Raw genomic sequence first — 110,234 nt, 5'->3', positions numbered from 1 at the left:
GTTCCTCTCTGCAGATGAGGAAACGCACCCAAGTTCTGTGACCATATCGTGCCTGGGACAGAACGGCTTTTCTGGCTCATGACCCGGTCTGCAGCCAAACTAGTCCAGAAGGTGCTAGTCCCCGTATTATATAAAAACAGTGCTTTTTCCCCAGGCCGCTGGCTTCAGGGACTTGCACAGGAGGACGTGCCGGGAACCCCACCTCCCTGCTGGCCCCTGGAGCAGCCGCTCCGCCTCGGCTGGGCTTCCCCATGTGTGTCCCGGGCAGGGACCACCTCACTCGCGAGGTCTTCAGGGGCTGGGTCTGTGTCCCGGTTACTAACCTTGGCCCTGATCCAGGCATGATAGAAGCGACTGGCGGTTTATAAATGCACAGTTAACGTTCTGCCGGGAGAATAGCCCGACACTACACACTTCTCCTTGAAGATGGAGGACTCTGTTCACATCAAAATGCTGACACAGTCAGAGCTGGTCTTTAGCAGTCCCATACCTATTGCTGAGCCTGTTCCCGCCTCGGTTTATATTAAAAGTAAAACAGAAATTTGCTTGCACACCTCCTGTGGCCTAGGCATTGTGCTAAGCACAGAAAACCTGCCACTTATGTCCTTTCCTGGAGGCCTTCGCACCTGCTGTTTGCTCGTTCTAGAAACCTCTTTCCACCTGTTCCAACTCCTACTTCTCCTTCAGGTCCCAGGGAGGCTTTTCTGCCCCTCTAGGCTAGGAGAGGAACCCCTGACAGATGCTCTGGTTGTCTGCAAGTGACCCGAGGGCAGGGACCCCTCACCACTGTGATAATAGCTAACTAACACTAGGATGCTTACATGTGCCGTACACCTGGGCAAGTGCCTCAGGTCACCCTGAGGTGACTACAGCAGAAGACTTCTTACCTGCTCTTCATGTAACTAGATCTTCCAAGTAACAGCCACTCCACGTCCTCTTACCCACAGACCAGTGTGTGTAGCACACTGCTTTAAAATACAGGTTTTAGGGCTTCCCTGGTGGCGCAGTGGTTGGGAGTCCGCCTGCCGATGCAGGGGACACGGGTTCGTGCCCCGGTCCGGGAAGATCCCACATGCCGCAGAGTGGCTGGGCCCGTGAGCCACGGCCGCTGAGCCTGCGTGTCCGGAGCCTGTGCTCCGCAGCGGGAGAGGCCACAACAGAGGCCCGCGTACCGCAAAAAAAAAAAAAAAAAAAAAAAACAGGTTTTATTATTATTTAGGTGAGGCAGGACCAGCAGATCGGGAGATGACTGCCATTGAAAAGACAGTTTGTTACGCTCACAGATCCCAAGAGGGAGGGTCATGCCACACAAAAGGGGGCCACACGGGAAAGCACCAGGGTCCGTCAGGCAGCAGAGGAAGCAAGGGTGAAGCATGGGCAATGGTCTTTGTTGGGGTTTTCACAGGAAGGAATGGGCAACTTAGGGTAAGCAGGCTTAGGATTGACTAGTTTGGATAATTTCAGCAGGTTCTGGGGCATAGGGAGTATCCCTAGTTATCTGGTGTGATGAGAAAACAGCTATTTTGAGTTGCTGCCTAGGATTTTACAGTATAATAGCCCTGCTCACAGCCAGAGCCTGGACATTTAGATGAGAACCTGAGCTTAGGATTCCCACCCCAAGTTCCCACTTTGCTTTTCCTGGGGCACCTTTTAAAATAACCATTTTGAGTTGAGCCTGCAGCCTCTGCCCCAACCATGTTATATGTAATAGGTGCTTGTTACCCTGCTCTTTATCTCCTGCTTGCTGGACGCCTGGGACGTCGGAGCACTGCCCTTCCCCCTGCTCAGTGGCAACCCCGACCCTGGTTTCTGGGATCTGTAAGTAACAAATCTTGTGACTTTGTGTAAGTTTATTGAAATTGCAACTTCAATCAAAATGACCCGGGGGTTTCACTTCCTCCGGGTGGGAGTTCAGATGCTGAGGGAGCTACTTGCTGACCCCATCTGGGTGGCTGGTGCCTCCTCGTTCAGCAGGTCATAATCCGCATATTCTTAATACACCAGCTATTCCCCTCTCCCCCACCCCGCCAACACATCTGGTTCCTGGCCTTGGGGTGATCAGAGCAGGGAACAGTGGTCCTGAGCATGAGAGCCTGATGGAGGGGGTGGAGGCTGTGTGGACTCCAGATTGGTTGGTTTGCACATGGAAGGCGTGCTTACAGACAAATCGGAATGATTTCCTTTCTCTAGGAACTGGCCAGCCGTGGGAGGGGCAGTCTCTCCAGGATCAGCAAGATCCTAGTTGTCAAAGCATCAAAAACCAGAAACAAAATGACATGATTAATATAGTCACTGCTTGGGGGCTTATACACCTGGGTGGCTCAGCTCCACTGGGGTTGGGGGGCGGGGGGTGATGCTCATCTGGGTCCTCTCTGTTCTGTTTATTCTCCAGCCTATTTGTGCCACCAGTACTGGTTACTATGATTACATCATTTCATTGAATAATATGTAAACCAATGAAATATGAGTGCCAAAGAAAGAGGTGTTGATACAATAAGATGAATTCTCTGGACTAGATAAAGGCAAATCGCTTTTTTTTTTTTTAAATGCTATCAGTTTAGGTCCAGGCAAAACAACTATAAAAGATTGAGGGGAGACAAATCATAAAAACATGGGAGGATCTGTACTCCATTGGCTTCACAAGTGTTTTTAAAATTCTTACTCCATTTTAAGGAAATCAGACCTGAAAGTTGGGGGACTTCCCTGGCGGTCCAGTAGTTAAGACTTTACCTTCCAGTGCAGGGGGTGTGGGTCCAGTCCCTGGTCAGGGAGCTAAGATCCCACATGCCTCACGACAGAAAAACCAAAACATAAAACAGAAGCAATGTTTTTTTTTTAAGACTTTTTTTGGGTTTGTTTTTAAAGAAACTGCATACATCATTGGAGACGAACAATAATTTAAATACCATGCAGTTTCTGTATGTACAAAACCTAGGCCATAGAAATCCAGTTTAATTTGTATTCTGTTTATACTGTCTTCCTCATACAGCCGTTGTCTGTTAAAGCAGAACACAGGAGAGTGCTCTGATAAAAAGAAAAACTATGTACAGGCACCCGGGAAGCAACTGGAAAAAAGCAACTGGTTTGGGGATCGACAGACAAATGGGAAGAAAGAGTCGTTTAAGGTGACCTTCGCCCACTGGCTGTGCACAGGGAGAGCCTGAAATTCCATTCACCGAAGCACACACCACAGTTTTCATTCAGCAAATATAAATACACGTAAACAGAAGCAAAATCGTAACAAATTCAATAAAGACTTTAAAAAATAAAATAAAAAATAAAACAGGGCTTCCCTGGTGGCGCAGTGCTTGAGAGTCTGCCTGCCGATGCAGGGGACACGGGTGCGTGCCCCGGTCCGGGAAGATCCCACATGCCACAGAGCGGCTAGGCCCGTGAGCTATGGCCGCTGAGCCTGCGTGTCCGGAGCCTGTGCTCCGCGACGGGAGAGGCCACAACAGTGAGAGGCCCGCGTACCGCAAAATAAATAAATAAATAAATAAAAATAAAACCTGAAAGTTGTAGCAAAAGACATAGGTTTGCTTTATGCAAAAAAGTGAGGAGACTCCAGACAACAGACCTACACTCAAAGGAAAGACCTGGGCCTGTGTTAAGAGATCGGTGAACAAATATATATCTATATGATTGAGGTGAAAATAAAACTGTTAAGAAATTTAAGTGTCTTTTTATGATTCCTGTCTTTACCTGACTTTTCTGTTAATTGATCAACTAACAGCTCTAATTATGAGTTTCTACTGTTAACTGTCCCTGTTCTTATAGATGAGGAAATTGAGACTTAAAGAAACTAATTTGCTCGAGATTTGAATGCAGGTCTTTCTGACTCCGAAGTCTGTGCGTGTTCTAAATCACTATATCAGCTACAGTGCCTGACTATTTTAGCCATTCAGTATTTTTTGAAGAGATAGAAAGATGAGTAAGAACTGGCCCCTGCCCTTAGGAAATTCATGGTCTTGCAGGAGAGGGAGGCATGTAAATAATTCACTTTATTACATATAGTAAGTAAAATTATGGGAGTTCACTGACAGAGATAGAAGAGGGAATGGTGAACTTTCTAAGGTGTCAAGAAAGGTTTCGCATAGGAGGTGCAAACCTAGATTTAAAACTTTTTTAATGAATAGGCATATACCAGGTAGAGCAGGCTCTAAGCAGAGGGGATAGCATATACAAAGTTAAAGAGAGAGGATGGTAAGATACGCTCGGAGAAATACAGAGGTTCTGTGTCTGAAGGGTGAGGTGGTAGGAGAGAGTTCTCAAGGGTCAGCTCGTAAAGGTCAAGTCAAGGAGTTTGGACTTGATCGTCTAGAAGTTTGCGGGAGCCATTGAAAACCTTTAATCAGGACAGTGCATGGCTCTGTTTGCACTTTAGATTACTCTGGTGGAAGGGGCCGGGGTGCAGACAAGGTTGGAAGATGAACTGAACTGCATTAATCCAGGTGAAAAATCGCAGCTCTCAATTGTGACAGCAGCAGGTAGAATGCATTCATTAAGGATTTTAGGAAAAACTGGTAGGACTTTATAACTAGATATGGAGTGTGGAGGCCAGCCGTGGTTCTGGGTGGATGCTGGTGCAGTCACCACGGTGGAAAATACCAGTGAAGAAGGAAACAGTGATCTCAGCTTTGGACGCAATTTAAGTTTTCTGCAGGACCTTCAAGTGGGAATGTTCGACACAGCTAGATAATTGGCCTGGAGCTTAAGGGAGAAGTTGCGGGTGGAGACAGATTGGTGATTGTCCTTATACAGGTGGGGCATGAGAGGCAGAAGCAGCGAGGGGAGCAAAGGGCTGATGACAGGAGCCTGGAGAAGGGGTCCACCGAGAAGACGACTAAGAAGGAACTTCCAAAGGGGAGAGAGAAAATCCCGGCCAGAGCGTGGTATCAGAGGTGGTAGTAAAGAATTCCAAGCAGATTTGCCAATGGTCGGTCCTCCCTTGTGCCCCAGAAGGACCAAATCAAGGGAGAGCTGAGCAGTGTCCGCCGCTGTGACCTTGGATGTTTGGATGGAACCAAGCCCAGATCGTGGTGGGCCAAAGTACCAGCAAGTTAGGAAACCGAGCAGGATACAGAACACCGGGAAACTGTCCCACATTTGAAGAGGGGAAGGAAGAGGGGGCGGTTTGAAACTAGGGTGAAAATGTGGCCATTTAATAGGGTAGGAGGCACCTGAGCTGCTTTATGGGCCAAGGAAGCCATGAGGGGGCAACTGTATCTCAGGGGTTCACCCGTACCCGACGCCCAGGTAAAGTGAACTTCCTATTTTCCTTCCTTCTTTTCTTTGGGACCTATTCTGAGCCCTCCCTTCCTTTTTTTAAAATCAGAGTTCGTTGTCAGCTACTCCCTAATGGGGAATTTAAGAAGTAGCTCTTCCCAAGGGAGTATTCGGAAACAGCAAATGGCCCGGGAATCCCATCTGTTGCTCTTTCTCTGCTGCCACCATCCTCTAGTCCCCACCTCCTTCTCCACCCCTCTTCCCATGCTCTGGCCTTTGCCTCTGCCCACAGGAATCTAGTTCAGGCTTTTCCCCACAGACAGAAGGAGTTACCACACACGTGGAAAAGCTCTTAGCCTTGGTTAACTAACTGTCAGCTCCTGGTACAGCCAGGCTGGTGGGAAGTACAGCTTGGTGGGCCAAGTTGTAACCAGGCCCGCTTGAGGACGCCGTTTCTTCCACTGTTCTATGAGGGATTGACTGAGCTCGCTGTGATCCCTTCCTGTGGTGTCACTGCTTGGTGTTCCATACATAGAGAAACGAGGCTTAGCCCCAGGGCTTCCTTACACCTTGGCAAGTCCCACACCTGTGGGGTATCGATCACTTTGACCTGAATTATAGGAGCTCAGGTAGAAAAAGGGGCAAAATCCTGATCAGCTTCCTGCTGACCCCTTCGGGGTTTTCTTTTCCATCCTGCAGTCACTCACTGTCCTACATATTCTGCCTTCTGAAAGCTTGCAAATGGCAAGCTAATAGAAAGAGCACTGAGCCACAAGTAAGAAGGCAGCCATAGAATGCACCCATTTCCTAGCCATACAGTCTTGGCTAGGTTAGTTGATTCCTCTGAGCCTCAGTTTTCTCACCTGTAAAATGGTATTAGTAATACCTATCACATAGTGATGTGAGTTATTCTATAACAGTGCATATGTGAAAATGCCTTGCACAGAACCTGACACGTAAAAGGTACCCGTTTAAATATTTCTTGGGCCTGAATGCTTAGGAATCCACGATACTTGCAATTTCTATAATTTTATGGAATTAATATTTGAGCATGTCGAACCTGAAAAAAAAGACATCACTTTTCATTAATCTTCTAGGAACTTCAGAAAGGATTTTTTTTCTTTAGTACATCCTTGTGTTGCTTTGTCCAGCACTGGCCTTCTCCCTCCATCTGAATCAGGAACTCTATTTTTACATTCCTTTCAACTGATAAAATTGCAATGCACTGCAGTGGTTCCCAAGGTAATAGAATAACTGTCTCTCTCACTGGCTCTATTTTTTTCTTTCTTCTTTTTTTCTTTTCCCCTTGATAACAGAAAGCTTCTTTTTTTTCCCTCCAGAAAAGAAGCGACATCACCCTGTCAATGTTAAATTCTGGCAGAAATGGAGCCACGAAAATAGAAAGAAAAAAAAAAACTTGGCAACAGCCAAGAATGAGAACTTGCATAGCATTTACTTAGTTGTATGTATTTCAGGAATACAGCGTCCTCTGTAGTATTGCCAATGATTGTCTCTGTGGTCAATGCTTATTTCTAAAATAATTCTCTTTTCAGTGCACGTAGCAGATTGATTGCATTGATGGCCCCCGTTCTCTACCTCTCCTTTGGCCTTGCCACTTTGCTGTTCCCTTCACTAAAGAGATGGAGTCCGTTAACCCATCTCTTGCTTTTGGACTTGGCCATGTGTCTTGCTTTCATCTGAGGGATGCTTGTAGAAGGCATGCAGTCATGATGCAAGTAGAAGCTCTAAAAAGTACTGATGTGTTTCCCCTAGTCCTTTTGGACCCCTGACATCACTGTGAAAATGTGCCCAGGCTAGCCTTTTCGAGGGCTGTGAGAGGGATCCAAGCTAAGGCCATCCTAGACCATCCAGCTCCCATCAGCTGACCCCATAGGCTTGTGAACAAAAATAAATCTTTACTGTTGTATGCCACCAAAGTTTTCTCTTTGTTATACAGCAATAACTAACCGATACAGTAAATTTTGGTGCCTGGGGGGTGACCCATGCCTTCTCCAACTGCAATGGTGAAAAAATTCTTGTACTTCAAGCCCCACTGATATTATGGTTAACGGCCTGGAGAGGTAGTTTGAAATTGCCATTCTAGGTAAACTGCCCTTTAATTGTTCCCTAAATACAGCCTGTACATCCCTGCCTCGGTACCTTTATACATTTCATTCCTCCCTAGTGGAATGTCCTTTCTTCTCTCTTCTCTGCCTATTAGAATCATACCAGATCTCCAAGGACCTAAAGAAAACCAGCCTTTTCTGAATGCACCTTCTTCTCCCTTCACACCAGCCTCAAACTTTACTCCAAAAGGAGGGCACAGCTGGTGTGTCATTATCCATGCTGGACTGTTTCTCCCCAACTGCACCTCGGTCCCCCTTCCTCCCTGGTTGTCTCATGTGGCCCAGCCAATCTTGACCCTCCCTCCCACCCACTCACTTCCCCCCACTCCCTTTAGGTGCCCCACTGATGTGCTTCCAAAATTACCTTGTGGTTATCTGAGTAAACGGAAGTTTCCTGAGAACAAAGGCTTCGTATGTGCAGCACTTACAATAGCACCCAGAAGATTAAAAAAAATTGTTGGAAAGGTGGATGGAACAGGGATCTGCTGTAACTGTGGCCTGAAGCAGACTAGACTGTTACTGACCCATCTAAATGGAGGCTCGGCCTGGGGAACTGACGTCCTCAGTAAGCTTGTCCCGTGTATGTTCTTGTCTTCGCAGACTAGGATTAAGTTGGCCTGGGTTCGGGGCCAGGCTAACTTAATCCTAGTCTGCGAAGTCACTCCCCCACCATCCTTTGTGCCCAGGCCCATGCTGGGCAGATGAAGGTTCCCTTAAATGTCGCTGATATGCATTGAGCACTTTCTATGTACTAGATGTTGTTCTAAGTGCTTTCAGTGAATTAGTTCATTCAATTCTCACAGCAATCTTACGGGGCACATACTGTCAGTATCTCCATTTTGTCGATGAGGGTTAGAAAAGATTAATTCACTGTTCTAAGATCAACTATTAAAAATACAGTCTGTGCAGACCCAGGCACACCCACCTAGAGTGTGTTATCATCACCGTCGCCGCATGTCTCCCCAGGTTCATGTCTCCTAAGGGCGCTTCTCTCGTTTCTCAGTCCTTTCCTCTGCCACGATGGGAGGCGAGGTAAGGGCTAAGAAGAGAAAATTGCTGCTTGATTATTTATTCTGTTTACTTAAATTCCCGTATCATTACCTAATGATATGTACTTAACCAGGAGGAGGCTCGTCTTTTCTTATTTTTATCTATCTATGTTTACCTACCCATGAAAATAACTTCATAAGTAGGTAAATGTGAATGATTAGCAAAGAGCCATGTAAAGCAAACTGTATTGCTCTTGGTAAGCCGTCTCTGTTTCTCAGTGGGCTGGAAACCGCACCATCGCTTCCTCTTTATCTTTGTAGTGCGAGCGCAACATCTGTCACTCGGCGTCTGAGCAACTTCAGTGACACCACCAGGAAAGGTCTCTGCTGGTCCAAATGGCACGCTTCCCACGAGTGGCATCTTTTTTTCTCTTTCTGAGTAAGTGTCATCATTCTGTAGGTTACTGTTGTCAAGGAGCTAGTCAAATGGAGACTGTTGGATGATAAAATGGGACAATTTGGTCTCTACAGGAAAAACCATGCCACACATCTCTGGTGCTGGCAATCATTTTTGACTTTTGATGATGTTCTTGGCTACCTAGACACCCTTGAGTTCCAGGAGGTGCAATGTGAGGTTGAGTCCCATGAATCTGATCCCACTGGTTTTTACATTTGTGTGTGTGGCCAGAGCTGCTGATTTTGCTGGCCCTGCCTCTACCTTATGTTCTTGGGCTAACTCATCCCTGGAGATAGGAAGAGGCTTAACTCCTCAGACTGAGAGGTGATGCCTGATGTTAGAACTTGTCTAGATAAATGTGCCTTGGGGATGTGGCCGGATGGAAGGAAGTGTCATGAGAGCACTTAGGAGTTTTAGGCTAACCTAAAAGAAGGTTCTGGACTTCATCTGTGAGATGAAGTGGGAAGTGACTACTAAGAGCCTGAGAAAGGGGCAGGAAGATTCACTTGGCTCTGCTGAGGGGCAAGTGGAAGGACCTCAGCTGGCCCAGGGGCATTTGTACATGGTTGAACAGGATGGCAAAAGGGGAAGCTTGGGGGGAGATGCGTGAACAGATGAACTGGGGAAGGAATGAAATAGTCTCAGAGCAGACAGAGCAGGTAGCAGCTACTTTTTAGTGCTATGGGTTCTCTTAGCATCTGGTGAAGCCCACAGACCCCAACTTCGAATAATTTTTAAATGTGTGAATTAAAATGTATACGATTATAGGGAAAATCAATCGTATTGAAATAGGGTTATTGAAATACTTTAAAGTAAATTTTGATGCAGTCATTTATTTGCTTCATTATTTATGTATTACATAAGAAGATCTGGAGGTGGTCTATGAACCACCAAACTTCAAAGTCGTAATGAGTATGAACAATATTTCAAGATATCTGCAATAGATGTAGTGTGATGTGAAAATATCTATGATGTGTTGTCTACATTCATGACTGAAGAAAATGCTAAATTTCCATTAAGATTAGTGAAAATAAAGATGTGGGTTTTTTTCCCACCCAAGTTTATGAATCTTTTCATCCCCCCATGTGGACCCAAGTTAAAAACGTCTGCTTTAAAGAGACTGGATGGAGTTAGCGAAGGGACTTGGACAATAGGGGAACTAAAAGAGCTTAGAATCAGTGTGACCAAGGCTGTGGCTAATACATGAAAAGGGTGCAGCATTCAGCTCAACGGGGTGCTTAATAAACCTTGGCTTGAGTTGAATGGGGTTCATGTCTCAAAAGACATTGGGTAGTGTAAGGTAAAGATCAGATATGGGACCTGCTGGGGTGAGAGGTGGCCTGCAGGAGGTTACTGGGACCAGTTGCTGGGTAATCAATGCCCACTAGACTGGCTTGGCAGACGTTAATGACTAGGTTCACTGGTGGGGCCCTTTGGGGACTGTTGGCTGGTGTCCTGTTCAGGTGTCTGAGTGTGATTCTCAAGTGTCTGTGCTTTGTGTCTGTGAACCGTGTGTTTGGCTTGTGTATGGGGAAACTGGGCTTACATTGTGCAATAAGTCAGACCACTGCAAATTCTCTCTTTGTCTTTTTTTTTTCCCTAGTGAGTAAGATGAAAGGCCTGGGAAAAGGAAAGTAATAACCAAGGTTCAAAAAGGGGAAGCTTCAAGCCTTTCCATACCCCATTTAAACCATTACCCAAACTGGGTTATATAATTATTTCTTCTAAATTTAAACTCTTCCTAAGCACAACTTTTGTATAGAGCCACAGTTTTTATGTGAAAAACATATATATCAGGAAGTAACTTGAAAAAAATTTTGGAAGCCTGCTATCTGTCATTACAAATACAGAGGGAAAAATGAAGGAAATTAATTAAATGATGGATGATCAACTGACCAATTGCATTGTTTAGCAAATGTATACCTTGTCCTAATTAATTGTTTAAATAAATATATAAAGACTGATGAATCCTATTAGAATATGGGGCCAGATGAGGTTAATGTCATGGGTAAATGAGCTCTTAGACTTAGCTTTGTCTGATTGGTCTGTCACCCCTCACCCTGAATAGCTGCCCTACAGATAAAAGTCATTAACATGGGAGGGTCCTGGGGAGGGGCTACTGTTTGTCTTCCTGGGGCTGCATTCACGAAAAAAAAAATCCACTGAATTATGGATGGAAGCATTCTCAGCCTCCAAGCAAAAAGGGATTTTATATGGGTAAAGAAAGAGAAGTCGCTTGTTGTGTTTGGTGTTCTCCAGCTAGGTTTTGTATAAGGTGGAAGCATTGGAAGTTGCTGTTTTTGCGTATCAAAAGTGGCCAGGTGTTGGCCACATTTTATATAGGTCAAATCGCTTCCATTCAAATAATACTGAAATAGAAAATTTGGCAATCCCATTAATGTTTTTGGAAAAAGTCCACACCATTAGGGAATTCTTCGTGTTACAAAAATGTGACTCCAATGCAGTATGTCAATGCCAAGCTCTGTGTCCATCAGTCAACAAGAATCTGACCTGCTGTGCAGAGGTGCCTAACCCTCTGTCTATTAAAAGAGAAAGCAACGCGTCAGTCCTCTGAGGTATTTCACTCTTTAGGAGGAGAGATATGTACAACATCCCACAGGAAACAGATGTATAATAAGATGCCTCAGTGTATGTATGATTCCCCATGCATGGCCATTTGAACTGGCCTCTGTCAGTCATTGCTTTTTATCTCCACAATACCTATTAAACCTTCACACTGTTTCTTCCGCTTTTCTGAGTACCCTCCCAATCATGTTCTTGACCTCGTGCCTCTACTAGCACCTTATGCCATTCATCATCCTCTCTCTGGCTTCATCCATGTCTCCCCTCTACAGCTCCTCTGCCCGTAGACATGTAGAGGTACCCGTGTCTATCCTGCCTCACTGCTCTGCCCACGTCCATCTACTCTTTCTAAATGCCACCCTATTCTATCTCTTTCCCTTCTCCATGACGCTTCTTGAAGTAGTTTATGCTTCTTGCAGTTGCTTCTTACCCTTGAAATACTCTGCTTCTGCTCTATGGAAATCTCTTTCACAAAGATTTCCACTGACCTCCTCATCATCAAACTACAAAGACTTTCGTCTGCCTTTAGGGTCCTTACCCTCTCAGCCACATTCAGCAGTGCTGACAAGCTCTTTCTGCTTGGACAGTTTTGCTCCTTTGGTTTTCAAGCTACTGCGTCCTTGCTGCCCTGCCAGCTGATTCTTCCCTCCCTGATTCTTCCTTCTGTAGGTTTTGTTCCTCATCCTATCCCCTAAAGAGAGAGATCCTCTAATAATCTCTCTTCAGCCCTCTCCTTACATTCCCGAACGCTTCCCAGTGCTTACATGTAACTGACATAATCTGCATCTACAGCCCAGAACTCTCCCTAGTTAACAAGCATTTACAGGAAGCAGTGAGGAAACAGTGGACACAGCCAGGAATTTGACATGTGTAAATCCAAGTTCAGTTCTGGCTGTACCATTTACAACTTTGACATTGCTAAATATGGGAACATCTCAGAGTTCTTAAGAGGACTGGATTACAAATATTTTCAAAGGGTTGAGTAGATTTTAAAGTATAGATAGATAGATATAGCTACAGATATAGACATATATTTAAATATTACTTCCAAATGTTTGCTGGATTTCCTTCCTGATTATTCCATGGTACTCTAATTTAGTATTTCCAAAATTAAATGCACCGTCTTCTCCTTCACCTTCGAAGGTACACAACAGTACCTTTTCCTGAAATCCTTATTCCTGTAAACAGTGCCATTACTCCCAGTCACCCTTACAAAACCTGGTATCATCTTTGATTTCCTCCTGCCTTCTATCCCTCCATCTACCCCTTCTACTTCCAAGCATCTAAGACACTGAAAAACTCTATAGATCTTATCTCCACAGTGGCTCTTAAATTATAGCCACTTTCTTTCCATTTCTATTGCCTTTATCACTCCTCTTCTGGGCTACTATCATTACCTGATGTCTACTTCTAACTCCATCATCCTACACACTTCAGGTTAATTTTACTAAGACCTTTCAAATACTTTCAGTGGGTTCCCCATTGCCTAATCAATCAAGTCCAAACTTTTAAACATGAGAGTCAAGCCCTTCATGCTTTGGACTCAAAATTCCTACCCACTCTTACCTCTTTCTATTAATCTTCACGTAACTCTCCCCTTAATCCAACTGATTACTCTCTATTTCCTGAACAATTCTTTTGATTACTACTTATAGTGTCTTTTCATGAAATCTCCTTCACCTAAAAGGCCCTGTCTCTCCACTTAACTTGTCATAACCTTCTCCAAAGTCCATTTTTGATACTATATCTTCCATATACCTTACCTGTTTCCATCCCCCCAAATGTAATGTCTCCTTCCTTCAAATTCCTCAAAGCGCTTTTATCATATTTCTTTCCAGGACAGATGACTACCACCCTACTTGACTAAACTGTAAAATTAAGAAGTCAGAGACTATCCCAAACTCATCTTCATATCTTAGTCCTTGAAGCATCAGAAACACTATAAGTGATCGAACAAATATTTATTGAATTAGTAGGCGAAGCAGTAGAAAATGAAGTGCTAGTTTTCAAAATAAAATGTTTCACATGTGGTACCATCTCTCCGAAAAGTCATAAAAAATGTTAAGTGTTGCCTAGACACCAAAAATAACATTGTGGAAACATGTCCTGACATAAACATCTTAGTGGTACCTCAGAAATCATATTTTTTAAAACATTTTTATCTTGAAATATAACATATAAGAAAAGTTAATAAAACATAAATGTGCAATTTAACTAATAAATAAAAAGTAAAAACCATGTAATCACTATGCAGGTCAAGAAATAGAACATTGCTAGGACCCTAGAAGCACTTACCCACCTTGCCACACGTCCCATCCAGACACACACACACACAATCACTTTGCTGACTTTCGTGGTACCTACTTCCTAGCTTTTTTTTTAATAGTTTTACCCGTTACGTTTGCATCACTAAACAATACAGTGTGGTTTTTTTGCCTTTCTTTAAATTTTATGGAGAGTATAGTCAAAAAGATTCTAAAGTGTTCAGCATCTTTCATTAAACACAGTGATCCACGTTTCTGCAACCAGTTGCAATTCACTCACTTTCATTTCTGTATAAGATTCCATTTTATGAATGTACCACAGTCTGCCTGTTCTACTGTTGATGGACATATGAATGGTCTCTAGTTTGGGGGCTGTAATGAACACTGCTGCTGTGGATACTTTTTCACGTGTAGCCTGGTGCAGTGCTCACGTTTCTCCAAGATGTATGTCTCTAAGCCTGGCTAGCATTGCTGACAATGTTTTAAATTGCCTTTGTAGTACAATTTTTTGGTAAATAATATTTTAAAATTTTACTACTGTATGGCATGGGGAACTATATTCAATATATTGTAATAACCTATAATAGAAAAGGATCTGAAAAAGAATATATATATGTGTGTAACTGAATCACTTTGCTGTACACCAGAAACTAACACAATATTGTAAATCAACTATACTTCAATAAAAAGTCATCTGTTTTGAAAAAAAATTAAAAATTTTTTCTCATATGGTCCAACTTCTATTCCTAAATGCTTATTACAAAAAGAGCATAACATACATATATCACATTAACTGGGATTTATGAATAAATTAGTATATTTTAAATGATTACTGGAAATTTGTGTGATTGGTTGACTGATTGCATATTTGTTTTCCAGTTTTGCATTGATTGTATCCATATGCAATTTTTAGTTGACTGTATCAGGTGATCTCTTACCCTTTCTCCCTATTTTTTTGCAGGTCCCCTCCTATCAGAATTGTCTTCATTCTAAAATTCCTATACTCAGCCTATATTCATGGTCTCTGTAATGTCATTTTCCCCTTTCTCACTTTTTTTTCACTCTGGTCTCCTTTACTCTTTGTCCTTGTGGATTCAACAGATTCAGCAGATGCTCTGCTTCTTCCATGCCTACTTACGAACTCTATTCTGTTAATTCTGTAATACCAGCAATGGCTCCCTGTTGGACTCTTCTGATGTCTTTCCACTGGGCCCTAGGCCCTGAGAGAAAGATCTAGCTCACCCTGTGGCATCTCTGTCATTTGTTCTTTGTTCTTTCTGTTACACAAAATAAACTAGGCTTTAATGTTAACATAATAAATAAATACATACCTTTTAATTTCTAAAAAAGTCTTGATTTTGAAAAGGTGTATGTCAAAGGAAATGTTACCATTGAATAAGATTTTCTCCTTTAAACCTAATACTTAAGATTTGTCCCAACAGGAAACATTCCATAGTGGTCCCAACTGAAAACTTTGGGTAAGAGAACAACTAAACTACATCTGATCCCAGATCCTGTTGGACTTGACAGTCATCTTGTATGAAGCTTTTCAATAAAGCTGTAGTGGCTCTTTAAAAAATTACAAAATGAAAAACCCTCCACGGTATAGAAAGGAAGTGCTGCTTCAGATGCTAATTTTAGCTAGTCTTGCATCACACCTGGCCGGGAGCTACAGATATTTCCAACCAACCAGCAGGAAAAAGCATGGCACCGGGAGCAGTGCCGTAAACTCTGTCTCTCCAGCAATCATTTCTGTGAGAAAAGCTCGATGACAGGTACCTAGGAATTGGAGGCTTGAGGAAGTATATCGAGGAATTTTCCCCTAAAATAAGGTAAAAGGTGAATTATTATACATCGTATTTACTTCAGGTGCACTTAGATAAGCAGATATGTTTTATGAAAGTGGTCATGTTACATTGATGAAGCTAAACATTTTTTTTTTAAGAGACTAGAGATTACTATGGAAGTTAAACTTATAAAAGAACAATTAACTCGGGCTTCCCTGGTGGCGCAGTGGTTGGGAGTCCGCCTGCCGATGCAGGGGACACAGGTTCATGCCCTGGTCCGGGAAAATCCCACATGCCGCGGAGCGGCTGGGCCCGTGAGCCATGGCCGCTGAGCCTGCGCGTCCGGAGCCTGTGCTCCGCAACGGGAGAGGCCCGCGTACCGCAAAAAAAAAAAAAAAAGAACAATTAACTCATCAAGCCATTCCACTGCTCCTCATCCTGAAGAAGGTATTGAACATTTGAGTTGATTATAGCTAATAACCTGCGATCTCATTTTCTAGAATTGTAATACAGGGAGCTACATAATGTGGCACATTGGGAACTGGAGCACTAATCTATTTTTATTCCCCTTTCTTTCTCCTACTTGCAAGCTAAGCTCAGCACTGCCCAGAGAGAAGTAACAGTTCAGAAAGGACCGCTGTTCAGAGCTGAAGGTTACCCCATTAGCATCGGCTGCAACGTAACTGGCTACCGGGGACCTTCTGAGCAGCATTTCCAGTGGTCTGTTTACCTGCCGACAGCCCCGACCCAAGAAATCCAGATCATTAGCACCAAGGATGCCACCTTCTCTTATGCAGTGTATGCACAGCGGGTGCAAAGTAAGGAAATCTACGTGGAGAAGGTCCAGGGTAACTCAGTCTTTTTGCACATCGCCAAGCTCCAGATGAAGGATTCCGGCGAGTATGAGTGTCACACACCCAACACTGATGGAAAATACTATGGGAGTTACAGTGCAAAGACGAATCTAATTGGTAAGCTGTGTGCCCTCCTCTTCTAGCCAGCCCCTGAGAAGCCAGATTCTCTCCATCAACACGATGCCTTGCAACGTGACATGACTTTATATTGTGCTGTTTGTTTTGGCAAAAGAGCCCACATACCCCTCTGGATATTTTGGAGTTTGTCACAAATAGGTATCTCATATTCCCTAAAGCTCTTAATTCATTTTCCCAATCGACTTTGTCATGAAGAGTTAGATAGTATGTGGTCTTCCTAGGCCTTGCCCACAGCTATTCATAGGTCGATAATAGCACAGCATTAGACAAAGCTTTGAGAGTTCTCATGTCTCTTCTCAGAGGCAGAATATTAACTTGATAGAAGAGCCAGTATTAATATATTTAATATATGTTTATATATAATTAATATAATACCATAGGAAGTAAGTCATTAACTTGGAAGTAATTACTCTCAAACTACCATTCTCTAACATAGTTACCTATGGGGCAAGGGTCATATTATTTGAAATTACCCTTTTGTCCCTTTGCCTAGAATATCTTATTACTCCCTTTTCAGCCTAGCAAACTCCTACATATACTTCTGAACCCAGTTTAGGTCTTACCTCTTCTGTGAAACCCATTCTGTCTCAGGCAGTATTCCCATCTTTGTTCTTTCTTGATGCTCTGTTCACACTACTGTTATTAATACTCACCCAGTTTATGTGGTAATTGGCTACTTACATGACCCTCTCTGACCTCACCTTGAGCTCCATGAGAAGAGAACATTTACCTCACTCTCTAGCACAGTGGTTAGCTCTGAGTAGATGCTCAATAAACATTCATTTTTGAATCTAAGTGTTGCTTTCACATAAACTTAGGCTGTGTGATTTCCTTTGAGGAAGGAAAGAATGATAGGGTAGTAAGATGGTTTTCGAAACTTTGGTAAGGGTTGCATTTTGGCTCTGAATGATAAATTGTAACAGATTATTTCAGAACTTTATTTTATAAAGGAGCAGGTGAAGGCCCAAGGAAGTGAAGTAACTTCCTCCAATTCATGGAGTCAAATAGGGACAAGTATAGGATCAGAATATAGTCTTCTAGCTCCCAGTGCTTTTCCCATTTAAAACCTCTGTGTCTGAATAGCTATATTGGTTACAGCCTATGCTAAAAATGTAAAATCAGGGTCAGTACAACAGTGAACCAATAGCTTTGCCGAGTTCCCTAGTCTGTATGTATATAGATGCCAATGTTCCTGTTGGCAATAGGGAAAGCATATGGCTGGTGGAAAACCAACTCAAAGTATGTACTGTACAGATGTTGGGTCAGGGCGCCATCTTCATCTAAGGAGGCTAGTCTGACAGGTACTCAGTCAATTACAATCATTCCTTTGCATCCAGTCATTCCAGATACCCTCTCTGCTGCCATGACTTCCCAGACTCTCAGTAAGGAGGAAGGTGAGCCATTGGAACTTACCTGTGAGTCATCCAAAGCCACAGCTCAACATACTCACCTCTCTGTCACCTGGTACCTGATGCAAGATGGAGAAAGAAGGCAAGCCAGCAAGATTATTTCCCTCTCCAAAGATTTTATGCTGCTCCCTGGGCCCTTGTATACAGAGAGGTTTGCAGCTGGTGACGTGCGGCTCGACAAGCTTGGGGTCACCACCTTCAGGCTGTCCATAGGGAGACTTCGGCCCTCAGATCAGGGTCAGCTGTTCTGTGAGGCAACTGAATGGATTCAGGATCCGGATGAAAGCTGGACTTCCATCACGAAAAAGCAGACAGATCAAACAACTCTGAGGGTCCATCCAGCAGGTAATTGTCTTCTCGGGAAATTCATTAACAGCTAGTAGTGGGTATTTGGATATCTTTCTTCTTTTCTTTTTATTTTTTTTATTTTTTTTGGCTGTGCCACGTGGCTTACGGGATCTTAGTTCCCCGACCAGGGATTGAATCCGCGCTCTCGGCAGTGAAAGCGCGGAGTCCTAACCACTGGACCGCGAGGGAGTTTTCGCTTTTTGTTTTTTTCTAATCTTTTGTTGGATCAAAAATATCATTAGAGGGCTTCCCCGGTGACTCAGTGGTTGAGAGTCCGTCTGCCGATGCAGGGGACACGGGTTCGTGCCCCGGGCCGGGAAGATCCCACATGCCGCGGAGCGGCTGGGCCCGTGAGCCATGGCCGCTGAGCCTGTGCGTCCGGAGCCTGTGCTCCGCAACGGGAGAGGCCACAGCAGTGAGAGGCCCGCGTACCGCGAAAAAAAAAAAAAATCATTAGAAAGTTTGAGTAAATTTTGTTTTTGTCATCTGGGAAGCATAAGTAAGAAGGACAGATTTGGGGCTCTGTCCACGGGAGGTTTTCTATGGGATAAAATCTGTTGAATGTTAGGTAGATTCCACAGCCATGCATGGAAATAGTTTTGTTGCCATTCTTGCCAGGCTCTGTGTAAGCACTTTATCTATAATACATTATCGAATTTAGTCCTAACAACCACCCTCTGAGGCAACTAGTCAAGTCCCCATTTTTGAAACATGACCCTGAGCCTCAGCTAAATGCTCTGCCTTAGCTCGCTCTGCTGGAGCTGGCGTTGGAAGACAGGTGTATCTCTCCAAGGCCCTCTCCCCACAGACACCTGCGCCTCAGAGTAGCCTATTTCCAACGTGAAGCCTTGTCTTAGTCACTGCTCCTTCCGCCTTACCCCGTTTCCTTGGAACGGTGTCACTCTTCATGAGCCATTGACACTTTCGCCAAAGCAAGCAGGAAGCCTCCATTTTGATTCCTGGTCTCTCCACATGGGCTTTGGTCCAGTAGGAGGAGGTCTATAACCATATATATCCCTGCTAAAAGCAATGATCCAATAGTGGATCATTGAAGTTTTCTTTCTTTTTTTTTTAGGAGTGTTATTCTATTCTATTAAAAATTGTCCTGATGGTGGTACGTGTCCAAATTATACTCAGGGAGTCCTTTGGAGACACATCACATGTGCTTCTTTCCCCTTCCTTTGAAAACAATTTTTAAAAATGTAAAACTCTTTATTTTAAAATTTTATTTATTTAGATCAATAAAAGTTGTATACGTTTAAGGTGTGCAATATGATGTTTTGATATCTGTATGCACTGTGAAATGACTACAATGAAGTTCACTAACATACCCATCACCTCACATGGTTGTGTTGTGTATGTGGTGAGAATTCTTAAGATCCTTCTTAGCAAATTTCAAGTAATACCACACAGTATTACTAACTGTAGTCACCATGCTGTACGTTAGATCTCCAGAACTTATTCATCCCGCATAACTGAAACTTTGTACCCTTTGACCAATATCTCCCCATTGTCCCCACTCCCCCAACCCCTGGTAACCACCATTCTACTCTCCACTTCTATGTATTCATTTTGTCAATTTTTAGTTTCCACAATATTTGTCTTTCTGTGTCTGGCTTATTTCACATAGCAAAATGTCCTCCAGGTTGATCCATGTTTTTGAAAATGGCAAGATTTTCCTTTTTTCATGGCTGAATAATATTCCATTGTGTATATATACCATATTTTCTTCATACATTTATCCCTTGATGGACACTTAGGTTGTTTTCATATCTTGGCTATTATGAATAATGAACATAGGGGTGCAGATATCTCTTTGAGATACTGATTTCATTTCCTTTGGATATGTACGTGGAAGTGGGATTGCTGGGTTATATGGTAGTTCTACTTTTTAGTTTTTGAGGAACCTCCATACTGTTTTCTATCATGGCCATACCAATTGACATTCCTTGTACACTAACAGTGTACAAGGTTTCCTTTTTCTTGTCCATCCTCACCAACACTTGATATCTTTTGTCTTTTTGATAATTGCCATCCTAACAGATGTGAGGTGATATCTTGTGGCTTCAATTTGCATTTCCCTGATGATTAGTGATGAGCATCTTTTTCCATATTTTTGGTCACTTGTATGTCTTCCTTTGAGAAATGTCCCTTCAGATCCTTTGCTAGTCTTTATATTAAGTTATTTGGGGTGTTTTTTTTTGTTTGCTATTATTTTGTATGAGTTTCTTATCCATTTTGGCTAGTAACCCTTTTTCAAATACATAGTGTGCAAATATATTCTCCCATTTTGTAGATTGTCTCTTCACTCTGTTGATCGTTTCTTTTGTGTGCAGGATTTTTTTAGTTTGATGCGATCCCACAATCTATTTTTACTTTTGTTGCCTGTGCTTGTGGGGTCATATCCAGAAAATCATTGCCCAAAATAATGTCAAGAATGTTTTCCTTCTATTTTCTTTTCTTTTTCTTTTTCTTTTTTTTTGGCTGTGCCATGTGGCATGTGGGATCTTAGTTCCCTGACCAGAGACTGAACCTGTGCCCCCTGCAGTGGAAGTGCAGAGTCTTAACCACTGGACTGCCAGGGAATTCCCCCTTCTGTTTTCTTCTAGTAGTTTTTCAGTTTCAGGTCTTATGTTTAAATCTTTGATCCATTTTGAGTTTATTTTTTTAATATGGCACGAGATAGGAGTCCAACTTCATTCTTCTGCATGTGGATATCCAGTTTATTCAACACCATTTATTTGAAGAGACTATCTTTTCCCTGTTGTGTATTCTTGGCACCCTTATTGGAGATTAATTGACATAGATTCATGGATTTGTTTTTGGGTTCTCTTTTCTGTTTCATTGGTCTATATGGCTTTATACCAGCACCATACTGTTTTGATTACTGTAGCTTTGTAATGTATTTTGAAATCAGGCATGTGATACCTACAGCTCTTGCTCAAAATTCTTTGGCTATTCAGGGTCTTTTGTGGTTCCATATGAATTTTAGAATTCTTTTTGTCTATTTTAAAATGCCATTAGAATTTTGATAGGGATTGCAATGAATCTGTAGATTGCTTCAGGTGGTATGGACATTTTAACAATATTAATTCTTCCGACCCATGAACATGGGATATCTTTCCATTTATTTGTTTCATCTTCAGTTAGTTTCATCAGTATTCCATAGTTTTCATTGTACATGTCTTTCACCTCCTTGGTTAAATTTATCCCTAAGTATTTTCTTCCTTTTGATGCTATTGTAAATGGGATTGTTTTCTTAATTTCTTTTTTGGATAGTTCATTGTTAGGGTATAGAGATGCAACTGATTTTTTTTTTGTATGTTGATTTTGTATCCTGCAATTTTACTGAAATTCTTTATTAGTTTTAACATCTTTTGGTGGAGTTTTTTTTGGTTTCTATATGTAAGATCATGTCATCTGCCAACAGTGACAGTTTTACTTCCTTTTTTCCAATTTGGATGCCTTTAATTTCTTTTTCTGTCTAACTGCTCTGGCTAGGACTTCCAATACTATGTTGAATAGAAGTGGTGAGAGTGGTCATCCTTGTCTTATTCTTGATCTTAGAGGAAAAGCTTTCAGCTTTTCACTGTTAAGTGTGATGTTAGCTGTGGACTTGCCATATATCACATATGCTTTTAACTTCGGAAAATTCCACTGGATATGCTCAGCCAAAAATGAGAGCAAGAAATCACAATTTACATCGATTCAACATAGTATAAAATATTTTATTTAAAAAGATACATTACTGTGTACTTTACACATTATGCATACATCTTGCTTAATAGGATTGCATTCAGAAAATCATGTATGTTGTTCTTTCTGGTGATTTAAAGAGTAGTCAAGGGCATTTTTTAATTCTAGGCATTTCTTTGGCTTACCTTCTCCTCAGAACTGATCTCCCACATGAAATTCAATCCCTGTACTATCCTAACAGGAGGTAGCATCTCTCTCTGGTATTGAAAGGACAGATGCAGTGGCCTCTCTATATATCTGCCTTGCTTTTGTTTCCTAGTGAGAGATTTTCAAGTCAACATCACGGCTGAGAGCACGGTTCCTGAAGGAAAACCCTTAGAACTGGTTTGCCTGGTCATGGGCGGTGGCCGGGACCCACAGCTTCATGGCACTTGGTTCTTCAATGATATTGAAATGGCCCACATTGATGCTGGTGGAGTTCTGGGTCTGAAGAAAAACTATCAAGAAAGAGCAAGTCAAGGACAGCTCCAGGTTTCAAAGTTAAGCCCCAAGTCTTTCTCTCTCAAGATCTTCTCTGTGGGGCCAAGGGATGAAGGTGCCTACAGATGTGCCGTGGCAGAGGTGACAAGAGCTCAGATGGGCTCCTGGCAGGTGCTCCAGAAAAAACAGTCACCAGACAGCTACGTGCACCTGAGGAAGCCAGCAGGTATGTGAAGTCGGGGCCAGACACGATTGGGCTGCTTTTAGATGCCCTCCTTTGTGAGTACAGGATGCCTTCATGGACACGGGGGAGGTCTTCTGAAGTCAGGTGTCAATCAGATCACTTTGAGATGGAGTGGAGTACTGCAAAGGAAAGCACCCAAACCAGCTGAAGACCTGAGTCCTATTCCTGAGCCATTAAATGGGCCATGATCATGAACACACTATGTACTTCACCTCTAAATCTCAGCTTCTTCAACTGTAAGATAATGACATCTAATCTGACTGTCCTTAAGTACCTTCTTGCCATCTTAGATTCTTTGATTCTATTTGCTGTTATTTCTAATTTTTGTCCATTGGGTATTCTTTCAGCAGAGAACACCTGTATTAATGAAGCCCTCTGTCTCCTTGTTGAACGCGCGCGCACGCGCGCGCATGTGTGTGTGTGTGTATGTGTGTGTGTTTTGAGTAGATTAAGAGGCAAGAGCCTACACTTGCCCCCTTCCTGGGAAATAAACACCCACGTTACCCCTCCTACTCCTGCGACATCTTTCATCAATTCTCTATTATCTTAAACTGATACTAAGTCTTAATTCTGCACCAAATCCTGACTCAGAGTAAGAAAAGAAGAAGTGAATGATAGTGGGCAGACTCTATTGCCTGTATGTTGTTATGATGTCGTGAGATGCCTATCCCAATGGGTCTGAGTATCTGGAAGGCCACTCAGGTCTTGTTTAGTTTCTGAAGGCTGGGTGACCTTAAACGTGTTTGAATTATCAGTGCTTTTTGTGTGGAGAGAAAACTGATAAATCCGCAAGTAATATTAGGATCCTCTGGGCTGGGTATTAAATTCAAAGTCTAGAAAAATGAGTTGCCCCAGATTTTTGGTTTTGCAAAAACCAAAATCAAAAACAAACTAAAAATGAAGATATCCTTGTTGTACTTGCTCACTGGAGGCCTCTCCAAAGATAGAAACATTCCCCTTCCATCCTCTTCTCCATCACCCCCTTTGCTGGGAGTGAAGACGCACAGCTTTGGCCTAGGGTGGCGAGCCAGGAAGTGTGTTGGTGGTAATTTTGACACTAAACATTTGTTCTGACTTGCTAGGATTCAGAAAAAAACTATGTAGGCGTGTTTACATATTTACACAGAGCTAAATCTCAACTTCGTGTATCTGTCTCTGCTGGAGCAGATCTGTAAATCTTTCATAAACTCAGGACATAGGAATTTGTGCTCAAGAGACCTAAAGGTGTGCTTCATGGCACACAGATCACGAGCCTATCAAGTACTTGGTCTTCCCAAGCTAAAAATAATCCTTTGTGCAGGCTGGAGTCCAGCCTGTTTCTTTTTACGTAGAATAAAAAAAGGTTATTAACAGATGTATTAAAGATCCTGTTGAGCATTTGGTTTTGAAACTCAAACCATTACTTCAAGTATGAGCAGAGTTTTATCACTCCGTGAATGTTTTAAACAGAAGAGGGTACTCCCTACTGCTATGCATGTATACCTTACGCATGCGTGGTGAGTGTGTTACTTCTTACCGAGAGGCAGTAACGACCACAGTAAACTAAGGAAACCACAGTTAAAAAGACAAAACAAAACAAAACTGAAGCTGGTTGAAGCTAATCATAATGGTTACATTTGAGTAGTGAGATTATGAGTAATAATTTCCCCTCTAATTTCTAAACTTTAGTTATGAGTCTTTTCTTTTTATTTTTTTTTTTATTTTTTTATTTTTGCAGTACGTGGGCCTCTCACTGTTGTGGCCTCTCCCGTTGCGGAGCGCAAGCTCAGTGGCCATGGCTCACGGGCCCAGCCGCTCCATGGCATATGGGATCTTCCCAGACCGGGGCACGAACCTGTGTCCCCTGCATCGGCAGACAGACTCTCAACCACTGCGCCACCAGGGAAGCCCATGAGTCTATTTTTAACTTGAAAAAAAAATTAAGTATAATTATGCCTCTAATACCCAAAATTTGGAAGCAAGTTATATATATGTAATAGATAGATAAATAGATATAGATATATTAACCTATTTGTGGACATTAGCCTTCATTCTGCCTTTGTAACATACACATTTATACATAAAGTGCTTAAAGACTGAACTCCTTCCTCAGCAGAGAAGATCAATTTGCAGATTCATTTAGATCCTATTTAAATTTCTAATGCCAGTTCTATTTTGTTTTCCTGGGAATTCCCTGGTGGTCCAGTGGTTAGGACTCCATGCTCTCACTGCCGAGGGCCTGGGTTTGATCCCTGGTCGGGGAACTAAGATCCCACAAGGCCAGAAAAAACAAATTTGAAAAAAAATCTATTTTGTTTTCCTTTTCTGGCTTTGAACTCCTCTGCTTTCACAAAGTGCCTATCATGACGCACTAACGCTAATAGCTCACCTTTGCTGGGTACTTCTCCTTGCCAGCCGGGGTAAGCCCTTTGCATGTGCCATGCATTTGGTCCTCTCACAATGCATAAGGGAGGTGTTATTATTACCCCCATATTTACAGGAAAGGAAATTGAGGCGTAGAGAGGTCCACTATGTTGCCCAGGATAATTCTGACAACAGTGACCTTGACCTGAAGCATGAGGCTGGGCTGCCTAGGATGCATGAGCTTGAGGGATCTTTACATTGCCCACAAAGCACCCAGGACAAGGCCTTGCACAGGAAGTATCTGTTGAAGGAATGTCTGCATTTCTACACATCTTTAATTTCCCATCTGGAAGCCAGATTTACATTTATTGTTTTACACTATAGTTCAGATATAGGAAGGATCTCGCTTCAACAATATATATGAATGAATATATGATTTGAAAAAGAGAAATGTATATGTATGGGTAAATATATATATTTAAAAAAATACTTGGGGGGAAATGTATATATATATTTATTGTATATATATATATTTATATATACATACATTTTCCCCCAAGTAATTGTTTTTTAATGGCAGTATTTTGAACAGAAATATAATTAACAATACTCCTTCACTGTTCAGAATACATACCAATTAGGGGAAGGTGAGTAAGAAGAGGAAGGTCATTTTGAACTGTGAAAGTCTGAATTCTAAAAAACTAAACACGGCTTCATTACTTTCAGCCCCATACACCAACTGTAATTAATTTAACAAAATATTACCAGATGTTTTCCCAACTAGATGTTCCTAAGGAACAAATCACTAAAAATTAGGGCAAATTATAAATTGTTTAAGTGTAAATAAGTTCTCCTGGTATTCTTTCTGCTGTTTCTACTATTTAAGTGTTGATGAAATCTTTTTTTCTGGGGGTGGTGCAGGAGTGAACAACCTGATCGGATTTGTCACAAAGTTGTCAAGTCCTAATTAATGAGATTTCACCGTTTTTTAGAAAAAATTTCATTTACTTGAAATAATTTTTTCTTTTAAAATCTGTAATCCACAGCAAGATATGTGGTCATGTCTACCAAGAACAGGAAGCAAGCAGTGTGGGAAGGAGAGGCGTTAACCCTTCTCTGCAAGGTAGGTGGAGCTAAAAGTCTCCTGTCCGTGACCTGGTGGCACATCCCACAAGACCAGACAGAGCCGGAGTTTGTGGCTGGAATGGGGCAGGACGGCACCATGCAGCTGGGTGCCTTCTACGGGCAACTCGATAAGCACAGCAACACAAGGCTGGAGAAGACGGACTGGGACACCTTCCAGCTGGAGGTCACCTCCACCACCATCACAGACAGCGGCATGTATGAGTGCAGGGTGTCTGAGATGCCCCGGAGCAAGACCAGAGATCAGAGCTGGGCTCAGATGTCAGTCACTGTAAAACCTCTGAGTAAGTGTCAGGGAAATCCTTTTCTGAACTTACGCATCTTCAGTATCTTCCTTCTGCAGTGGAATGCTGTGGAATTCGATTGTGTGTCACCCTGAATCCCCTAGTTACGGTACGTGTACCCCAGGACACAGAGCAGAGTCTCTGGCTACCATGTCTGTCAGCTGATCTCTGAAGTTTACTCATCTTTATAGAGATCATCGTTAGAGTGCAACTTGTAAGTTGTTATTCAAGGCTAAAAACAAAATCGTATGAATTGGAATAGACTTAGAAAAGAGATATGCCAAGTGGAGCGGAGCCTCGTGCATTTCAGGCTTCTGACAGCTGCAGCCCTGGGATTGCAGAGTCTCTTGGAGCACGTGCAAAAGAGTGATGGTGCACCCAGGAGTGGGGATGAGGGAAGGAGGCCAGCCAGTGGGGCCGGGGAGCACCCCACCCACTCAGCGGCAGCTGTCTAAGCAGCAGACTGGAGAAACACTGCCTGTTTGTTGTCTCTGCTGAGAACACTCTTTAGAAGAGGGTCAACTTTAGAAAATTGAAGTCAGACTTCAGGACAGACTGTACTGTGAATCAGTTTCTACCCCCACGTATTTGATACTCCCAGCGTATGAACACATAGTTCAATGTGAGGAGGCAATGACTAGGACAACTTGTACCTCGATTTGCTGAATGTATTAGAAATTGTGTTTCACGTTTCTGCCCACAGAGTCAAGTTTACATGTTAGTCTGATGAGCCGTCAACCACAAGTGAAATTAACCAACACCTTTGACCTGTCCTGCATAGTGAGTGTTCGCTACTCTGACCTCAAGGTTCTATTCACCGTGACATGGCAGTTCCAGGCAGCTAGATCTCAAGCCTTTGATCTGCTTCTTCGCATCACCCATAATGGCACTATTGAATGGGGGAACTTCCTACCCCAGTTCCAAAAGAAGACAAAGGTTTCACAGTCTTTATTTCGTTCTCAACTCCTAATCCATGATGCCACCGAGGAAGAAGCAGGAGTTTATCAGTGTAATGTAGAAGTTTATGACAGAAGTTCCCTACACACAAACGGCCCCGTGAGGGCTTCTGCGATCTCTCACCCATTGAGGATCACTGTCACTTTACCAGGTAAACACTACTTGAAATTAATCCTGCTTTATTTTTAAACATTCCTCCCGTTTAGGGTAAGTTATAGAATTAAAGCATAGAATACCTTTTCCCCAAGTTTGTATTATAAGTAAGCACCATATGTAAGTGATAGACAGGAAGGGAGGGGGAGGGATAAATTAGGAGTTTGGTATTAACAGATACTCACCAGTATATATAAAATAGATAAACAATAAGGACCTACTGTATAGCAGAGGGAACTATATTCAATATCTTATAATAACCTATAATGGAAAAGAACCTGAATAAAAATATATATGTGTATAACTGAATCACTTTGCTGTATACCTGAAACATTGTAAATCAACTATACTTCAATTTAAAAAAGGAACCAGAAACAAACACACACACACACACACACACACACACACACACACACACACACACCAAGGGATATCCAGGTTAACATTAAGTTAATATGCACAAAATGGCCATACTGGTTTTTGTTTTTGTTTTTCTTTGGCTGTGTTGAGTCTTTGTGCCTGAAGGCGGGCTTTCAATAGTTGAGTTGAGCTAGGGCTACTCTTCATTGCGGTGCGCAGGCTTCACATTGCGGTGGCTTCTCTTGTTGCGGAGCACAGGCTCTAGGCGCGCGGGCTTCAGTAGTTGTGGCATGCAGGCTCAGTAGTTGTGGCACACGGGCTTAGTTGCTCTGCGGCATGTGGGATCTTCCCAGACTAGGGCTCCAACCTATGTCCCCTGCATTGGCAGGTGGATTCTTAACCACTGCGCCACCAGAGAAGTCCCGCCATACTGGTTTTTAAAACATTGAAATACTTCCACACTGACAAATTCTGACTGTTGCCCCTTCCCCATTTCCCATAAGTCCCCACTACTCAGCAACTAAAGGGAACCACGTGGCACAGCAGGGGACATCTAGGACCAGATCCAGTGGTGAGGAATTCTTTCGGATTGGTCAGTACCCATGCCTGATCAGTCATTAAATGTTTAGAATGTGTCCCCTGGTGGTATGGATAATGTAAATCCCATTAAATACATTTATCCATTCATTTTGATATGTTAATATACAAGAGTTAGAGAATTTATGATTACAGTCAAATTAATTTACCTTGTCAGTTGGTAATAGAGGATAGAGATTAAAAGTAAGACACAACTTGGCAAATTCTGCTGTGCTGGTATCTTTCATGACTTCCATTCTCTTAGGGCAAAGTGTTCAAGAGGCTTTGACGTCATTTAGACCTGACAAGCACTGGATAGAAGCATCACTTTAGACAAGGCACCTTAATCTGTCCAAGCCCAGTGACCCCCATATGTAAATTGCTGATGTGCAATTTAAAGATGGCGACACATTCCTAGTACAGTGCCTGACACACCAAGCAGATGTTCAAACGTGGTAGCAGTCATTATCTCAGCTACTGAGCTATATTTTTGGTAATAGCAATGATCTCCTTGTTGATTAACTCATGCCTTAATTTACTTGTCCTTTCTGATGTATTTCAAATTGTTGGTTTAATCCTTTCTTCTTAAAACTTCTCTTTTCTTGACCTTATGACACAAGATTTTCTTGGTTTCCTTCCTAACACGCCGACTGCTCCTTCTCATTCTCTTTTGCAGAATCCTCCTCCTTCACTGACTCATCCCTTTGGGTTTCATCCTCAACTTCCTCTCTTCTCATTCTGTACACTGTCCCAAAGTGGGCTTATTCCTACCCAGGGATTCAGGCTATATACTGACAAATCCCAAATTCATTATCTTGAAATACTTCTCTTCTGATCTCCAGACTCATCAATGCAATTGCCTCTAAGACATGTCTACACTCAATATGTCAAAACATAAATACACCATTATTATCCCTCCAAAGCTACTCCTCTGACGTTGTTCTCCATGTTCCCACCATCCATCGGTGATCCAAGCAAGAAACCTGAGTCATCCACTACTCCTCCACGTCTACCTCATGTCCAAACTCCCATTAAATGGCAAGGTCCTTTACAATCTGATACATTTATGTCTTTCCTGCATCATCTCTTTCCACTTTCCATCTTGAATTTGAGCTCCAGCCACACTGAACTACTGGAAGTTCCTCACATACTCTATGCTCTCTCTCATTTTTAGTCTTTGTTCAAGTTGCTTCTTTTGCATGGAATTCCTTAACCCCTTCTCCATCAGATTAATTCCTATTAACCCTTAAGATGTAGCTTAGAGATATCTCCTCCAGGAAGCCTCCCCTCACTCCCATATTTGGGTTAGACAGTCCTGCTGTGTGCTCTGACAGCCACTTCTGCATACCTCTGTCCCCCCTGGGTGACACAATCCTATAATCTCTAAGCCTCTGTCCTGTACTAGTCTCTTCCTCTAAGCAGAGACTGAGGGGAGGGATCCACAGAGCCTGGAATAGTCTGGCACATAATATAGTACGTGCTTAATAAATGTTTGTTGAAGGAAGAGTAAAGGGACCTACTGGGAGCATCAATAAGCAGACACAAAAGTAGAACTGGTGACGTCAGCAAGAAGATAAGCATAAGATTTGGAAGCCAGGCTTTACCGTTCATCTTTCTGACAAAGCAGGAAAGCTCTGGGTTAAAAGATAGTTGACTCCATAGCCGTACAATGTTTCCACAGTCGAGTGGCTGCAAAGAAACGCACAGGTGTAATAGCCCACGTACAACTTCCTCTTGTTTACCCATGTTTGCCGGCAGATACAATTAGACTTAGGCAAACTGTGGATCTAGGAGTATCTGGGTAGTGAACACACAGACAAAGCATTAATAGGGCCACTTTCTCTCAATCTGATTTATGAAATGCTATAGAAGAGAAGATGTCGGTGCCAAAATACTGAAGCATTTTCTTTTCTTTTCTTTTATACTGGAGTATAGTTGATAAACAATGTTGTGTCAGTTTCAGGTGTACAGCAAAGTGATTCAGTTATACATATACATGTACGTGTCTATTCTTTTCCCATTTAGGTTATTACAGAATGTTGAGCAGAGTTCCCTGTGCTATACAGTAGGTCCTTGTTGGTTATCTAATACTGAAGCATTTTCATGTGGAAGAGATTGGCTTTTCTGCATAACACTTCCTCCCTGCCCCACACTCCCTATCCCACGCCTCCGGGGCAGGGGTAGAATTAGGACCAGTGGATGGAAGTTATGGAGAAGTCAAATTCAACTTGATATCAGAAAGAGTCCTCTGGTGGCAGCATGTCCAAAGGTGGAATGGGTGCTTTGTCAGTTAGTGAGTTGTTCAAAGGCTGAATGAGCAGTTAGTGGGGCTGCTGAAGAGGGAATTCACACATTTGATGGGTGTAGGAGGTATGGCCCTAGGTGACCTCCAATGTCCCTTCTACTTTAAAGTTCTATTTTCTAGCAAAGTAACAAAAGTAATGGTCCCATTCTTTTAATTTAGAGAGCAAGCTGAAAGTGAATTCAAGTAGTCAAGTCCAAGAGATCTCCATCAACTCCAACACAGACATAGAGTGTAACATCCTGTGCCAATCCACTGGAAACCTTCGGTTGGCTGTTACTTGGTACTTCTCTGCCACGTCCACTAATGCACCCTGGCTGAGGATCCTGGAAATGGACCGAACCCACGTAGTAAAATACGGGGATGAATTTCAGACCGCATGGAGAAAACAAAAATTCCACGCCGAGAAAGTTTCCCAAGACTTGTTTCAGCTACACATTCTGAACGTGGAAGACCGCGATCAGGGCAAATATCGCTGCGCTGTGGAGGAATGGCTCTGGTCTACAAATGGCACTTGGCACAAGCTTGGAGAAAAGACGTCAGGTCTAACAGAATTGAAGCTCAGGCCCACAGGTAAACCTTGCAAGTATATTCTCACTCATCTTTCTGTAGAATTGCCGTCTTCTCTTGGGCAGCTGTTCTATGGAGTGATTAGATGAAGGTAAAAATATGACCTACAGTCATAGGAATAGTGCCCACCTGCACAGTGACTGCAGGACTGGATAGCCCACCAGAGCAGGCGGGGGTCCCTTTGAGTCAAGCTGAGATTTGGAGAAGCTTAGATGGGAGCAAGATCCCTTTGATTGGTTTGCTTCTCAGCCTGACAGGCTGGTCTATGCAGCGACCCAGGGTATCGTATCTCCAGCTCTCTGTAAAACAAGCTGTGTCACTCCAGTGGGGCTCTACTGTAATTTGGCAGAAAGAGAGTAATACAAAGCATATTTCTCCCACTGTGAACAGAAACTGTCCAACTCTATAGGGATGTATGGAGAGACTGCTGTTCAACGTTTGGCTGCCTAAACATAAGGCAAATAGAAGTAGTCAACTGCTGGAATGGCTTACTGAGGGCATCTCCTCCTCCTCAGGAGATCTTTAAAAATGAAATAGAGGGCTTCCCTGGTGGCGCAGTGGTTGAGAGTCCGCCTGCCGATGCAGGGGACGCGGGTTCGTGCCCCGGTCCGGGAGGATCCCACATGCCGCGGAGCGGCTGGGCCCGTGAGCCGTGGCCTCTGAGCCTGCGCGTCCGGAGCCTGTGCTCCGCAACGGGAGAGGCCACAACAGTGAGAGGCCTGTGTACCACCAAGAAAAAAAAAGAAATAGAAGTTCCATTCATTTGCATTAGTCTAAGAGTGCCGTGGTCTAAATGTGGGCAGGGTTGATTAGATCTGTCAGCATTAGTTAGGTCACCTCCAATGTTGATTAAAATTAAATGAACCTCACAGCTAAGGTTTGGGAGCTGGCCAAGATCCAAAAGCACAATGCAAATAAGTTAATCTAGTTTGGCACTGAAAATTCTATTTTCAATGTAACATCAAAAAATAAGATTATAATGAACATTGCTATGTGTTAGGCAATTAGGAATCCACAGATAAATAAGGCAGAGCCTTCAGGAGCTCACAGTCGGCTGGGGGCAGCAGGGGCAAAGTAGCGGCTGAGCGCGAGGGTCTCTTCCTGCCGCTCTGGCCGCCCTTCTCCATGCCCTTCCTCTCCCTGCTCAATGCAGGTGTTCATCAGGGATACCTGAGACCATTTTTCTTCTCTCTGTGCCTTTCAAAACCTCTTAAATCCCACCTTGGCGGTACCAACTACCACCTTCAGTGAAACAGCTCTAAGATTTTATGCTTAGCCCCCATCTCCTGAGCTCCAGGCCTTTCTACCCATCTGCTTGTTGCACATTTCTACTTGGTTGACCCAGAGAGCCTCACATTCAGCATATCCCAAATCATCCTTATGTCCCAAATCATCATGATGGTGTTTATCATCTTGGCCATCCCACAAGGCTTATGGCCACTCCATTCTCCATCTGGATGGCTGGCATCCCTTTCTCCCAGTTGTCCAAGCTGAATCGTGACAGTGTGTGCCCACCCCTTTAAGAAGTGCGCACCATTTCTTAGCTCAAGCCAGCGCTTCCCATTCAGAAACGTGGGAGCAGTGCTGTTCAAGCTTTTAGTCTATCAAGAAATGCCTAAAATCTTTTTTTGGTGACGTCACTCATTTTGGAATGTCCCTAATGAATTCAAATTCTTTTAAAATACTGAAGATGTCAAATAAAACATATTTGTGGGCTGTGTGTGGCTGGCTGGGAGTAGCTAGCTGTGTACCCTCGTGTAGGAAGTAAGTTAAGGAAGAGGCCCCAGGGAAAGATACCGAGAAGGATTCGTAAGAACTGTAGGAGGGATGCTTTCTCTGAAATCAAAAGAGGAGAGGATATCAGAAGAAAATGGATTTCAGTGACAGAAACTGCAGAGAGGACAAAAAAGACTGGAAGGTCTCTTGAGCTGGGAAATCGGGCCTTTTCTGGGGACCTCGGCCAGAGCCTAGAGATGAGATTGGAAAGCTGATGGCAATGAAGTAGGGAGTAACTTGAGGTGAGGAAGCAGAGGCAGTACCATGTAAACTAATATTTCACATGCTTCTCTATAAAGGGAAAGAGAGAGTAAAGATGGTAGCTAAAAAAGAATGTAGGATCAGACAAAGATGTTCTTTTAAAGATAGATCAATAAATATGTTTGTAGTAGAGTTGAAAATTTAGTGCATACTATAATTTATTTTGTGTGTGATTACTCTAGCGTTCCAAGTCCTCACCTGTGAGTTAAAAGGGGAACATTTTAAAAAAGTAAATGTCAAAATCTGTTTAAAACTTCGTCTAATCCAATAATGTAAATAGTCTCCTTGAGTGATATTCTAACACATGTATGAAAATGCTCAGTCTCTTGGGTAACCTCCTCTTTCCCTGCGTCTAATACCTGAGGTGAGATCCAGTGTATGGGAGGAGGGTAATTTGCAAAAACAAAAAGGGGTAGTGGTGGAACATGGGACTTGAGGGGCGGGCTGGAAGTTTCGAATGGCCTTTCTGGGAAGCAGAAGGGAGAGCTGAGCCGGGAGAAGTAAAAGCAGCAGGGCAGAACATCCGGCAAAGCTGGGTGGTTTTCAGTGTCAGGTCCAGCAGGCAAGAGGCAGACTGATGAAGGGAAGTGGCTGGTTTGATTCATAGCAGAGAATGTTCTGGCAAATATGGAAGAAGGATAAGGGTGAAGGAAAAGTGTTAAAGATGAAGGACCTGATATCTAAAAATTATAAGATGGCATCCCTTCAATGAGAAGTAGACTTTTCAGAGGAGGTGTCCAATCTAAGATCTGGGTTCTTCTCGAACTTACCGCCATTTTATTTCCTAGGAAGTAAGGTACGCATCTCCAAAGTGTCCGGGACAAAAAATGCCTCCGAGCACAGCGAGGTGGCCATCCGCTGCAGCCTGGAGAGTGCGGGCAGCCCAGCCTCCCTGTTCTCTGTGATGTGGTACTGGAACAGAGAAAATTCTGGAAGTAAAATGCTGGTGCACCTGCAGCATGACGGCTTGCTGGAGTATGGCGAAGAGGGGCTCAGGAGGCGCCTGCACTGTTACCGTTCATCCCCTGCAGACTTTGTCCTGATGATACATCGAGTGGAGATGGAGGATGCTGGAATGTACTGGTGCAGGGTGGCAGAGTGGCAGCTACACGGTAACCCAAGCAAGTGGGTCAGCCAATCATCAGACGAGTCACAGCGTGTGGTGCTCACGGTGCTGCCTTCAGGTAACTAGCGGTTCATCTGCCATGGCTTGCGTTCAGGAGAATCTTTGTCTCCCCTCCTATGCTTTCCCACCCAGCTATGTTTTGCTTCTTTTCAGACTGAAAACAATTTACAGATTCCCGAAAGAAAATGACTTCGCCATTTCTCTCAACAGTAACTCAGTTTGGGCAGACAAGGTTACCTGAGGTTTTGGCATGGACGTTTAAATGTCAAGGGCATCTGACCTCCTCCCCCACTTTCCCTCTTAAACAAAAAAGCCATCAACATTGTATCCCTTTAAATAACCAAATAATGTTGGAGGCAGACATCCTTACCTCTTGGCTAATTCTCCAATCTCAGAAGGCTGACCTGTGGTGGGAGTGAGGTGAGCAATAGGGACATGGTGACTTTGTGTTTGATCTGGTTGAACCAAAATCAGCTATATCTAGATGCTCCCTGAGTCAAAACGAACCCAACCAGAACAAAGCCTTTCTCAACGAATAAGCGGCAAGCTTCTTATTGATGTGTTCAACAAACTATCGGAGTTTTGGTCGTGATAGTCATTGGGTGTGCCTCCCCTGACTGCACCTTGAAAGTCATCAAGGGAGGAAGTGTGTCCCATAGAACTTGTTTACAGGCTCCGGCAAAAAGACAGCTGCTTGAAGACCATTGGCCAAAGGGTGACCCTTCTCTGTGTGGGAAGGTCAACTTATCCTGCTTTAGGAGGTGTGTAGAGCAAGAGGTCGTGAAGGAGGAGAGGGCTTCCTTCCAGCCAGTGCGGTGCCAAGCATGTAACAGGCATTCATTAAGCAAAGATTCCTCCAGCCAGACCAGTAAATCTTCCCAGGTGACTAAGGAGCCAGTAGATGTTGTAGCCTGCTCATCCTCCGAGCCATTTCTTTCTGGTGGGGTTTAAGGATGAGGCGAGAGGTGAGCTATAGGTTAAACTTACAGTGAGAGAGGGTCACTGGAGAGGCAGAGGTGTGGTCTTGCTGCCCCATCCCAGGAAGAGTAGAAAGGATCAATAAAGATAACATCCCTACAGCACCAGCTAGCTTTGGGGACAGTCTGTAGGAGGGAAAGAGGTCTACTGAGAACGGATGGTACCTTCTCAGAGTTGGGACAGTTGCATCCCAGCCCCAGCAAGGCTTCTAGAGTGGAAGTCAGAGTTATCTAACTTGTTCGCTGGGGTCCATCATTCTCGTCCCCTGACTATTCTTCAGCAGGATTCCTCTCCCAAGTATCCAGGCAGGATTTATCTTCCTATCAGCTTTTCTTCCATTCCAACAATTATAGGAAGTCCCCGCCCTGAGCACATTCCATACATGTTTTCCCACTGGAATTCCTAGGCTCTGTAGATTCAGCCGTTTATGCAGTAGAATAAATAGATAATAACTGTAAAAAGTGTGTATTCTGTGGCTAAAAAGCACATCTCCTCTGAGACAGGTGGGATCGTTCAAAGCATATATATACTGTTCATCTTTGTGGAATTCTTATAAAACAGGTGTAAAGTTTTTAAAAAGATCAACTCTGGAAAGAAAATGTTACAGACTGAATGGTCTCTGTATTCTTCACAACTGAAGGAGCTGGAAAGCCTGTGCCATGAGAACCTGAGGGTTTTCATTATAAGCACAGTTAAGTGTTCCCAAGTAAATCTGTATAATATAGCATCTCACTTCTGCCTGGCTGTTCCTTTCTGGTAGTTGGGAAGGCAGTGTGGGTGATGAAAAATCCCAGGGTTTGGAATCAGACAAGCCGAGTCTCAAATTGCAGCTCTATCACCTCCCTACTAGCTATGAAGTCGTACCCTGGTTACTCAGCTTTCTCATAAAATGAGGATTATGGTACAAATGCATATGAGGTATCTAGCATAGTCCCTGGCGTACTCTAAGTGCTCAACAAATGTTACCTCTTTCTCCCCTTATAACTCCAAACACGCTAGCGACGCGCGCACACACACACACACACACACACACACACACACACATCTACCTATGTATATATCTATTTATGATGATAAAATATTTTAATTTCTTCAATAAATAACTATATGAGGTTCTGAGGACACACAAAAAATATATTACGGAATCTGTTCCCACAGAGCTGAGTCTGGTGGGGAAGTAAAGTCCAACATGATACGTGTCATGAAAGAAATAGTCTCAGGATACTAAGGAAGGAGCAGAGGCAGGGCTGGGATGAAGAGCTGGGTTGGGAGGAGATCTGGAAAGGTTCCCCAGAGTATGGGGCCTATAAAAAGGAAGGCACATGTTTTGGGAAAAGGAAAGTATATGCTAGATGATCAGAGAAACTGTGGTAGGATGGCAAGAGAGGAGGCTAGTGGGATGGAACGGGTACAGATGTCAAGTGGGTCTTTTGTATGGAGCTAGGGAAGATAAGCTTTCTCATGGAAGTTACAGAGTGTCATTGAACAAGTTCAGGCAGGAGAGTGACACATCAGATTTGCATTTTAGAAAGCTCTTCCTGGGAACAGTGTTAAAAATGAATTGAAAGGGAGGTAGGCACAGAGAAGGGAGAACTATTTGAAATTGATTGTAGGGACCCAGGTGAGACAAGATGAAGGCCTGAATTAAGGCAGTGCCTGTGAGGGCTGAGAGAAAGACAGGCATTCTGCATTCCGTATTAGGAGATGGGGTCTTCAGGATTTAGAGGCTGATTAGGTGTATGTGGATGGTGAATGAGCAGAAGAAGAGAATCGAGGATGAATACCAGGCTTCTGGCCTGAGGTGGATAGTGGGGACAGTCACTAAATGAGGTAATGTAGGAGAAAGGACTAAAGGGGAAGATGAGTTCAATTTTGAATAAGTTGGACTGGAATTGAGTTTGGAGTACCGGTGAGTCATCTAGGGAGATCTGTCCAATAAATTTCAGGATCTCCAAATGAGATCTCTACCAGAGTTATAGATTAGAAATCATCAGCTTATGGCCTATAATGATGCCCAAGGACGGATCCCTGAGATACACTGCTATTTCTCGGGGGACTGCAGAAGAGGAACCTGTGAAGGAGAGTGGAAGGAGTAGCCTAGAGGTAGGAGGAGAACCAGGGTATGATGGTATCACAGACACCAAAGGCAGGAGGGATCAAGAGTCGGGAGAGCCGACAGACTCGACTAGTGCAAAGAGGCCAATTAAGACCCAAATAGGAAAATATCCATCGGGTTTAACAATATAGGGCAGTTACAGAAAAATAGTGAGAAAAGTCAGACTGCAGGGAGAAAGTGGGCGCATCAAATCCAGTTCCTGCTTTCAAGAGCTTTGATGTAAACGGAAAGAGAGAAGACAAGAGCAAATGGCAAGAGGTGCAGTGAAGCTTTGCTTTGTTTTGTTTTGGTTTGAAGATGGTAGGGACTTGAGCACTGTTACATCTAGAGAGAAAAGAGCCAGTAGAGAGGAAGAAGAGGAAGATTAGAAGAGAATGGATATGACTGACAGTCCAACATCTTTTTTTTTTTTTTGCGGTACGCGGGCCTCTCACTGTTGTGGCCTCTCCCGTTGCGGAGCACAGGCTCCGGACGCGCAGGCTCAGCGGCCATGGCTCACGGGCCCAGCCGCTCCGCGGCATGTGGGATCCTCCCGGACCGGGGCACGAACCCGCGTCCCCTGCATCGGCAGGCGGACTCGCAACCACTGCGCCACCAGGGAAGCCCCGTCCAACATCTTGAGTGAACTTATGCCACCTCCTGATTGGAATGCTCCTTCCTGGCACCTGTCGCAGATCCACACCTACTAATCATTCACCGACCAACTGAACTGCCACTTTCTCGGCGACTTAGCGTATTTTCTTAGTCATCCCACCTGTGTAACATCCATCCTCAGTGCCACACAATGCCTTCTGAGAAGCAAAGACTGAATGTCTTGTTCTCAGCACTAGCACAGTGCTTGGCACAGAAACAGTACTCAAATACTGAATCCGTGTAGCTGCCCTCCTGGTCAGGACCAGCCTGTGTATGAATAAAGGCCAGTTTAAATACTATAGGCTACCAACTCTCCTTCTCAAATGGTTTTCTGCCACCTTTATTTGGCACTTCTGGGTTGGGTTAGTTTAGGACTACTTGCTAGAACTGTGAAGCATATAGATCCTGTGAAGGCAGAAAAGTTGAGAGGTATTTCCCTGGTGGAACGCACCTTGCATTTTTCCTCTCCATCTTACTTCCTTAGCTGTGACGAAGCCAAAGCGGGGGCTACAGCTGCTTGAGTCTTTTTGTATCTCATTCTAGAGAATTCTCTGTGATTAATAGGCAAGGCTATAAAGCTTTCTGGGGACTGGATTATTTGTAATAGAATGGTATTTGTCACTATTTCCCAGCTTTTGGGGGGTAAGGATATATTTAGAAAGTGGATTCTCAAAGGAGATATGCCCCTATCACACTGATGTTTCTGGAGAGAACATGCTATTTTATCAACGCTACCCCGGTGCTTCCAACAAGGCCTGGCACATAGCGCTCGGTTCAACAAATGCTTGATGAGAAATGAGGCTCTTCAATGGAGTTGAAACTGATGCTGTAAGGGGCTCACTTACTCTGGGATGCGCTTGTATCAGGTTACCTAATCCTGCTTTCAGTTCTTGGCAGGAGCCACCCCTCCCACACGGCCACACCTGGCACGTCAGCTGCCCAAGTCTGGGGTTGGGGGCGCGTTGGTAGCCCCCTCATCATCCTCCACCTTTCTTCTCCTAAAGTCGGTATTTCTGGGGTAATATCGGAAAGGAATGCTCCTCACGATGTGTTTGGCTGGGGGTAGAAGCAAGTTACAAACTGAACCTTGTGATGCAGTGTTCTCATTATACTTCTGGCTCTTCCTTACAGACCTTGTACTTGGAGCACTGAGCACTTACTCAGATTGCTTCAAAATGCCAAACCTTAATGGTTTTGAATGTCACTAATGCTAATCCAGATACGGGTGAGAGGCAGATGGTGGGAATGGTGACTGTGGGATCCAGAGCAAACACCGCCCTCCCAGGAGAGGTAATTTAGAAGCACTGACAGTTCCTAGCTGTTGGCCAGTTCGGCACTGCGAAGGGCGCACTTTGTCGTCCTTGGGTGGCAGATTGCTCGAAGCCCAGCCCCATTTAGATAGTCAAGCCCTCTGGCAGTCCCTTCACACGGAAGGTTAGAGTCTCAGTGGCAGAAAATCCAAGCGCCAGGTTTCTTTCCGCCTTCTGTGTGCCGGCCCCATCCCCCCCAACATCACACCACCATCCTAGCGATGGTGACCCATGGGTGCCGCGGACTCTTACCTCCCGGTTCTCTGCCTCTCGTGATTGGAACAGGAAGCCAGAGTCTCCCAAGTAATCTCCCAAGTAATCATTTGACTCTCAGCTGCATGTCACCCACCCACCCAGGGGACAGAGAGATCAGAGAGTCAAGGGAGAGACGTGGGCTGTGGAAGGACACGGCCAAGTCTGCGGTCCCTGAGTGAGGAATCATCAGGTTCAGCCCTCTTTTCTGCCTGGTCTCTTGGGAAAAAGTTGCCTATGATTTTCCTAACTTTCTTAGTAGCTTTCTAGCCGATATTTATTTCTTGCTGACTCAACAAATGTGCTAGGCACTGTTTCATGCTTTATTAAGCATTATCTCATCACAACTCTAGAAATTATTATCCTCGCTCGATTGACTAGGAAACTAATGATTAGAGAGAGAGGAAAAGTAATTTGTCCAAAGTCAATAGCAGTTAGTTGTAGAGCCAGGATTTGAACCCAGCTCTCTTTGAGACATAGTAGGTGCTCAATCCCTACTCTGCACAGGAGTAGTGTGAAGTAGCAAGGCCAGACCTCTTACCCACTCTCCAGCTCTATTCTCTTTCAGCATTTCAGTCTGTACCTCCTTCTTAACCATACGCTTTCAAATGTATTCAGGTAAGACCTGGGAGAAATATTGTAGTCAAGCCAGGGCCTTGGAGAGAAGGGTCAGGTAGGATGTGGAGAGGAGATGAGAAAGAATTCAAAATCTATCTTTTCATTGCCCACCCTTTCAAAAACAAAAACCAAATCTAGGGTGGAGAATGTAAATGAGACCAGAGAAGAACCGGGCAACAAACCCCCGTAGCTCCTTGCCAGCCCTGTTCAGAGCTGCCAGGCTAATGTTCAGTGATGGTCTTTACTCTGAGTAACATGATGACAGCTACTCCTGGGTTCCTGTGTGCGCAAATCACTCACACAATTGACTCATTCTTTAGTCTCCATTGATGACCTATGAGCAAAGTGCTGCACAAGGGGAAAAGGTACGTAAGACATAGGCCCTCTCCTCCCGGAGTTTACAATGAAGGAGCTGGACACAGGTTTAGATTCTTTCTTAACCTCCCACAAAGAGATGTCCTTCAGTGTGCAAAATGTATCTGCAATGCCGAAAAAAAATGGAATTCTTGCAGCATGAGGTTGGTCGCAATGACCTCTAAACCTGTCATCTTCATCTCTAAGCGTCTGTAATCCCATGAATACTACAGCTTAACCTCTGAAGAAGAAAGTGCTTAGGTCATTACAGTTTTCCAATAAAAGCACAGCTACTATTAGCATCAGATTTTTCAGAACAGCCCTGGTTTTGAATATCCTGTCATAAATAAATGTAGTCAGAAGACTACATTTAATAGTTGGTGTCTCTTTAAGCATATGTCTTTGTGCATCGAGAGACTGAATCCCTGTCCTTTGACTAGTAACCTGAGGCACTGCTTCCTGGAGCCTGTGGCATTGGCAGTTCTCTCGCCTTTGCTTCCCTGGCTGTGTGGCCAGGAACCCCTCGGGGGCTGCTGGTGCGTGCTCTGTGTGTCCATGTGTTGATAGCACTTCCCCTCGGACTGCAGCTGCCAGATGCTTCAGCATGCCTTTATATAGTAGCCTTTGCCCATGTGGTTGCAGTGAATCCAGTTTAATTCAGATCAGCAAACGTTATCAGGCACATGTGCTAGGCACTGCAAGGACTATAGAAACAAAGGACACTGTCAGAGCTACTCAAGTAACTGTGATGACAAAGATGGTTAAAAGGGGATGAAAGAGGTCTAAACAAAGGCATGTGTGAGAAGAGGATAGAAAGAAGAGGAAAACTGCCTGAGGAGAGGTGGAAGGCTGGAGTGATGGAGAGTGAGGCCAGTAGGACCTCGAGGATACGGTGCAGTGAGCACGCCAGGTAGAGGTGATGGTAAGAGCAAGAGGGGAAAGGAGCTGAATGGGGGTGGGGGAGTGTGAGACCAGTTTGGAGATTCAGGAAGGGTTGGTGCTTCTTACTTGTAGCTGCTGTTGTTCTTATCAGGACAGTGCAGAGCATGCGTGTGCGCGTGCGCGTGCGTGTGTGTCTGTGTGTGTTTTCAGAAGCAGCAGTGGGAATAACTCAGTTAAAAATTCAGGACCGGCAACAGAGTTGGGAACGAGGGTTGAATTATAGATATCTTTTCTGAGGAAAGAAGATTAAAGGAGCGGTTTTCTTTTCTGTTTTGTTTTTCTTTCTGGCTGTTCGTTTTAAGTAGGTCATGGGAACCTCTGGTGGTTGGAAATTGTTGGGTGAGGGGGAGTCAGGCTGGAACAGGCCATCCTGGAGCTCTCTTCTCCCAGCTCCCTTTCCTTTGCTCCTCGCATGTGATTTAAGGGGCACACTGCCGTTTGGCCCCGTTATTCTTACATATATTTTCCTGTAACAGTAAATCCCAGAAGTGTTTATAACTGATGAGTACAAATAAGCTGGAGACTAATTATTCTCTTCATTTTCTTCCTTTTTGTCGCAGAGCCCACGTTTCCTTCCAGGATCTGCTCGTCAGCACCTTTACTCTATTTCCTCTTCATCTGCCCCTTCCTTATGCTCATCCTTCTGTTCATTTCCCTCCTCTGCCTGTACTGCAAGGCCAGGAAGTTGTCAACTCTGAGCCTAAGCATACAGAAAGAAAAGGCCCTCTGGGTGGACCTGAAAAGGGCTGGAAGCAGGACCACACACAGATTGGAAGAGGACGGTGAAGACAGTTGAATCCCGAGAGGCGCCTGCAGCCCTGTGGAAAGAGTGCGGACTTTGAAACTGGACTGACCAGGAGAGGAGTGCCCCCTGCCTCTGTCCTCCTCTGAGTCTGCGGCCTGGGGCGAGGTACCTAGGACTCAGAGGGAACATTTACTGAGCGCATATGTGGTGCCAGAAACCGTTAAGTGTTTCTTCACGTGTCACCTCATCTACCCATCGCATCCCCCGCAGGAGCTAGGTGACTCTGTTACACCGTCTTCCGCTTGCCACACCTCACGGGGCTTAGGTTCTGCGTCCATAGATCTGTAAGGAGAGGAGTATCTCCCTCACGCAGCTGCTGGGGATTAAATGAGATCCCATGGCAGAGCCCAGGGCGATGCTTCCCTCTCTTATGTCACTGATTCCCTGGACAACACTCAGTGGTCCTGCCACACTGGCTCCAGGTAACCTTTTGCCTCCAGATAAGACACGTAGGAAAGGACCTGATGCCAGCAAGGAAAAGGGGTTGGGACTATGCCCTTCATTCACATCAGATCTGCCTCCCAATCAGACTGTGGCTTCCTTCAAGGCAGAAATCCCATTTTCTCCTCCACTCCATCCCCATCCCGTCTATAAACGCCACTGACGAGCAAGCTCTGCATAGTAGGCGCTTCATCACTATTGGTTCTTTAGTGAAAGGATAAGGTATTTGTAGCCTGACTTTCTTTCCTTTTTTTTTTTCTTTCTTTTCTCCATAAGACTTATTAAGTCATTGCTAAGGAAAAACTTTTTTTTTTTTTTTTTTGCAGTACACGGGCCTCTCACTGTTGTGGCCTCTCCCGTTGAGGAGCACAGGCTCCAGACGCGCAGGCTCAGTGGCCGTGGCTCACGGGCCCAGCCGCTCCGCGGCATGTGGGATCTTCCCGGACCGGGGCACAAACTCGTGTCCCCCGCATCGGCAGGCGAACTCTCAACCACTGCACCACCAGGGAAGCCCAGGAAAAACTTTTAAAAAATTTTTGCAACAGTGCTCCAGTCAGCTCCCCAAGGCCTCATATCTCCCTTTCCTCCCCACACCCAAAGTTCCATCTGGCTCCTGGCTCTTCTTAGCCAAAGCCTTATTTTCGTTGACCTGACAGCACCGGGTAGCAGGAAAGGTGGCTGTGTCAGTTATCTGAGGGCAGAGGAGTTAACAGTGCCACTGTCCCGTCCTGCTCCGGCAGGGGCTAGGAGTTCAGGGGGAATAGTCATCTCAGCATCCTCTATTCTCAGCCAGGAAAAGTCAGGAGGAGGGGGATGGGGAGTGTCATGGCCGAAGGCTTCCAACCACTGTCCCCTAGGAGATAACAACTGTCCCCACTGGGCCTGGGGTCCCCTCACCTTTGTTTCAAAAGCAGCTTAGGCCCTGTTGTAGCCAGAATTGGAAATCAATCAGTGCCACCTAACAGACTTGAGAAAACACATCTATTTATTATCTATGTGACCAACAGGGTTGCTTTAACACTCATTAATTTGCATTTCCAAGGCTAGCAATTTATTTTTAATTATTTTATCAGGCACACACGTCCTCTCCAAACACAATTAGTTCCTTTGCAAGGGGATTTTTGGTGGCTATGAGGACTCCCACCACAGGCCTATGGGTTCCTTGATTTCATCTCCCTTTGTAGCCTCATTTGAAATACTCCACATGTTTTTTTTAAACAGGTCAGAGCATTTATTTCTTCTCTCTCAGGTAAGGGAGCAAATTTTTCCAAAAGCAAAGCTAATGTTAAGATTTCTTAACATTGAAGTGTGATGCTCCCCCCACCCCCGCCGTTATTTCCAGAAATCCGTATTTTAATTGAATATTGAAAGGAAAGAGAATGGGATTGAGCCCCATCAGAGAATCAGAATAGATCCTGGTGCTGCCCCCATTTCAGGTACTCTTACCCCCAACCACTGTTCTCCCTCCTTGCCTGGATACTGCCTTTCAGCTCTCAGCTCAAACACCAGTTTGTCACATTTGAATTCAGCACAGAGACTGCACAGACCAGACACTCAAATATCCGACTGCCCCACCCAGAGCAGAGCATGGGAATGCTTACTGCCCAGTGAGCACCTCCTGGGTGTCGAGCACTGGGGTAGGTGCGTGGGATCCAGTAGTGACTCAAGCAGACTCCACCCTGCTCCCCTGGGACTATCACCTAGTTTTTTTCTGGATGTTCTGTTTTCATTAATGGGAACTAGATAGAGCACGTTGGATTTTCTAGGAAGTCACACCACACCATTTGGCTTATAGTAGTTTTCAGGTAACTGAAACCCCAGCGTCTTCTTTCTACCTTTCTGAACTTCTTTAGAATAAAATTTGTGTTCATCCAATTCAGCAGGCATTTTTTACGTGAAACCTCTTCTCTCTCCAGTTATGCCCTTGGTCATTTTAGTTTTTCAGTCTTAACAGAGAAGTTTACTTTTACTCATTGATTTCAGCTTTTCTATTCTATGTCACCACCTGGTTTTATTTTCAGCTTCTTGTGTTAGTAAATCCTCCCTGGCAACAGGACAAACCTCTGTCTCAGGAGTTGACTACCTGTAGCCCACAGGCCAAATGTGGCCCACTACCTGTTTTTTAAAATGCAATTTGTTGGAATACAGGCACTCCCGTTTGTCTAGATATTATCTATGGCTACTGTCATGATATAATGGCTGAGTTGAGTAGTTGTCACGGTAGACTCTATGACCTGCAAAACCTAAAATGTTTACTATCTGGCCCTTCATGGAAAAAGTTTGCCACTCCCTGCTCTCTTTCAGTGGCTAATGTTCTGTCAGTTTTAGCCATGAATTACGTTCCTGGGAAACTTGATTTGAGGTGTTATATCTGTATCTGTTGTATATCTGACGACTTTAATAAATGATCTTAGGCTCTCCGGATTGGTGTCCAGTCCAAGCAGTTCTGACGCATGAATCCTCTCTACCACACTCCCACTAACGATGAGAAACTCATCACCCCGAGGCATTCCACACCATCAGGTTGAGTTGCAGGACAAGATGACCCAAAGAGGAGTAAGCCATGACTACACTCCTTTCATTATTTTCAGTCTATTGAGATGCATGGGTAGGAAAAACTGATTTATGGCAGAAGATGAATGCAGTTGGTAGAAGGTCACGTGCCCTAATAGTTTCTCACGATGGTACGGGAGTTATTATTCATCCCAGAGTTTCACGACATCTCCGTGCAAAAGGGGCTGGTATTCCTTTCCTGCAGGTAAGAAATTGAAGCTCAGAGAGGTTGGGTTTATCCAGGATCACTCCACCATAGGCAAAAGAGTAAGAGCTCAAAATGAGGCCCACTGGCAAAAAGTTCTGGACTCTTTCCACAATCAACACTGTGCTCAATACATTGATATCAGAAAAATCTGGTGATCATAGTATCCACCTCATATGAGGATCAAATCAGATACTTACATGAAGATAAGTTTTAAACCATTTCAAGTCATAAATGAAAGTAGGCATAACCCAAGTTTTTCCAGGTCTTACCCATCCATGCACATGAATGAAATTGAATCAACAATAATAATCCAAGTTCTACGTACTTTTGCCCCAGAGTCTTGGCCATCTATAAAGTGTTCTTCAAGCATTTCTAGGGCTTCCCTTGGATTCTGGGAATTCATATGAGTTCACAAACAAGTCCCCTCCCACAGGGCTTCCTGCTGTTCTGTTCAAATCTATGAGCTCCCACTGCAGCAAGGATGCTGGAGCATGTGAGATGCCAAAGCTAGATGGGTGGTAAGCAAGGAAGAGTGCCTAACCCTCATTTTGTCTTTGCATGACACTCTGTTTGGATTGCAAACAGGTCCAAGATTGTTTGTGCCCCCATGTCTCTATAAAGATTTTCTTGTGAAAACAGTTCCTTTTAGCTTTCGTTTAACATCTCCTTTCTCCATAGGGTCTAGACACCAGCCTGTCTGGAACCAGTCTGCGAGACAGGCTTCACGCTATGCTCTCCATTTCTTATTCTCGGCTCCTAGGAACCTCCGAAACGTCTTCATCACAGGCCCCCTTTCTCCTGCAACGTGAGTCATGCAAATTGAGCTTGTGGGAGGCTCCCCACTCATCAGACGGGTCCAGAGAAGTTGGCATTCCCAGTAGACTCAGCTCAGACTTCTGTTATGCTGGCTTTTAATTTTTATCCCCTAATGCAGTAAAGTTCTATGGGCAATGAGAAATCAGAGACAACTTCACAAAGGAGGTATCATTTGAACTTTAAAATGTCAAAACATATTATGACAGCAGAAGTTGGAGTAAACAGTGGTCTGGGGGCAGAGTTAGCTTCAAGTAAAGCATCGTGTATAGAATAGCTTTGGTTTGATTTAAGTGTCAGATTTATGGAGGGGAGCAATGGGAGATAAACATGGAAACGTAGTTAGGGCAAACTCTAACTACGGTCGGGGAAGGGCAGGAAAAGAAATCAAGAGCATGGGTAAGAACTTGGACTTCATTTGGTGGACAGGGTGAGCCATTGGATGTTATCTAGTAGGGAAAGAATCGCTGTTCTTTAAGAGAACTGAGAAAGCAGCAGCTCAGGCGATGGATGAGGGTTGTGGGCGAGGGCTGTGGCAGAACCAAGGCGAAGCAGGATGGCATCCTCGGCAATCTCTTCTACTTTCCCAAGTTGTATAATGGAGATAATACCAATTTTGTGAGGGTTTTGAGAACTGAACAAAATTATCGACAAGTTTCTGGTATTATATCAAGCTCACAGAGGTAGCTAATATATATCTGTTAAATACGACATATGTTATCAGATTCTTCTTCTGTTTAAAGAATATTTGTTAACCAAATTTTCCATTTAAAAGTGTAGGGATAAGACAGAGTTACATTGTTCATTATTTTTGTTTGTTTGTTTTTTGCGGCGCGCGGGCCTCTCACTGTTGTGGCCTCTCCCGTTGCAAAGCACAGGCTCCGGACGCGCAGGCTCAGCGGCCATGGCTCACGGGCCCAGCCGCTCCGCGGCATGTGGGATCCTCCCGGACCAGGGCACTAACCCGTGTCCCCTGCATCGGCAGGCGGACTCTCAACCACTGCGCCACCAGAGAAGCCCACATTGTTCATTATTTTAACTGGCTTTCTATTTACTTTATCTTTTTGATACTTGCATTTATGTTTAATTTACTTGCTAGAAATTTGGAGTTTCTACCATGTCATCTCTGAATCCAAGGCTCCTTCTGCACCAGTTCTGACTGCCTAATAGAGATGTTTTGACTAGAAGCATATTTATCACATTGAACAATTTGCTGAGATGGAGGACCACATTGGATAAGGAATTATTAATAAGTTCATACATTGTAAATAACGAGCAAATGAAAACTCAAGTTCATTACATCAGGATGGCTGAAATTGAAAAGACTGACAATATCAAATGCTCATAAGAATTTGGAGGAACTGGAATTCAATACACTACTGATGGGAGTGTAAATCTGTTCAACTATTTTGTAAAATAGTTTGGTAGTTTCTAATTAAATTAAACATACATTCACCCTATGACCTAGCAATTCCATTCCTTTCATTTACCCAAGAGAAATGAATGCCTATGTGTACCAAAAGACATACACAAGAATATTTATAGCTCTATTCATCATTGCTAAAAACTGGAAACAAACCCATTGTCCATCAGTAGTCGAATGGATTGGTTATAGTTTATATATACCACAGAATACTGCACATTAAAAAAAAAAATGAACAGGGCTTCCCTTGTGGCACAGTGGTTAAGAATCCACCTGCCAATGCAGGGCACACGGGTTCGAGCCCTGGTCCGGGAAGATCACACATGCCACAGAGCAACTAAGCCCGTGAGCCACAACTACTGAGCCTGAGCTATAGAGCCCACGAGCCACAACTACAGGAGCCCATGCACCTAGAGCCCGTGCTCCACAACAAGAGAAGCCACTGCAATGAGAAGCCCACGCACGGCAACAAAGAGTAGCCCCAGCTCGCCGCAACTAGAGAAAGCCCGCGCGCAGCAACAAAGACCCAACTCAGCCAAAAATAAATAAATTAATTAATCAATTAATTAATTAATTTTTTAAAAAATGAGCAAACTACCAACTTACACGACAATATGGAAGAATCTCACAGCATTGTTGAGTGAAAGAATCCAGGCACAAGAGGGTATGTAGTCAAAGAATGAGCAAAATGAATCCATGGTGACAGAAGTCAGGATAATGATTTCCTCTGGCAAGGGGAGCATTGACTGTGAGGTAGCATGCAGGACACTTCTGAAGCAACTGAAATGTTTTTTATCTTTATCCAGGTGGTGGTTTCCTGAGTGCATGCATATGTAAAAAGTCACTGAGCTGTCTTAAGATTGAGTACTTTACTGTACGTAAATAACTGAACTTAATAATATATAGTTTAATACATATTAATATAAATATTATAATAATACATAACAATAGTTTACTATATGTAAATAACTTAAACCCGAGTTTTTAAAAAGGCATCTTTTGGGACTTCCCTGGCAGTCCAGTAGTTAACACTCTATGCTGCCAATGCAGGAGGCCCGGGTTTGATCCCTGGTCAGGGAACTAGATCCCGCATGCCACAACTAAGAGCCTGCATGCCGCAATTAAGAAAGATCCCGCGTGCTGCAACTAAGACCCAGCGCAGCCAAATGAATATTAAAAAAATAAAAAAGTAAATTAAAAAATATCTTTCTTTCAAAAAGTATTTGAGAACCAACTAGATGACCAACACAGAAAAAGGGATTGTAAATAAAAGAGAAATAGTTTTATTTATTCCATAAGCACTTTTCTGATATCTAACGTGTACCAAGACATACACTAAGAGCTAGGCATGCAGAAATAACTGACATCATCCATTTCCACAAAGAGGAAAGGGGAAAGAGATTAATGAGTTATGAGGACTGAATCTTTATGACAAACCTGTGAAGAAACTGAGATTAAACCACAAACCAGGAAAAAGCAGTTGAAGTGTCATGCCTAAGGTCACCTAGCATTACGGGGCAGAGCGTGTGCATGGACTCCAAAAGCAACGCTCTGTCACAGTATGCTTCCTCTAGCTGTAGAGATTCCGCCGTCTCATCATGAGCAAAGATCTGTACACATACAAGGTGATGAGAGGATCATTGGGACAGAAAACAATGACAGGTGCTTGTTTTGTCACACGCTCTCTAACTGCTGGTTGGCTCTAGAAAGGGGAGATGAATTTGGATTGGAGGAGCACTCCTCCAATCCAAATTCATTCAACCTTTGCACTCTTTGCCCTGGTTCCCACAGATTTCCATTCAGCTCAGCACATGTTGATTGAATGGCTACTCTGTGCTGCCTTATGATGCTGTTCAAATAGACACACGAGAGTATGTTTTGTTATAGTCTCCCATGACTAAAGGCAGATGTTATGAGTTCTTCAGTCTGTCTTTAGGGAATCTTTGTATTGTTTAATGGTCTGTCCAACAGCAGCTGCTTGTACCACCTACTGGCAACAGGAAATTGTTTGAAGATTCTCCTGTTCTCAATACCCAAGATAGGACCAGCCCAATAAAAGGACCCAAGTGTTAGAATGGCCTTTCTTCCCCATATGTGGGCCAAATATCTTCTAGCCCTAAAATTGACAAATAGAGCTGCTTGTGCAAAAACATCACTATTGAAGCAAAAAACTGAGCATGTTACAGGAGTCTGAAGAGGTTGTGGGCTGGCCTTAGCTTCCAGATTGAGTAAGGGCTACTGGCTCTGTGTAGTGTCAGCTCCTAACACATACATCTAAATTCCTCACTTGAAACCTTTTTCTTTGTTTTAATTTTCCTTTTATTTAAAAAATTTTATTGAAGTATAGTTGATTTACAGTGTTGTGTTAATTTCTGCTGTACAGGAAAGTGATTCAGTTATACACAAATATATTCTTTTTCATATTCTTTTCCATTATGGTTTATCACAGGATACTGAATACAGTTCCCTGTGCTAGACAGCAGGACCTTGTTGTTTATCCATTCTCTATATACTAGTTTGCATCTGCTAATCCCAACCTCCCAATCCATCCCTCCCCCCTCCCCCTCCGCCTCCCCCTCCCCCTTGGCAACCACAAGTCTGTTCTCTATGTCTGCGAGTCTGTGAAACCTTTTTCTTGATTGAAGGAAGGTATTCAGTGTGGCATGAAGTATGAATCATTCAAAGGCAGTAAACCAGGAGGCTTCCCACCTGGCAACAGAGAGCTAAATGGCAGCTGTGGTATTTAGTAACCCTTCCACACAGAAGAAATAGTCAACATATGAATCCTCCTAAGAAGTCAGCTGTGGCAAGGCTGCTAACTACTCCCTCTTAGGGTCTTCCAGTTTGACTTTTTGGTCGTTTGAGGTGGCATGCCCAATGAATACTTAATTTAATAGTCAGGAATGTGAGATCTGGATTTAGATGCCTAGGTTCAAATCTTGATGACATCACTCACTGGCTGTGAAATCCCTGGCAGTTAATCTCTTTGCCTCACTTTCCTCATCCATAACTATGGAGGGAATAGCCATTCCTTCACATCATTTTTTGTAAGGATTAAATGAGATATGTACGTAAAGAAATTAAAACTCATAAATGTTAGACATCATCTTTATCATCATCAACAAACTGGCCATTTTAATCCTTTTTACTCCTGAAAAGGAAACCAGTTACCTGCATTTAAACTAATTTTTAACGCAATAGCAGAGAGACAGGGTATGGAAATGAAATGCAAGCATGGGCTTTGCCACAGAATAGGATCATTGCTTGGGTCCACAGTGCAAGAGGCTAATTTAGGGAAAGGTAAGTGTAAAGTTTCAGGAAAGAGTCAGGATATCAAGGTAGCATGGACAGGGGAACGTTTAGATAAAATTGTCTGAGTGCTTTACAGTTAAGTGAGAGGGCTGTGTAGTTTAATCCAGGAGTTCCAAGGGAAGATATATAAATATATAGGAATTAATGGAAAATGAAGTAAGCAGAGACTCCTATCCTGAGGTACTTTATACCTGTATTAATTAACTAATTCAATTTACATGTAGATTTGAGCACAAATGGCACATTTGGGAAACAAATGTTATGGCAGATAGCAAATAATTAGCTTGAGAATTTGTATTAGTCTTCTCGGCTGCCGTAACAAAATACCATAAACTGGGTGGCTTAAATAATGGAAATTTATTTTCTCACAGACTGGAGACTGGGAAGTCCCAGATCAAGATGCCAGCTCACTGGCTAGGGTCCCCTTCCTGGGTTGTAGACTGCCAACTTCTCACTGTGTCCTCACATGACAGAGAGAGACAGAGATAGAGAGACATATAGAGGGAGAGAGAAGGAGAAAGGGAGGGAGGGAGGGAGGGAGAGGGAAGGAGGGCGCCTCTCTGGTGTCTCTTCTTATAAGGACACTAATGCCATCATGAGGGCCCCAACCTCACAACCTCATCTAAACCTAATTATCTCCCAATGGCCCTGCCTCCACATACCATCACCTTGGGGAGTAGGCTTCATCATATGAACCGGGGGGGGACACAATCCTGTCCACAGCAGAATTGACAGTGTAATGAGTGAATTGAACTGTGGTTTTCCCTGTACTTGTGCCCTTCATGCCTATTTACATGGGTCAGATGGAGTAAGTTATTTGAGTGCTACATGTTTGGTATTTTCTGTTGTATGTGCACACACATGGTGGCATGTGGTTAATGTGTACAACTTAAAAGCAAAACCATTCAAGCATGCAGAATTTCCCCACCTACCACTTAGCCATGCTTCAGCTCTTCCATCAGATATAGGTGATTACTAAAGTGGCAGGAATGGTGTCATCAAGAAAAAAGTTTCAGGATGAAAAGGGATTGCTTATTGCAGAGCTCTGGGTGAGAATACAAAGAACCTGTAAGATTCTCTTTCATAGCCAATCATTAATGTTGTGTTTGTCTCTTCTGGACCAAAGGAGAAGTGTTGAGGGTTTGGGGGGGGTGGGGTAGTGGGGAAAACAGGAGAAAAAGAGGAATGGGAGAGAAGAAATGGTCAATTAGCACATAAGAGTGAGAAAGCAGAAACTGAAGCCACAAACTACAGAAAGAAGATTCTCACAGCCCCGGCCCCACCCAAGCTCTTCTCTTTTTTTTTTTTTTTTTTTTGCGGTACGCGGGCCTCTCACTGTTGTGGCCTCTCCCGTCGCGGAGCACAGGCTCCGGACGCGCAGGCTCAGCGGCCATGGCTCACGGGCCCAGCCGCTCCTCGGCATGTGGGATCTTCCCGGACCGGGCCACGAACCCGTGTCCCCTGCATCGGCAGGCGGACTCTCAACCACTGCGCCACCAGGGAAGCCCCCAGACTCTTCTCTTGGGCTTAGGTGGGTCTCTCTGATACCCTGCACCAGGTGCCAGTGGCTTCTGAAGGAAGAAGACCACAAGCTTTCAGGAAGAAACCCTTCAGATGCCAGGAGAGGTAGCAGCCCCACAGCACTGGGGCAAGGCTCGTCATCTCTCCGGAACAGTAGAGAGCAAGTTCTGTCTACTGTGTGTGGAAACAGGTCTGTCAACTTCTGCTCAGAGTAAGGTGGAAGTAAGTCCAGGAAAGAGAGGGTGAGAGAGTACTAAAGAAGAACTGAAGAGCTAGGAAGAGCTAGATCTCTTGAAGGGGATGTCCTGGGCTGCCCAGGAAGGCTGCCTCAGATCTTCATCAAAAGAATTATTAACTCTTCTTCTCATCGTTGGACTGTAGCAAATCGTTCCCTTAGAAACTTCCTAGGCTTCATCCAAATGCATGTAAACCTTGAGAGAGGACCAAGAGGGAGAAGAAGGGTGTGGCAGATTAGATAAGATGTGAGAGGTGACAGGTGCTGTGAGGCAAATCAATGAGACAGGAGATGATGTGACTGAATGGGAGCCTTCATCCTAAAGAACTACATCCCCCCGAGGCTTCTAGGCTGCAGCCTGTGCTGCTCACCAAGGAAAAACATCACCCAGATTCACCTCACTTCCTTTTCTGCCATGCTTTGCAGGCTGGGACGTCAAGGGACAGCTATAGAGAGAGCATGCATGACCTGCAGGGAGGCATTTGAGCAAAAAGGAGCAACGTGGCATTAATGAGACTCCACGTGTGACTGAATGACAATGCCCAAAGCGCGATGACCAAGGCGCCATGTTTACCTGGAAGAGAGCTCTCTGGGTTGTGCTAATGTGTCTGCCTTGGTCAGCACTTTTACTGGCAACTTGGATGAAGTCAAAGTGAGCAAGCTTGTCAAGTGTTCAGTTGACACAGAGCCAGGAGATAGCACTAATAAGTCAGCTGACAGGAACGAGATTCAAAGAGATCTAGACAGGTTAGAATGACGGATCAAAACTAACAAGATGGAAGATAGAAGCTATAGTTAAGTTCAAGCAATTAGATGCACCAGCTAAGGGAGACGAGTTCATGCATGAGTAATGAAAGCAGTGGTTTTGGTTGATTGCACTCTTGATATAAATTACATATATTTACATATATTACATATTACATATACATGTATTACAAATTACGTATATTACATATTCCATATATTCCATATATTTACGTATTCCAAATTACATATTATGTAGCGTAACATTTGTTAGAAAAGAGAGAGAGAAAACATTTTTGCAGATTTATATTGCATACGTAAAGTGGTCATATCCAAAAAAAAAAAAGGAGATAATTATCTCACAGTATTCTTCATACTGAATTCTATTTGAGATGACTCAAATTAAGCAAACATTCATTGAAAAATGCCCGCGATGGGGTCTGGCGAGGAGAGAAGTAATTGAAGCAGTTGGAGCAGTTTCTCTGAGGAATTTGAGAATATGCGTAGAATGCGGGGAGGATGAGATAGTCATATTCAAATATTTGAAAGTGACATTGAAAAGAATTAAGTGTCTTATGTGTAACTCCAGATGACCCATAAAGGGAAGTTTCAGACAGAAAGATAGATTTCTGCTCAATATACATTAGAATTAATTGACATTTTGAGATACCCAAATAGAGAATTTGCTGTGACAGGAATTTTCTAACTTAGACCCATTAGGGCTGATGTGGAGTGGTTTGAGAGGACACACGAGGTGACTTTAGGGTCCCTTCCACTCTATGGTTCAATTTATTTCACTTAAAATGTATGTATTGAATTTCTACGCACCGTGTATATAGTGAGTGGTGAGCAAAACATAAGCTGCTCTCTTGGCACCTGCATATATAATCGATGGAGGAGACAATCAACGGGGTAAGCGACAACTTACTATAAACTCAATGCTCTGTAGAAAGCAAACAGGGTGCTGAGATAGAGAAAGATTAGGAAGGCCCTCCATAGATAAAATGGTCAGGGAAAGTCTCACTGAAGGGATACTTAAGTGAGACCTAAAGGGTGAGGGGATAGGCTTTTTAAAGAACTAGGAGAAACACTCCCAGTAGAAAGCACAACATGAACAAAGGCCTCCTTGGTAAGACAAAGCTGGGCACACTGAGGAAGGGAGAGCAGGTCAGCGTAGCTGGAACACGGGAGGCGAGGAACGGGAATGGCAGGGGTGAGAGGGAGAAATAGGCAGAGCCAGGTCACATGGCGCCCTGTGCGAACAAAGACGAGGCTTTACACTTTTCTCCTAAGTTCAATGGAAAGCCACTAAAGAGTTTTAGGCAAGGAGAGACAGAATCTGATTCACGTTATAAAAAGGTCGATGAGTTCTTTAAGACTGTTTAGCACGGAAAAATAGTAGAAAACAGAGGCTGTTCTGTTCCAGCATGTAGGTTAACTCAGAAGGGAAAGGTAGGGAGAACTAGCTAGAAATCTGCCAGAGTTTCTCAGCTCTTAAGAGCCCAGCCTCTAGGGAGGCTCAAAACATCATGGTAGAGGGCTTTGAAGCACTGGGCAGTGTATTCATTCTCAACTTGAGAACCTGGAATCTACCCTACTGTCATCTGTGGCCTTCCAGAAGAAATGCAACTCAGAGTGACTGCCAGAAAACAAGTATAGGGCCACAAGTGGCCTTGAGACTCTACGTGATCTAATTTCTCAAGAGACAAGCGTCTTACAAAACAAGTGAGAAGTGTCCCTTCTTTCTAGTAATATTTGGAATCGGAGTTGAGGATAAGGTTAGAATTAAGCAAACTAGCTAGAATAGAGTTAAGGGAAAATAGATCTTGCTATAAAATTGAAATTCGATACCAGAAAGGAAATGGGATGAATTGAGAAAGTACAAGAAAGGATTAATTACAGGAAGGTCAGCATTAAACAGCTAGATTGAGAACTAAGCAAGTTTAAGAGGTGCTGTGGTGAGGTGTGGCGATGTGGGTCCTACAACTGATAGAATAATAACATTGCAGGCCATGTAGAAAAATGGGGAAAAAGAGAAAAAAGCTACCAATAAGCCTTCCACCTTAATTGGCATTATTATTAATTTTGTGCATGTCTTCTGTTATTTTCCCTTGCATCCGCTTTTAATATCTTTATTAGATTTTTGTTTAAGTCGTAAGAGCAATACGTGTGAATTGCAGAAAATGAAACCTGCTCTGGTCTCCCAACCCAACCTCTCAGAGGTATACAAATGGAATATAGTCTTAAAAGTTAATAGTCTGTTAAAAGAAGTCAAAAGAAGCTGAGATATATCTATACACACACACACACACACACACACACACACACACACACACAATGGAATACTACTCAGCCATGAAAAAGAATGAAAGTTTGCCATCTGCAGCGTCATAGATGGACTTGGAGGGCATTATGCTAAGTGAAATAAGTCAGAGAAAGGCAAACACTGCCTGATCGCACTTATATGGAATATAAGAAATATAACAAACAAGAAGCAGGAAGAAGAGGGAAGAGGAGGCGGGGGAGGGGGATGGAGAGGAGAAGCCTCCTGGGTGGCGTGGCGCACCTGCTCCTCCAGGCGCTGCCCAGCCCCCTGTCAGCCAGGGCTGAACCCCCGCAGGATAAGGAAACCTGCATGGGTCCCAACAATCAAAGTTACATCTGTGACACAGGACACTGCTGTGGACGGTCTCAGTGCTCCAGCTACTACTATGAATTCTGGTGGTTCTGGCTCGTGTGGACCATCATCATCCTCCTGAGCTGCTGCGTGTGCCACCACCGCCGAGCCAAGCACCGCCGTCAGGCCCGACAGCGGCAACATGAAATCCACCTGATCGCCTACCGGGAAGCCCACAATTACTCAGCGCTGCCATTTCATTTCAGGTTTTTGCCAAACTATTTACTATCTCCTTATGAGGAAGTGGTGAACCGACCTCCGACTCCTGCCCCACCATACAGTGCCTTCCAGCTCCAGCAGCAGCTGCCTGCACAGTGTGGCCCTACAGGCGGCAGCCCCCAGGGCGCCAACCCCACCAGGGGCTCCCAGGGGCTCAGAGCAGCCCCTCGCCCGGGCCCAGCAGAAGCAGCACGCGACCCCCGAGCATCGCTGACCCTGAGCCCTCCAACATGCCAGCAGACCCAGCAGCCGCCAAAGCCCCCAGGATGGAGCCAGCGGCTCTGTGGCCGGCCTGGGGGAGGTGGACCCTGGGGCCTTCCTGGACAAGGATTCCGAATGTAAGGAGGAGCTGCTGAAAGAGTACAGCTCCGAGCAGGGCGGCGCCCTCCCTGACAGCAAAGACAAGACGCCCGGCAGACGTCGCCGCTTCACAGGTGACTCGGGCATCGAGGTGTGTGTGTGCAACTGGGGCCACCATGATGACGACCTCAAAGAGTTCAACGCGCTCATCGACGATGCTCTGGACGGGCCCCTGGACTTCTGCGACAGCTGCCACGTGCGGCCCCCTGGCGACGAGGAGGAAGGGCTCCGCCAGCCCTCCGAGGAGCAGGCCCGGGAGCCCGGGCACCCTCACCTGCCGCGGTTGCCTGCCTGCCTGCTGCTGAACACCATCAACGAGCAGGACTCCCCAAACTCCCGGAGCAGCAGCTCCGCAAGCTAGAGCAGGCCCTGCCTGCGCCCGAGAACTCGGCGACGCAACCAGGGTAGGGGAGAACCATGAGACGAGCATTAAGTGACTGTGTGTTCCTTTTTTTTTTTTTTTTCCCTCTGCTCCTGCGTTTTCCTGCATCTCCAGGTACAGTTTGGGGTGTGGGTGCCTCGCCCCCCATAGATACAGTGTCACGGAGGGCCGAGAAGTTGTCCTGTGACTCATTCCTCATACCCCACCCCGTCCCCCTTTACTCTTTTCAAGTCACGTGTCACTACCTGCTTGGGTCAGAGAGATGTGCGTTTCAGAAGCCCCCAAGGAGAGGATGAGACTGTGCCCTGAGGTGACTCTTGGTGATGGAGTGGATTCATGTCCTGGTGTGAGTTGATGAGAACCTCGCCGCGTCTCAGTCTGAGAGAGGTGGCAGGTCTCAGCCCTGGGTGAAGCCCCAGTGGTCCAGGGATTGTTGCCCCTCGCTGCCAGTGTCTCCACAGCCGGAATTGGGCTCCTCCTGTGGGAGGATGAGAGCTGACCGGCAGTAGCGTGGCGGGTTGGTAAAGGGCTTGTGCTCTCAAATTCCAGGTGACGAGATCAAAGTGGCACGATGCATCCTGGAGGGGCCCCTCCCCAGCAGGTCCTGGCTGGCCCGCGGACTGGTTCAAGTGTGGAAGATTACACCTGCCTTCTCTTTGTTTTTTTTCTTTTTTAAACAACAACAACAACAACAAAAGCGAGCTGAAAATCAGAACTTGACCAGTGGGCAGGCAAGAATTCTGTTTTAGAAAAGGAAAATTTGTGGCTTTTTCCCAACTTGGCCTTCAAAGAGTCCTGACTACAGTTGAGCCAGAAGGAGATGTTTTATGTGCAGGCTTGGCTGGGGGCTATCTCTGGAACTTCTGCGGGTGAGCAGAAGGCCCTGCACTGTGGCAGTGGATAGAGGTGCAGCTTACCGCATCTCTCCCCTTTTCATCTGTGCCCACAGGTGATCAGTACCCTCCCCCATTCCAAACACACGTCTGCCGGCCTTCACGTCTCACTGTTCTCTATGAACAAATGAGGAGGCTGTGGGACCTGAGAAAGGGCGGTCCCGCAGCCTGACTCTCACACAGTATTTTCTCTTGATTCTGAGTAAGTTGTTTTGTTTATTTGTTTGTTTTTTCAAACTGACCATTTGGAAAAAATGCCTTCGTTATCTGTGGTTTTCGTGTCCTTTCCCTGCTCCGCCCCGCCTCGAGTGGGGTAACTAATTATTGTAGCCTATGTAAAGTGTCTAAGTGGCCCAGGTAGGAGGGTGAAGGCAGCCATCCTGAAGGACCACAGGATCCTTATTACTGTAGTTTGGCTTCAAAAACCAGTTGAGCTTTGACAGGAATAATCTGAATGGAGAAAGCAAACTGCCGAAACTAACATTCCCCATCCAGCCCTGTTCATATGAAGAGTTTGGTTCTTCCCCCACTCTTGAACGATGACATTCAGACTAGGCATTGATGTTATGGTAAGAAAGGAAGGTGTATATATATATATGTGTGTGTGTGTGTATATATATATATATATATATGTATATATATGAATACAGATGTATATATGTGTATATACATATGTATATATACACATACACATAATATAGACAAATCCAAGGCTGTGAGGTGAACGAGTGTCTGAGTTTGGAGTCCACAAAACCAAAATCCACGTTGAACAAAGTGCAGTCCGTATACAGCGACATTTTGGATAACCTGTGTGTGTCTGTTGTGTGTGAGCCCGCAGCCCTGTTTTCCTGTGACTACACTTTGAACGGCAGCCTCTCTGCTCACGTTACCCACGCGTTTGGAGCAGGCGCAGCCCTCTCAAGGTAATTTCTTTTACGCATTTACTGTTTGCTGAGCAAATGGCTGTGCGCTTGGGTGTGCTCAGCAGCGCTGTCGGCGGCAGTCCCCGCGTTTGCCAGAGATGCTGTGCTCCAAGTAGAGGTTTCACTCTACCCATCACTGCAATTTGCACATTGCTCGTGGACACTCGGAGGCCTGTGTTCTGCTCCCTGTAAACGGAAACGTGCTCTGAGCCTGTTTGCCTCCCTCAGCTGCTCCTGGCCCTCGGCCTCAGCCCCCGGGGGTGTCCACAACAGCTCGGGACAGAAGGCCAAGGTGGAGCCTCAGACAGAAGCTGGACTGGATCTTTAGTGTCCAGCTTGGACTGGCCGTGGCTCAGACGTCAGCCCTGCCCAGAATTGCCAGGAGGGTTTGGCGGCCACCACAGTGCCGTAGGGCTTACCTCCCTCTGCTGAGGTCGAGCGCGTGGCTGGTATGTGGCGAGAGTGGGCAGGAGTGTGCCAGCAGCCCTCAGATGCCTTTCCTGCCACTTTTTTTTGTTTGTTTTTATCCCAAACAACTCACTGAAGTGTCTCAAAGGAGATCAAGTTTTACCAAAATGAACCCTGCTTGAGTTAACTGGTTGAAGGGATGGATTCTGGCCCTCTCAGGATTCCTTCTCGTCAGAGTGGGGAACTGGTCCACGTGTTTACTGCTGGGTTTACTGCAGCATCCAATGCGAAAGGCACGAGAAGAAGAAAACGCAGCCGTTGGAGCTGGGCTCGAGTCCAGCGTCACAGTCTGGTCCCTGCTACATGAGGCTGCCCTGCGTGATGAAAGACGGAAGTAGCGAGCTGAAGGACTCGGGAGGGGGCCGGGGAGATTTGAGGGAGTCTGGTGTTCCAGGTGAACGAGAAGAAAGGGGTTGGTCGAGGGTTTGGTGCTACAGTCGGAAGATTTGCAAATGCTAACACATTCCCCTGTGAGGCACATCACCTTTTGTCAGTTATTGCGAATATGTATTTTAAGCAATAAGATTCAGCTGGTCAGAATTTTCTGGGCAGTCTCGGTGATGCATTTCCTGTGCTGTGATTGTTCTGAAGACAGGGTGGCTCTAACCACTGTGAGAAGCCCAAATAAAATCGATCCCCGAAAAAAAGAAAACAGAAGCAGACTCACAGATATAGAGAACAAACTAGGAGTTACCAGTGGAAAGAGGGAAGGGGGAGGGGCAATATAGGGGTAGGGGAGTAAGAGGCACAAACTATTAGGTATAAAATAAGCTACAAGGATATATTGTACAACACGGGGAATATAGCCAATATTTTATAATTACTATAAATAGAGTATAACCTTTAAAAATTGTGAATCACTATATTGTACACCTGTAATTTGTATAATATTATTATACATCAACTATACTTCAATTAAAAAGAGTTAATAGTTTGTTGTTAAAAACATTTTTCAGGGCTTCCCTGGTGGCGCAGTGGTTGAGAGTCTGCCTGCCAATGCAGGGGACATGGGTTCATGCCCCGGTCCGGGAAGATCCCACATCCCGCGGAGCAGCTGGGCCCGTGAGCCATGGCCGCTGAGCCTGCGCGTCCGGAGCGTGTGCTCCGCAACGGGAGAGGCCACAACAGTGAGAGGCCCGCGTACCGCAAAAAAAAAAAAAAAAAAACATTTTTCAAAAGACTATAATTATATATGCAATTCTATTACTTAACATTCTACAAACATTAACATTATACATTAATATTTCTTTGATCTCCTTGAGTTAATAACAATTAATGTCAATTTTGCTTAGGTTTTAGTTTAAGTTTCATACAAACCTTTAAAGGAAAAAGGCTTTCAAGACCATTATGAAAGAGGAAGATGGTGGCTAATAAGCGCATGAAGAGGAGCTCAACATCATAGTCATTAGGAAATGCACATTAAAACCAAGCTGAGATATCACTTCACAGCTGCTACAATGACTATAATAAAAAAGACAGACAATAACAAGTGTTGGTAAGGATGTGGAGAACCTGGAACCTTTATATGTTGCTCTTGGGAATGTAAAATGGTACAGTCGCTTTGGAAAACAGCTGGAAACTCCTTAAAAATTGACACATAAACTTACCACCTGACCAGCAATTCCTCTTAAGGTATCTATCCAAGAGAAATGAAAAAAAAAAAAGTCTATATAAAGACTTGTTAATGTTCATAACAACATGATTCCTAATAAACCCCAAGGGAAAACAATCCAAGTATAATGGAGTACCATTCAGCAATAAAATTGTTGAAACACTGATATACACTACAACACGGATGAACCTCAAAACATTATGTTAAATGAAAGGGAACAGAGGCAATGGACTACATATTGTATACTCCATTTATAAGAAGTGTCCCAAAAGGCATACTTACAAATACAGAAAGCAGATCGGTGGTGGCCTTGGTGCTGGGGGTATTAGTGGGAACTGACTACATACAGATTTGAGGGAAGTTTTGGGGGGTGATGGAAATGTTCTAAAACTAGATTGGGGCGATGGTTGCACAACTTTATAAATTTACTAAAAAAGTATTGAATCGTACACTTACCAGAAAAGAAAAGTGGATGAAGGAAGGCCTGATTTGAACCATTTTGGGGATAATATTTTAAGACCAGTGACATTTGGAACATAATATAAAATATGGTACAACAAAAGGATTTGTAAAATCTCTTCAATTTTCCAATTATAACCAGATTTGTCTTTACTATATTCTCATCCTGACTGTGCCTTTATCAAAGTTTAAAATGGTCATATATTTGAAAGGCACAAAATAAAATGAAATCGAATTACCATTACATATCGTTAAATAAAAAGAATGAAAACAGCAGAAAAGGTGGACCTTGTGTTTGGCTTTTGTGTTAATATGCTGCTACCTAGTGATCGTTTATAAAATGGCAGGACTTGGTTTTTTTTTTTTTTTTGTCTTGGATTTGTTGAGCCACGTCTGTGTAACAGAAATATCTGAATGCTTGGCTATGTGTAGGTTAAATATCTAAATGAATCACTGAATAATTTATGCTTCCTAAAAATACTGTAGTGGCAAGAACTGGATTGGGAGTCCCCCCAAAATGGCTTCCAGTCCCTGATCTGTCCAGTGTCAGCTTTCTGACTTTGAGCCAGGAATAGGTTTATCTTCTGGTTCCAAAGTTCAAGGAGAGGCTCTGTAAGGAAGTGGCTAATAGCATGGCCTTCGGTCAAGCTCCTTAACTAAACTTTGGTGTCCTATTTTTTAAAATGGGGATAGAAGAATACCCACTTCCAGGGTACCTGTGAGAACTACATGTAAGAATGCGTGTAAAACACTTATCTCAAAATATACCTCAGAAGTTAGGCTACAGTGATGTTTCCCTATAGTAATAATGTGGCTCATGGGGACAAAAAATCCTTTATCTACTGTTTAAAATTAGTTACCACTCCCCACCCCAAAGTAATTAACAAAAACCCAGAAGGATATAAATTCAAAATATACTTAGATTATCAGCTAATTGGAAAAACATATTTGGACAATTTCATTTTTTAAAATAATGAGTAAAGGTAAAGGCTGCATAGAACTTGGAATTTTACAAATAACTTGAAATTTGGACTTGCTGATTATTTTAAAACAATCCAGACAGTAACAGGGATGTCAAGGGGTAACTCCTAGCTGGTACTCTCCCCACCAGTATCTCATGGATGCCTGTCACGTTTAATATATGCCAGCCAGCACAATTCTGACCAGATAAAATACAACTGTTTCATTTCCACAAGAATTAAAATGAGCGTTTGCTCCACTCTGGATTTTATTCCACAAGTCAGTGAACCATTCTGCTTAAGGATTAATACCATCTAAAACTAAAGGGTTTCTACTATTTACTCCTTCATCCATTAATTTCCTTAGGATGTCAGAACATCTAGGTGATTGATCTTAGGTTTTATTTTCCATGCAGATGTTTTGGCATTGCTTATACAGTGTATCTTTGTCTTTAACAGCTTTATTGAAGGATAATTTAGACACCATAGAATTCACCTATTTAAAGTGTACAGTGCCCTGAGTCTTGGGAAATGTATATAGTTGTGCAGCCATTACTACGATCCAGTTTTTGAACAGTTCCATCACATGCTTTACGTTTGACCAGCCCCATACAGAAAGAATTTACTGGCTCATTAACCTGTGGATTTAAACTATCTAGCTCTAGGACCTAGCCTAGCCATTCATTCTGAATCAATCAAGTTTTAAAGAAAAACAAACTCAAAGTCTCAACTTTACTCAAAATAGGGGTCCATAAAGCACATCGTGTCCAAAGGGCTCTCCAAGAGTCTACAGGCTAATTACGGATATAAATTAAAAATAAGTTAATATATACACACTAATGTATGTATTTTGAAAAGTGTATATTGTATAATTCACTGTAGTTTATGGCCACCTTTCACAAAAAAATTTGTATTTTCACTCTTATAAATATGATTAAGTGGGACAAACTGTCCAGAGCTTAAACATTTTGTTCTAGCATATCCCAAATTTATGGGAGAAATATTTCCCCTTTCTGTGATTTGGCTGTGCACACTTTCATGGGGTTGGACCTGATACTGGCTTGAATACTTGCAGAGGAAGAGCTTCTTCCTCAATGGGATATTTAAGAGGCCCCAATTTTGTCTTATTTGTTTCAAAAAGACATTATTCAATAAATAATTAAATTATCATGCCCCTTTTCCTGCAAATCCAGTATTCATGGTCCTCTTCTCTTAATACAGCATTAAAAATGTGCATAAAAAACTCTCAATGCAAGAATTACAATCTGGGAATAATGAAAATGCCTCTATTTATTTATTTGTTTTTTGCTCCTTTCCTGTCTCTACATTTATCTATAGGTGTTTCAGAAGGGATAGTTATGTATAAACTAACTCCACTTTGCTTCCAGACACATCTTTATCTAGTCCTACAGAGTTTACTGCTAACTCCACTCATCTTGACATTTAAATACTATTTTACATTGTTATTTAAGTGTTCAGTATGTGCTAGTTCTGTCTCCTCCAAATACTGAGCAAGCTCTTTGTGGTTAGAATAGTCATCTTAGGTCTTCCCTGGTGGCGCAGTGGTTGAGAGTCCGCCTGCCGATGCAGAGGACGCGGGTTCGTGCCCCGGTCCGGGAGGATCCCACGTGCCGTGGAGCAGCTGGGCCTGTGAGCCATGGCTGCTGAGCCTGCGCGTCCGGAGCCTGTGCTCCGCAACGGGAGAGGCCACAACAGTGAGAGACCCGCGTACCGCAAAAAAAAAAAAAAAAAAAAAAAAGAAAAAGAAAAACGTCATCTTAAACTTTGTGTATGAATAAATGAATTGTATATTTCTCAAGCACGTGGTCCACATTGGGCACAAAAAATGCTAATAAGGGCTCATTTAATTAATAAATGATAACTTGGGGCTTCCCTGGTGGCGCAGTGGTTAAGAATCCGCCTGCCAGTGCAGGTGACATGGGTTCGATCCCTGGTCCGAGAACATTCCACATGCCACGGAGCAACTAAGCCCGTGCGCCACAACTACTGAGCCTGCGCTTCTAGAGCCCGTGCTCCGCAACAAGAGAAGCCGGCTCACCACAACGAAGAGTAGCCCCCGCTCGCCGAAACTAGAGAAAGCCCGCGTGCAGCAACGAAGACCCAACGCAGCCGTAAATAGATAAATAAATAAAATCTATTAAAAAAATAAATAAATGATACCTCAGGTTTGTCTCCCCTCCTCTGGAACCCCTAGGACATTTACATTTATCATTTAGCCCAGATTTCCTAGAATTTGCGATTTCCTGTCCTACGGTCTCCATAAGTACAGTTGCACACACCATATGTCTGGACATATGGTCCTCAGTAGTTGTAAGACGAAGCCATCTTTCTTGCAGTAAGTCTCTGATTTCTATTTCTCCCTTTTTGTTGACTAAGAGATCTGATTACGATTTCAAATAGTCCCCTTTCTTTTAACTTCACCCTCTATTTTTAATATTACAAAAAGCATACTAGTAGAAAAAGTCTGACAATACAAAGTGTGCAAAATAAAACTCCCTTTCACCAAAGACAATCTATTTCTCCTGTTGTTTCCACTTTGAAACATTTCTAACTCAGGTCTCTTACACCGAGCGCCTAGAGAACATTGAGTACACAGAGGAGGCAGCTGCGCTGTCCCCTGGGCACCCGTCGGCAGACGGCCCACTCGCTAATTCTCTGACCTCGGGTGAGTCACTCAAACGTCTATGAGTGTCGGGGGTCCTTAAAATGCTGCGCATGTCACCAGGTTGTCAAGAGAGATATGTATGGGTTAGCGCTTTGTGTTGTGTAGCCCTAGTCTTTATGCCTGCTTTACGATAGATTTGCCAGTTCACCCTGCAGCTTTAAAGGACGCCCCATCAGCCCTCACTCGCGCCCCGCCCCTCGCCCCTAAATTGCAAATCCAGTGCCCCCTCCTGCGGTGGCCGCTTCTTGGGGTCTCCTCCCCTCTCCAGTGACCCCTCGCGGAGGCAGAGCGCCCACTAGCGCCAGGCCCCAGCTCGCAGATGACCGCGAAGCTCCAGGCGCTCTCGGCTTCCGGGAGAAGGCAGCTTTCTTTGCAGAGGAGTTTGTAACGTCTGCTTCCTCTAGGGCCGCCTCTAGATCTTAAATGAATATACGCTAGAGTAGTCCCGCTCACTGTCCCGTTCTTTCGTCTTCCAAGACCTGCAAAACACAGCTTCCCTCGGCCCGGAAGCCCTGCCAGCCCCCAAGCCTCCCTCTAGCACCAGCCACGCCCCACCAACCAGACCAGGTTCCCCCCTCCGCCCCTTCGCCTCATTTTTGATTTCGGCGCGCCGCGAGCATAGGTTGGAGGTGAGCACACTCCCCGTCTGATTGACTGATTGTAGCTAGGGTGGGTGGGGCTAAGGCCGCGGCGGTGAATTATGGGGGTTAAGACTACAGGAGGTGGGTGACAATTGGTTCCTGAATGAGGAGGGCGGAGTAAAAGGCGGAAGCAGGCGTTGGGGGTGGGGGTGATTTCGGGGAAGAGGAAAGAAGTAGTGGGATGGAAGTGGTTGGGTGTCCACAGCACGGTAGGAGGTCAGGGTGGTAGGGTCCTTCGGGGTCTGTCAGCCTAGCGTGGCGTAATCATTGTCGACCTTCTCTCCTCAGGGACCTTATGTTTTCTGAAGACCGGCGTCCGAGATGGCCCGAATAAAGGAAAGAGCTTCTACGTGTGCCCGGCGGACACATGCAGCTTCGTGGGGGCCACCGAGTAGGTCTCGAGCTGGGCACGGTTCCCTGCGACTGCGCGTGGCCTCCCAGGAGGAGTCTCCGGCTCCCCGCTTCCCACAAGGACTAGGAGAGCTGGGACCCCTGGTCTGCAGAGCCAGGGCCCTTTAAGTAGTTGGTAATCCCAGGAAAGCGTGGCATGTTAGGGACACGCTCCGCCACTGCTTCCTTTGTGACCCAAGGCTGGTTACTTTCCCTCTCTGGGCCGCCAATTCCCTCACTTATAACATGGAGGATTGGCTACATCTGGATCCTTCTGGTCCTTTTCAGTTCTGGGTTTCTGTTCACCAGTCAGGCCTTGACCCTCCCTTCTCCTGCTTGAACATTACCCCCTTCCCATTTAAGTGAGGCATACAGGCATAGCAGAAATTAACTGGTGCCAGCTTTGCACTAGTTTTAGGCCGAACTGGTTTTTATTTATTTATTTTAAAATTTTTATTTATTTATTTATTTTTGTTTGCATTGGGTCCTCGTTGCTGCACGCTGGCTTTCTCTAGTTGGGGAGAACGGGGGCTACTCTTCGTTGCGGTGCGCAGGCTTCTCATTGCGGTGGCTTCTCTTGTTGTGGAGCACAGGCTCTAGGCACGCGGGCTTCAGTAGTTGTGGTGCATAGGCTCCGTAGCTGTGGCGCATAGGCTGAGTAGTTGTGGCTCGTGGGCTCTAGAGCACAGGCTCAGTACTTGTGGTGCATGGGCTTAGTTGCTCCGCAGGATGTGGGATCTTGGCGGACTAGGGCTCGAACCGGTGTCTCCTGCATTGGCAGGCAGATTCTAAACCACTGCGCCACCAGGGAGGCCCTCCAGCTGGTTTTTAAATGTTTGAAGTTAGAACACTCTGGTAGTCAGATTAACAGCCCCCTTTAAAAATAGTATTCTCTGCATTTAAGTGGTGAGATTGATATTCCAAAGAAACAAATTACTTTAGGGATTAAAGCTGAAAGAAACATCAGAAATCCTGAAATAAACATCAGAAATCTGATTCAGCAGTCTAATTTTTTACGAAGGTGAAAGCTGAGACCCAGAAATATTAAGCATCTTCTTTGAAGTGAGGAAAGTTAATACTGTTCTCATAAAGTGTTGTTAATGTTTTCACAGTACCAAGTGTCCACAGTTTCTATGTGAAATTTTAAACTGTCACATCATTATGCATTTTTCCTGCTTTCTACTTAACTTGGTTTAGAAAAGGTATTTTTCTACATATGTAAGGCACATAATGGATATCAATACTAGAAAATAAAGTATTTTTTCAACACATACATTAACTTCTCATGTTTCCCCCAAATGATTTAGATGATTTGTGTTTTTGTTATGCTTTGAAACTAAGTTGAAAATTTTTACCCTTTTTCAGATTTAGAAAATAAATTTTTAGAGAAAATATTTTCTTAGCCTTCTAATAAGTTTTTACATTTGAAAGAAATTACTGGGATCCAATTTAATTAAATACAAAGTGACTCTGTTTAAATCAGTGTTAAATCTTTAGAAGGGACCAAACAAAAATACTCAAGCTATCAACACCATATCATTATGGCAGAGTTTACTGTTTAATTTCTGATATCTATATGGAGCTTCTTAGGTTCAGTACCTAGCTCAAGTTTCATGAGACATGAAAGCACATTCAGATTTGTAGGAGTTAAACATTAATAGAAGCATAAGATTTGGTTTTAAGTGAAGAGAAAAATGTCCTTATATAGCTTACCATTTATAAGAACATATTGCTATACAAACTAGTACAATAATACTTGATATGAAGACGGTTATTTGATAAATTCGACCTCTTTGGAATGTCTAGTAACCAGAATATAAGCAAAAAGACAAAGAAAATGTCACAGGTCATGTGAGACTACTTTAGATCTTCACTCTCAAATGTTATACATAAATTCTTTTATAGTAAGAAGTTGGAAGGGAGGAGTTGAACTTATGCCAACCAAGCATGAAGCAAATTAGTAGAGTGTGTTTGCAGAGTTGGCATGTGAACAACACTGAGTGACAGCAAACAGGTTATCAGGAAGAAGGATAATGGAAGAACCTGGGGAAAATTCACAGCTTGGAGGTATCGCAGTATAGTGGTCACATAGCACAGTATCATTTTAAACTTGAGTCCTCAGGAAAAAGATAGGTATATTTACTGTCATATTTTATTTGGGGGCATGAGAAGAGATGAAAGCTGTGGGCCCTTTCCCCAGAGGAATGCACATAGACATAAAAGTGTGGGGGATTTACAAACCCAGTAGAGGTCATACATGGACCCTTAAGTTTAAAACCCATATTCTGGATTTAATTTTAGGATATTGACCTCTATTCTTTGCCTCCTAAAACAAAATTTCAATTTTTTTTCCCTCTAGCATTCCTGTTTCTCATTGTTTATTGCATGAGGACTTTGCGGTAGAGCTTCAGGGTCTGTTTCTATCACAGGGCGAGAAAGAATACAGGTAAGTGTCTAAAAGGAACAGCTAAGTGTATTTTTGTTTTGCTTGGCCTGGTGGGGTTACAGTCAGGTGTTTTCCTAGGATTGACTATTCTTTAAAAGTCATTAAAAAACAAACGGTATTTCTATATATATTGAATACCTTTTGGGCTGTCACTTCCTGACTTCTGAGCTACTGGTTAATGTGAGAAGCCTGACTTCCGGTTAATTTCTGGGTAAACTGCTCTCCCTCCCTCCCTCTCCAGCTCTCAAGTAGCGAATTTAACATCAGCCCAATGGTCATTAACTTGTACTAACTCGTCAACTTTCTCATTCTGTTAGTACGACGAGGTAATGTGTAAAAATGTCTAATGCATGTTAAGTACTCAATAAATGCTAGTTTCCCTTTTATGGGAACTCAGAGAAAGGGCAGAGAAGTCTATATAGGTGGCAGATATTTGTCATGAGTATTGAAAAATAAGTAGGAATTCGCTAGGGGCAAAAAAGAGGTCATATTTAACAGATCAGTATCCTGCATTAGTGTACAGGGGCATGAAGTAATTGCAAGCATTTGGTTCAGTAGTTAGCATATATTTGAGTGGAGACTTCAGAAGATAAGGCTGGCCAGGAAGGCAGGGGCCAGATATAATGTTTTTATATGATATTCTGTGCAGTTTGGAATTTATATATTCTAGATCAATATTTCCCCCCAAGTATAGGCATTCAAGTACCATCTTTACAACTTTTACATAACTGAAAACTGCCTGTACTACTGTATTTCTTAACTGAGTTATGCATGCAGTAAGATGCACAGTTCTTTTAAGTGTTCAACCGGTTGAGTTTTGAGAAAGGTATATACCCATCCTTATAACCAAGATCCCAGTCAAAATATAGAATATTTATTTCCATTACCCCATTAAGTGCCATTGGATCCCTTCTAGTTAATCTCCCCACACACTGTAGCCAATCATTGTTTTGATTCATACTGTATGTATTCTTTTGTATCTGGCTTTTATGTAACAGTATCTGTGAGATTCATCCATGTGGTTGTGTGTATCAGTAATTCATTTTTTTAAAATAAATTTATTTTTTGGCTGCGTTGGGTCTTCGTTGCTGCGCATGGGCGCAGTTGTTGGGTCTTCGTTGCTGCGCATGGGCGCAGTTGCTACTTGTGGTGAGCGGAGGCTGCTCTTCGTTGCGGCGCGCGGGCTTCTCATTGCGGTGGCTTCTCTTTGTTGCAGAGCACGGGCTCTAGGGCATGCAGGCTTCAGTAGTTGTGGCTTGCGGGCTCTACAGCACAGGCTCAGCAGTTGTGGCGCATGGGCTTAGTTGCTCTGCGGCATGTGGGATCTTCCTAGACCAGGGATCGAACCCATGTGTCCTGCATTGGCAGGCGGATTCTTAACCACTGCGCCACCAGGGAAGTCCCCAGTAATTCATTCTTTATTATTGCCCAGTTGAATTCCATTTTATGAATACCATTTTGAATACCATTTATGAAGACCATTTTGTTTCATGTGGTTTTTTGCCATTTCTGTATATCTTCTTTGATGGAGTATCTGTTTAAAATTTTTGCCCATTTTTTAAATTGAAATTTTTAAATGACATAATTGTAGAGTCACAAGCAATTAAAAGAAATATTGACAGTACAGAGAGATCCTCTGTAGACTTTACCTAATGGTAACATTTTGCAAAATTTAGTATAATATCATAACTAGGATATTGATATTTATATTGATAATTCACTGATCTCATTTGTAAAGATAGTTTTACTTGTACTAATTTGTGTGTGTACACATACATTTAGTTCTATACAACTTTATCAAGTGTAGTTTTGTGTATTCACTACAACAGTCAAGATATTGAGTGGTTCCATTACCGGAGGATCCTTCTTGTTGCCCTTTTATAACCACATCCACCTTCCTCGTTTCCCCCTGTTCACCCCTGCCAATCATGAACCTGATCTACAGCTCTAAAATTTTGTCATTTCAGAATGTTACATACATGGAATCATACAGCATGACTTTGGGGGATTTTTGCCTATTTTTAAAATTGAGTTGTCTTTTGTTATTGAGTTGAGAGAGTTCTTTATGTATTCTCTGTAGAAGTCCTTTGGTGGATATATGGATTGTGAATGTTTTCTCCCAATCTGTGGCTTTCACTTTCTTGACTATCTTTTGAGGAGCAGAAGCTTTTCATTTTATGAAGTCCAATTTATCATATTGTTATGGTTTGTGCTTTTTGTGTTCTCTGAGAAATCTTTGCCTACCTCAAAATCATAAAGTTCTCCAGTGGTTTCTTCTAGAAGTTTTATAGTTTTTTTTTTAATGGCTTTTTTGTTTAGTCTATGCTCTACCTCATATTATCAATAATTTGGGGTACCTCAGGAGATTCAAACTGAGGTTCATTTAATTTTTCATATAGTAATGAATGAATGTTATTCAATTGTTTCAGCACCATTTTTTGAAGACTTTCCTTTCCCCGTGGAAACGCTTGTCACCTTTGTTGAAAAATCGGTTGACCACCATGTGTGGGTCTGTTTTTGGACTTGCTAAGCTCTTCCATTGATCTATTTGCCTATCCTGACAAGATCAGATAAGGTTGTGTGAATCCAACTTTCCTTTTCAAGATTGGCTATTCTAGGTCCTTTACATTTCCATATAAAATGTAGAATCGACTTTTAAAATTTCCTCAGAAAACTCAGTTGGGATTTCATTGAACCTATATAGATGAGTTTTGGGAGAACTGACATCAATATTGATCTTCCAGTTCATGAGCATGGTATATTATTTATTTATGACTTTTAAAATTTCAGCATTACGGAATAGTTCTCATTATAGAGTACTGTACCCTTTTGGTTAAATTTAGTCCTCAGTGTTAATGTTTTTTGACACTGTTGTAAGTGGAATTTTTTTTTTGGCTGTACCATGCGGTTTGTGGGATCTTAGTTCCCCAACCAGAGATTGAACCCTGGCCATTGGCAGTGAAAGTGCAGAGTCCTAACCACTCGACCGCCATGGAATTCCCTATAAATGGAATTTTTAAAAAATTCACTTTTCTGTTGTTTTTTGCTAGTACAGTGGTGCCAGTAAGCCTCTAGTACGTGAAGTTGGGATGTTCTCCTTTACACACTACTGGGGGCCCTGAATCATACAGAGATATTGTTCTATGTGGTAGGAAGACGCCGAAGAACTTTATTCAATTTACATTAAAAGAAGCACTATGGAAGTTAGATTAGGAAGTGAAGGCAGTGGAGGCACGGAGCCCACTGAACTAATAGTTGCTATTGAATGCCTACTACGTGGCATATTCTTTACCTCTTATCTTCATAGAATCTGCTGTGAGAGGTTTCAATATCCCTGTTGTATAGACAGATGAGGAAACATTTAGAGAGGTTAGAGAAGAAATCTGAGGTACCATGGTTATGATGTGGCATCACTGGGATTTGAGCCTGGGTCTAACCAACTCCAGGCACACCCACCTTCTCTAAGTGAAAGATGGGTTTGGATTGAAGCCCTGGCAGTGGAGTTGGGTGCACTTAGACTGGAGAACACTTGCTGAAATGGATACGGCACGTTTCCTGGTAGGGTGTTTAAGCATGTTTAAGCATGTTCTTTCCTCCATTTACTCAGCTGGGACAGTGGTCACGGTAGCCCCGATTTCACTCAGTTGTGAGGCCGTGTGTGTGGTGCACTTAGTCTGGCGTTCGGCACGTGGTCAGTGCTCAGGAAATGGTTGCCTAGTTGGGTGTATGGATGATGAGTTTACCATTAAGCAAGACAAGGAAGGAAAGGTAACATCAGTAGAGGATGGCTAACACATACAGCTTTGGACTCATTGTGTCTTATGTATGTATGAAACCAGCTAGCAAAGTGAGTGGGCAGCTCCGAAGAAAGGTCTAAGCTGAAGACAGAAGTTTGAGAACTTGTCTGTAATATTCTTCACACTAGGTAGATGAGGCTGAGAGGTGATCATTATTTTAAAAATAGAAAAAGAATGCTTGAATGTATTTCTTTTAGTCCAGATCTAGAACACTTATTAGGAGGTACTTACTAGAGCTTTAAAAAGCTTGTTTTAGGACAAATAAAATACAGTTCTGCAACACTCAACAAATTAAAAACAAAGCAAAAAATCCAACAAGTACCCTGATAGGTGGTACAGGCTGGAAATTTAAAAAGAAATAGGTGATGTGTCTATGGATGATGACTTCCTTAGCAGACAGCAAGGCATTTAGCCAGAACCCCTGTACTCTGGAGAACGATGTCAGGGAGTACAGCCTTTCCTTCCCCAAAACTGGGTTTTCTTTTCAGGAACTTAAAGTACTTTACATGCTTGAATTAATACCATTATGTTTAACGCTTAACCTAGCTAGGAGACAGGTGTAGCAGAGTAATGCAGGGGAGGTATAAACCAAAGTAGGACTAAGATGCGCATTTTTGGTACCTTGGAGTAAAGCCGCTTTTGCGTGTAGTTCTCTAACTAAACACCAGATGGTACCACTCACCAGCGTTTGACTGACCCTCAGCCATGAGCATTTTTAATGCCCAGTTTATGGGCATTAAAGAAAACTATGATAGTCCCTCGGTAGAACCAGAGGGAACAACCCTTGCTTTGACGTTAATGATGTGGCACACGTTGATATAGAGATGTTGGACATTGTCATCCAGCTCCTGAGTTCATGTTCTCTCCCCTCTCTCTCTCTCTTTTAGCTTTCATTCTCAAGGATATGGGGTCAAAATAGATGGTAATATTCTTTTGTCTGTAGTTGGGTAAAACCAACCAGTTATTTTAGTTCTTTAAATAACTGGTTGTAGTGGGATGTTCAAAATACTTCATTTTTCATACCACTTGAATCTTTGCATGTCTAGGAAACTCCTTGTATGGTTGGTTACTGGGTAGAATTGACATGCAGGTTATTTAACCCAGTGATGAATACTTAGGCTGATGACAGAGAGGCATTTGGGCATGAACCAGACCCATGCAGAAGGACCTCAGGCTCAGCAACCCATGAAGAACTCCACTCAATAAAGCGAGGACTTTTACTAGGTGCTGTAGAGTGTCGTGCACTGCGCTGTATCATAGAAGTAAACCTTGTGTGGAGAGGATATTAACCCTTTGTAATATGTGTAGAAATTACTTTCGCCAGTTTGCCTTTTTTTTTTGCGGTACGTGGGCCTCTCACTGTTGTGGCCTCTCCCGTTGCGGAGCACAGGCTCCGGACGCGCAGTCTCAGCGGCCATGGCTCACGGGGCCAGCCGCTCCGCGGCACGTGGGATCCTCCAGGACCAGGGCACGAACCCGTGTCCCCTGCATCGGCAGGCGGACTCTCAACCACTGCGCCACCAGGGAAGCCCCCCCAGTTTGCCTTTTGTCTTGTAATTTCACCTATAGTATTTTTACTATATGGAAGTTTAATACTTTTATGTAGTCAAATTACTAAATCCTTTCTCAGCTGCAGGATTTTGTCATTCCCTTTTCACTTTAGGATTACAAAATTATTCATCTCCATTTTTTTCCTAGAACATTTACAGTTTCATTCTTTTTTTTTTTAAAGTACATTTGTCTACTTATTTATTTTTGGCTGCGTTGGGTTTTTGTTGCTGCATGCGGGCTTTCTCTAGTTGTGGTGAGCGGGGGCTACTCTTCGTTGTGGTGCTCAGGCTTCTCATTGTGGTAGCTTCTCGTCGCAGAGCACAGGCTCTAGGCGCTCGGGATTCAGTAGTTGTGGCACATGGGCTCAGTAGTTGTGGCTTACGGGCTCTAGAGCGCAGGCTCTGTAGTTGTGGCACACGGGCTTAGTTGCTCCGCGGCATGTGGGATCTTCCAAGACCAGGGCTCGAACCTGTGTCCCCTGCATTGGCAGGTGAATTCTTAACTATTGTGCCACCAGGGAAGTCCTACAGTTTCATTCTTTACATTTTTTGTTCCATCTTGAATTTTTGTGTAAAAGAATGAGGTAGAAATCCAGCTTTATGTTTCTCCATTGCTGCATATATAGATGTGAACCCATATTTCTAAAGTCCCTGTGACACAATTGGGATAAGAGACACACGGAGGTTGGCGAGCAGTCCGATCTGCACATTAGAGTGCTATATTGGATGTGTTCAAGTGCCAGATGCTTCTGTGACTGTAAGACTAACAGTAGGAGATTAAGGCTGATGAAGGTTACTGAGAAAGTGGAGGAACTGAGACTTGGATTTGGCCTTGAATGACCTCTTGCTGGTTTCTTCATCATTATTGTTCATAACCTATGTCCTGGAAAATAATTAATGAATATACTGTAGAAATTATGCTCTTTTTTCATAGTGGAATCAGTATTTGCTTTCTCTATGAGAATATATTTCCACTGCTTTCTCTGTTGATTTACAATTTAATAAATGTAACAAACTTTTTATCCTAAAAGCAGAGAAGCCCACCCAGATTGATTTTAATAAAAATGTAAGTAGAAGCATTTTTGCACTGTGCCTAGCACATAGTTGATGCTCAGTGTGTGTTGTTTTCTTCCCTCTTTCTCCAAATCTTGCCCTTCTCCTGAAAGTCTTTGAGGCGTGGGCTTTAAAACAGATACTATAAAATATTCTTTCAGTAAATGTTTCAAGTACTTGATACACTTTCAACAACAGCAGGAATTTGTTCTTGACTTATTTTCATAAGTAGTAGTACTCCTTAATAGTAGCCAGTACTTTGAATTTTCATGCATTCAAGGCATTTCAGAAATTTTCAGAACTATATGTTCAATATAGTATCCTACTGCAGTAAGAAAAATTAGAAACCAATACATGTTTTTTAAAATTGTGAGCTTGAATGGGAAAACTGTGAGTTTGTATGAGAGGGGCTGGTCCTGTTTTCTTTTTAACTTGACGTTTATGGAATACTTGTCCATTTGGGGCTTGTTATCTTTGCTTCTATGTCCAAGTGAAGCATGGCGTTGAGGGGTCATGACCTGCTCAGGGTTTGTTTTTGAGTTAGGACTCAGACTGTTGTGATGACTGTTGTATATCACAGTACTAATTTAAGAAGTTTGAAAAAGAACAAGAAATTAAACGGAAAGAAAGCAGAAAGAAGGAATTAGTGCAGCTAAAACAATTTAATGAGTTAGAAAGCAGCAAAAAGAGAACTAATAAATAAAACCTAGAAGCTAATTGATGAAGAAAAACAATGAAGGCTCTAATCCACAGTATGAGATATAGATAGTTGCCTACGGATATATTAAAACACATGTGAAATGACATATATAAAAGGTTGTTTGTTGTGATATTGCTTTTAATAGGAAAGAATTGCAAACAACCAAACAACCATCAGGAGGGTCTGGTTAAATAAATAATGGAACATCCTTATAGTGGAAAACTGCAGCTGTGTAAAAAACTGTGCAGCTGTAGGGAAAAAAAAAAAAAAAAATATATATATATATATATATATATATATATATATATATATATATATATATATATGGAAGTCCTTTATGTATATGTTTTTATAGAAGAATCTCCAAGACACTGTTAAGTTTAAAAAAAAAAAAGCAAGCAAGGTATTCAATACCTTGAGTAGAGAAGGAAGAAATAAAATATTATATTGATCTGAATATGCATTAAAACCATCTCTGGAAAGGCAAACAAAAAATTAGTGAAAATGGTTACTTGGGAGGGATGTGAACGGAACATATAAGGAGGGGGTGCTTTTCACTGCCATTTTACACTTTTTGATTGAGTATATTACCTATTTAAACAATTAAAATATGTTATTTTAAAAGCTCTTATTTAACTGATTACATGTTTTTGAGAAGTCGTTTGGGGTAAGGAAAAAATCAGTAGGTTCTGTTTAATTCAGCAATACTTAACTATTATGTACAAAAGGCGAAGCTTAGTTATGAATGAAGAGATCATATATGGTTATAGCCTTCTGGTTGCTGAAAATATAGTTGGGCAGACAGGCAGATACAAGTGTACGACAACTATATACAACAAAAATAGAGAAGCAGTACAATGAACGAACAGGGCAGGGGATGTGCGAAAACCTTGCAAAGGAGGTATGTCTTGAACTAGGTGTGGAGGGACCTGTAGGACTTTGACAGCTGGTGATGGGGTAATGGTGGGCAAATAGGGATAAGGAGGACATCCTTTGGATGGAGGATGGTACACATGCAAAGTCCAGTAGGATGGAGAGTGCGTGGCTTAGTTTGAGGATGGGACAGGGTAGCCATTTCTGGATAGCTGGAGTATAGGTAGTGTTTGTGTGAGCAGGGACTGTCTTGCACTGGGATGCAAGTCTGTATTCAGTCTTTTTTTCTTAGTGGAAAATTGGAAATATATACAAAATTAGGCTAGAATAATACAGCACATGAGCTTCAACAATCACCAATTCATGGCTAATCTTGTTCCATATATACCCTACCCACTCCACCCCCCAACTCCTGCCATATTTGGAAACAGATCCCAGATAATGTCATTTCTTCTGTAAATGTTTCAGTGTGTAGCTCTACAAGATATGAACTCTTTTTTTTTTAACCAGTTGTATTACAGATTTCTAGTAGATTCATAAATGTTATAAATAGTTTATTTTTTGGTAGTTTTTGTTCATTTGCTTAAGTCAAGATCTAAATAAGGTCCACAGATTGCAGTTGACTGATAGGTTTTTTAAGTCTCTTAAGTAGGTTCCCCCCAATCTTTTTTTCTCCCTTGTGATTTATTTGTTGAAGGAATCAAGTTGTTTATCTTAATAGCATTTCCCACTGTTAAGAGTTTGCAGATTACATTCCCTGGTCTAGTTTTATGTGTTCCTCTGTTGTTTGTATTTCCTGTAAATCGGTAATTGGATCCAAGTTTGACCAGATTCAGGTTAGTTTTTGTTTGTTTTGGTTTGGCTTGTTTTTTTTTTTTGTTTTTAAATTTATTTTTGGCTGTGTTGGGTCTTTGTTGCTGCGTGCAGGCTTTCTCTAGTTGCGGAGAGCGGGGGCTACTCTTCATTGTAGTGGCTTCTCTTGTTGTGGAGCACAGGATCTAGGCACGCAGGCTTCAGTAGTTGTGGCACGTGGGCTCAGTAATTGTGGCTTGCAGGCTCTAGAGCGCAGGCTCCGTAGTTGTGGCACACGGGCTTCGTTGCTCCACGGCATGTGGGATCTTCCCGGACCAGGGCTCGAACCTGTGTCCCCTGCCTTGGCAGGCAGATTCTTAACCACTGCGCCACCAGGGAAGTCCGTGGCTTGGTTTTTTTGTTTGTTTGTTTGTTTTTACTTTATGGGAAGTATTATGGCTTCCCACTAGGGACACATAATGTCTGTTTATCTCCTTTTTTCTGATTTTAGCAGTCCTTGCTGATCAGTGTTCCCATGTCAGTTATTCTGTAGAGTTAAAAGAATAAATCTATGAATACCCTCTGGTTACCATGACATCTGTATCCTTTTACTTCTCAGCTCTTACAAATATCCTGTGAGATAAAGATTTTTAAATGTCGTACATATAAGAGTAATTGGTTTCAAGTGACCTTTGAAAGCTGGTATCAAATAATTGTAAGATGTTTTCTTGGGTTAAAACAAATTTATCTCTTGTTTTAATGTATTTTCACAAATTTGATTATTTCTGTTTTATACTTAATTAGGTTATTCTTCCGATGTGTTAGAAGTAAGGCAGAGGGGAAGCAATGGTGTGGAAATATCCCATGGCAGGTAGGAATTATTCATCTGTTTTCAAACCTGACTATTAAGATTGTTTAATCTGTGGGATCACCTGAAAAGACCCTGAAGTCCAGTATAAACTGGTTTTCATTGTACTATCTCTGAAAGACAGTTCTTTTCTTTAAGCATGGTAGACCTTGTTGGGACTCTTAATTCAAAGGACCATTTGGGTCTTAAATATAGTTAGTATCCTGCTATTTAAGGAAAAAATTAAATTTACTTGACTAACTTCAGCATGTTTTTATAGACTGATATCTATTTGATGTTGGTATAAGCTGAGTATAATTCATAAGCTTCTAGAATGTGAGAATTAGGAGAGACCCTACAGAAATCCAGTATATGGGGAGCTAGACTCTACAAGGTCATGAAACTTGTTTTTGTAGGGAGATAGCTTGGACTTAAGATTCTGGATTTGCACCGTGAAACCTTCCTAAAGCCAAAATCAAAGCAAGTATAGGGTACTGTTTAGGTTTTGGGAAAAGTTCATCTTGAGAGAATAGTTTTTCATGAAAAGTATACATTGTGGCTATTGCTATTATTAAAACACTTTGACTTGGTCACTACTGTTCCTTGAGGCCTGGAAAAGCAGTGATCACGGACAGAGAAGGAACCAAGCATTGAAAGTACTGTTAAGAAACGAATTCTTTGTGAGTTTGGCAGTCCTTTCTAGAGGGAGAAATGATCCTAGGAACATTCAGAAAAATTGGACTGCTTTTACTGTGTTTCCATTTCCTCTGAAAAAAGGTATTCTAGATGTTAAGGTTGCTTTAATATTTTATATTAAGATTATTTCCTTTGTCTTTTAGGATCCTAATTCCGAAGAACATTCTGTAACCAGTAAGTCTCAGCATGCCTCTGAGATATCTCGTTATCCTTCCAGCCAGCAGAGAAACCCGTTCAAGGTAATTGACAAGAATCAAGAACCATCCCTCCGGAAGCAGTTCATCAAAGGTGAAGATGAGGAAAAGACAGCTGATAAGAAGCAAAGGGAAAAGAGAGATCCACTCCTGGATCAAAAGAAGGAACAGAAGCCTGAATCTAAGTGCTGGATGGAGGAAGATCTCTCATCTGGCCTGGTGGTAAAGGAAAAACAATCGGCTGTTCAAGAGATGCAGCAAGGGGAGAAGACAGAGTTTCGTAGTGCTGCAAAGGAGCTTGAAGGGGTGCACAAAAGAAACCTATTTGAGATGAAATCCAAACAGGTCCGTGGGAATGAGCTGAGAGAACCGTCTGCATCTCAGGAGAAGTCAAATGGTGAGAGGCATTCTCTCCAAAAAGAATCAGAACCTCCAAGGGAAAAGGAAACTAAGCCTTTGCCTCGAATTGTTCACAGTCAACACCCAATAAGCCAGTCCCTGAAAGGGGGACACCTCAGCAAGGAGCACCCCAAGAGCTGGGAGGCTAGAGAAACAAAGGCAAAGAAGGACGCAAGCACGCAGACCCTCCAGAAAAGTCTGCTCCAGGGCCATTTGCAGGCACAGCCGGAGACCCGGGGCACGCCTGCTCCAAAGGGACCGGCTGCTCAGCCTGCACCGCTGGCCGCAGGGCACCCCCAGGGAGAGATGCGAGACGCCGATACAAGCAGTGGTGACAGTGAGGAAGGTGATGTTGTTTTTTTTTCCTCTAAGCCAGGGAGCCCCTTGCTCTTTGACTTGAATCTAGACTCACAGAAGAAGAAGAACCTTAAATTCCCTGGTCAGAGTGTGCAAAGAAAAATTTCTCCTGACTCAGGCGTTTCCAAGAAGGGAGAACCTTCAGACCCAGAAGCCCAACGTGTGTACCTCACAACACAGCTGAAACAAAAGAAGGTACTACTGACCTGTGTTTTGTTTGTAAGTTTGGAGCATTGCTGTGGGCAGATAAGGGACACCACAAACAAGTTAAATATATTAACGTGAGAAAGGTTTTAGTGGTGAATGTTTGGTTTCTGCCTTTTGCTATGTTTATATTTTCAGGCTTGGTAAGTCACCTGGGTTTAGAAAGAAAAAAGTTTCTGGTTTTCACACATATAGTTAAAAGACCGTGATTTCAGAGTTTTAGCATTTTATGCTTTTTAATCTGAAACTATCTTTCTAATGACTTGAGAGGAGCGACCCATGTTATAGGATCTGTTTTCCAGAGCACATTGGCATCTGTGAACATCCAGGCTCTTCCAGACAAGGGTCAGAAGTTGTTCAAGCAACTTCAGGAGCTGGAGGATGCGCTGAGTGCCCTGGCCCTCTCCCCAGAGCAAGGTAAAAGGGGTTCTGCCCCCAAACCCGCAGTTTGCATGAACTTCAGGAGACGTTCGAGAGGCGTTTCAATAAAGAATAGGTTGACTCATTCACTTGCTCATCTTGTTATCTGTTACTGAGCTTCCTTTATAAGTTATACCTGTGATTTATAAAAACTTCCTCCTATTTCCTGTGGACTCAAGTCTTTTTCCCATTGTTTAAGAAATGGTTTAAATGCTGTGTTCTCTCAGAAGTCTTCCCCAGCTCATGGCGATCCCACCCTCTCTTGACCTCACCTCATGCGTAGAATTCCTTCACTTTTCTGAAGTGTAATCTGTCCTTCCCTTGTTTTTTGAGCAGGCACTAATGAGAAGAGTAACACTCAAGTACCACAGCAGAGTAACTTCACCAAAACGACCACTGATCCTCCCCACTTGGTGCCTCCCAAACCCCTGCAGGGCCGGGATCTCCAGCCTCTGGGTTGTCTAGGACTGAAGGCTGCCCGCCAGGAGGCTGCTGGAGGGTCTGATCAGTGCTGTGGAGGTGAGATCCGAGGCCCTGGCCCTGGTGGGAACCGCTACACGTACGAGTTAAATGCTGCCTCGTAGATACCTTTGTAACCACGAAAAGGGAGAAACCATTCTGAGTTGCCTGTGTGATAAAGCTCGTGATGCTCAGCTAAGTTTATACACAGCGTAATTTAGATCTTTGTGAGGGCGGAGACTGTGTCTGCCCTGTTCAGTGACCTTGCTCACGGTCACTTGATCGGTCCTTGATCGGTCGGCCCGGTGGTCGGCGTATGGGAGTCATCCAGTAAATGTTTGTGAATGCAAACTTGAACTCATATCATGATGAGGGAGGCAGGCCAGTAGATATGTTTATAGTCCTTCTGTGTGTGTGTGTGTGTGTATGTGTGCGCGTGTGCGCGCATGTGCACTGAGGCAGAGCAGGGGACTATGTGACCATGACCAGTAGACTCAGAGAGCAGCACCACCCAATTTAAATGAGTGTTTCCATCCTGAACTCTGCAGAAAACAATGAATTCAGAAGCATCCGCAGAATGAAGATCCCAGGTAGAGCCTCAACTATGTAATATGATTGGTTGGTTTGCTGACCAGGACACAGGACCTCTAGTGGGCTGGCAGCGAGGAGAAAAGCTAAAGCCAGTTTTCCTCCAACTGAGAACTGCTCGAGATATAGGGAGGGAAAAGGAGAGAAAAGAGAAAACAGGAGGAAAGGAGGGAAGAAAGGTTGGAGAGCAGTAGTCAACAAGCGGGTAAGGAATAGATGGGGTGCCAGATGAAGCAAAGGTCTCTCTAAAAGGGCACAGAGAAAACATACTTACGTGTATAAAATAGATAAACAACAGGGACCTACTGTATAGCACAGGGAACTATACTCAATATCTTGTAATAACCTATAATGGAAAAGAATCTGAAAAAGAATAATACACAAAGAATATGTGTGTATGTAACTGAATCACTTTGCTGTACACTTGAAACTAACACAACATTGTAAATTAACTATACTTCCATTAAAAAAAAAAAGAAAAAGTACTTGGTCCAGTGGCACAGCATAGCTGTGCTCCAGACTGTTTGAAGAACATTGCTGTGTGACAGCGTCATTCAGTAATCACCATGGTGATGGAGTTGCCTAGAGAAATTAAGTTATGGTGGATTATTAAGGTAAGAAGTTATGTAATATGTTTAGGAAAGAATTCCATTAAAATACCTTTTCATTTAAAAACATTTTAACATTTAAGTGAATAATTAATTTTTATTTGTCTTAGAAATCTCTTATTTGGATACTTCATCCCTAAACTTGCAACCTGCTAAGGTGCTTGTGTTTATTAATGAACTTCAGTAGAAGTTCTCTGTGTAGAATGAGTGGGCTCCAGCACTCAAGTATTATATTCTCGGTGCTGTGCAGACAGCCTGGGACGCACACTGTAGGGGCTGTCTCTCCCTGTCTGCCTAAACTTCGGCAGACTCCCTGTTGCTCAACCTCTTCTATTGCTGGCTTTTCTTCTTTGCATCCAGCCCCAGGGGTCTTTGTTTTTCTGAAAATTCTCATGGTATTACCTTCTTCCCTGCCACCTCTTCAAAGCTGAAAGAGAAAAAAATATTATGGGTTATCTTATTTTTTATTATACTTTATTTTGTCCTCTATTAGAACACTTGATAATGTGATTTTAAAAAATAATAGACAAACAGAGACTAGGGATAATGAAGCCTGTGAGTCTAGGAGAACCTGGAGGCAGGAATTTTTAGTCCATACAGATCCATCCTCTGGCAAATAATGAATTGCCTTTTTGCAGCTCTGGCCAGAACATAATACTCGCAGCACTTTTAGGTAACCTCGATTTGTACGCAGGCCCTATGAGCCAAGGTCGCCTTCGCGCAGTGTGGCAAATCACAAGCGAAGCCATTGATGAGCTGCATCGATCACTTGAGTCACGTCCTGGCGAGACAGCTGTGGCAGAGGATCCAGCTGGGTTGAAGGTGAGCCAGGAAGGCCCACAGGGCAGAGTGTCTCATAACAGTATTCCAGCGCCCACGAGGAGGGGGATCAACTACTGTGAACGTGCCCATCAGAGTGCCATTCTGACATATCTTTTCTACAAATAATGTTCAAGTGGCTTCCCTTGCAGTATTTTCTTTTTTTCTGTTTAGCAGTGAGAAGAAAAAAACAACAGTTTTTTTTTTCTTCTTAAAGTCGTACAGTTATATATGTCTGTAGCAGTAACAGATCCATTTATTGAGCTTCAATAGGCGCCACAAGGTTGCAAAGGAATTGCTGCTCTTAGTGGACTAGTTGGGGTGAAAGTGCATGTACAACCTATGTAAGACAACTAGACAATGACTGTAAGACAGAAAACGTGCATTGTCGTGTACTGTGGACTCTATGCAAAGTACAAAGGGATTCGAAATAAAGGAAAAGTTACTCTAGGTCAGCACTATTATTTGTGCCTTAAAGAAACCGCAAGCCTAGAGACAGGATAGAAACCAAATACTCCAGTTAGAGGGAGTGGTGCTCAGAGGGAAGATACAGAGATTGGTATTAGTAAGTGATGATCAGGTGACATCAGTGCCTGAGCTGGGAGCAGCAGGTGATGTAACTAAGCAGGAAGAGTCCCTTGCTGTGGAGCCTGGCATTGGTGAAGCAACTTAGACTGGAATGGCTCAAGAGATACTATGGAATCACTGTAGAATTTTGAGCAGAGATGTTTTGTGAAGGTTTTTTATGTCACAGAGTTCAAGATGAAGTGGAGGAAGGAAAGACTAGAAGGTGGGCCCCCAGTTAAAGGGCTATCAATTTATGACTAGCAGTGCGGACCGGGACATTGCCCACAGAGAGGAGAGGCACATTTAAGAGATAATGAGGAAGAGCCAGTGGAATGGCTGGTAAAAGTCGGGTGGCCAGTCAGAGGTCTTGGCTGCAAACAGTAGAAACTGACTTGGGCTGATTAAGCAGACAAAGCAGGACTCTCACTTGAGAGCGAGAGAGGCGGCTCTTGATAGACATGCTGGGCAACTGGCATCAATGACAACTGTCCGGGGCAGACCAGGACGTGTGGTGAGAGGGAGGAGTCCAGGACTCCAAGGCGAAACGAGCGGCTGATCTGACAACTAGAATATCGGGAGGGTCACTTAGAGAAAATAAACAAGTAGAGTATGGCGTCCATGTGGCCAGGCTGCTGCATAGCCTCTCATCAGGAACTGGTACTTAACTTTCAATTATTACCTTTGTCAGATCCCTTTGCTGCCGCACCAGAAGCAGGCATTAGCCTGGCTGCTATGGCGGGAAGGTCAGAAGCCACGAGGAGGAATCCTGGGTGAGTCTGGTGTTGGGCTAAGAGCCAACAAATGCAGTGCTTCGTTCCGTCCTCTCAACTCTGGGTAGGTACTCCAATGCCCCATCTGACAGATGAGGAGACTGCGGTGTGGGGAGTTTAAGCCACGTGCTCCAGAGTACACAGCCATAGGATCAGTCAGGTCTTGGTTGCAGGCAGTAGAGACTGGCTGTGGCTGATGAAGCAGAGGGAGGGTTTATTCTGTGGTGGCCCACAGAACCTCTGGGAGATGTGGAGGGCCGGGCTGGACTTCTAGGAGCAATGGCCGAAGCCAAGTCACCAACGGAGTGTCCTGTAAGAGCCGTCATGGCTGCTCTGCGCCATCGAGCAGCAGGAGAAAGCACTGCCGCCCCCAAATCAAACCCTGCCGTCTCCAACCTTTCCTGCAGAAAGCGTTCCACGGGGAGCCTCTTTTCTGAAGTTACTCACATCTGAATCGAAGTCTGGTGTGAGTGTAAGTGCTCTGTAGAGCCAGGTCATGCTGCCGGTGCCTTAGCTGCAGAAGAGGCAGGAAGTAAGTTTTCCAGGCTCTGCTTTGCAGACTCGTCACGCTAAAGTTTTCCAAGGTGCTCAACTTCCAGAAAGCATGACAGATGTCCACTATGGCTAGTAAGTGGCTGTGTCTGGGTCTCCAAGACCACCTCCAGGTTGGATGGTTTGCTAGGATGCACAGCATATAGTCATATTCGTGGGTGTAATTTATTACAGTCAAATAAATTGAATAATAATTGAGCGATTTGATTTGATATAGGTCAAAATTAGCAAAGGAAGAAGGCACTTGGGGCAAAGTCCAAGGGAAACCAGGTTCAAGTTCCAGAGGCCTGTCCCAGTGGAGTCACTCAGTGTGTGCTTAAGTCTTCCACATGTAAAATGTTGCCAACCAGGAAAGCTTGTTAGTGATTCGGTACCCAGGGTGTTTACTGGGGGCTGGTCACATAGGCAGCTTCAGTCTGGCAGGTACTGAAATTTCAGATTCCAGAAGGAAAGCAGGTGTTCAGCATAAACTGTACTATTGGTACAAGCAGTTTAGGCACAGTGAGCCACTCTTACCCAGTCTGGGAATGGGGGGACCCCTCCTGAAATCCAAGTTCCCAGATGCCAGCCAAGGGCCAGCCTTGTAAGCTGACCTTCCAAAGGAGAGTAGTCAGCTGCTGTGTTAGCTCTGCACAGTGGCAGAACCAGACTTTGAACCAGAGCCCATGCTGTGACATTTTACTTCTGCTTACGTCAGAATGAGTATTTAAACTGTTAAAAAGGGGATAATAATATTTTATAGGGTATAAATAGTAAATTGGATAAGCTCAGTAACCGGCACAATGATGGTACCCAAGAACTGCTAGTTTATGACCTTCTTTGATGAATAAGTTAAGGGGATGGAGGACTGTCTTGAGTTAACTCTTTTTTTTTTTTTTTTTTTTTTTTTGCTGTACGCGGGCCTCTCACTGTTGTGGCCTCTCCCGTTGTGCTCCGGACGCACAGGCTCATCGGCCATGGCTCATGGGCCCAGCCGCTCCGCGGCATGTGGGATCTTCCCGGACCGGGGCACGAACCTGTGTCCCCTGCATCGGCAGGCGGACTCTCAACCACTGCGCCACCAGGGAAGCCCTTGAGTTAACTCTTAACTCCAAAAGTGTAGTAGTAAAGTGGGTGGTAGGCTATATCTACTGGACCTTTTTGCTTTTGCAGGGAAATAAATAAGACTAGGCAACATCATCAAACTGAGGGAGATATCAATGAATGTACTGGATAAGTAACAATATAACACGGAGACTCGAATAAGATCTAAATAATAAGTTTTAAATTTTACAAAAGTCCTAGTAAATGTCTTTGACCTAGGTCGCAAAATAAATAACAAGAGTTAGTGTTCATTTTAATAAGAAAGACAAAGGCTTCAATAGAGGAGGCAAAGCATGGTGACTGGAATGGCACTGACAGCAGACGACCAGGGCTGGTGTCTGCCCGGGGCTGCTTCTCTTGAAGCTGAGCTGATTCTTTGCCCTAAATAGTTACCTCTCGTATTTGTGTTTTTATTTTCCAGCGGATGATATGGGGTTAGGAAAAACCCTCACAATGATTGCACTCATCCTGACCCAGAAGAACCAAGAGAAAAACAAAGAAAAGGACAAAACCACGGCTTTGGCTTGGCTTTCCAAAAATGGTATTCAAAAACCTGCTGTTTCCTAAATCATGTGAGGCAGCGGAGAGTGGAGATTTTTCAGCCATGAAAGGATGCCTTTGGTCATATTTAATTTATTGGAAAACTAGCATTAGACTACTTTCCTATAGTATCATTTCTGACACCGAATACACTAACTAGAAGTAATCATTTTTTCCTTTTAATGTAAGGTTAGCTTGACCTGTGATTAGGAACAATTTCATGGAGAAAGCTAAGGCTCCAGAAAACTTAGTTTAAACCTAATGATTATTTTTGTTAATGTTGAGGATATAACTATAGGATAGATCCAAATTAGTTAATATATTATTTTTTAAAAGAAGATCTGTGACAAATTCAGATTTTAGCCATCATAGCAGACACTGTTTTCCATGTTTCTGAACTACCAGAAGTTTCCAGATTCTAGACAATTTCTCTTATTTCAACCTCTGTTTTTAAAATGTAGTAACTGTATAAGTACCTTAAAGGTCCTGTGTATTATGTACAGCCAACACCACGTAAATTGCCATGTACACATGTACATTTCTCAGTTGGTTAGATAGTTAAGGAATCTGTGGCCATCTGCTCTCAGGGCCTCTAGTGACCACTGTTGCAGCTGGACCCTGTGTCCCTGTGTGTAGTAGCAGCATGTGCGCACCTTCACACACACAAGGGATGGGGGGCAGTGGTACAAATACTCCGGCACTAACTGGTTCCAAAGTAATGTTCGCTTGACCTAGGGAATTTTGCACTTATACTTTAATGTGAACGTAATTAAGTTATGCTTTTCAGAGAAAAGTAATAATACTCCCTTGTAATGAATCAACTCAGGATGAGTTAGGAAATGATCCAGCTTCTACATTCTGGCCACTGTGAAAGCACATTGGGCTTTTTTGGGTTTTTAAAGGGAAGTCATGTGCTACCCACTTTCCTCGCCCTTTAGCCTCTCTCTCTTCCACTTTTGTAGGGGAAAATAAATAATGGTTTTGAGTTAAAAGATTATTTCTTCCGTTTTCTATTCTACTTCATGCATACTTCATTTTATTGCACTTCACTTTATTGCACTTCACAGATACTGTTTTTTACAAATTGAGGGTTTGTGTCAACCCTGTGTTGAGCAAGTCTTTTGGCGCCATTGTTCCAACAGCATTTGCTCGCTTCGCGTCTCCATGTCACATTTTGGTAATTCTTTCAATACTTCAAACCATCCACCAGTAAAAAGATTACGACTTGCTGGAGGCTCAGATGATGTTAGCATTTTTAAGCAATGAAGTATTTTCAAATTAAGCTATGCACCTTTTTTAAAAAACGTAATGCTATTGCACACTTAACAGACTATAGTGTAGTGTAAACATACCTTTTATATGCACTGGGAAACGAGAAAGTTTGTGTGACTCACTTTATTGTGATACTCACTTTATTGCTGTGGTCTGGATCCAGACCCGCAATATCTCCAAGGTATAAGCTATGTGTAGAAATAGAAGCAGCAGTTGTTAAAAATATTGATTGAAGGAATAAATGTCAGTCAAGGGAAAGAGGTAATGCCTTTAAGAAGTTAAAACTATTTAATGAATGTAACGAGGTGTTGATTTTCTTTTCCCCTCTCAAGACTCCTCTGAGTTCACTTCCCATGGAACACTAGTCATCTGTCCTGCTTCCCTGATCCATCATTGGAAAAGTGAGGTGGAGAAACGTGTGAGCAGCAACAAACTAAGAGTCTATCTGTATCATGGACCAAACCGGGATCAACATGCAAAAGTGTAAGTGCAGAAATATTGCAGTCAGTATGAGGTGCTCAGCGTCTTGGCTCAGGGGGCCTTTTTTTTTTTTTTTGCGGTACGCAGTCCTCTCACTGTTGTGGCCTCTCCTGTTGCGGAGCACGGGCTCCGGACGCGCAGTCTTAGTGGCCATGGCTCATGGGCCCAGCCGCTCCGCGGCATGTGGGATCTTCCCGGACCGGGGCACGAACCCGCATCCCCTGCATCGGCAGGCGGACTCTCAACCACTGTGCCACCAGGGAAGCTCCCAAATAGATTTTTATCAAAAGTATTTATTGAAGTTCTCTCAGGTACACAATATTAAGCTTCCTTGGAAAAAGAATTGCGCTTTTCATCAAGAATCTTTACATGTAAAGAGTATAGGTGAGGTAAACTGAAAGTGTACAACATGTATCTTTATGCCCAAATGTCAAAGCTAGATGAATGGGTTTTCACAAATCCATTACAGAATGAGGAGGAGAAAACACCATTGCTGTAAGATGAACAGTACTTCAAGGGTTTCTTACTTCATTGGGACTTTAGTGTCATCTATGTCAAATTAACTAAATATTAACTTCCAACCCTGCCCGGCTTTCTGTTCTTGCCAGATCACTTCAAGCTTAATATGACCCCACCAGAGATGATCTTTTCTGACTTGGCTGGGAACAGGGAGGCTGTTCTAGTTATAGCGAATAATCTGTAAAAACGACCAGTGGTAAGCAATAAGGAAGTCAGGTGTATAAAATTTACCTCTCCAGAGTCATGTGTGTGTGAATTAAGGACATAAATTAATGAGTTCTGCTGTCTGTCCTTCCAGCCGTAGGCATTTTTGTGAAGGAACCAATTCTGTCTCACATTGTCAGAGTCGTGGCGGGATGGTTTAACTTTTGCTCTGTGTTATATCTATGCAGCCTCTCCACATATGACATCGTGGTCACTACCTACAGCCTTCTGGCCAAGGAGATTCCCACAAAGAAGGAAGAGGGAGAGATGCCAGGTGCAAACCTCAGTGTGAAGGTGAGGCGTGGGTGCTGCCAGGGAAGTAGGGTTGGAACCACGGATCGTTTAATAGGAGTCTTTTCACAGCATTAGAGATGGCAAAGGTACCCTCCCATAAGGTCATGAACATTCGAACTGTTCCACCTGTGGAAACAGAGAGTTCTTTCCTCTGTCCCTTCTCTTTTAACTCTAGACAACCTCCTCAGCAATAAAGGTGGAGATGGTACAGTAGTTTGCTGTGTTTTGGAAACAATAACTACATTGCAGTTGCGGTGGTGGTCATATCTCATGAATAAAGGAAAGCTTCACTTGTTACAGTGTTTATTTGAGAGTTCTGGGGGTATATTCTCAGGATGTGTTTTATATTTCGTGTTAGGACTAGTATTTTTATAGGAAGCCATTATTCCCTGCTTTCCTCCACTTTCTAGGAAAAGAGGTTGCAAATAATAAGGCTACAGTGGGCCAGAGGCTAAATGATAACCAGGGGAAAAAACCTGAATGTTTGTTGCTGTGTCCAGGGTAGTCTCAGTTACGTAGAGTAGAGGCTTTATTGCATAGATATTGTGGGCTTTTTCCCTCTGAAAATGCAGTGTTGTCCCAAGAACTACTCTTTTGCATATGCTTTTATTCTTAGTACAATAGGATATTCACAGCTTTCTGTATTTGGGGAGATCTCTAGAACGCTTCTCTATCTCATGACCAACTCTGCCTTCTCTTGGATGAATAACTTTTCAGATTCCTCAGTAATTCCTCTTAGCTTTGAGGCTAAAACCCTCATCCCTTTAAATGATATATTAGGCCTTTTACAGTCTTGCCCTGCCTGTGTGGCCTTCTTCCCCCACACCCCAGCCCTCCCAGTGGCACCCCATGCTCAGCTGTACCAAAGATCTGTCCTGCTCTTGTGCCTTTGTTCTCCCTCTGAATGGAATGCTTTGCCTCCCCCTCTGGTTAAGTGCATCTCCTAGCACCTTGTGCTTGCTTATGTCACCGTGCACCCCTTTAATTCCCCAAATATTGAGTATCTGCTGATGCCAGAATCTTGGCTCTCTGTGCACCGATGTCGAATAGAAGTACGGAGACAGAGTTTGGAGGAGAAAAGAAAGGGTAGTCTTATTCTTTGCCAGGCAAAGAGGGAACACAGCAGGCCAGCACCTCAAAAACGCCCCCCCCCCCCAATCCCTGGGGAACCAGGAGAAGTCTTATAGGTGGGGCTCACAGTCTGGGGTAGGTGATAAGGATCAAAGTAGTGAAGGTCTTGCATTTTTCTTCTTCCTGCATTATTTCAAAACAGTCACAGCTGGCATCAGGCAACCTGGTAATTGGGTCCATTCTTCTTCTCTGGGTTATCCACCTGCAACCTTCTTTCTGAAATGCAGAAGGCTACAAGGGGTGATTTGCTACAAGGGAGTGTAGGGAGTGTGAACACCAGGTACAGGATGTAATTCACATGGAGATGGAGAGTGTTAGGTGCAGGATGTAATTCACACAGTCAGAGAGTGTTAGGGGTTAGCTTTGTGAAGGACAAATCTAGTTACAGACACTACAGATTAGTAACAGTTAAAATAAAACTAGGATTGGTTAACTCTTTCAGGCCAGTTTATGCTCCTTCTCCACCCTGTTCATTGTTCCCTTTATTTTCCTTGTTATCAGGAGAGGAAAAACCTCATTTCTATTTTTGTTGTAACACTACCCCATGCCAGATGCTATTTCAGGTATTAGGGATACTGCAGTGAACAAGACCAACTAGATTCCTACTGTCCTGTATTGAATTATCCAGTGGGGTTTACTATATATACATTGTGTGTAATGATCTTTGTGCTTGTTTTATTTTTTCTTCCCTGCTAGATTGTGAGCTCCTTGAGAGTAGGAAATGTTCTTTGTGTCTGGCTTAGTATTTTATATATAAAAGTAGACTTATGTATATACCACATCTTCTTTATCCATTCCTCTGTTGATGGACATTTAGGCTGCTTCCATGTCCTGGCTATTGTAAATAGTGCTGCACTGGACATTGTGGTGCATGTATCTTTTTGAATTATGGTTTTCTCCAGATATATGCCCAGGAGTAGGATTGCTGGATCATGGCAACTCTATTTTTAGTTTTTTAAGGAACCTCCATACTGTTCTCCATAGTAGCTGTATCAATTTACATTCCCACCAAGAGTGTAGGAGGGTTCCCTTTTCTCCACACCCTCTGCAGCATTTGTTGTTCGTAGACTTTTTGATGATGGCCATTCTGACGGGTGTGAGGTGATACCTCATTGTAATTTTGATTTGCATTTCTCTGATAATTAGTGATGTTGACCGTCTTTTCATGTGCCTCTTGGCCATCTGTATGTCTTCTTTGGAGAAATGTCTATTTAGATCTTCCAGCCATTGTTTGATTGGGTGGTTTGTTTTCTTGATATTGAGCTGCCTGAGCTGTTTGTATATTTTGGAGATTAATCCCTTGTCAGTCGCTTTGTAAATATTTTCTCCCATTCTGTGGGTTGTCTTTTCATTTTGTCTATGGTTTCCTTTGCTGCGCAAAAGCTTTTTTAAGTGTTGTTACGTCCCATTTGTTTATTTTTGTTTTTCTTTTCATGGCTCTAGGAAGTGGATCAAAAAAGAGCTTGCTGAGGTTTATGTCAGAGAATGTTCTGCCTAGTTTTCCTCTAAGAGTTTGATAGTGTTCAGTCTTACATTTATGACTTTAATCCATTTTGAGTTTATTTTTGTGTATGGTGTTAGAAAGTGTTCTAATTTCATTCTTTTATATGTAGCTGTCCAACCACTCTTGGTTTCTTAAGCTTATTTCTTATTTCAGTGTACCTGATCTAAGCCCTCAGACTTGAAGGTAAGAGCGGGTCTTCGATACCTGCTTGTTATTTTCCCTTATCTTCTTGATGACATGCACGTTTTCCCATACTCCTATTGAATTTCACCTGTGTTTCTTCCAGGGTGTCTCATCACCTTTGCTTCGAGTAGTCTGGGCTCGAATCATATTGGATGAAGCTCACAATGTTAAGAATCCCCGAGTGCAGACTTCCTTGGCTGTGTGTAAGCTCCAGGCCCAAGCCCGTTGGGCTGTCACTGGAACCCCCATTCAGAACAACTTGTTGGACATGTATTCACTGCTGAAGTGAGTAAAACTCTTTGGATTATGTAGATGTGAACCCTGTCGGTAACGCTTCATAATTATTTCATATCTCATATCTCCAGTGTGTACCAGACTATCTTGTGTAGCAGGTGGCAAGCCTGTCAACCTTTAAAGGGAAGAAGAATTAATATTTATGAGATATAATCTGTTGATTGGCTGATATAGGACTTTGATGACATCCAGCCCCTATATATGGAAAAATAAGGGACCAATTAAATTAAAGGAAACAACAGTCAACTTTCTTCAGTCCCAGGAATGTTTGGGGCTACTTCTGCTTTAAAACATATGGCCTGGGGACAGGACTACAATTTATTTGAAACAAACAGAAAGGAAGGCTGATTTTAAAATACTTGTTTTAATTCAAGTCAGCTCATAAGAGGATACAGAATTTCTTTACTAGCCTTTGAAGTTTTAGGAATGAATGCTAGCTATTGGTTATATGTCCTGTTGTGACGATATAGACGTTGTTAATGGGAAAATTCACGTTTTTATAATGTGGTTATTGACTTGGATCCTTTTGCTCTGTCTAGCAGAGTTTTGCTATGAAATTGACGTTTACAGATGATTGGATGGCATGTAAAATCTGATTTGCTTTTCACCTTATGTCTGTCTTTGAACCTTTCCTCCATCCTCCCATGCTTCTTTCTTATTCTCTATCCTCCTTCTCCAATGAAAAAGATTTCTCCGTTGTTCTCCATTTGATGAACTCAGTCTGTGGAGGAGTCAGGTTGACAATGGTTCAAAGAAAGGAGAAGAACGGTTAAATATTTTAACCAAGAGCCTTTTGCTGAGGAGAACAAAAGACCAGCTGGACCCCACCGGCAAGCCCTTGGTAATCCCATTGACACATGTCCCTGGGGGAGGCCAGGAGGGAGGGCCACCATGTCCTTGACTCAGCTTGAACCGCCATCTGCGTTGCTTCAGGAGCCTCTGAGTCTCCCATTTTCCTAGGAGGAGGCCCTCGGGTTGCTGTCCTGCCCCTCGTGTCACAGCAGTCCCGTGTGCAGTGTGTTAGAGCAGTCCTGTTTTCAGGGAAGGATGGGAGCTGCTGTCCAGAGCCTGACTAGATTTCTGGTGCCAACTCTGGGGAGTGTCCTCCCTAATGTTCAGTTAATTTGTATAACTTCATCCCAGCTGCTTTTTTCTTTTACTCTTCCAGGTGGTGCTCCCCCAGCGTAAATTTCAGTTGCACCATTTAAAGCTTTCTGAAGATGAAGAAAATGTTTATAGTGTCCTTTTTGCAAGATCAAGGTGTGTGCCATGAAGAAGCACCTTCTCACATCTATTTTATTCTTGTTCTTGCTTGGGAGTGAGTCGAGGGTCAAGGTTCCTCTAACTGTAATTACGGTATTATTGACAAGTTGGATATCTGTGTTCCTTTTTTAAAAAACCTCCCTTTCTCTCTCCTCACCTCTCCTCAGCTCACCTTTGTCTCACATACACATTGAACCTGTTCTCCATTGGCTTCCTTGCATAGAAGCTCTAGGGTGTGCACACTGTACACCAGGTCTTTCTGTTCCTCATGGGGCTGTATTAGGAAAGTATATCTCTTTGACCTTTGACCTGTTACCCAGCCTCTCATTGGAACTTTTAAAAAACTGCCCAGTAATCCTTCTTGTCATCTGTCCTTTGCACTTGCTCTAAAGCTCTTATCCGTCCCTGAATTCCAGATTTCTACTCTCCTATTTATTTGGTACCTCTCACTTCCAATGTAAATACGTTTTTTCTCTTTGTGTACCTTATATTTGTTAATAAATATTATAGTATATTAACTTATACTAATTAATAATATGTTACTGTATTACATGTTAATGTTAAATTGATATTAAATATAATACTAGTATTTGATATTAATCTTTGTTAATATTTATTAATCATTTTTAAGTGCTTTGGCTTTTAAAGTAATTATTTTTTATTACCTTTGCCCAATGCTTGCTGTGAGCCTACCTTCATTTAACAAGTTCGCTTTTACAATTTTTCAAGGTCCTACCGCAAGCACAGTTAAACACTGACCATTGTAAACCTATTTGGTCTTAACGACCATTTTATGTGCATTTTCGTTTTCTATCTGAGGCAGGTCAGCTCTGCAATCCTATCTAAAAAGACATGAAAGTGGGGGCAGCCAATCTGGAAGAAGCTCTGATAATCCATTCAGTAGAGGTAAGCGGTGGGACACTTACAAATACAGAAAACTCATGAAAATGTGGATGCAGATTTGGTAAACTTACAGAAATGGGGGGGGAGGGGTCATGAATTCTTGACTGCAGAGACTTGACCTTAGCTTGGAACCTCAAACCAAAGTAAAATCTACTGACGTGCAGGCACCAGACCTGGTGATCTAAACTTCTTTTTAGTTATTTTCAAAATCTGTTTGATTAAAATACAAGTCGGTCTATAAAGAAAACCAGTATTTCGTACTTCTCTAATTGGTAGAGAGAAGTAAGCTAAAACTATATGATTGAACCTCAGATCAAAGAAGTTTAAAATCTCCTCATTTAGTTCATGGTTCTTCCCCATATTTCTGTTTTAAACCCTGTACTGTTTCCTGTGTCTGTTTTCCTTCTTGGAAGTGGCCCAGGAGTTTGGGTCCAGTGGGCCTGGGCTCTCCGTGGCAGCAGACTCGCAGACATCTAGCACCGCCCATATCCTGTCACAGTTGCTGAGACTCCGCCAGTGTTGTTGTCATCTTTCTCTACTGAAGTCGGTAAGCAAAGTCACCTGTGTGGGACCCCAGAGGGGCTGTGGAGAAGTCCACCTCAGTCTCCTGAAACTGGGATCCAGTCTGCTGGATCAAGGAAAATGGGGTTTGAGTGTATTTTGTTTTCTGGTGGGATAGGAAAGAGAAGACTCTTTATTTTACTTTATTTTATATTAATCTTTATTGACCTTGAGATAATTCCCATGATGTTGAGAACAGTTTTTATTATTTGTTTTGTTTATTATTTTTCTTTAATTAACTAATTAATTAATTAATTGGCTGCACTGGGTCTTATTTGCGGCATGTGGGATCTTCGTTGCAGGGTGTGGGATCTTCTTAGTTGTGGCATGCGGGGATCTTTAGTTGCAGCATTCGGGATCTTTAGTTGCGGCATGCGGGATCTAGTTCCCTGACCAGGGATCAAACCCGGGCCGCCTGCCTTAGGAGCATGGAGTCTTAACTGCTGGACCACCAGGGAAGTCCCTGGTTTGTTTAAATAAGCTTTATTTTAGAATAGAAAATGGCGTCTTATTAAAAAGGAAGCCATATATGAATACTTCGGTATTTTAGGATGTCATAAAGCTTATTTAACTACTAGTGTTAAGTCTAGGTATGAAAACTCAAGTATTTAAAGTTGTCTTGATATTGGATAGAGGCACATCTGTAATTAAGAGGAATATGTCATAGGCAGAACACTCTGACATAAATTGCAGCAATATTTTTTTGTATTTCTCTCCTAGAGAAATGGAAATAAAAGCAAAAATAAACAAATGGGACCTAATTAAACTTAAAAGCTTTTGCACAGCAAAGGAAATCATAAACAAAATGAAAAGACAACCCACAGAGCGGAAGAAAATATTTGCAAACAATGCTACCAACAAGGGATTAATTTCCGAAATACACAAACAGCTCATACAGCTTAATAGCAAAAAAACAAACAACCCAATCAAAAAATGGGCAGAAGACCTAAATAGATATTTCACCAAAGACATATAGATGGCCAAGAGGCACGTGAAAAGATGCTCAGTGTCACTAATTATTAGAGAAATGCAAATCACAACCATAATGAGGTCCTCACCTCACACCAGTCAGAATGGCCATCATTAAAAAGTTGACAAACAATAAATGCTGGAGAGGGTGTGGAGAAAAAGGAACCCTCCTACACTGTTGGTGGGAGTCTAAATGGGTGCAGCCACTCTGGAGCACAGTATGGAGGACCCTTAAAAAACTAAAAATAGAGTTACCATATAATCCAGCAGTCCCACTCCTGGGCACATATCTGGAGAAAACTAATTCAAAAAGATACATGCACTCCAGTGTTCATACTCATTACAGCATTATCTACAATAGCCAAGACATGGAAGCAATCTAAATGTCTATCAACAGATGGATGGATAAAGAAGATGTGGTGCTTGTGTGTGTGTGTATACACACACATGTACATATAACGGAATATTACTCAGCCATAAAAAGAGAATGAAATGATGCCATTTGCAGCAACATGGATGGGACTAGAGATTATCATATTAAGTAATCAAAGGCAAATATCATATGCTATCACTTATTTGTAGAATCTAAAAAAAATGATACAAATGAACGTATTTACAAAACAAAAATAGACTCACAAACATAGAAAACAAACTTACGGTTACCAAACGGGATAGCAGAGGGTGGTGAGGAAGGGATAAATAGGAGTTTGGGATTAACATATACACACTATTATATATTGAATAGGTAAACAACAAGGACCTACTGTATAGCACAGGGAACTAAACTCAATATCTTGTAATTACCTGGGAATCCCCTGGCGCTCCAGTGGTTAGGACTTGGTGCTTTCACTTCCAGGGCCTGGGTTCGAACTCTGGTCGGGAAACCAAGATCCTGCAAGCCACGTGGTGCAGCCAAAATAAAAAAATCTTGTAATAACCTTTAATGGAAAAGAATCTGAAAGAGAATATATAGGTGTGTGTGAGTATGTATGTATAAGGGAATCACTTTGCTGTACACCAGAAACTAACACAATATTGTAAATATACTTCAATTTAAAAAAAAAAAGGGGCATATGTTATTCTTTATTTTTTTTTTCTCTTGGCAGTTAAAATTTATTTTCTCCTTGGTTATCAAGGATTCTTACTTTCTTTATACTCTTCTGAACTTTTCCAGATTTTCTAAAATGAGCATATGTTATTTTTATGAACAGAAAAAGAACTACTCCTGGTACTTGAAAATTTTTTCTTTTATTAAAAAAATTTTTATTGAAGTATGTTATTCTTTTGAGGTGCTATAGTAATGTATCTTTTTTTTGGTAGCAAATTGCATCTTGATTATCAATAACTTAATTAACTGTACTGTTCTAGCTGGGGAAAATAGAAAGATCTTGCAATCTGGCAATTATCTAAGAAGTTCCATCATTTGATTGATTGATTGATTAAATGGATTCCTTTTTTTTTTTTAACTATTTTTGATTGCGTTGGGTCTTCGTTGCTGCGCATGGCAAGCAGGGGCTACTCTTCGTTGCAGTGCGTGGGCTTCTCATTGCAGTGGCTTCTCTTGTTGCGGAGCACGGGCTCTAGGCTCACGCGGGCTTCAGTAGTTGTGGCGCACGGGCTTAGTTGCTCCGCAGCATGTGGGATCTTCCCGGACCAGGGATTGAACCCATGTCCCCTGCATTGGCAGGCGGATTCTTAACCACTGCACCACCAGGGAAGTCCCTTGATTTATTTTTGATCTGGTGAAAAAAGCTTGCAAGATTACATTTTAATCTGGGTTTACCTGAGAAGATACTGATGGTAAATTATGAGACATTTTGCCATGTGCTGTGTTAAACAGTTAGCACTTTGGCAGGTCACATGCCTTGCTGCCTCAACCACCCATCTGCTCTTTCCCCTGTCTGATTCTGCTCAGGCCCTGGATCTGAAAGAGCTGAAGAGTGAAGGCCTGGTCCTTTCCCTGGAAGAGCAGCTCAGAGACTTGACCTTGTCCGAATTCCATAACTCAGAGCCGTCTGCCTCCATTTCCCTTAATGGCAAATGCTTCAATGTGGAGCTTTTTGACGACAGGAGAGAGAGCACCAAGGTAGTATGATGACCTCTATTCTAGTAGAAAGACTTTGCCTCCTTATACATTTCCCTGAGTGAGAGCACCACATTTGTCCAAGCGAGCCCAGCCATTTGACAGCACAGCTGGAGCTGTTAGATGTTGGCTGGTCAAATTCTCCCTCCAGTCTTAAATTCTAGTTTGATTTGATGAATAAAACTGAAGTCTAACTACATAGTGGGCTTTCAGAGAGTGGCTTGGACCGACCCGGCATCAGGGCAGATTTCTGGCATGGATTCCTGGGGAAGGAGCCTGTCAGGTGTATGCCGGCCACAAGGCCCAGGCAAGTGAGCAGTTTGTTTTGGGAAAACAACGAAGGCCTGAGCCTCGAGACTCTGTAATACGTCTGAGCGCCAGTTGCTTTGCTTTGTTGAGAGGCTTCCATCTGCCGGGTTTGTTTCCTACCAGCCTCTCCTCGTTAGTCACTCTGTTCTGTTTTCATTGAATGTTTTAAGAACTGAAGGGTTCTATCAGAGGAAGGCCGGGGTGTGTGTCCTGCCTCTCCACTGGCTCACTTGGAACCTGCCCATTGTCTCGCCTGCCCTGAGGGCTGGGTTCCCTCTCTACTGCTTTCTGAGGCTGCCTCAGCCTCTCTTCAAAGGCTTTAAAAGATGTAACTGGAAAGGAGGTCACTGCCAGGGGAATGGTTTTACCAAAGAATTACTTTTAATTAGATTTTAAAAATATTTACCTAGGTCTTCACCATCAGTAACCGAGAGAAACATAAGAAGGGCACCACATGTGGCCGGACTTCAGGCCCTAGCACCCTCAGTTAGCTATTGGGTTAAAATTCATGTTCCTAATAATTTGTGTTCCTAACAACTTGTCTGTTACTCAGGTCATCGTTCACAGGGTTCTTAATGTGAACCCATTAATCGTAGTTCAAACCACTTAAGGTGGTTTCATGTGAGGAAGGGAGTGTTGTTTGGTAGCACAAACCTAAACTCATACAGAACGTTATTAGAATTTGGCCCCAGCTCACAGCCCATGAATCCTGCTCTTCCACTGCATTTTTTTCAAAATACCTATCGCCAGGTTTTTCATGAGGCAGTTCGAGAACTTTCCACAACCTTGAGTTGCCAAGACACCAGGCACTTTGTGTACCTGCTTTTTTCCTTCCTACTAATTCAAAATGGTACGGTTCTGTGACTGTCTTCCTGCCCAGGCATCAGTGGGTTTGTTCAGGTGGGAGCGCTGCCTTACGCGGGGGCTCAACAGATTGCCACTAGCACCACGACGGTGTAGAATGGAAGAGCTAAGGGCACCTCAGTTCCTCTGGCTCAGCCCCTTTTTACTGATGAGGAAGCTGTGCTCTTAACTGGGAGTTCCAAGGTGATCCAGCCCTGTAATGGCAGAATAAGAACTCTCTTCATCTCCTGATTCTTGGTCTAATTTTCGTCCTCTTCCTCCATTCTGGGATGAACTTTAGAGCCTTTGGAAAGGTCATTCACATTAGCGGTCAGGAAGAATGAGGCCAGCTGCTCTCCAGAGTCCTGCCCCTGTGTTCTTATCGCCTGCTCCCTCATAGACTTGAATATGCCCTGAGCAGTTTTGGTAAAGAGAGCTTGTTGTGAAGCTTGAGCAAGTATTCCTCAGTCTGGACAGGTTCTCTTCTTCAACACCATTTGCAGCAGGCTTCAAACTGGGTCAAGCTCTTTCAGTTTCTCCTTCTGCAAATGTTAGGATAGTATCTTCTCTGGTCCAGCAATATGCCGAGTGCTAGGGGTGCAGAAATGAACCAGACATACGCTGGCTCTGCCTCTTCGGAGCATCTCCGGCCATGAAAGCAAGAGATGACTAATAAGCAATTGATATATAGTATGAAAAAGACCATGATAATAGAAAGAAAAGGTGGTATAGTAGCGTGTAGGCAGTGGGCTCCTGGGATTGGAGAGGACGTCCAAGAAGCTAGCACGTAAGGCTGTCCTAGGCAGAGGGAACACAATGGACAAAGATGAGACAAAGCGTGGCTTAGTGGAGGGAGAATGTTGGTATCACCCGAGCATCATTTGAAGAGCGCGTAGTGAGGGCTGAGGCTGGAGATGTGAGCGGAAGGCAAGGTAACAAGGACCTGGGAGGCCACTGTACGGAGCTTGGGCTTTATTCTCAGCGGGAAGCCACTGCAGGGGCTTCAGCCAGAGGAGGAAAATAAGAAACTGGCATTTTGGAAATAGCACTCTGGCTGCAGAGAGGAAAGGGAACTAGAGAGGAGTAAGACCAGAAGCCGAGAGGCTCTGGAGGAGACCGATTCTTTAATTCAGAACATGGAGAAAAGCAAATTTGCTTAAACCTCCGTATGTTAATTCCACCTTTTCCCAGATTTCATCTCTGTTGGCAGAATTGGAGGCAATCCGAAGAAATGCAGGGTCCCAAAAGAGGTAAATGTGTTATTTCATTATCCAAGCATTGCTTGTAATTACGCTAGAAAATTTAATATGGCGGATAGTTATAAATCTTCGCTTTTTATATCAAGGACCTTGAGTCATGCTTAGTAGAAAGCACTCAGGTTACAGCACAGATTCCCTTTGATTTCTAATTAAAATGTTTGTGGCACTGGTTGAAAGGGCAATCCCTAGAGGATCTGAGTAAACTGAGCATCCGAGTAAACTGAGTAAGAGCAGAGAAGAAGCATCTCAAGAAAAGCAAGAGAGTAATAGGTGGGCGAGGGAGGGAGAAGAGTGGGGTCAGACCGGGAGCCCCCATGGTGCTGGGGACGTGGATATGGGAGGTTCATTCGTTGTTTGACTTTACTGTGTGCTATTCAATGCATTTGTAGATCGGAAATATTTTGATCTAAACACATAAAACTCTAATTAAAGCACAGCATGGGGGGAACAGAGAAGCCCTAGCAGCTTATGGTTCTGACTGGCCAAGGGAGGGGCCTCTACCCCTTTGCAGGAGCACAGACCTCCTGTGGGTAAGCACTAGGCCCCAGATAATCAGAGGCCGCAGCCAGTACTTCAGCTTAGCCACCACTTTATTCTGACTTCATTTTGCACAAAATAAGTTGCAGACTGGATCTAGAAATAGCTGGAAATATTGTAATCTTATAATGTCACCGAAGTGTGTACGCTTACGTAGCAGAAGGCCTTTCCTCATCCACATTTGATAGCTGAACTGTACGAATAGCAGGCATTAAAGCCCTGCAGATGAGTTTGTTTCATCTATTCGGGGGCATTGGTTTTCTGTTTTATCCTTCCTTCCAGTGTCATCGTCTCTCAGTGGACCAGCATGCTGAAGGTTGTAACCTTGCACCTTAAGAGGCATGGACTGACTTATTCCACCATCGATGGCTCTGTTAACCCCAAACAGAGAATGGACTTGGTGGAGGCATTTAACAAATCCAGGGGCCCTCAGGTACAAGCTGATCAGAGCAGAGCTCTGTAATCAAGAGCAAATTGTTCCCAATTATACAGAGAAAATTTTAACATAGCTCGATTCAAAAATAGTCATAGCTTTGACCCCTCCAGGTGTTTTTGATTCCTTTGACATTTATTGTGGGGTACATATCAAAGTGTGCAAATACTCTAAGAGAATAAACTATGAGGGCTAAAAAGAGAGTAAGAACATAGCTGGTTAGGTTCAAGAGACTCTTTGTGGAGGAGACAAGCCTGGAAGGATGGGTGGGATCTTGATATGAGGAAAGATGGAGGGAAGTGGGAGAACAAAGGCATCTAATTATGGATAATGCAAATTTGGAAAGCATTAGTTGAGTGATGGCAGGAGAATCATGGCAGTGGTTGGGGGACTGATGGAACAGACAGAATCCGGTTGATGGAAAGTTTATTGAGCTAACCCACCCCTGGTGCTCTAAATGGTAGTATTCATATATTTCGACAGGTGCACAATTAATGTTTTGAGAATGACTCACCAAAAAAAGGTTAAATGAGAATTTTCTCAAAGGTGAGGCATGGGAGATAGGATCTCAGAGTTTCGAAACAGTGCCTTTATGACAGCAGAAGGGAATTTGATAAGAGCGTGTTGCTAAGAAGGAGAGGTGATTTATGAGACCAAGTCTGTGTAAAGTTAATGGTGTGCTTCCTTTTGAAGGTTATGCTAATCTCTCTCTTGGCTGGAGGCGTTGGTCTAAACCTGACTGGAGGAAACCATCTTTTTCTTCTGGACATGCACTGGTAACGATTCTGGATTTTTCTTGAGTTGTCACAGCATAGCAGGGAGACCAGAGGGGCAGTAAGGCCTGACTTCTTATACTGAGTGTGTTCCTTTCATATTATGGAGCTGCCTCTGTGCATCCATGTGTATAAGATACAGAGCAAAATGGTGTAGGGCTAGGGACTTCCCTGGTGGCCCAGTGGTTAAGAATCCGCCTGCCAATGCAGGGGACACAAGTTCGATCCCTGGTCCGGGAAGATCCCACATGCCGCGGAGCAACTAAGCCCATGCACCACAACTACTGAGCCTGCGCTCTAGAGCCCGTGAGCCACAACTACTTGAGCCCATCTGCCGCAACTACTGAAGCCTGCGTGCCTAGAGCCCGTGCTCCGCAACCGGAGAAGCCCCTGCAACGAGAAGCCCGCGCACCGCAACAAAGAGTAGTCCCCTCTCGCCGCAACTAGAGAGAAAGCCCGCGCACAGCAGCGAAGACCCAACACAGCCCAAAATAAATAAAGTAATAAATAACTTTAAAAAAGGAGAGAGAAAAAAAATTGGTGTAGGGTTAGTTGCCGGCCCTGAATTCCTGAGCAAGCAAGGCTTCAAATGACTATTTAAAATAGTCTGTTCACTATTTATTGTTAATCTAACATCTGTTCCCATGGAAACTGAGAGCGGAGTAGGGGGTGCTTTTCCTTATGGCCAAGAGCTGCTTCACTCAATGAAGAGTTTTATCTCTTCAAAACACCGTATTTCAGACATACTTGTTGACGTCCAAGGAAATCTCAGCCTTGGTGAAGAGGGAGAACTGTTACTCCAAAGGGAAAAGGCAAAGGAATTTTTTAATTATGCTAGACACACACTTAACACATAACCTTGGACTCACTGCACATAGTGTCAACGCCGGGAGTATGGCAGCATCCTTCCTAGAAACGAAGTGAATGACTCACGTATTGCTCGGAGAAAGCGTCGTAATTTGTCCCTGTTTTGAGTTTTCAGTGATGCCAGTCAGGGATCGCTGCACCAGGCACTGGTGCCAGAGATTGTCATTTGTTAATTCTCCAGGCAGCCCAGATGGGCACAAACAGGCCAACCTGTTATTATCTTCCTGGAGAACGTGGTTAGGTCTTACTTGGGACTCCCCTATACTCGTGAGTGAGGAAAGCAGAATGGGGATCATGCTGGTTTCTGAATTGAGCAATGTTATCCAAGATTTTAAAGAGGTAAGATGAGAAACTAGTTTGGAATTGATAATGAGAACCTAGAAAGAATGAGACAAATTAAGTCTCCTTAGTTGAATCTAGAATATTAAAGTTGAAAAAGGCATTAGAGATCATTTGCCAGCCCGCCGGTTTCCAAGTAGCCATCTGAAGTCTGGAGGGGTGTGGTTAGATGACTTGCCCAAAGTCACTCGACTAGTTAGTGACAGGATTTGAGCATTGGTTTAACCTCTGTTACTTAAGAGTTTCCAGCTGATGGTGGTGCTAAGAGTTCCTATTAGCAATCTGATCCCGGTTTCTCATGAGAGGGCAAGAAGACATCTGGGGCTTTCTGAGTCCCACATAGACTAGAACAGAGACCTACAAATTTTTTCTATAAGTATTTTAGGCCAGATAGTAAATATTTTAGGCTTTGCCATAGTAAATATTTCAGGCTTTGCCAGCTGCATAGGTCTCTGTTGCATATTCTTTGTTGTAGGTTTTTTTGTTTTGTTTTGTTTTGCAAACCTTTAAAAATGTAACAACCATTTTAAAACAAAAGAGCCATATAGAAACAGACTGTGGGCTGCATTTGGCCCATGGGATTTGCCCACCCCTGGTCTAGGATGTCATTACCTTTGAGCTTTACTTGTCTTCTAATAGGAATCCGTCACTTGAAGATCAAGCTTGTGACCGAATTTACCGAGTAGGGCAGCAGAAAGATGTTGTCATACACAGGTAAGTAAGTAAAGGTCTCCAGGACAAAGGTCTGCTTTCATGAAAATTTTTCTCGGGTAATGTTTTAATAGAATGTGTAAAGTATTTGATGATCACTTTACTAATGGTGCTTGTGGGGCACATCCTTTTTGGTACTCACAGTCAGGAAGGGAACACAAGCAGTTTGTGGATAACCTTGGAGTTGGTCCTGCAGAAGAAGAAAAGCTTATGAACAATGCTGAGCCTTAATGCAGTCAAGGCCGCCCATGAAAGGACTCTCCTCCCTCCTCCCTCTCTTCCTCTCTCTCTCTCTCTTTTTCTTTTAACTTTTATTTTGACATAATTCCAGACATATAGAGAAGAATGTAAGAATTCTTACAAGAATACCCCAAAGTTCTTGATTGCAAGAATAATACCAAAACATCCCTGTGCACTGTGACACTTGTGTGTGTGTGTGTGTGTGTGTGTGTGTGTGTGTGTGTGTGTGTGTGTGTGTGTAAGATTTTTTCTGGACCATTTGACAGTAAGTTGCAGACATGATGCTCCTTTACCTCTAAATAGTGAAATATGCATTTCCTATAAATGACATTCTCTTACATAACTATAATAAAGTTATCAAAACCAGGATGTTAACAGTAATACAATACTCATATCTGATCTATGGACCTTATTCAATTTTGCCACTTGTCCCCGTGATGTCCTTCCCAGCCAAAGAAAATTCTAGGTCCTGTGTAGCATTTGATTGTCATGACTCTTTTGTCCCCTTTAACTGGAACAACACCTCAATCTTTCTTTGTGTTTTATGACAGTGACATTTTTGACGTGCACAGGCCAGTTATTTTGTAGAATGCCCCTGTCCTTGAGACCCTCTTCTCTTTAAAAACAACAACAGAACCTGCCTTAATTGTACAATACAGTCTAGTTATGGACCTCTTTTTCTCCTTCCTTTTCATGGCTAAGTTTTCTGAATAATTAGAAATCCTTGTCTATCTTTACTTACTTCCCATTCATTCCTCAACCTATACAAACTGGCTTCCACCCCCGCCGCTCCATTGAAGCTACTCTTGCTAAGGGACACCAGTGAATTCCCAAATTCTCCAAGTACAGTGATTATGTCAGTTGTTTTGTCTTTAGCTCTCTTCTCAGCTCACTTTGTATGCACCTCTCTTAATAACCCTGTCCACTCCAGTAAGTCCAAAATCTATACCCTCTGTTCCAAGGTTTCCTAAACTTCAGGCCCAGATATCCAAATCCCCACGAAATATCTGAATCTGAGTGTCCACATCCACACCCATTATTCATTCACTCATGTATTTGTCTCATTCAACTCAAAAAACGAATGAATACCTGTTGAGGAGTCCCCATGTAGCAAGTACTGTTACATGCTCCAGGGACTCACAATGTCACAAGCTGAGATTGTTTCTCCCTGCTACCTCATATCTACTGATTCTTCTGAATTTCTCGTCTTTGTGAATAGAATCACTGTTTATCTAATCATGGAGCCAAAACTAGACTCCCCCTTCTTGCTCACGTTTCACAAACCAAATCCATTCATTTTATTTTCTAGGTGTTTCTTGTAACCATCCCTTTCTTCCCATCCCACTGCCATTTCCTCCTTTCAAAACTAAGTTTCTTAGCATCACAGGCAGAGTCACTCATGATCCAGCCCCCGCCAGTCTCTTGAGCTTCTGCTGTTGTAGTACAACATAGTTTTTGACTTTTGCCCTGGCCAGACTCTACGACCCCTGCAGCAGACTGTGTTCCAAAACTCAGTCATGGTTTTACACATGTTCCCATTCCCTGGGATGCCCTCCCCACTGTTCTATCTGGCAAACCCTTGCTCATCCTACAAGTCACACTAAGAGTCAAGTTGTCAATGGAGCCTTCCCTGAAGACCCCAGACAGATTTCTTTTCACTCCTTTTGTACGCTGGACATACTTCCGTTATAGCGCTTTCCAGGTCATATTATTATTGTTGCTGTTTATTTTCATGTCTTTGTTTTGTGTTCTCTCTGACTGCAAGACCATGTTCAAATCTCCGTTCCTACACCTAGCATAGTGCATGGCATATAGTGAATCTTCATCAGCACCTGTTGAATGAGTGAATAAAGGACAACAGTGGTATTTCCTTGGTTTGTAAAACCTGTTTTCAGTGTGAATTAGCCAAGAGATAAGACACTCTGTACTTAAACGAGCACACATATTCCTGGCAGAAACTTGATAAGCTTTACGCCTTCTGACCTTATCGGGATGGGGCGTTTTGTGTAAAAGCTGGATCTCTACACTTTTTTTTGGATCAGGATATCTTTTGCTTTTTTTGGCACTTCTCAATTATCTCGGCTTCAGAAGGAAAGAAAAGGCCAATTTGAGGTCAGATCACTTTAGTTTTAAACTTTTATTTTATTTATTTATTATGGCTGTGTTGGGTCTTCGTTGCTGCACGCAGGCTTTCTCTAGTTGCGGCGAGCGGGGGCTACTCTTTGTCGCAGGGCGCGGCCTTCTCATTGCGGTGGCTTCTCTTGTTGCGGAGCATGGGCTCTAGGCACGCGGGTAGTTGTGGCTCACGGACTCTAGAGCGCAGGCTCAGTAGTTGTGGCGCATGGGCTTAGTTGCTCGGCGACATGTGGGATCTTCCTGGACCAGGGGTCGAACCCGTGTCCCCTGCATGGGCAGGCAGATTCTTAACCACTGCGCCACCAGGGAAGTCCAAGGTCAGATCACTTTAAATGGATATATATTTAGTCTAAGTTGTTTAGATCTCCTAAACATAGAGTTCTTAATCAAACCTAAGAAAAAATAAAGGAAGAAATCTCATTTAAAAACTAAAGCATAGGGCTTCCTTTGTAGCGCAGTGGTTGAGAGTCTGCCTGCCGATGCTGGGGACACGGGTTCGTGCCTCGGTCCGGGAGGATCCCACATGCCGCCGAGCGGCTGGGCCCGTGAGCCATGGCCACTGGGCCTGCGCGTCTGGAGCCTGTGCTCTGCAGCGGGAGAGGCCACAACAGTGAAAGGCCCGCGTACCGCAAAAAAAACACAAAAAACTAAAGCATAAATAGACGTTTGAATATGTCATTAGATATGCTGCTTTGGGTTTTTGATTATTTGCTTATCTTTTTCAGATTTGTTTGTGAGGGAACAGTGGAAGAGAAGATCTTGCAGCTCCAAGAAAAAAAGAGAGATTTGGCCAAACAGATTCTATCAGGAACTGGAGAAGTTGTCACCAAGCTCACCTTGGCCGATCTCAAAGTCCTTTTTGGCATCTAACTTCCTGTTTATGGAGCTCAGAATAGTGCCATTGTCGGTTTGTATTAGGATCTGGGGAGAATGACCTAACCCTGGTCCTTTGAGCTCTCGTTGGCGTTCAGTTTCACCTTCAAGCCCACCTCAAAGTGAGGATCGGTTACCATGTTAACCACTTGGTTAACCAGTCATGTTAATCAATCAACGTATTTAATGTGTGATGTAGAAACCAATAAATTACTTCAGATAAGAGAAAATGCTTTAGAGTTAGAGAATTTGGAAAACAGCCCTGGGAGAGTTGTACTTAAGCTTCAGTAAAAGCTCAAAAAGCCCTCTGTTGCTTTTCTCTTCTCAGCTGGTGGGGACCCAATGTTACTGCCTTTTCTAACACAGGCTCCATCCCATCTCTTCATCTCCTGCCAATGAGGCTGCTCATATAACCATCTCTTTATGGGCTGAGCAGAAGCAGCTCTCTGCGTAATATGTAGATGGTTAGTATTTGTATCATCGTATTATTTAGAATTTGGTATCATATCATTTAGTATTATTTTATATTGCTATCATATCATGTGGTATTTGTGTCATAAATTTTAATTTTTGTGTCATTTTTCTAATATTTGTATTTTTACAAATTTACAGTATTTGTAGCACTTAGTATCATTGTTTCATTTAGTATTATTGTGTCATTTAGTACTTGTATTATCATTGGCATAATCCAATAAACATGTGTTTGACAGTGTAGCAGAGATAATGCTTTGTGTTCACTAACCCCCATTTCCTTTTCCTCCTGGCCACCAGAGACTACATTTCCTAGTCTTCACTGCAGTTACATGGGTCCATATTGCTGAGTTCTAAGTCAGTGGAATATGGAGAGAAGTGATGTAAGTCATTTCTTATCTGCCTTTCTGAAACCTTGCAAGTGATTCTTTGTGCTGTTTCTTCTCTTGTTGGCCCACTGAATACAAAGGAACTGATGGATGACTGCAGGGCCCTAGAGACTTGTGAAGCCACTAGGTCAGAGATTCTTAACCTACTGCTGGCCACGGACCCCTTGGCAGACTGGTAAGCCTCAGTTCCTGAACGACATCGGAACAAAGCTTCCTGTGTGTGCCTCCCTTCTCACCCTAGCTCACCTACATTGGACTGTGACATGATCAAGAAATAATTGTTTTTAAAACCATGAGACTTGGGTGTTTGTTTGTATAGCAGTTTGTATCCTGACTAATACAAACTCTTGAGAATTTCTTACTTTGGGAAACTATTCAGATTCCCTTCTTCCCGTTGGCACTTACTCAGCTAATTTCTGCTAGAAAGAATTGTATTTCTTCCTAGATAGAACTGTTGCCCTCCTTTGAGTTAGGATTAAGTGACAAAGCCCTGTGTTAAGCCAGTCACAGTATGGGCTGAGGCCCTGGGGCCTGTTTAAGCAAAGGTGCCCTCTGAGGACATGGTCTAAAGGCCCACAGAGGCAAAGACAGGTGGCCTGGAAGGAAGAGTTCTGACTTAACTCTACTTCCAGGTTCACCTTAGCTGGGGTGTAGCCTTGAAAAAATCATTAACTTCTCTACACTTTGGTTTCCGCATTTGTGGTAGGCATTGTTTTTAGAACTTCGGCAGCTGTAGTGAAGTCCCTGGTAAAATCGGGAAATGGAGGATGTAAGATTACCCTTCGGGAGTTACGCTGTAGGATCAACACACCAGGGCAAAGGGAGTGTCACCTGAGAAGCAGTGGCTCCCAGGCCAGCAAGAACGTACAAACCCTGCCTCTGCTGTTTGCTGACTGTCTGGTGTTCAGCTAGTTGCAGATTCCCCAGGCACCTCAGTTCTTTCATCTGTAAGATGTGAGGATTAGCATACAGCTCACTGTGCTCCCCTGGCAATTTAGCAACACACATACACACCATACCCCATGCGACCAGATCGACAGATGGGTCGTGTCAGTCAGAAGGCATGTTAGGTGAACACTGTCAGTGTCCTTTCCAGGTACTGTTTAGGAGAGAGGCAGTGTCAACTTCGAGGTTCAAGTATTCTTGCTTTTAGTCTGAAGATGGTTGCAGGGATTATAACCTACAATCTTCAGATATTCAGAGCCCACTGACCAATGTAATCTACTCTGATATTCCTTCTCGTATCTTAAATAGTTTCTCTAGTGTTCCTCATTCTGATTCTAAGCTAGCAAAGCCACTCAGTCTTGTCTTGGGTAGGTGTTCCTGTAACAGGGAGATGCTATCGATGTGAGGCAGATACAGCAAAAATTGGAACCACTGTCATACCAGACATACATCCTTCAGTCCTAGCCCTGGGGTGGAAATGTCTCATGAATTATAATATACGTAGCATTCTGGTGTCTGTCTCAGGCTCACGTTCATTTTAGTTACCGTGAGTCCATTTCTTAAGGTCAGGGCATGACAAGGTGGGTCTCTGCACCCTCTAGCAGTGGGCAGCATCCCACTATGTAGTGATCTAATTGAGGTGCTGCCCTATGAATTCTGCCAGTGTCAACCAGCCTTCCCTTATGTGACACCGTAACTGTCAGATTTTCTTTTTACATCTCTCTGCCTACCTCAGCAGACTTAGGCAAGGACAGT

At 43.3% G+C, this 110,234-nt stretch overlaps 2 protein-coding genes and 1 pseudogene across 3 annotated transcripts; all 3 read left to right on the top strand.

The window, feature by feature from the left end:
* Positions 1-8,737: 8,737 nt before the first annotated feature.
* Positions 8,738-42,451, top strand: CD101 (CD101 molecule; the record flags this gene model as incomplete). Its single annotated transcript, XM_082832352.1, has 9 exons — positions 8,738-8,780; positions 16,023-16,403; positions 17,762-18,178; positions 22,197-22,583; positions 25,991-26,371; positions 27,075-27,479; positions 30,882-31,292; positions 34,115-34,510; positions 42,216-42,451. 9 exons carry the CDS (start codon positions 8,738-8,740, stop codon positions 42,449-42,451), a joined length of 3,057 nt encoding a protein of 1,018 aa, XP_082688478.1.
* Positions 42,452-56,240: 13,789 nt separating this feature from the next.
* On the top strand, positions 56,241-57,327 carry LOC309979049 (WW domain binding protein 1-like; annotated as a pseudogene). Its single transcript has one exon. The product of its transcript is annotated as a WW domain binding protein 1-like (transcript).
* An 8,832-nt stretch (positions 57,328-66,159) lies between these two features.
* On the top strand, positions 66,160-108,516 carry TTF2 (transcription termination factor 2). Its single transcript, XM_082833277.1, has 24 exons — positions 66,160-66,198; positions 66,278-66,380; positions 68,739-68,825; positions 78,395-78,461; positions 79,277-80,278; positions 80,590-80,704; positions 81,044-81,226; positions 83,057-83,184; positions 84,437-84,518; positions 86,575-86,694; positions 88,298-88,448; positions 89,357-89,462; positions 92,384-92,565; positions 93,262-93,415; positions 93,743-93,834; positions 94,661-94,743; positions 95,154-95,287; positions 98,186-98,356; positions 100,697-100,755; positions 101,584-101,734; positions 102,428-102,510; positions 104,353-104,427; positions 107,526-108,137; positions 108,445-108,516. Exons 1-23 carry the CDS (start codon positions 66,171-66,173, stop codon positions 107,668-107,670), a joined length of 3,501 nt encoding a protein of 1,166 aa, XP_082689403.1. The 5' UTR covers positions 66,160-66,170; the 3' UTR covers positions 107,671-108,137; positions 108,445-108,516.
* The last annotated feature ends 1,718 nt before the right edge of the window (positions 108,517-110,234 follow it).

The sequence above is a fragment of the Leucopleurus acutus genome (genome assembly GCF_964270905.1).
Source record: "Leucopleurus acutus genome assembly, chromosome: 2".
Lineage (NCBI taxonomy): Eukaryota > Metazoa > Chordata > Mammalia > Artiodactyla > Delphinidae > Leucopleurus > Leucopleurus acutus.
Note: the sequence above shows the minus strand (reverse complement) of the source record. Positions and strands in the feature narration are given on the sequence as shown.

Excerpts from the sequence above, each read along its gene's own strand:
- TTF2 (XM_082833277.1), top strand. The coding sequence starts at position 66,171 with ATGGAAGTGGTTGGGTGTCCACAGCACG. Across the intron at positions 80,279-80,589 it reads CACAGCTGAAACAAAAGAAG|AGCACATTGGCATCTGTGAA; the intron begins GTACTACTGACC and ends TCTGTTTTCCAG. Across the intron at positions 100,756-101,583 it reads AATGCAGGGTCCCAAAAGAG|TGTCATCGTCTCTCAGTGGA; the intron begins GTAAATGTGTTA and ends CCTTCCTTCCAG.